The 144,179-nt window shown below is 33.2% G+C and overlaps 1 protein-coding gene across 1 annotated transcript; it reads left to right on the plus strand.

Moving 5' to 3' along the window:
- The first annotated feature begins 1,210 nt into the window (after nt 1-1,210).
- LOC129220691 (zinc finger protein ush-like) lies at nt 1,211-102,980 on the plus strand. The gene is made up of 5 exons (XM_054855120.1): nt 1,211-1,317; nt 82,706-82,929; nt 87,456-87,576; nt 92,112-92,468; nt 98,091-102,980. The coding sequence occupies exons 1-5, from the start codon at nt 1,278-1,280 to the stop codon at nt 100,817-100,819; spliced, it is 3,471 nt and encodes a 1,156-aa protein (XP_054711095.1). The 5' UTR covers nt 1,211-1,277; the 3' UTR covers nt 100,820-102,980.
- The last annotated feature ends 41,199 nt before the right edge of the window (nt 102,981-144,179 follow it).

The raw sequence follows: 144,179 nt of genomic DNA on the forward strand, positions 1-144,179 counted from the left end.
AAAAAAAAAAAAAAAAACGAGCTGAAGTGTGCATCACATGATTTCCTTTTACTCCAATTTAATCATTTTCTCATTATTGGCAGTTTTAATGTGATTCAATAGTTTACTCTCTAAATATTACCAACAGTGGCCAAATTGAAACCAGATTTTAAAAATAAATAAATAAATAAATAAATAAATAAATAATAAAAAAAATCGCCAAATTTGTCGCCAAGTTGGCGACAAAACTGACTGGCGATATATCGCCAAGTGTCCGCCAAATAAGTTTACATCGAAACTCATTTGATCCACCATTTGAGTTTACATCGAAATTAACAATGATTTCCCCCCAAAAAGGGGCAAAAGACCCCCTTTGGTGAATCCGAATGCAACCAAAAAAAGAGGTGCACAACTAGACCCCACTAGGAGTCTACGTACCAAATTTCAACTTTCTATGACATTCCGTTCTTGAGTTATGCGACATACATACACACATACGCACATACATACGTACATACAGAGGTCACGAGAAAACTCGTTGTAATTAAATCGGGGATCGTCAAAATGGATATTTCGGGTGTCTGTACGTTCCTAGGCATATATCCACGTGTGGTCGGGTTGAAAAATAAACTCAACATTCATTCGGGGGTGAACAAAATGGAAATTAAGGCCGATTTTTTAATGCAAATTTTTTCGCGAATACAATACTTCCTTTTTTGTAAAAGGAAGAAAAAAAAAACGAACGCAGAAAAAAATATTTCTTAAAAACAAAATAAACAATCTGAAATGCACTTTGAAATTAAATTTCAAGGAAAATTATTTCACAACGATTAACCTTTTTTAATTCTGAAACTCTACATTCTGCAGATTATACGATGGACAACTTCGGAATTTGTGATTTCATTTACTTCATTTAAATTCCTCTTGACGAGAAATGTTATGTTCTCCGAAGGAATAAAAAATAAAAATTATCCTCCGAAAGTGCAACTTAGAAGGAACAAGAGCCTGTTGAAAGGTCCTTTTATTAATATTAATCAAGTTCTCCAGAAAACCATTAAATTAGCCTATCTTCAAGCAAAATATTCAAATGAGAAACGCCAGTTGGCGAAACCGGCATCACAAGATGGAGACTGCAGCGCGATTTGGCGCCGATCTTGGCGAAACTACAACATCCCTGTTTCTCTTCAGCATCCAGACGTTCACCTGCCACGGAAGCGGTTGTCAGGGATACGGGAGTAATCGCTTTTTCCGATGGTTGTTTTCATAATAACGTGGATGTGTCCGTCAAGTCTAATCCCATGTCGCGGAGGAAACAATCCAATCCCAAGCCAGCAAAACGTAAGTTTGTTTATTCTTTTGACATTGACAACGTGCGAAAGAAAATAATTTATTTTGGGAGAAGGCGGGAGCAAATATATCACACAAAAAGGACCACATATAATGTTGAATGATATAATTATTGAAAAGTTATTATTTACAGTGCTGCTTATAAGATATGTTTAGTTTTGTTAAGGGGAGTCGTTACCCTGCAATGTTAAATTGCTGTGAACTAGATGTATCTTTTTCTCAAAGTTTTAATGATAAAAACTTAAAATTTTCACAGTATTTTCAAGAGATATCGAAAATTCTACTGAAGCGAAATTTTAAAGCGATTCTGTTAGTTTGATAATTTATTGAATTTTAACGCAAAAAATTTCAATTCAGTCTAGTTATGAACGTATAAATAAAATGTAGTGAAAATTTCAAAGTAATATCAAAATAGTTTTTGTGCATGAGTTTTTGAAATTGACGTTTTGGGAAAAGTTTGAGTTTGAGAGTAAAATTGCACTTACTTTTCAATACATTTCCTGCTCCATTAATATTTAAATTGAGTTACTTTTAATCTATACAGAAACATAAACTTGATGTCGTTTGAAAACTCATGATTTTAATATTTTAAAAATACAAAATGTGAAAAATATTTTTAGAAAAGATTTACGGTCCTAACTCCCCTGAAAGAATCACAAGATTTTTTTTTTCAAATTAAGATAGGTAACCAGATTTTGAAATTTAAAATTCGGGAAGCTACATGCGTACTTTAAAAAATATTCTCTCCTTTTTTAATTAGCTTTTTAAAATGTAGTATGTAATATCTGTTTTAGTAAATAAGAAATAGTTCAAAAATAAATATAAACACATTTTTTTTCTTGAGCAAATAGGGTAACTAATACAATGATTTCTTAAATTTTAATTGCTACTAGATTTATATGTATATTTCGTCAATATGTACGAAGTAAAAATTTAGCGCCGATGTCAACATACTGTCAAGTTAATACAATTCGTGCTTTTGATCAATCATCTGAACTTTGTCTGTTAGAAAAAAGGTTGATAAGTATTGAACACTATATTTGTATTCGTCATGAAAGATCTTGAATTTATTTAAAGTATTTTCAGTCAAACAATAATTAAATATTAATATTTAATGACTTTTGTTTTATTGTGCTACTAAATCTAGATTTATTTAATTTTTTCTAAGAGAAACGATTTTCAGTACTCTAACTTATGAGGTAAAGCGTAATCATAGAATTGGCTGTTTGTTAAAACTATTTAAGTCGTAAAAAATATAATTAAAATCTTTATATTTTTTGAAACAAGTTTAACGTTGAAGAATTTTTTTTACAAATTTTTTTACAAATTCAATCGGGCTGCATTCAATTTCTTTTTATCGCGGTTCATACGATTTTTTTCAAGTTTATAGTTTGAGTTTAGATACTTAAACTTGTTTAGCTCGTAAATTCTATTGGAGGAGCTTTGTAAAAAAATAAATAAATAAATAAATAAATAAATAAATAAACAAAGGTAACAAAAATTAAACTGAATAAAGTAAAAAAATATAAAAGCAATTGCAGGCTAATAGTTTAGATAAAAAACAGTACATACATATATAATTTTATTGCAAAATAATAATTAAAGCAGTGACCAATTAAAAACATGAATATTTATTAGCAATAAACCGAAAAAGTAGTAGTATACATTAACAGAAAAATTAGTTTCATTTTAGTTATATAGTTACATTAGTTAGCATTTTAGTAACATAAATAAAGCAATACAATTGTGCAGGAAATCAAAATGATAATAACTTCTTTAATGAAGCACAAAATTTGTAAATAATTGCATTCATATATTTTGGGATAATTTGAGAACCCCTTCTAAAGCAGAAATTGTGAGCTTACGAATTTAAGAAAAATCTAGCATAAAACGTTTTGCAAATTTTGTGTTCTATTAAATTTATTTTTATTTTAGTAACATCTTTTATTTTCCAACCGAAAAATACCTATCTGAGCCTAAGGCACTTCAACCATTCTTTTTCAAAATCGAGATTCAAACACCATCCTCTGCTCACTTTTCATATTTACATCATTCTACATTCAGAAATATAAAACAATAATACTATGTTTGGAAAAATTGCCTTTTTTTAAGTAGATAAATGACAATCCAGCAATACAAATCATCGTAAAAGAAAACATTAAACTCATCGCTTACTAATTTTATTTTTGTGAATTCGTGCCCTTACCTTCCAGGTACAGAAACATTTGAGATAAAAATGTTTTGATAGTTGTAAAAACTATCAACAATTGCCCAACGACTTTTACACACCATCTTGCTCGGCTTTTTATACTGCGCTCAGAAATATAAAACAATAATATTATACTTGGGAAAATTGTGTTTTATAAGCTCATAAATGACGATGCAGTAATACCAATCATCAAAAAAAAAAAAAAAAAAAAAAAAAAAAGAAAAAAGAAAGAAAATTTTAAACTCATCAGCTATTAATTTTATTTTTGTGAATTAATGCCTTTACTTCCGAGGTACAGAAATGTTTGAGATAGAAACGAAATGATGGTTGTAAGAACTATCAGCCATCGCGCAACTAATTTTACACACCATTTTGCTTCGCTTTGTATTCTGTATTCGGAAATATAAATAATAGTATTAAGTTTGGAAAAATTGCATTTCATTAGCTCATAAATCTGTACCAGAGCCAGAGTGACGTAAGTCCAAAAATTGTCCGTTTTTTAGCGCATTGTATGTAGAAGTCTATTCCGCATCGAGCCGTGTGAACGTAATGGGGTTGTTTCCTTCAGTCAAAAGTACTACTTTTTGTCACTGAAATTGATAATAGAATAAGCAAAAAAAAAAAAAAAAAAAAAAAAAAAAAAAGAAAAAAACATGGACTCAGAAAATGCTTTTATTTTCCCAACAGTTATTTTTAATTGATTTTTTAAAATGTCCGATTCTTCAAACAAGGCGTGGTCTTTATGACGTCACAAATGATGCACTATGGCGCATCTTTCTTCCGCATTTCCACGTTATGATAATCAAGAAGCAAATTACAATTGCGCTCTACGCTTGCTATCAACCATATCGTTGCCAACACAAGTGAGTAAAGATGTGAATTAAATATTTTCCTTCGTGAATGGCAACACTGAATGGCATTTCATCATTTGTGATGTCACACGACAGAAACGTAAACAATGAAAGTGCACCGATTTAAGCAATTTTTTAAAAATATTAAACTTGAATAAATTATTTAAAAAAATGGTCAGATCCTATATTTTTAAGCATGCTCTTTCAGAAAAAATACTTTTAAAATTTTGGAAACGGCCCCATTCTTTTCAAAAAATCCTTTTCAGTTTTTTACCAGGGTTAAAAGAGTCCCATCCTTTGTATGGGCCAGCGAAAGTTTCTCCCCTCTCCTGTAAAGTCATCATATTGTGACTTTCGTCCTTCCGGCTCTGAGATACAGAAATGACAATCCAGTAATAGAAGTTATCACAAAAAGAAAATTTTAAACTCATCACCTGCCTAGTTTTATTTTTGTGACTTAGTGCCCTTTACCATCCTTGAAATAAAAATGTTTTGATAATTTTAAAAACTATCAGCAATTGCACAACGAATAGTTCCTTCAAACTGTATGGTTCAAAAGAATAATAGATGCAGTTGGAATACAAACTACGGTAAAAATAATACAGATTTTTTTAAAAAAAGTTTGAAATGTGTTCTATGTAGTCCACTGTCAGTAAGATAAAACATTAAAGGAATAATTAAGCTTACCTGAACTACCTACTTGTTGTGGAAAGGATAAATGTAAGTTTTTTAATTTTTAATCATACTTAGAAAAAGCGATTGTTAATTTTTACTGTATGAAGATTTTATTTCACTAAATAACTAAAAACTCACGTAAATGCTCTTTCGAAAGAATGAATGCGATTGATGAGTGCTCCTATGCAACATTCATCATTATTAAACTCTGAAAAGTATCGCACAAATTTTGAGATTTTTTCTTATTCGAAAAGAAAGCCTCGCCTCTTGCGTATTTATGATAAAAACAGCGATGTTTTGAAAAAAAAAAAAAAAAAAAAAAGACATCGAACACGTATTTTTAGAAGAGTTGTTTTCCCGGCGTAACACATGGTAGAAAGAAGAAAAACACTTACCGTGTGAGATAAAACCCTTAGTTAACGGATTTAAGCTTCTTATGATTTTGGATTTGCTTTCGGACTTGAACTCAACTTGAAGAATCTTACTTTATTTTCCCAAGTCCATATTTGTTCATTTGTTTGCTTAAAAAAAATCGTTTTAGCTTTTGAATGTAGTTAAAAACTGGTTAAAAATAAGTTTAGCTGAAGGGTTTGTTTTTTTAAATCGTAGTTGGCATGTATATTTTTCATGACTATTTCTTTCTCTTACATTTTTACTACTTCTTACAAAGTCGTTCATTATTTATGATTCAAAGTTAAATTACTAAGGACAAAAAATTTTAACTGCTCAAAAGTATTACATTTTGCTAGAAAGCGGATTTTTATTCGAAACAATTTCGCATGATGTAGATTTCCTGTTTCTTCTCCTTTGATTGAATTTAGTTTGAATTCTATTTCTCTTCTTTTATGTTACTTATTTAATCCCCCCCCCCACATCAATAGAAAACAATGCTGCAATTCCAATACATTACGGAAAGAAAGAGAAATCAGGGCGGTGTAAGAACAGTAGATATAAATAGTTGTAACAGGTCAAAATTATTAGATGATTTTTTTACATAGCACATCATCAAAATGAAAAATACAAGCTAAAATGCAAGTTCCTTCATTTGATTGAATAGTCACTTTTTCTTTTTTTTCCCGGTAATTTAACAAGAAATGTCTTCTTGGATGTGAATCTACCAAACTGCCCCATTTGCATATGCTTGAACGCATGCCAAACAGAACAATCGCGCTTCAGAATGCGGGGGCCACACTGTTCCATAATTACCCAGGCAGCAGAATGATACGCCAACGATAAAGCATCCTCCCTTTTTAAAGGTACCACGACTACGAAAAGGGAGGATGGGGAGGATGGAGGGGAGGCTGGAAAAATCCCCCGATAACGCCAAAACAAAGAGCTCACAGGAATCTTCAAACTCCAACTTTTCTGATAGTGACGGACAAAAGGGATGGAGGGAAAATAACAACAATATAAATGTGGAAACATGCCGGCATTTTCATTTCCCTAAACATCCCCGTGGAAAGATTTCGCAATCTCTCTTTTGCTCTGAACGCTATCGCGGGCCGTCATCTTATCTTGGCAGGGAGTCTCAATTGTTTACAAAGGGAAAATGGTGTCACAAAAGAGGGACACATACGGAATAACTATGGCCCCTATCTCTTTAGTACGATGTGTGGCTTATCTTTTTGAGGGGGGGTTGTATTGTTGAAGCCATGTGTTGCTTTCAGTGTTGGAGAGGTATTGTGGAACATATTTTGTGAAATGAATGATATTTTGCATTGTCATTTCGTATTCAGATGCATAAGAGATGTAGTTGCTTGGTTTATAAAAATGTAGAAGCAGAAACAAAAAGCCATTTTTGAATTTGTAATAGTATAATGTACTGGATCAAATGTTTGTTCCTGCAACTTCAGTAACAGCTACATTGTTTGGTCATATCGTGCCGAAAAATAGGCACAATTTGGATAAATAGTCCTGAGTTAAAATCAATTACATAAATTCAAATCTGCATTGAAAAACGTTTCAAATATTGCATTTATTAATTTATGTTAATTTCCAATTTCAGCTTTCGTTTATTTATCTAACCTCCAATTTGGTTAACAGTAGTTTTGCGATCAAAGCTTTACTGAACTAGTATGTTGTGGCCATCACGAAACTTTCTTCTATATTTTTCCTTTTTCTGATTCCTCCCCATGCTTGACGAGGAAGCAATATTCCTAACAAAAACAAAATTACACATGCAAAAACTTGACGACCCTCCCAATGTCTGAATTATTGCAAAAGCAAAGCAAAGAGCGAAAATTGAAAGTTATTTTAAAAGCCTTGCTTGAATTAATTACAAATATTTTATTTGTTAACAAACATAAGATGGCAACAGTTAAAAATTTTAAATCATTGAGATAATATTTCCTATCATTTCCATACAATTAAAATCACGAGAAATACGCAGACGACAATCTATTACGATTTATCTTTCTTATTGTTGCATTAATAAAAATATTTTTATTCGCAAAAAAAAAAAAAATCAACACCTCTTGAAGCGATCGGCGTCAAAATTAAACCAGAGCCTGTTTACATATGGATTCACATATATTCCAAATTTCAACCAGAACGTAACATTACTTCTTGAGATAGGGCACTCAAAATGGAAAAAAAGAACGAGTGTTTGCGCTACCCCCTTTTTAGCTGTTGACACAAAAATAAAATCAGTTCTTATACCCACTAAGGGCTACTTGCCGATAAATTTTTCTTTCATTCCGTTCATTATTTCTTGAGATATAGCAGTCACAATTGACGACAAAAAACGTTCTATAGCTCAACCCCCGTTTGAGTTATTGACACCAAAATTGAATCAGCACCTGTTCCTGTTAATACCAACATATGGACCAAATTTTGTTTGATTCCGCCCGTTACTTCCTGAGGAATAGCAAGCACGCGTAACTCGAAAAACGTCCCATTGCTCCACCCCCCTTGGAGGAATTCGCGCCAAAAACTAATGGGCACAAGTTCACATAGGGGCACATATGTGTACAAAATTTCGTTCGATTTCATGCGGTAGTTTTTGTTGTAGAGCGGCCACAAAAAACTGGTCACACACAGACGTGACACACATACATACACACACACATACATACATACACACACACATACACACAGACAGACAGACATTTTCCAAAAATGGTCGAAATGGACTCAGCGCACATCAAAACGTACGAATCCGTCAAAATTCGAAATTCGAAAATTTGCACGAATCCAATACTTTCTTCTATATATTAGATATAGAAGAAAGTAAAAATTAAAGCTATCGGTTAAAATCACATTAAACTTTACAAAAAAAGAAAATAAAATACGAAAAAATAACGGAATGGCATGAAAAAATATGTTGCAGAACTGGCATTCGGGTAAATGAGAAAAAAGTCCCTTTCGTGACACTCAAACGGAGTTTGGACAAAACAGTCAAGAGGTAAACTATTTCTTCGTTGCAGAATATAGTTTGAGAAAGGGAATACATCCGAATCTTAGCTGCATAAGACCGTTAAAATTTTGTGTTACTTTATGTTTGATACAGGTTTGCATGTTTGTTAGTTACAATTGTAGTTGTTTCTTTTTCATCTTCTTCATAAGCTCTGCAGCCGACTCTCGGCAAAGGCTGTCTTTGTTCTTCTTCTTCATCTTCTTCACAAGCTCTACAGCCGACTCTCAGCAAAAGCTGTCTCAGTTAGCTTACCCCATCTAGATCTGTTACATGCCTCTAACTCTTCCATATGTTTACACCCAGGTTCTTTAATCATTTTTTCATATTGTCCATCTCCCATTTATCTTTTATGTGGTTTGCTTCTGCTTCTCTTTCCCTTTGGGTTTTGAATTGCAATTTTCTTCTCTGGATTTTTATTCTCACACCTGTAAATATATCGATGCCGTAGTTCCGAGTCTTTAAATACTTTCACTAAACTAGTTTCTCTAAATTTCTGTTAATTCAACACTATAAAATCTAATTCTCAAGACTGCGTTTTAGTGACGTATCCATTAAAAAAAAAGGAGAAGGATATGGTGAAATTTCGGGTAGGGAGGGAGGAGAGGGGGTTATAATGTTAGTTTTAATCGCTCTCCATGGCAAAAGAAAATAAACTTACCCCTTTGGGGGGGGGGGGGAGAGGTATATTCGCATATCCCCACATTGGATACGTCATATGGCCCTTTTCTCCCAACTGCTCCAAAAATTATTCTCAAGTTTCTTCGCTTGAAAGTCATTAGTTTAAAATTGTAGTTGTTATCTTATATATTATTTCTCTGGCTCTTTTTTCCGTCAGTCCGTGAAATTGTAGTTATTCCTTTATCAAATTCCATGATTTACTCCTCCCTTTAAAGCTAATCGGGTCGGCTAATGACGAGAAATAGATCCACGGTCTAAAATGTACTGCTTCTCTGAAATTTGAGACTTAAAATCATCTAAGAATTAGGTTCCCTTCCCTTGGAAAATTCATTTCTGGGATTGTCAAAAGGGATAGCCGGGTAGCTTAGTTGGTAGAGCATTCAGCTTTAAATCAAATGGTACCGGGGTCGAGCCTCTGTTCGAGTGTTAAAGTATGGTTTTTGCCTATTAGATCTTAGGCGTTAAAATTAATGCAGTGGGAATGCTCTTCTCTCTTTTAACTCCTTGACCCAGCCTTCATTAAGTTTAATGAACTATGACATATTAATCATTTTTAAGTCATTATCTCAATGTCGTTCGTGAATTATTGAGTCCTTTAATTATCTACCGAACGAATATGCGAATTTTTACATAGGGTGTTTTTACATGACATTTTTAAAGCAGGGCTTTAAATTTCAAGCTCAAATGCTTCACATGGGTTAGCAAGTAAACTGTAACTTAAAATGAATCAAATACAAATATTGTTTTTGGTTAATTTCTTTTATTGATAGTGAAGTTACTATCTAAAAAATACGATCCCCTATACACCGTGGTAACAATTGCAGCACCTAGGAGCTCAATTGTTCGTTATTGTAATTCAAGAAGGATGCTTGGATACCATAGAAACATGCATAGATTAATGAGCTATTCTCTTGTTATTTTACGCGTCGTCGAAGATTAACAATTAACAACGCGCTTCACAAATTATTTTTCTCACACTACCATGTCCATTAAATCCATTTGGTTGTTTTTTACCTACCTCCACGTGACTAGACTACGTTGCAGAGAGGGTTGGAGGGGTGGGGGTTCTCTAACAAGAGACTAGAGGTCAGTTTAAAACAATGGTTCTAATCATTCATTACTTCAAGTGGGTCCACGGCAGACGCCTTGACCACTCAATTTAAAAGCCATTAAGACCCCCCGCCACCCCGAATTATTCTACACTTTGGAGGGTCTTTTCGCACTTGAGGATTATCTGATCTGTATTGCTGCTCGTTACAAGATGCTCTTAGGTTGTATCTGCACAATGTTGATTATGAGATTGCCACAACATTGTGGCTTTGCTATAGCGATACGCTTTGATGGGCAAGGGATTGATTAATGGTGGACAACGAGCGGACTGCTGGTTGTCTTCGCTCTCAGTGGGAAGCTCTAGGAAGATGGCAGTCCCGATTTCGGTTAAGAATGACCGAGATCGATAAGATTTAGTTCATTTGGTATTCACGATGGTAGAGTCAAGTTATTCAAATGAGTTAAGAATCTTAATTAACAGTTATGACTGTTTGAAAGGTAACGTGGCGGTAAGCTCCTGTTAGGCGAGGGGAAAAAAAATCTAGGAGTTCGTTACATCGCAGGTAAAAAACAAATACACATTAAGAATTGGAGTCAAGAACGTCCTGGTGGGAGGTCACTGTGACCTTTCAAAAGATTCCTTATTCGGCAAATTTCGTGTGACAATTTAGGAAATTTGGAGACATAATTTCAAAGATTAAAGTATTTAAATGTCCGAACGTTCCTTTTCATTAGATGTACCTTTACTTATTCCGTAATTTCGTCTGACAATTCGACAAATTTGGAGACATAATTGCAAAGATTGAAATATTTAACTGTCCGAATGTCTAATTTCGTTGGATGTACCTATATGTGCATGCCAATATTTTATTCTTCGACAAATTAAGAATTTCCACTCTTCCAAAAATTTATGCTCGGGGTGCCCCTGGATGGAGTTAGTTTGGAAAGTTTAAGAAAAAAGCTTGTAAAATAACAGGATTTTTTAAATGTACAAACAGCATTACTTTGCACATTGATATTAAAAGCTTAGAGCACTTCAGCACTTTTCCGGATAACTCTCCTGGCAAGTGCAAAATTTTCATGATATCAGCGCATTGCGAAAAGTAAAAAAAAAAAAAAAGGAAAAAACCCAGCATGTTATCAACAGCATGCACAAGACATCTTGCTTGTGTCAAAAAATAATTGTAGTTTGTTATTAATACTTAAAAAATAGAGCTAGAGAGAGAGATAGAGAGTAGTCAGTATCAACTGGGACAGTGAGAAGCAAAGAGATGTAAGTGAACTTTTTATAGTTCCGAGTAAAACGCGTTTTAAATTCATGTCCTAAGTGGAATTTTTTTCTAAACCATGCTGTATAGTAGCACCTATGAGTACTAACTCTTGCCCTAAAACAGAGGATTATTTCTCCTACCGTTTGTACTGATTATCTCCAAATTTTTAATCTCTTAGCTCTTACATCCCTTATTTTCTTACTGCTTCAATCAGTGTTACTCATAACATCAATTTAAAAAAATATATAAATGTTGACTAAATAGCTATTATACAAACCACATATTAAAGTCTAGTTGAATTTCTTTAAAAATCAAACACTTGAAAAAAAAGGTTCTTAATTAATTTTATCTATCTCTAAGAGTTATTTCACATGCACACACAAATGTGTTCGTATTGATGTGAAGACAATTTGTGTCACATTAAATTGGGAAAAACTTTGAAACTGCAACTACAGAGAGTAAGGATTCTAAAACTAACGATTTTAATTAGAAAAAAATACATTACAAAAATTTTCGCTTATTAAAACTTTTTAAAAAATTCTATGAATGTCTAAAATTTTCTTCCAAAAAAAAAGGTTAATTGCGTGGAGTATATTTTTTTATCTTAATGTCCAGCAGGCAGTATTTTGCAGCAGCATATCTTTAGTATGTTACGGAAATCACGAGTCAGCAAACGGTTCTGGAAAATATGCGTAGCATAAAAACGGTTGTAAAATGCGTGGCGTCATTTCGTCAATTATTGCATCTTTAAAAAATTGTTGGGACACTTATCTCAGTCCTTAAAACGTTTTGCGCTATCATTGAGATGTTTTTTGAACTCAAAACGATTTTTCCTATTCAATGCAATTTCACACATTTGTATTGAAGTTCTTCTCTTCAGTTCCTTTTCCGTCAAAAGTTATAAAAAAAGATTAATTTATCAAAAAATTTTGCTTATTTTTAAAAAAATTATATTTTGGACTAGTGTGAAGCTTTCAATCGGTGGTTTATTCTTTTTTAAAACACTGATGAATCGGCAAATCATTCTTAGATCTTGAATGAAATCAAACTTTAATGTTTGATTGACGCTTTGAAGAATCAAGCAATAAAAAAGAAATTGAATCATATTCACACAAGCTAAATTTCTTTAGCTAGCTATAAAATCATTTTATAATGACTAAGGACCTGGTTTATGAACTCCTACCCCCTTTATTTAATTCCCAAATATTGAACAGAATAGTTTTTTCTATTTTGCTTTTCTTTAAAAGGTAGTTTCTGAGTTTGGTGCCTCAGGGAATCTGTTCCAACCTACTTTCAAGAAGTGCATTTCAAGATTCAACTCAAGAAGCTTCTACGCTGTCGAACTGCATGCGGTGTAGAAAAACGATTTTTTACTTTTCAGCTAGATCCATTATTCAGTTTTATCTTATCGACTAATAAGTATAAAATAATACGCGTTTGGTCTGTTGCACTCACGAAGTACTGAAGGTATCTTCTCATAACATATTTCAGCCTTGACGGGTCATTAATTTTTCAATTTCGTGATGCAATTGAAATGTGTATTATTGATATTTATCGTTTTCCATGGCGCGATTTCTGCTTTCAATTGAAAAAGAATCAGTGCTTCACCTGACTCGATCTTAAGTCGAATCTCACAGCGAAGATCTTTGAGAAAGACTTAAAGCTACCGATAAAGTGCCATTTTTTGTTCCAAGCAACAGAAGCAGAATCGATTTTGATCCCAGGAACAAGATTGCTGAAGCGCGGCCTGCAGTTTTGGTATGAACTGCATCTGGAGTACCATGACAAATCTCTGAATAAATACATGTCTGTAAATGTGAAACTTCTCGTGGAGGATCACATCCTATTACAGCGATGACGAGCAACATTTTTGGGAGGGATTTGATGATAGTTCAGATCACCAACTTCCTCTCGATAGCAGTTCTCTGTATCGTTATCGCATTCGCTATCTTAATCTTCTGAAAAACGAAAGCGTGTCCAGAAGATTGAAGCTATGTTCTGAAGTATTTTCCCCCTTTATGCTGAGTGACAAGACGGGAACAATAGCTAATACCTTCAATGGAATATTTAGAGTTTTCGTAAAGAACAAAAAGTAAAAATTTTTAATGAAAAATAGCAGACACTGGAGTTTTAGTTAGAAGGATTTTTTTTTCCGCAATACGTTAGAATCGTAAGGTATTATTTTATACAATGGAAACGAAAGGGTTTGTAATTTCGAATTGTATTTTGTGAATTAAGTTCTGGGATTTTCATATGACTTTAAATTCAGTAAGCGTTTTCTCTGCGGGAAATCTGTTATGAATTTCCTTTTTATTAAGACTTTGTATGTGCTTTTTTGGGCGATAATTGTAACATAATTAATAATAATATTAATAAATACACTATTAATTACACATATTTTGTCAGGAGAAAAGTGATAGTGATGAATATCGACATCAACACTCTCTCTCTCTTTGCATTACTTTCAACTTACTTCGTTTCTAGAAATTTCGTTTTTATTGATAAAGTTATTAGTGTACGATGATTTCATAAAGTGTTTTATAATTATACAGTAAAACCTGTAAAGTTGAGCACCTGTCTACGTTGACCGCTGTTTTCAGGCAATGAATTAGATCTTATAGACAATTCAACCTCTATAAGTTGACCACCTGCTTAAGTTGACTACTAAAATGATATCATAACTATATCAGCACTAAAATTTATCAATACTTTCACGTAAATATAGTAGCTTAATATTATATTTGGTTTTGAAAGTAAAGTTTTCGTTAATTTTTTCTCATTTCTTCGTTATTTGTATCTTGTGTAAAAGTTGATTGTAAATAATTTATTGAAGACTAAATTTTGCGGAAAAAATGCAATATTTAAATTTGAAGATACACATAATAAAATCTAATGAAAAAAATATAGAAAAGCATTTTTAAAAAGTTTAAAACACATTATTATTTTTATTATTTTGAAAGATTCTATCGCTGTCAAACTTATAGCAAATGAGAAAAGCAATAAAAGAAGTAAAAATGAAGAACTATTTGATTAATTTCAGAATTTTAACGTCAAATGTAAAAACGTTCGTTGAAAAAAGTATTCCATTCATGTGTAAACAAATGTGTTATCGACACTTATTGTTTCCAAAATTGGCATAAAAGTTGTTTAAAATATTGACAGATGATTTTTAAAAGGTAAAAGCGCTGTTGAAAAAAATTATATATATATATTAATAAGTGTCAACATATACATTTTAATAAGTGTCAGTGTTCCCTATCTGCAGTTTGCCTACGCAATTTTTTTTAAATGTGAATGTTTTCGACGAAAATTAACATCTTTTTAAAGCCACATTCAAACCTTGAGAACTATTTTCTTTTAGTGCAAATGGGTAGTTTCTTTCTTTGTTTATCTTCAAGGAAATGACCTATATCTGTATTTTAGTATAATAAGGAATGATCCATAAAGTAATTCTCACAAAATTTTCGTAAGAGGTCATTAGTTACGAAAGGTGGAGCTTTATTTCTACCCGAAAGGAAAGAAGTGCAGGAGCTCTATATTATTCAGAATATATACTCATGCGTAATTAGTATGAAATGTTTGAATTTTGCCTAGTAAAGAAAGAAAAAAAACGGAGTGCTGGTGCACAGTTTTATTGCGAGAACTCACTGTTTTTTTTAAAAATTATACCAGACTGCAAGATTAGCGTTCAATTCCCCAGGAGGGCAGCTGTTAAAAAATAAAAGAGGACATTATTTTGATGGAACAGTGGGGTTGTTTCCGAAATTTAAGAAGCATTTTTTTTCTGAAAGAGCATGCTTGAAAACATACGAATTAATCATTTTTTGATGGTTTGGCAAAGTTTAATATTTTTTAACAATGATTTGAAACGGTGCAATTTCATTTTTTACGCTTCTGGACATGTCATCATAAGTGGTGAAATGCCATTCACTGATCCCATTAGCGCAGAGCGCAATATTAAATTCGCTTATTTACTCACATGTATTGGCAACGATATGGTTGATAGCAAGTGTAGATCGCAATATTTAATTCGCTACTGAATTATTATAAGCTGGAAACGCGGTAGACAGCAGGCGTAAGCACTCAGCGCGCCAGCGGAAAGGCGCCAAAGCACATCGCTAGTGACGTCATAAAGACCACGCCTTATTTTTAAGGCTCCTCAAAAGGGGAGCTGAATTTGGTTCCAAAATTGTCGGGGGGAAAATACTATTTGTACAAAAGTCTCATTGCAGAAAACTGATGTTAAAGCTTTAGATGTGTTGCCTGATTGATGTTTGATTATTTTATTCTGTAGATAGACGATTTAATTAATAGAAATTAAAAACAAAATAAGGTGTGAAAATGATGTTTATTACAGTAAACATTTCCCGATACATTTTTGTTGAATTGTGGACTAAGTTATCTTTCTAGATTCACCTTGAGAGACATTGTACTTAACTTATTATCAATTGTTTCATGACATAGCAACCAGCGAACATTATAACGTATTTATAAATATTAAAAACGAGGTTGAATCCAATTCTGTCTTGGAACCAAAATGTCGGATAAGTCAGCCTGTCTTTTTCAAAGGGCTCTACTTATTTTCAAAATCGGAGAGTTAAAGAAATTAATTAAAAACTAAGCGTTGGGAAAATGAACGTTTTTTCTCGCTCCATGTTATTTTCTTTTTTTGCTTACGCTATTAATTTCAGTGACTAAAAGTAGCACATTTGACTAAAGGAAACAACCCCATTATATAGTTCACTTGTTTTAAATTTGGCAGCAAGAAACAAAAACCTTTTTTTTTTTCTCACTTACTTATATTTCAGTTTCCATTAAAATCATAAGAGAGCAAAAAGTATGGGAACTTTGACTGTACAAAAAGTTATATGAATAGCAAAAATGCTGGAATGATCGAATTCGTGGAAGAAGCGTAAGCATAAATAAGTAAAACGACGGCTTTCATGGTCACGTTTAATGGTGGCACTCCTCGAAGCTGTGTGTGTGTGTGCTCATGGTTAGAGAAAACTATTGGGTGATAGAAGAAGAGCTTTCAATTATGTTGTAAGTTGCATCACGGATGTCAATATTTTTCTTAGGAAAAAAAATGAATATTTATCAGTTTGGAATCGACATACTGGTGGCGTCTCGGAGTGTAATATCAATGAGCCTCTCAGCTTATAGTTTAATTTTCTAAAAAGTGTAGAGCTGAGCTCCCGTGATCTTCCACGAAAATTCAGTCCTGACTATTAGGGTTGACAAATTACCATTTGTTGCTAGCGAGTGTATACAGTGATAATTTAGCCTGAGCTCGAAAATCCGTTTTATTCCACAATATACTTATTTAGAGCAGTGTTTCTCAACTTTTTTTGACTGTCGGATTAGCAAGAGCTTTAAAAAAAAATGCGCGGACTGGTAATGGTATTTTTTCTTTCTTCTGTCTTCCTTTTTTTTTTCTTTTTGAAAAAAAAAAGAAAAAGTTGTATTTGCGGACCGTTTGAAACATGCGAAAGTTTTTTACAGGTCAGAGCGGTTTTTTTTTCCTTTTTTTTCAGAAAAAGAAAGATTCAAGGACCGTTAAATGCTTGACAAAAAAATTGTCGAAACGACAGAGGTTTTTTTCCCTTTTTTACAAAATACAATAATAGTAATGAATGAATTAAAAAAATGAAATAAATAAAACCTCGCTTTGTGTAAAAGCATTGTTGCAAAATACAGGGTGTCCTGACATAGACTGACATGTTTTTAAGAATGTGTAACAGGAAAACGGTGAATGATAAAATAACATTCCTGCAGAAAACTCATATGGCGGGCTGTAAATTTTTTTTCTGCTCAGAATTGTAAATTTTACTTCAAAAATTTTCCAACAGATGGCGCTGCAGATAGTAATCCTTTCAATTAAAGAAATATAGAAAATTACGCCACATTTTTCGAAAAAGGTTTTTAATGAACAAAATTACCTAACAATATTTTAAGAATGTCTACGGTCGTCTACAATCACATGTCGCAATCGGAGAAAAAAATCGGTAAAGTTCAATTTTTTTTTTGGTTTAAATGCTTACTTTATGAAGCGCCAACTGTTGAAAAAAAATTTGAACTCATGGGGGGGGGGGGGGGAACAAATTTACGGCCCATCATATGAATTTTCTGCAAGAATTTGTTTTGTTTTTTATCATTAACTGTTTTCCTGTTACAAATTTTTGAAAACAGTCAGTATATTTCAGGACACACACTATATTTAAATGTTAAGAATAAGATACGTAATTATTGGAGTAATTATATAGAAGTAATAAGCTTAGCTGACAAATCATAAACAAGTGCGAAAATCAATCGAAGAGCATATATAAAAGATGTCTTACAGGATATTATTTTCATTAATAGGTTTTTTCTGTTTTTGAGTGAGGAAATTTTTTTAAAGTGCACGAGCAAAAATCTCAGAACCGGTCAAATTTTTCCCCGGATCGGTGTTGGATCAAAGCACCAGTTGAAATCGCGAATCAAGAGTAAAAATTTGAAAAAAAACGTATGTTATATGATATTCCACGGAAACTGATGCGTTTTACTCCTAGATGGCGCGGGAGAAGTTCATCCTTTAACTTGCTATTTCAGCTCTTCGGACTATCTCGCCAGCCCGATCCTATCTCTCGCCATGCACCCAGCACAATGGCGCTAAGTAGAATGAGAGATGGCTGCTCGATACGATATCGCCAAAGCCGATCGCCGCCTATGATAAAGTTTAGTAATATCATACGAGACACTCACATAGAAAAAGCGAATAATAAAAGTAAATAAAGAAAATAATAAAAGCATTTTTTTCCCCTCTTATCATTCTTCAGTTGGTTGGGCTGAGCGTTTTTATTATCTGACCAAGGAATCGTATTTTTTTCTGCACAACCCAATTATGGCTTCGCATAGCTGGAGGCAGTTTTTATTTAGACTTTTATCTGGATTTCCTCTTTAAAAAAGGCATTCGGAGATATGAAAGAACAGATAGGCCCTCTCTTAATCCCAGCTGTGTGAACAAAGAGCAGCTTCAAAATGCTCCAATTTAATTCTTTTTGATTAAAAACTCAAGTAGAGCATCTTTTCCTTTCAATGCAAGTGGTCGAAAAGTTTTATAGGCTTAGTGATCAGGTTATCGCAGTTGCTGGTTTAGTCACATTTCTAATAAGCCATATGCTAGGCGTAATTCCTAACATACAAAATACAAGAATCGTGTTCATAAGTGTCAATTCTCCCAATTTCTTTCTGAGACTCCCGAGTTTTGATGCCATCTCCGCAACTTTTTAATGAGGTAAATATCCCCCGGGATTTCATCAAAACAATGAAATTTCACCCTAAAAAGGGATTTTCCTGTGATTAGAGTTTTGGGAGAAATCCCTGCAGTAAAACGATCGGGATCAACCTTTTCAACCACAAGTATGTGTGTGTCCGATCAGTTTTGAAATATTTTATTCTCTTCTTTCCAATGTTTTTAAATCTTTTGCTTCCCAAAAAATGCCGTAAAACGTTGCCGATTTTTTTCTGAGCATCCCAAAGTTCTGTCAGCTGTAAGGAAAAGGAAAGCTTATTTTTTATTTATGAGAAAAAACAAACTAACGCCTATTATAAAACATTTTGTTTGAACCGAAAAGTTGTAAATTTTTAATTTAAAAAAAGTGATACAAATAATTATAGTAACTTCAACTTCTGATCGTGCAGGATTTCCGAAGGCCGAACTTAACGTCCTACACCGTGGGAAAACAAAGCGCAGTATCTGCAGAAATGAAGCTTTGAGATAGTTGAAGAAACACCCTTTGTGGATTCCAATTAACAAAAGGGAAATTTTGGAATTTAACGGGTTTTCTTCGTGCTTTATTTTCAGTGGAAACGAAATAAGCTAGCTTGTACAATAAAGCTAAAGTACAATAAATGACAAAAATGCAAAAAAAAAAAAAAAAAAAAAAAAAATGCAGAAAAAAAAAAAGAGAGAGAGAGAGAGTGAGAGAAAATTGCAGTTACTGCGCTTTACCGTCCTATGACAGTACACAGGTTTAATATGAGAAATCCCCATTTATAATTAAAAAATTAATTACACTCTCAGCTTTTTGACGTCAAATTAATTCATCATGTAAAGTCTGCCTAATTCCCAGCTTTCAATGTTGGGGAATTTCAATGTGTAGGGTCGCCGAGAGCCAGGGCAGGCCCCTAGTCAATTTGGTCAATGGGCCCAGTTCCACCATAAAACTGGTCACATTTATACTACTACGATTCCGAGCCTGGCCCCCTCAATTGACGGGCCTTTAGTTTTCGACAAGGCTGAGATGGCATTTCGTGTGGCCGGCAACTATGGTATAAGCTTAAGAACAGCAATAATTCTAAGTAATAATAGCATCTTGAATTAAACATATTGCTCGCAATTGTTTTAGATTTCTATTTGAAGGATTTTGACCTTTTTATTAAGAAGGAATACTCTTTATTTTTGTAAAAACAGAGCGAAAAAAGTTCGGCAGATTCATGGGAAGATTGCATCTAGTAAGCACATTGCTCAAGAAGATATGTAGTTTTCATTCGAAAACGAGGATTAACAAACATATTCGTTTCGGGATTCTTACGTTAAGTCCAAGTCCGAAAGGCACACAAGATCCACACTCTAATCACATAGTCAAGGGTGATCACGGGAGGTCATTGTGACCTTCCGAAAATTTCCATATTCGGCAAATTTTGTCCAACGATTCGGCAAAATTACCATCATTCGGCAAATTTTGTCTGACAAGTCGGCAAAATTTGGAGTTCTTTTCGGCAAATTAAAAGTTCCCGCCCTCCCAAAAATTTAACTTCGGGGCGCCTCTACACATTATGTTACATTATAGGTAAATACAAAAATGATCAATGGGATTATCAAAACTGTATCGGGAGCCCCCTTCTTGTTTATGTGAAAAAAATTTCAGTTTTGAGCAGAATAAGCTTAATTTGCTGAAACTTCTAAAAGAAATTTGAAGAATTCTTCAGAAATTCTGTAGTCTCCATCTTTGCGCCTTTACCTTTAAAATACCTGCAAATTATTGAGTAAGTTACAACCCTATAGCCAGGGCTAAGGCAGAAATACATAAAATACACCGCCAGTTTAGTCAATTCCAGCCGAGGACTGCAGTTTCGTGTTTATTAGCACTCATTAGCCCGGCATAGGACTAACTGAGCTGGAGCTGGAAAACCTCTTAAGGAAGCCAGTAGTGCCAAACAAACTATTGTAACTAATACATAATTAGCACTGACCAGACGAGTGACCGAAGCAATGGTTCGGTTCAACTCGAATATTGAAGGCAAGGCAGGTAAATTCAGTCAGTGCTAATTCTGTATTAGCTATAGCTAACAGTTTGTTTGGCACTCTTGGCTTCCTTAAGAGGTTTTCCACCTCCAGCTCAGTTAGTCCTATGTCGGGCTGATGAGTGCTAATAAGCACGAAACTGCAGTCCTCGGCTGGAATTGACTGAGCTGGTGGTATATTTCATGTATACCTGCAAATTAGTAAGCAAAATCTGCAGAATATCTGGAGAAAACTTTCTTTCTTTGACTGCCCAACCCCTGCCCCGTCCAGTCAGAGCGAGCACTCACTGATCAGCGAAATTAAGTGCTCTCTTCTTATTCAAAAATTTTCAATATACCTTACAAAAATTTCCTTTTTTTGCGACCAGTGTTTGTGGCATATCCAAAAAGTCCCACGGATTAAGATTCACGAGCAGAAGGTCTAATTTTTTTGGATAGGCAAGAGATTAGGTCCAGTTTTTTTTTTAGCAGGTTGGACACATGATCTATATTTCGAAGTTTTTCCTGACTCAAACTTATTTTGTTTAACATTTGTATGAAAGGAGGTAGAATTACAAACGAATGCTTGATAAAAATGTGTCTATGTGATACGGTTTTTGCTTTGATTAAAGTAGTGTAAGCTTTACACACACAGCTCCAGAGAAAATAACAACCAAGTTTTCGTTTTATTATGTGCTTGAGCTTTTGCAGAGAGAGAATATTTCTCTCTAAGACGAAATTTTATTAAAGTTTGCTATTGGTTAAAATAACCAGCAGATTGCCATATAAGAAGCAATTTATAACTTCTAAATTCGCAGCTCTAGAGCTTCAATACGCCATCTTGCGGTGATTTAAGAAATTAGCCAAAGAGGTAAAACATTTCAGTTCTCTAAGGACAAGGCAGATGCCTCATTGAACAAGTCACATACTACCTAAGTGGATCGTTCTTGGTTTTACCTCTTTCAGTCGCAATTATCCATGGACTACTACTGCGCCTCCTATAGATTATTTGAATTACGAATTTAGCTTAGATATAATGCAAAATATAATTTAATGTTTTTTTTTGAATGAGCAGATTGCAGATGCATAGATAACGCATTCATTTAAGGAAGTGGTCGTACACAGATTGATTAAATTAAGGAAGTTTGTAAGCTTTCAGTTTTACACGCATGTAAGAAAGTGTACGTGATTTTTATTTAAAGAAAGTAATCTTTTAATCTACTAAGTATGTGACACAAAGGAATCAAATGCTGATTCAAGATGGATTAGTGTTCATTGACAAGCATGGGCGATTCCTTCTGTGATGAAGTGACAGTTTTGGCAAAAAAGAAGAAAAAACTGCTATAGCAAAGTTTTTTCATCAAACATTTTTTTAAATCCCATTCTTAAAAAAGTAAAAATGACAAAATACTAAAAACATGACTTTTAAACATTTATGAAAAAAAAAGGAGTGGGGGACATATTTTTAAATCTGACGATTTAAAATTTTTATGTGAAGAAATTCAAACATATTTAAAAATCGATTTTTCTTTTTAAGATTTTGTCATTTTGATTTGTCAACACTGAGATGTAAAAAATACATACGTATATTGAGGAATAGTTTCAATGTAGTCACTGGAATTTTTGTTTTTTACTAAAAATTTGATTAAAATTATGTCACATTTGGAATGGGCCGCAACGTAGAAAACTTTTTATTAAATGCGGTATGTTTTAAAATGTCTTTTCCCCCGAAGTTGAACTGATTTTAGAGTAAAGGAGTCGGAGTCGATAATTTTCCCTTTAACTCCGCACGCCTGATTTTTAATGAATAAAAATTAATTCTAGAAGAAAATCTAAATTTGGAACAAAAAAAGAAGGTTTTAAATAGTATGTGTGATTAGAAAATGTTGAAGATATCACAAGAAGTGATGATAATTTAACAAAAATTTTTAACGAAAATAAAAATAAAAGTTAATTGTAAAACAACAAATATCTTTACTTGGCAATTAAATGAATACATATTCACTTTATTTATAGCTAGATTAGAATTACTGAGTATGCTTTGCGTCAATTGAACTTTTCTTTAGGATTACTCAACGAAACGTCTTCTATCACTTTAAAAACAATAATAGTGTTACATACGTATCTGTTTATTAAGTTTTGACGGCATAGACGCAGAGAAAGTGGGGGTATGAGGGTTAGCTCCAGAACTTTTGGAATTTTTTTTTGTCCCATTTCCAGTCCTAGTATGGTAAGATAAATGAATTCGTGGTCTGTTTTACCAAACTAAACCCCAAGGGAGGGAGTTTTGATTTATTGCCAGCGACCGACATAAATTGCAAAACCTTATAGGCGACAAGAATTAATTTTAAGTCTCAATTAAATGAATGCCTTCTGAGATTCCTGCTCTGAGAGAGCTAGTCGCTAATGTATTTTTTTTAGCAGCCCGGGATTTGTTGAACCTTAGTTATAATCAATCCAAGACCAAGAAGAAAATTTTGGTTGCGTTAGGGTTGTATTTTAAAAAGGCACAACATGAACTTGCACGTTTTCAAATTTTCATTTGCACATAATGTTTCATATACTGATACGTTTTTGAAAGCATTTCAAGCTGTCTGTTGAACTTCCGATTTTTACCTAGAATTGTTTTTTCTTAATGCGATATGATTGATATCTTCCGTTTTATTTCTCCTCAAGTCCACTGAGTTCAAAAGTTGGCAAGGGGGGAAAAAGTAGCAAGATCTCAATACCACTATGAATGTCCCAGATTGTGCAGAGCATAATGATAATGTTACGTCGATATCTGTCAAACAATCTTATCTTGCAATTCCTAGTCGTCCTAATTGATATTCAGAGCCTGCACAGTAGAACATAGATAGCGATCGTTAATGAGGGTGGTATCTATGCGCGTGGAACTACAAGGAAGTGCCTTTTGCGGTTAATGGCAAGAAAAAGTGCGCGACACGTTCTTTCCAAGAATAACAGAGGTAGGTCTGATCCGAGCCTTGTATTTGCAGAAACGTGCATGAAGAGTATCTTGGCTCGTAAAACGTTTCCCCATAAAGTTCGCCATGTCCCAACATTTGTTCGAATACAAGTGAAATAAATGCTATTCATGCAGGAATGCTGAAAATAAACTAAGTATTATAGCATGGCATAAAACGTGCTTTCGATTGCAAGTTCTTTCGAAGGGATGTGTACGATATTGTCTCTACATAATGTTTCCCTTGCTCTCAGGGGCGTACTGAATTGAAATTTTTGGGAGGGCAGAAGTTCTCCAATTGTCGAATGGATCTCCAAGTTTTGCCGAATAATGATACTTTTTCCGAATGGAACTCCATAATTAAATTTCAGAGTAAAGTTTAGCTTAATTTTTAGTTCCAGAGTAAAATATATTTGTGACTTAAATTTAATGCCAAGTTCCTAATGTTTAACCTTCAATTAAATTAATATGCCGCATAATCAGGCCCGGTTCTCTATAACCTCCCTGCAACAAAATCTGTAGGGCCCCTCCCTAGAGGCCAGCAGTGTATATTGCAACGTTAACAAGTATCAGTGCTATTTTTTTATTTAAAAAATAAAATCTTGGGCCTTTGGGCCCCTTAAGAACGTGGGCCCCCCTGCACTGAGGGTACGTAGATCCGGGCCTGAGTATAATGAATCATGATCACCCTTTATAAATTTTAAAAAAAAAGTTCGTTTTCTATCGGCAATTAACATACATTCTAAGCAAGAAAATGTCTATGCCGTTTGCAAACCGTACCATTCGTCGTCACTATAGTTTTCGCCAGAACACGTCAACTCTGCCACCATGATTGAACTCTACAGTTTTTCCATTGTTTCGGAATACAAATCCTACGTTTTGTTTTTAATTCCGCGAATTTCAGCTAAAATGTAATTATACAAAAGGATACACAATCAGCACCATCCACATGCGATGCTGCGAGACAACGCTCAACAATCCCCTGCGTCTGTGATTGTTCCGTTATTGCGAGACTGGATCTGATAAGTCGCTAAGCGCTGGTTGAGTGCCAATGAGTTATTGCCACGTGCGATTAGCGAGAAACTGCTGATCGATGCTTCCGACACTAATAACCACGTTTCATTTGTGATGGATGAATTAGACGATAGATATCAAAACAAAGTGGCAACGGTAAATGATTTTATGGGCAATTTCATGTTCGCAAAAAATCTGGGTATTGGTTTTTTTCCTGTTCTGTAGTTAATACTGTTGTTATTCTGGATATCATGATGTCTATCTATGTACCGTTTTTATTGTTTTTTTGTCAATGAAGACCACGCATAGTGGTTAAAAGAGGGATAAAAATAAAAATGTCATGATATTTGCTTTATTTATCATTATTTTGAAAGTATTTTTAGTGTTTGGAATAGCACCAGGATTTATTTTCTAACAAAGGAAGTGAAGAAGCACTTTAATCCCTACAACTTATATTTACGCGTAGCCTGAATTTCGCCTAAAATGCTGAATTGCATAAAATTGTGAAGAAAATTAAGCCTTGAATAGCATCATCGATTAACTTCAATCAGAGTATTCCGGGAACTGAAATATAATGTGAATTTTAAATAATGGAAAAAAAAAATCATTTGTATATTAGTATATACATTGAAGAGCCAAAAAAGTAGTATAGGCATGCGTATGCAAATAAATTGATATGGAACCAATCAGAATAAGGCGCTGCGGTCGGCAACGACTATATAAGACAACAAGAGTCTGACACAATTGTTAGATCGGTTACTGCTGATACAATGGCAGGTTATCACGATTTAAGTGAGTTTGAACGTGGTGTTATAGTCGGCGCACGAGAAATGGGACATAGCATCCCCGAGGCAGAGGAGAAATTTGGATTTTCCCGTATGACAATTTCACGAGTGTACCATGAATATAAAGATTCCGGTAAAACATCCAGTCTTCGACATCGCTGCGGCCGAAAAATGATCGTGAATGAACGGGACCAACGAAGATTGCGAAACATCATTAAACGTGACAGAAAAGCAACCCTTCCACAAATTGCAAAGTGTCAGCGTGCGAACAATTCAACGAAACATCATTAATATGGGATTTCGGAGCCGAAGACCCACTCGTGTACCCTTGATGACTGCTCGACACAAAGCTTTGCGCCTCGCCTGGGCCCGTGAACACCAGCACTGGACTGTTGAAGACTGGAAACACGTTGCCTGGTCTGATGAGTCTCGTTTTCAACTGTATCGAGCGGACGGACGCGTACGGGTTTGGAGAAAACCCCATGAATCCATGGACCCTGCATGTCAACAGGGGACTGTTCAAGCTGGTGAAGGCTCTGTGATGGTATGGGGTGTGTGCAGTGGGGCTGATATAGGACCACTGATACGTCTTGATGTGTCTGTGACAGGTGCCACGCACGTAAGCATCCTGTCTAATCATTTGCACCCATTCATAACCATTGTGCATTCCGACGGACTTGGGCTATTCCAGCAGGACAATGCGACAGCCCACACGTCCAAAATTGCTGCAGAGTGGCTCCAGGAACATTCTTCTGACTTTAAACAGCTCCGCTGGCCACCAAAATCTCCAGACATGAGCATTATTGAGCATATTTGGGATGCTTTGCAACGTGATGTTCAGAAGAGATCTCCCCCTCCTCGTACTCTTAGCGAATTATGGACAGCCTTGCAGGATTCGTGGTGTCAATTGGATCCAGCACTACTACAGACATTAATCGAGTCCATGCCACGTCGTGTTGCGACACTTCTGCGTGCTCGCGGAGGCCCTACACGATATTAAGCAGGTGTACCAGTTTTTTGGCTCTTCAGTGTATAAAGAGGAATAAGCAGTAAATGTTTTAATTATTTTCCATTACAGCATTAAATAAGTTATAATTTGTTCAATACGTTAGATAAACTTAAAATTGGAAACTTAAAAAAAAATAATAAATCAATATAAAACGAAAAGGAAAATGAAGTTTTTAAAATGAAACATAAGCTGATGAGTACATTATGACTTTTAAATATTTTGGTGTTACAAATAATTTTGTCTGTTTCTTTTGTTTGTTACATTGCTTTTGTTGTTCACATGGTTTTTGTGTTTTTCTGTTGGTGTTCATGTAATTGGCATAATTTTCTTTTGTTGTTTTTATTTCATTGTTTATGTTGCTTTGTGTTTTGGGGAGTTTGTTGTTCGGGAACTGGACAGTACGTCCTGAACCAAAACGTCCACATCCAAAAGGTCCAACGGACAGAACGTCCGGTGGATATAGCGTCCAACAGACATAACGTCCAGCCGACGTAACGTCCGACGAAGAAAAAACCACGCACAGAAAGTTGTTGTTCATGTTGCTGCTTTCAATGCTTTAGGTGTGAGAGGGTCTTTTCTTTTTCTTTTTGATATTCTTGGTGATAAATTCCAGGTTTTGACAAACATCAGGTGGTTTCTTGGAGAAATATATATATTTTTCTTTTTTAATCGTTTTGTGTTACCACAGTGTTTCTTTTAAATGATTGATCGGCTAGTCATCAAGGAACATTTCGTAACTTATCAATCGGTTTAACCTGTTTTCCTTCACTTTCATTGATATATTTTCTCAATTAATCAGAATTACCTTGATAACGTTTCAAACATTTCTTGATTTTAGTTTATAATTTGCCTTTCCCGAGACGTTAATGCTTGTTTCATGTATTTGTAATTCATTTTTTCCCTGCATTTTATTCCATTATCTTGCTTTGACTCTTACCTTAGTTCACACCCAACTTTTCATCTCCCGTTTCTTTTTTAGTTTGAATCTTGTCTTTGTACTCAAATAATCTAATTCCTAAATCCAAGAGCACATGCAGTTTATGTAACATCGTGAGAGAGTTTTAAAACTTGACTTTTTTATAAGTTTTGGCGATGGTTTTAAGTTTTACGTTCTAGTTCAATAGGAACATGATTTCCCACTCCAATTTTCGTTATTTATCTTCTGTGTTTCTTGCTGTTTCCTCATCTATTTACCATATAAGACAAACATATTGTTTGGACTTCTGTAGAAGTTCCTGTATACATGCTTGTAGCAAAAATAATCTAAGATAAAAAAAAAATCAAAACATTTCAGTTTCATTCTTCAACGACTTGTCCATTAACCGATTTAAATCTAACAAAATATATGAAATAGTTTTCTTTTATAATGGTTTTTTGTTTTTATAAACAGTCTATAATACACAGTATCAATTTACTTTTTGAAAATATCCTATAAAAAATTGATTAAAAAAATTAATTAAAACTCAGTTGAGAAACAGATAGTTGCGGAAATTTATCTTTCGTAATGAAACCCTAAACTACGGCTTTTTCATGAGTGGTTTCCTTAAAGTCTTCCCAATTCAGAAGCTTTATTGATAAAAAGAAGTACATTTTCTTTGAATAGAATTGTTAATTCGGTGTCGCGTCCTAATACATTTACAAAAGACACAGAGATTGGAAATCAATTTGTTTTATGGACACTCGTCGTTGCAGAGATTGTGTCAGTGATTTTCAACTTTTGTCACTTTTTGAAATACTGTTCGTATAAAAAGTCTCAGCAACTTTACCAGTTGTAACATATGAAAGTTTACCACGCTACACAATGGTTTAAAGTATTTGATTTTTATACCAAATTTTCCCATTCACCCTTACAGCTAAGAAAAGGGAGAGAATGAGTTTTCCATTATCCAAAAGGCGATGATCATTAGGAGGAAAAAGTTTTGAGCTTCATGTTTTCTAACAAACTTTAAGGTGTGGATAACATAAAAAAACGAGTGTTATCAGTAATTTATTTAATAGTCAATTCATTCGAATGAAAACCTCTGCCAAAAAGTTCCTGTAATAATATGACTTACGTCCTTTTGACTCTGAAGTACAGATCCATTGTACTTACATTCTGTGGATCCTATGATCCATTTAATAAAGCAAAATGAGTTTAAGAGAAACGAACTTTAAAGTCTGAACTGTCCTGCCTGCCCGGACATTTGATGGTCAGTGAACTTCTAGTCTGTCAGAATTCTTTGTAATGAGCGTCTGTTGGACAATTTGTCTGTCAAATATTTTTCTCGTATACCCTTTTGAGTTTGGGTTATGGGTGCTATTTGTGGATGTTTTGATTTCATGCTTCATGCCTCCCCACTTGAAAGGATCTCAAAAAAAACTTAAAAAAAAAAGTTGAGAAAATCTATAGGTATTTGGCCCACTTCATAAGCCTACATCTTAAGAAAATCTGCAGACTGAAGGTCTCTAGATTTTCTGCAGAATGTTCTGAAGTTGAGAAAATCTGAAGGTATTTGGCCCACTTTTAAACCTAAATCTTAAGAAAATCTACAGACTTAAGATCTGTAGATTTTCTGTAAAAAGCTCTGAAGAAAATCTTCAAATTTTTATTCTTAAGGTTTTCTTAGAATATATAGGCTTAAAGTGGGCCAAATAACTTGAGATTTTCTGAAGGTGGGCGTTTCTGAAGATTTTCTTTAAAAATTAATTTTTTCAGAAAATTTTATTTATTTATTTATTTATTTCGAAAAATACAGTAATTAAGAAAATCTTAGAACTCTTTCGGCTAAAACATAGTTCAAAATGATTTGAAACTCCCTAAAAATTGCATAATGATAATGTATTTAATCTAGATTTGATTATGTGCGTAGATCATCCAAATAAAAGCTTAAGAAGCATTTGAAATTTCAATCTACATACATGAGATGCTGTCATGATAAAAATTTCCTACCAGAAATAACTTGGAATGTAGTATTTAAAATTAGTTCAGAAGAATAAACCTAGAGTTTTTTTTTTTTTTTTCATTGTGCTTGGCAAAAACAGATACCTTGAAATAAGATTTTTTAATTTAGACTAAAATGTGTTCACCGTACTGATGTAGGACAACATATATAATGTGTTCTTAATTCATTGGTGTTATGAATAGGATACACTTTTTTTATTTCTTATAGATGGTACTAATTTTTTTAAGATAATGGTCATAAGTCAAATATTTCAAACAGAAATTGACAACAGAAATCCCTTCTACTTCAAGAACAGTTAGTTATATTGTTGAAAATTTGGTGTTAAAAGTACTTCATTGGCTATTTGAGAAGTGGAATGCACCTGAATATTTTTCCAATCAGAGTAGGAAGAATATAATTTAATGGGAAGATAGTAATAACCTTGAAATAATTTTATTTTTTTTTACATTATAATATATATTTGCTCTACTCTGATTTTAAAAATATATATACTGTCGGCCCTGCTTAATTGAATACTGTCAGTTCCAAGAAATATTATTTGATTAAGCGGGGAAATACTTTTTATCATACCAAATTGACAACATTTGTCTTAAAATGTAATAATAATGAATCAATAACTATATAATGAGAGTAATGTTTTTGGTAAAAATATATTGAAACAAGCTAAGTGAACAACAAAATAATAGGTATAATAATTTTAAATATATATTAGAAGGGTGCAAGGAAAAAAATGCAACTTACAACCTCATCTGTTGTATGCATAAAATATAATTTAATATTTTTACATGAATAATTGCTCATATGTAATTAATTTTTAAATTACTTAAAAAAACTTCTTAGCAAAATATTGTGAAAGCTGATCAATATTGTTTGATTAAGCGAGGATCTTTGACATTTCCTCAGTGGGGAAGTATTCGGTTCCAAAAGGTTTTATTCATATTTGGGGTATTTGTTTATCCGTTACCCGTTTAAGCGGGGCTGGCAGTATATATAAGAATACACACACAATATAAATTTTTTGTTCTGATATGAGATATTTAGCATCAACTCTACACTTCTGAGACTTAATTGTGCAACAATTTCTTTATTCCTAAACACATTTAAATATATATTACTGTGAAAGCTTTAAATAAGAGAATGTTGAATTTCACCGTCTCATGTGGACAGTTGCCAGATATTTCAAAATTTTAGTTTCATGTAGAGTGAAACTTTGGAAACTCGACTTACTGATAACTAGACTAACCTGGTAGCTAAACATTTATTTTCCTTATGGTTGGCTCAATGCTAATTTCAATGGGCTAAAATCTCTCTAACTTGACGCACATTTGCAGGAACCCCTATAAGTCAACATCCAATTGCTATTCTAGTCCACAATTTTTTCTTTCAACATTCTTTCATACTGACCTTTTCTCAGAACCTTATGCTGTGATTTCTTGGTCAGTCAATCTTTTTTGGGAAGTTCTTTTAGAGAATTCCATTTTTATCCAGGGGAGTCTGCCACCACTCTGTGCTGTTAGTGCAATTCTAAAAGGCTAAGGTAAGATAAATGTCCTCTAGAGAAAGGTGGCACTGTGACATGATTTTCAAACAAGGGTGAGCAGGACTTTATCTTAAGACGTGGCTGACAAGAATCTGTTTTATCTCTTTAAAAAAAATAATGGCGAATTTATTATGTACTTTTTAAAATTAGAAAATTCTTTTACCGGAATAAACTTTCATAACGTGAATGTTAAGCATTTGTAAGTGATAAGGCTTCAGAGTAGAGGGAAAAAATGACCGGCCCCGACTCTGGGAATTTTAGATCCTTAGACTACGACGCCACTAGCAATGGCAGAGTTGCAGGTTTTGGGAGAAAATGACCGACTCAGACTCTTGAAGTTTTAAAACTTTGACTCCTGTGCCCCAAAACATGTCAGTCATTGACTCCGCAGCCCTGGTAAGTGATACAGAAACTGTTTAGGAATTACAATTATGGAACCTCAGTAAGTTGACTTCCGCTTCAGTTGACATGTTTTCATGTTCCCCGGGGGTGTGAATTCAGACCTGACTGACAAGAATCTGTATTATCTCTTTTCAAAAATTATGGATTTATTATGTACTTTTCAAAATAAGAAAATTCATATACTGGAATTATTTTCCATGATGTAAATGTTAAGCATTAGAAAGTGACAGGGCTGTGGTGTAGGGAGGGAAAATTACCGGTTCTGACTCAGGAAATTTCATACCCTTAGACTACGACTCCGCGAGCAGTGGCAGAGTTGCGGGCTTAGGAAGAAAATAACTGACGCTTGAAATTTTAAACCTTCGACTCCTGAATCTGACTCTTTTGTCCTAAAATCTGTCAGTCTCTAACTCTGCAGCCTTGGTAAGTAAAAGTGATACAGAAACTCTTCAGGAATTAAAATTATGGAACCTCAATAAGTTGACATCCACTTAAATCAACATGCTTTTAATTTCCCTTGGGGTGACGAGTTATGAAGCTCCACTATATATATTCAGTGATGTAACCATCAATTTTTCTGAGGTTATACTTCCAGTAATCCATTATCCACAATTGGTGTACGTGATCATATACATAGTATATTATAATATGAAAATTTATGCAATTTGATATTATATGTCTAAACAATGTTTGAGAGTATACAGCATATATATGAAGTATACCCTATGGGAACACCACTGTATATATTTCAGTAGCGTCACTACAAAGAGCGATGTTTAATCATTCTAATTTTAGCGAAAATAGAGCACTATATTGCAGGGAGGGAGAGGTTATTTAAAGGTATATACTTCCTTTAATTATAAACCTAAATTTTATCAAATTTTTAGATCAGACAAGATAAACAATAATAATGTAGGGCAATCACATGTGTTTATGTATGAAGAGGCACTGAAAATCATGCAAGTGCAGGTGCTACATTTAGAGTTTTGAAATCCATGACTTTAATTGCAACTTTCCATGACTCATGAGTTACAATTTCGTAGAAAAAACATTCATTTTTCACAAGAATACCGAAATTTAGTGTTTTGTGAAAAATAAAATTTCAACCACATGAACTAAAGTTAGACATTAAATTAAAGCGAAATGTAATGAGCTGAACTACTATTGTAACTAAAAAACAGAAATAATAAATTTCAAGAACATTTTCTGGTTTTCAACAAATCATACAAAAATTAGGTAGGAATTTTCATGAAAGCAAATTTATTATTTTTTCCTTGAAATATCTGATATAATACACAATAATCTCTTAATTACTAAAAATACTGATTTTACAAAACAAAGGAACCTGCTAAACTGGTTTTATTTACTGCATTTTTTTTTTTTTTTTTGAAATTTACTTTTAAAAATATGTTATTTTAAGAACAGAGAAAGATGCTAAGATTTAATTTGTTTGAAAGCTAGCAGTTTTCTTTTTCAAATGCGTGACTATCAATAATTTACTAATTACTAAAATCAAGTTCAGAATCAACCAAATGAAATAAATAATCAGAATAAAATAAACAATTAAATTAACTTACCAACTTGATCAACAAAATTTTAGGAAAACCTACAAATATTTGAAACATTCCCAATGTTGTGTAAACTACATTTCCACACTTATGAATAATTTTAGATAAAAATTCCCATTTTCTATCAATATTTTTAAATGTTCCAAACAGGCAAGTAAGTGGTAATGGTGTATTTTCATTCTTGATCCTGTAATGAATATGCATAGATATTACAGAGGCACATGTTGTGCGCACATACATTTGCTGTAGATATGTGCATTGCCTGATAATATTTAATTAATATCTATACTAAGCATTATCTTCAAAAACGGTAAAGTAATGCAAACAATTCCATTTTTGCTGTCATGGATATATGATTGGAAAAAAAGCTAATGGGATTGTCATTTATTTTCATCTTTCAACTGCATATTGTTTTTCATTCCTGCAGATATTTTTGAATTTTCAGCGTGATGCTTGATGTGAATAAGTTCTTTTCTTACTGTTAGAATAAGTTCTTGGCTAATGTGAAATTTTTGAAAATCAACTCTTTTCGTGCTTTGAAAAAGTGCATAAATAAGATATTATGAATGTAGAATCAGAGTTAAAATTTTAACATTTTTTAGCAATATATTTTTACCTTTTTAAGCATAAAGTAGAAGCAATCGTATGTAAAAGAGATACAGTAGAGTCTCAGAACTGGATAACTTGGCAGACTCTCAGAAACACATTGAGAAGGGTGAAAATACTGTTGTTAAACCCCATTCCCGAATTCCTGGCATTTCCAAATTCGGCCACCGTTTAGTCAACATTAGGGTAAGTTTTTTGACTCTGCTGCACACGGTACTTGCCACAATTGTGCAAAATCTAGGAATGTAGTGATTTCATAACCACTGTGTGCATTTTAGGAGCACTAATATAAAATAATTATCCCCTCACACAAGCTGATTAGAAAATCTTGTTTTTTTTCTTATTTTAAATGCAATTTAACGCATTAGACAAAACAAAGCTTTCGTAGAACTTTCCACACAACTTAAAAGGAGTTTAATCGAGATATAAGAGAACTTTGTATTGAAAAAACTAAATTATTTTAGGACTGAGTGAAATCCTCGAGATAAAGAAATATTCGAGTTGTAAGGCTTCGTGTTATCGAGAGTTGACTGAATAGGACACCTTTGATCATGCCTGGATTTGTAACTTTTGGGCCCCCTAACTGTCCACCAGAATATGCTATGGCACTAATGGCCACTGCCGTTTTAGAGGCGTGCCCCCCCACCATTCCCCACATGGCAGGTACGTTAATTCGGGCCTGCCTTTGAAGACATTACGGTAAGGAACAGGGGGGGAGGGGGAGAGAACACTATTACGTAAGTTTTGAGGAATGGAAGTTAAAAATTTATCTAAGACGATCTTCCATGATGTTACAAGGCGGAGGTTTGCGAATTTATAAAAGGGTAAATATCTGAAATCAATCTATTCCTCCTTCTTCATTCGCACCTGCGGAGAATACAAATTAAAAAATTTGGGGCAGTCTCGAAAAGTTTCACAACAAGGTAGGATTAATCAAGTTGGAATTTAAACAAAGCATATCAACCTATACTTCTAGTCCGGCAAACTTAAATAATTTTTTAAAGCAAATGAAACAACGTTAAAAGCACAAATGTGCAAGAGCACTGCAGACACGTCAGTGGCGACTCGTCACTATGGGCCGAGCCCACTCGGAAAAATTGTGCATAGTTAGATTATATAAAAATGTCTTTTTGTGTTTCAATTTTAAATAAAATCAGGCATGAAACTGATTTTAAATTTTAGCACTCTGCTAATCACTAATATAAGAAAAAAGTGTTCTTTTTCTGGTGACTAGCGACAGCGCTTTAAGAATGATCCTTGAGACCATTTCAATAACGGCCCACAACTTAACCAACTGCGAGCATTACGAAAACGGCAAACGACGTCACCCCGAACGAAGAGTATGGGCCGGCTCCCTTCCTGCCTCTTCGAAAACTATCTTCATCTAATAGCAATAGTAGAAGCAGTGGGAAGAATGTGTCTCGTCTCGTGTCGCTTATACAATGTTTCAGTGAGGCAAAGGGCAGAAATTTCAGAACCCACCCCACGGGGAAAGGAAAAGTTCTCTCATCGATTTCTCTTTCTCTCTCTCTCTTTTGATTTAATCCATTTTTTTCCTTTTCTTTAATCTTAAACGGCTGTTACTATCAGGTATTGGTGTTTACAATATTTTGGGTTCCCACTCATTTCATTGCATGGGATGCCTATTTTAATTTATTTATTTTTATGGAACTAAGAGCGCATTTTCGAAATTTCTGAATGGAGATTTTATTTTCGAAAAGGCGTTTGCCATTTTTTAAGTTTCATTTTGAATTTAGGTTCAGTTGGTTTTCAGTGTCGGGATAGTATAATAAGAGTTAAGACTATTTTTTTTTAATTAAAAGCTGTTCCTAAAATAGTCTTCATTGAGTGTGACTTTTTCAATTTTCTTTCAAGCTAGATATTTGGTTAAAGTAATAAATCTTAGTCGTGTTGAGCTTATTGTCATGCCTCTACTACGCTAGAGTATTCTACCACTGAGCAAACCTAAATTATTACTCAATCAAAAGTAATTTAATTTTCTTATAAAAACAACATATTGGTAATTAAGTAAACTGCGTGTTTCTAGAAAAATTAGTTACCAGTTTCGTAGTTTGATATAAACGAAGCATTTTAGAGTGAAAGTTAATGCTGCTGCATGATCCCAGTCACAATCTAATTTTTGCTATCCTGCATGGGAAAAAGAGGGGGGGAGGGTCTCATTGGTCTTCATTGCCGTATTATTTGGCATACTCACCTTAGTTCTCTTCAATTTATGTTTTCCTTTATTTGTGAAAACTTTTATACAATTGTCAGAGGCAACCCAAACTAAAACTTTTAGGAGGAGAGTGGTTAAGTTGTCAATTTACAAAATGAAACTCCGAACTTTACCAAATGATAAAAAATTGGCATCCACACGTACTTAAATATAATTAGAGGATACTCTGGGCCTTAACAGCTATATGGACTCCAAATTTGCCAAATAAAGAATATTTTGGGAGGCCACAATGACTTCCATCGGGGTGCCCCTGATAACAGCGGGCCCACCCGCCGAATTAAGCCACAAGCCACCGAGACACATGTTTCTGTATTACAAGGAACATCTTTTTCAGTGCATAAAATGCGAGATAATGAATGTAAAAAAAATCGGATATTTGTCGGATGTCTTTAAATCCGTAAGCTCACATTTTGTGAATTAAAAAAAGCATTCCTTGTAATGCCAAAACACGTGTTTGCAGTGTTCCTGCACATTTGTGCTTTTGACGTTGTTTCATTTTTTAAGAAAAGGTATGTTTATACTTCTTATAAATAATTTTCGAAGTTGCAAAAATCCATTTAATAATATTAACATTTCATATTTTCTGTACTTACCTTTTTGCTCCATTTTTAATAAATAAGTTTTATCAACTTTGGGGCTTTAAAATATAAGATTTACTCCATTGAAGCATAACAAACTTCATTATTCTCAAAATTTGAATTTTACTTGTAAATTTGAATTTTAAATGACTGCAGTATATTATATGCTAGCACTTTTTTATTAATTGTAAAATCCGCTTTGAACAATATTCAATTTTTTACAACTACTTGGTATTGGCCGAGTACCTGATCAAAATTTGGCCGAGTACCGAGTACTCGGCAAATTGTCTGAGTAAGTCGAGTACCGAGTACTCAGTACGTCTCTAATTTAAGCTATTTTTTATACTTATTGACAAAAAATGAAAGACGTATGCGGTAGGTTTCTGGCAAGGGGGACTGACTTGATAATAAATGTGTCAGCTATAGTGTATAAGTCTGCCTTGCTACGCTTTCACTCATTCTCCGCTTTGTTCTTAATTTCGGGTTACTTATTAATTAGAAATTTTTTACTTACATTCAAGTTTTCATTTAAATTTTTCACCATATAGTCAAGTAACATGCGTCTATCGTTCCATGCTTGTCTACTTGCACATTGCTCATTTTATTTTTAACTATACATTTGATATTTGAGTCTTATTATGTGAAATTCGTTTTTCTTTAGGTTACTTCTATGCATTAAGTTACTCACAGTCAACTGTAGTTTCAATTTCGTACAAATAACGTTATAAATAAAAATAATCATAATAAAAGTAAAAAGAAAAAACCCGAACATATCAAATAAAACGAACAATGTTTCAACTACCAAAACACGCAATAAAAGCTGCACATGAACAAAAGTGTGATTTTTTTTTCCTCACATTAATATGAAAATTAAAGCACAGTAGGGACATCAAAGACTCAATTTGCTTTAAACAAAAACAAAGAAATAACGAAGCTGAAAATTTAAAATATCTAAAGAATTAACTAGCAATTATAAGCACGTGTTTTACGTTAACAAGCCCAGCGATTTGGCGATATGCGATAGTAAAGAAATCACATGACAACAAAAACCCTGTAGAAAAAAAACCTGTAGCTCAATTAATATGAGCAAAAGCAGTTTAAAGACAAAATAAAGCTTAAAATTATAATAATAGCGAAAAAAAATTGAATGAGCGGAAGCGAAAAGCATGGAAGAGGCATACAAGCAGGTAAACAAATCGCCGGTCGCCGGTAAAGCTGGAAGCAAGTTCTCTTCACTTCAAGCCCGAAACTGATTAGTTTGGAGCAAAAAAAATATGAAAAAAAGGGATTCATAAATCATTAAATTAAAAAAAAAACAACGAATTAAGAAAAAAAATGCAGCATTTTCGGACAAACTATCAGAATATGAACTAGTGTTGTATTAATTTTCATTGTCGTTAATTGCTTAGATTTTGCTGGACTCTAGATTTTGCAATAGGACAGGAAAGTTATTGCGCAATCAAAAGTTAATTTCATTTATAGATTGGTTCTTTTATGTCAATCGTATCTTGTTTTTTATGGATAAAAATGTAGAAATATGTGTTCAATTTGTATAATTTTAATTTAAAAAGTAAGCATTGTACTATCACAGATTATATTCTTAAAATCTAAAGGACACCTATGTTCACAATACTTTCTTTAACATCGAAAAACTCCATTCGACATCAACATTTAATAAAAGAAAAATAAAAGTGTAAAATTTCCCAAAGAGCTATTTTATGACTCAATATTTAATTTTACATGACTTTGGATTTCTTACTTTTTTTTTAGAATCTCAAAATTTCAGTCATTGTAAAAAAAAAAAGTGTAAACATTCCGTTTCACAGACTTTCTGGCGAAACGCCCTGGAGGGTCTATCCCTCCCCCCCCCCGCGCAAAGGGGTGAAAACCCCTCATGTAAACTCCTGAGCATTAAGAGCCTGTTTCATATTTAGTAATGATCCGATGCAAACTGTGGATTAGTATTTTAAAAAAAACTCCATGGGGGGCGACCCCCCCCCCGCCCCCACATATGGGCTAAAACCCACCTATGCGAGTTCCTACTGATCAAAGGATTTCTGTGTCAAATTTGTGAAAGATCGGACGAAAACAGATATTGTACAAAGAAGACAGCCCAATGAGGGGGGTCGCCCCCCCCTCATTAAGGGTCCCCCCCCGCCCACAGTCGAGATTCTCCTTTCGTAAATTTATGAGCATTGAACGACCTCTGTTCAAATTTAGCAAAGATCCGATGTAAGCTGAATTTTTATAAGGCCCCCCCCCCCATGGAGGTCGACCCCCTACAGGGAGCAAAAACACCAATATGAGCTCCTCCTGATCAAAGGACCTTGGTGCCAAAATCACTTTAGATCCGATGAAAACTGAATTTGAATAAGAAAAACCTTTTTCAATGGTGGGGGGGGGGATAATCGACAATCCCCCCCTCACTATAGGAATGAGAGGAATCCCCCTCTGAATTCTCGAGCATCAAAGGACCTTCGCACAACATTTATAAAATGAATTTTCAAAAAACAAAAGCTTTAAAATTTCGAAAACGAAAATCGCAAAAATCGTTGTTTGTTCGATGTTAATGGTATCTGCAGATTTTTTTCAGATTTTACTTTAACGCCAAATTGTTTTTAAATTTGTGTAGAAATTCTTGAGACAAATTTAGCAAGCTGTGAATGACTCTAAAATGTTTCAAAAAATTCTTGAGATATTTTTGAGGCAAAACAAAATCTTAAAAATATCTTCAGATTTCTGCAGAATTTCTCAAGAAAGCGGCACTTTCTAGAGAAATTTTTGAGATCCTTTTTCATATTGAAAACGACATCATACTAATTTCATTTTGAAGAAAAATCGTTTATTTTTGATCAATTGGTGAAAATTATATTACACACATAATGTGTTAATTTCACTGAGTCAATACGTTTTTTAAAGCTTGGTGACCATACATTTTCTTCCCTCTAAATCAGTTTTCAATTTTTTTGAAGTCAAGGCAGGAAGCACTAAACTTTGATACTTTTCTGCGATGCACGTCATCAGCATCAAGAAGTTTCTTCAAGCTAAAACTATTCAGTTCCTCCGTGAAAACTATTTAGTTAAGTCAAAAAATATTTAATTAATGTGTTCAAAGCAAGTGATCGTAATGTCGAGGTTCAAACCCGCGACCTTTCTTGCGTTGCCACAGTATTACAAGTAAAACAACTTCCTTTTGAATTTGAAAGATTTAGAATCCATAATTTGTAATATGTACATTACTTCCACTCATTTGCTGCAAAGATGTAGCTATAACACAATACACCAAAGAATATGAAATCTTTTCGACTTTGAATACGTATCTCTTCTCTTCACATATTGAAAATAAAACATTATACACTACATAAAAACATGGGTCTTAGAAAATACTTCATACCGACTTCTCTTCGTTAGTTCCATGTCAGAAGAAGATAGAAAATAAAAACATTAAATAAATACGCAAATAAAAAAAAGATAATGCCGCCTCTGACCGTCAGGCCCCACAATCGCTTGCTTTTTGCGTGACGTCACTAGAGATTTTCTAATCAGGCGGTGGCAGCAGCAGTTTCGCCCTGTTATCTTTCAGCCGCGGCGTTTGTGGCCAGAAGAGATAAGGCAGCCGCCCTGTGCTAACGCTTTTCGTTGGCGATAAGAGCAGCTGGTTTCAGAGAAGAAGGCCCTATACTAAGACCTTTTACAAAATCTCGCTTTCACGTTTTACGACTAGAAGTTCATTTCTGTGCAAGAGGGCCATAAAAACACGTCTGCGTAGGTATTTTTGGGTAATTATTCTCTTCAGTGATGTTTCTTGCGATCTTTTTTCCGAGGAAAGGTGATTTTGATCTTTTGAGAATGCTGTGATATTTCCACAGTCAACTAATGCACACGCTTGTGAGGGTGTTGAAGGCAGTAGCTTGGAAAAAATCAGACATTAAAAACTGCTCAAATAAGTGTTTCATTGATAGTCCTCCACTTTGCTATTGCTATTCAGACACCTGTATTTGTATCTATGTTTAATGGTTGATGAGAGGGACATATAAGTTGCTAGGAAATGTTGTAAAAATGAGATTTTTGTTAAAAATTCCGAGATGAAAAAGCCTGTACATTGTACAATGCACATAATTTACTTTACTTTCAACATCTCTATTTTTTGATATACATATGATTGAACTCACGACTTTCCCTGTAACTGAAAAAAAACTCATTTACATTCAAAAATAATTCAATCATAAAACATTAATTATTTTACAAATAAAAAAAAGATGCATCTCTAGTTTTGCGAATTTATTTAAATGCGAAATAGATGTGCAAGAGAATTCGTTTCAAATAAATACATCTTCAATATTATTGAATCATAACCGTTCTTAAAAGCATTTAGGAAGGGGAGACACGTATAAGATGGATTGGAAATACACACAAAATGAACAGAATTTCATTGAGGGAAAACTCTAACACCAAAAGGAGTCTTGGAAGAATCATTTTAAGCAACGGAGGTTCAACATTACTGGCAAGTGAGAGCTGTAGGCTATATATGGGTGGGTCATTTCACGTCAAACCACCTACCGCCATGTCCAGATTTTGTCCATTATTTTTTTTTTACAAATAGATATATGTGAGAAAAGCCTAAATTATTTTTTAAAGATTTTTTGAATGAAAATTACGCTTTGTAGAATTTTTTCAAAAATTCGATTTTTGATCAATTTTTGGAGTCGCCGTTTTGTCATAAATTTGGAAAGTCTCTCGAATTTATTTATTTTTCAACCAATTAAGCTTAATTTCATATCAATTTCAAACTAATACTTTTCTCTTTCAGTGTGAACGACAGAAGGTATTCTGTGAATAGTTGGGTGTTGCCACTCCTTACCTAAAGTCAGTTTTTATGCTTTTTCAATTGAGCGATTAAATAAGTCATATCTCCGGAGTACCTACTACGATCTGCATTTTTTTTTGTAGCATATTTAAATCATTCTCTTGCTAGGTAGAAAAAAATTGAAGGGTGTTTTTTGTTGTTTTGAAATAAAAAAATAAAGTTTGTGTTGCAGAAAATACAAATTTTCTATTGCTTCAAATCCCTTTTAAGCTAAAACAAAAAAGGCGAAAAGCTTTTCAGATCAATTAATACTGGACTGTGAAAGGATTTGTATCAATAGTGAAACACTTAAAAAAAGTTTTTTACTTTGGAAAATAATTGCGTAAAAAACCTGCGTTTCAGGCTTCGCAAAAAAAAAAAAAAAGGAAACAAAAAAACTTTTGATTGAGAGTGTACTAAATATTGAGAATAATAGTTTGGAGAATAGTGTAAAAAAATATTTCTAATGGCATTATTTAGCATTTTTTTTTCTACAATAAAAGATGGGGGAAAAAAAAGAATAATCACTATTGAAAAGTTTTCATAGCCTAAACTTGTTAGGATTACGTAGCACCTGACAATGGTCTTCCGCTCTTACAATACTCATGCAATGCGCATCATTCCTCTTTCACTTTGAAAGTGAATCGACACATAGCTTTCGTCCATTATAAAATGTGAAATGAAAGGCGGCATGCTTGTGCGGACGGCATTTTTTAAAAAAATTACAATTTCCCTCGTATCAAAAGATGAGAATGTCAGAACTTCTATCAATAAGTTTCACAGAGATTTTAAAATATACTTCAATGAGTAAAAATAATCTTCTTCAGAGAAATCTAGAGTTTTGCTGCATGAGTAAACTGTAAGTGTGGAAGTTCATTGTTAGCTGTAACGTAATTCAAACAAGTTTATGCTAGGAAAAGTTTTCAACAGTAATTTTTTCCCCATCTTTTAATGTCTAAAAAAATGCAAAATATTACCATTAGAAATATTTTTTACACTTGTCTTCAATTTTTAGTATTCTTAATATTTAGTCACTTTCAATCAAAAGTATTTTTTTTTTTTTTTTGTGAAATTTGAAACGGAGGTTTTTGTACAATTCTTTTATAAAGTAAACAATTTTTTAGAGATTAACTATTGATACAAATCCTTTGAAAGTCCAGTATTAATTGTTCTGAAAAGTTTTTGGCCTTTTTCAAGATTTAAAGTAATATCAAATTTGTATTTTCTGCAAAACAAACTTTATTTTTTTACTAGCTGCGTGCCCGGCGTTGCACGGGCTACTTAAAAAATGAAAGAGATTGATGTTTCAATTGATGTTTTCAACTGATGTTTTTGTATTAATCTGACATCAGTTGCTAAAGCGCTAAGGAGTAAATAAATACATGTAATGCAAGGTTTGCAAAACACCAGTAGAGCATATTTTTGGAAAAATCTGTTTGACGTTAATCATAGTTATCAATGATACAAGTTATGAGTATTTTCAATTAGCACAAAATATGAAAATATATGCATTATCAACTATAATCTGTGCTCACGTTAAAATGAATTACATCTGATAGACTATATCTGAAATATTTATGTACAATTACAATCAGATTTTTACATAAAATGACACACACTTTTTGGTTGATTACGTGAAACTAAAGCACAAAGACTAAATAAATACCAATAAGCATTAATTTAATATCAAGTCATCAAATTCCAATTAAGCTTTAGCTAAAATCCTTAAAAACAATCTTTTTCTTTAAACTCTGTTTCACTTAAAGAAATCCAAACAATCTTAATTGAATGTGTTCTTTTGACGATACAAACTGTATTTCAAAAATATAAACAGGAAGGAAAAATCGAGTTATTACAATTCGAAAACTCACCCATGTGACAGTAAAAAGTCCAACAAAATAAATATAATTAGTCGAACATCCTAAATGTACCAAAACATTAGGCCGGTGAATAATAAACTTACACTACAATCAATAAACATTACTAAAGAAACATTTTTCATATGCTGAAAAGAGTTAAGAACGTTAAATGTAAAAAATAAAAAAAGGACAGACGATAAAATAAAGGCTATGTCTGAATAGAGCAACAAATTTTAAACTAATTTAAAATAAAATTCTAGATGGAAATGTTGTTTTAAGATTTGGACAGTAGCCAAAAGAATCTCTTTTAAAACATTTTTTAGAATTTTATTTTCTCACCCATATGCAAAATGGCAACAGGAAAGAAATAAAAATTCCTCAATAACGTTATGGTAATTAACGTTTTAATTAATATCTCCTCCGCTAATTAAAGTCCTAAAATTATGAGATTGGTCCTATTGTTTTCTTTGGAAAATTTTGAATTGATCGGTATCTCGTTCGACTCTCGATTCTCAGCGGTTCTCGAGAAGATCGATCTTCAGACAGACAGACAGACAGACAGACGGACGCGAACAGATTTTAATATTATAGTGGATTTCAAAGCAATAAAAACACCCTTCTACTTTTTTCTACATAGCAAGAAAATGATTTAAATATGCTACAAAAAAAATTTGATGCAGACCGTAGTAGGTACTCCGGAGATATGATTTATTTAATCTCCCAACCGAAAAAGCATAAAAACTGGCTTTAGATAAAGAGTGGCAACACCCAACTATTTACAGAATACTCTCTGTCCTTCACTCTGAAAGAGAAAAGTATTGGCTTGAAATTGATACCAAATTCAGCTTAATTGGTTGAAAAATAAAGAAATTAGAGAGATTTTCTAAATTCATGCCAAAACGATGACTCCGAAAAATGATCAAAAATCGAATTTTTGAAAAAATTCCACAGAACGTAATTTTTATTCAAAAAATCTAAAAATAAATAAATAAATAATTTGGGCTATACTTATAGATATCTATTCGTAAAAAAATAACGGCCAAAATCGGAAACATGACGGCACGGCTGACTATTTAATTTACGCGATTTGACGTGGAATGATACATATGTAATATTCTACTGCAGCACACTGCAGTTTCGTGAGAACGTAACATGACAGATGCATGATTACATAGACATAATGTAATATTTCAATAAAATATCACATTCACAATGGCTAAAATTAAGTTTCTTCTTGCGAATATTTGAAAAACTCAGAAAAGTAAACACGTTTGCTAAAGAAAACTTATCAACCACGTTGAGTGCTCAAGAACCAAGATCTGAGTGAGAAAACTCCAGGAGTAGGAACACTGGTCTTTAATGTGCATGAAATCCATTTTTTTCCTGTTCCAGTTCAGACAACATCTTATGGGAATTTCCTAAAACTTGATGTCACAATGCACCAACAATCACATTGAATTGGAATAAATCTTAATATTTTTGCTAAGAGATTTTGAGAAACTGATAGATACACTAAGACTAGACACATGAACTTTCTGAGAACTACTTTTGAGATCACGTGAATTCGAACATTGCAAAGGTTCGAATTACCACTTTGCTAACGATTGGCGTTCGAAGATAGGTTTTCTTTCCAAACGACTCCCATCCATCATTCTGAGCCTTGAGGACAGTTTCATCGATTGAAGTTTAGATAATCTCTTTACCCCCACTCTTGTACATTGAAGCTTTTTATGTTTGAAAAGAAATAAATCGTTATTAAATGTCTTGCGTTGACTACCTGCAACGGCTTATGTTTTCAGCCTCCAGTTACGATATTAAATGGCACGTACGAAAGGTAGCCTTTTAATTTGAGACTTATCTGTTGGATTTTCCAGATAAATTGGGTATTTGTTACACATTTTGTTCCGTTCTTTTCCTTTTTAATAATTCATTTGATTCTTCTTTATCAGTTTCCCGGATATTGAATGCACGTTCGGTTTAACGCAACAGATAATCTTCAATGTGCAGGTACTAGCACGGACACGCTACAAGGGCCCGTGGGAAAATTTCTTTTGACGTTCCAATAACCGTGACCAGAGAAATCAGTGCTTTCATGATATACGAGCAAAAATGAAGTGTCACATAGATTTTATGATTATTTAAGCATATTCAGAAACAGTTGTATGCAACAATATGCAGAAACTGCACTACACTGTAAAAAAATTCCGAAACGTTACTGGTTATCTCCGTGGAACGTTTCGGGATTTCAGAGGTTTTCACCTATTTCCCCGCAAAATCAAGTATCTTCGCAAAAAAGTTTCCTGAATTGCTAAAAGATGCACGAATGCAGACATTTCACTGGTGTGAAAGATATTTTTTGCTACCAGTTTAAAGAATGACTGAGCATGTTTATAAGTTGTATCGGCTTAAATTTGATCACGGCCCACCCAGATTGACTGAACTCCCAATGGGAGCAAATAAGTCACTGGATAGCTGCAGCCTTGCGAGGCAGGAATTGCAGGCAATAAATATGGTTGGTTCTTACTTGCAATTATTCGCGCAGCTTTGGCCATGGTCGCGGTAATGCTTCTGCACCTTTCTTGGTAAACCAGGAAGGTTCTAATCAAATACATTAAACCTATTTAATTTTTGTCGAAGGTTGACGACTGGCTTTAACAGGGGATATTTCCCAGCATTTCAGGAAGGTTACTCACTTGTATCGGAAAACGTTCCTGGTTTTTGTAAGAAATGTTACTGGTTGAAATTGGGCACATCAGCTGCCTATTATTTTCCAGGAACGTTTCTGAATCGTTTTTACAGTGTAAAGCAAGAATAATGGTACAGCCACCATAGATTTATCTAGAGTTTTCTAGGAGGGAGTTCTTCTGTGGTTCAGAGATAGAATACAAAACAAGCTAACACATTGTCTATATTCTAGCTGGCACGTGCGAAACATTCGTGCTAGAAATATGCAGCTTTGATGTAAAAAATACCGTATGAAAAAATCAACATATTCGCCAGCTTCAAAACTATCGGCCTCGAAGTCTCACGGAACTGTTGAGATAATGATTCAAAAATGCATAATACACAAAGTTCTTGATTTAAAAAAAGCAAAGAGCAGTCCTGCTACATTAGTTTTAACGCTTTAGTAAGGTGTGATACGCAAAATGATTTTTTTTTCTTTTGCAATGTTTGTAACATTGGCAGACAAAGGCAGGTCTGAACAGGAACCCGAACCCCAGCCCATTCAGTTGAAAGCTAAATGCTCTACACCACCTGAGCTGTCCCTCTTAAGAATGCGAACAGAAGTTTTGTATTTAAGCGAAAGAACCCATCCGATTTTTTAAAGTGTAACTTTTTCTAAAGCAGGCAAAATGTGAATTGTTTGTTTATTTTAGAGGGGAAATTCTTCGAAATCATATCTTGAACTTTGATGAAATATTAAAGAAGTTGTAGCGTTCTCACTAAAAAGAAAAACCTTTGGGTAGAAACTACTATATATATATATATATATATATATATATATATATATATATATATATATATATATATATATATATATATATATATATATATATATATATATATATATATTAGGACTCGACCGATGCATCGGCCTGGCCGATGCATCGGCGCCGATGGTTCAACAATTTAGCCATCGGCATCGGCATCGGCGCCGATGGTTCAACAATTTAGCCATCGGCATCGGCATCGGCGGCCGATGCTAATTTGCAGGAAACATCGGCCCATCGGCCTTAAAAAACATCGAAAAGTCGATGGAATTGGCCGATGTTTTTGAAAAAAAAAAGGGCCTTTTCTGTTTTACTTTTTTATACAAAGTAAAGGGAGTTATTGTTTTTATATAAAACTAGCTGTACCCGACGCTCGTTGCTACGCCAACAAAAAAATACATCATTATACTGATTTTCATGACAATCGGTTGAACGGGGCAGAAGTTGCTACTCTGCAGTGTCACCTGGTGGCGAGTGGCTTCAATGAGCATATTATGCACCTTCTCCGTGGAAAAATACATATATATAACAATTTTCATAATAATCGGTCCAGGTATCAAGTGAAGCCGTGACTCTACTCAAATTTTGTTCTCACGCAGTTTGCAAGATCAATCAATCGCTAAAAATATCAAATAGAAAAAGTTTTAAATCCCCCCGTTGCATGAAAAGCCATAAAACAATAAAGAAAGAATTTACTTGTTTAAACTGAAGAAAAATGGCAACAGCTAACTTCTTATCAATGAGATCTTTCACGCGAATTAATTTCTGCAGCCGATAATTTTATTCGTATTTATCCAATGGATTGTGACTTAAATTGGAATAAAAAAGGAACTATCGATCGGATTTTTTTCGAACTGATCTATAAACATTCCCAGTACCAAAAATAACAAACGGTGAAAGTTTCAGCCAAATCTGACGGGTAGTTTTTGAGTTCATGGATGACATACAGACAAACATTCATTTATATATATATATAGATTGTTCAATTAAGTTTCAGTATGAATTTTCATTTTAGTCACCCCTGAAAGTGTTTTTAATACTGCATTCAGGTACCAAACAAGTTAATTATTGCATTGTTTCTTGCAGCTGGATGTACGTAAGTCATAACTCAACAAGAAGTTCCGTCTAGAACTATACGAGTCTACTTTCCCGTATATCCATACTACTTTCTAGCACCTGATCAATATTCTCAAAAATAGCTAAAATCGCAAATTGTTTCAAACATATTTTTGCTAATTTCTGGGAATAAAATATTCTTCACACATCTAAAAAAATTAAAAAAAAAAAAGCAGCACCTTTTAAACAAAGCAGCTAATACACTTTTTTCCCTTAAAAAAATTCTTTAACAGCTTTCAAAACGAAAAAATAATAATTAAAATTAATAAGCTTATTAAAATAAATACATCATATCAAAAAAAAAAAAAAAAATCTTTTCTTTTTCCCCTGTTGCCAAAAATAATTTTTTTAATGAATTAATGCACTTACCAAAATAAATAAAAACAATAAAATGTCAATTTAAAGAAATACTTTTCATTGTCAAAAAAATAAATAAATAAAATAAAAAATCGTCTGCGCATATCGTTATGTAGAAACATAAATGACTTTGAGTTTATTCGCCGAAAACTGAATACCTAAATTAAAACTTTAGCGTGAAAATAAAAACAAATCATATCAACAATAATTATTTCGCAGTGAAAACCATAGCGAGTCAATCTCATTTTGGGATAAAGGAGTCGGAGACGAATATCCAAGAATGGGAGTCAGTCATTTGTCTTCCGTGTATAAATTTTTGCCAAAGCTACGAAGTCAGTCGAAGTCGGGGAGTCGGAGTCCGATTAATTGTCTGGCACAGGAGTCGGAGTCGGAGTCAGGTGCCTCTAAATTCTCAGAGTCGGAGTATGAAGTTTGGCGTCAATAGCTATTTCCAACAAAATTTGTTTGAAATAAATCCGCCTTCAAGTACGGAATCTATATTGACTTTCAGTTTCCCCGTAGGCGCTAATGTTCAGTTCTTTTGAACTGGTCGAAATTGAACAAAAAATAGTTCAAATCAAAAAGTGACTGAGGTGTTCTCGCCAAGATCTTTCGAACAAAAAAATGTTTGTTCGAATCGGACTATTCATTCAAAAGTTACTAGGGGGGAGGGGGCCGATAGACAGATCGACAGACCGACAGACATTTTTCCCATCTCATTACCCTACTTTCCAATTTTTAATTTTTCGATATTTATTTAATTATTTTATTTATTTATTTTTTTTTTCGCGACATTTTTAAGAAGCATTAAGCCTTCTTTCATGCTTTTTTCTTCTTTTTCTGACTTTTACTGGGAAAGTAGGCTAAAAATGGTAAACTGTAGAAAGGATAAATTTTCGCATGTCGGGGTGTGCGTACGTTCAAGTCCCTTTTTGTTTTCGATAGGGTGTTCTGCCTGTTTACTCATTTTTTGTGGCTATTAATTACTTATTTCAATGCAAAACTAATATAGCGTCTCAGACTGACGATCATTTGGTGATATATTGCCGAATTGGACAAATATGAGATGGCGAAACCAGTTTTGTTTCATTTTGTTAGATTCCCGCTGAACCGACGGTAATTTTTAATTTTTCGATATTTGTAATATGAATCACAGTAATGCAGTCTTTTCTGTATCGCTTCGGCGGAGTTACAAGTTTGGGGCCCGTCGAAATACATTTTGGGGATCACAGAAGTTGTAAAACATTTATCATTCGCATTTTTGTAACTCCTTCGGTGGCCCTATGGTTATGGGGCCTCTCGCGCAATTGCAACATTTGCTATATTTTAAATCCGCCATTGCACGTCAAAACAAACTCGGTGCAAGTTTTGAAAGGGTTTTCTGCTCAATGTTTATGATTATTTTGAACACTTGCGAGGCCTCTCTTCCCACTCCCTTAATTTCTGAAATTAAACTCTAGTTATACTTCTTAGTTGTTTAAAACTAACACCATTCATTAAATTAGAGATTTTTGTTTAAATCTTTATCTATTTTTTAGGAAAAATTTAGAGCATTAATGTAAGAAATTGATTAAAGACGTTTTGAATGGTGACATAATTCGGAAATCAAAGGGACTTTTGAATTTTTTCTTCGGAAGTGTTGAAGTAGATTCATTAACTCTTTCGAGGCGTTGGTGGTAGCTGTTGATAATTTTTAACTAAAACTAATTTAATATTTGCTTTGCTTTTTGTATCATAGTTTATGACAACAGGAGCTGAAAGTGTTTGTATTTTTAAATGATAAATGGATGCTCTCGAAGGAACTTTTTTTATTTTTGACAGAACAAATCTTTAACAAAAATGGTTTTATTGCACCAAAATATGAGTTTTATTTTAATATTATTATTATTATTTATCTGCGATCTTTATATTACATTTTTACTCTTTCACACTTAAAAACTTTATTACTGTATTGTTTAAAGGTGTTTTTTTGTTTAAATTTTGTTTTCATATTTTTGTAATTAATATCTTTGTTCCCATCAGTTTATTTTTAATACTGATGATTGTCAGCTTGTTTCTTTCGTTTTGTCTTTGCAACTCGGTATTTCATTAAATCCCTTGAATACTTTAAAAGTAGTGTTAGTTTATTTTTGAGACAGTTTTAAATCAAAAGTACTGTTAATTTATTTTACATTTGCAGTAAAATTTACGCTAAATTTGTTTCCTCTTGATGTGTATGTAGTCCTATCTCTTCCTATCATTTCCTACTTTTTAAAGTATTTTTTTCCTACTTCTTTAATTTTTGATTCCTTATTTCCTACTCCCCCCCCCCCCAAAAAAAAACCACTTCGGGGTCTGTACTACGTAAGTATGAGTTTTCAAATTACTATTTCATAACGTTTTTGAGTGACGCAAATTTACGCGCATGAAGACATCACAAAAGAATTTGCCATAATTAACTGAGGAGGCGTTCAAAATGGATATTTCGGTCATCTATATGTTCTTAGGTACATATGCATGTACAGATATGCCGAAAAAAATTGTGAATTATAAATTGGGTGATCGTAAAATAGAAATTTAGGTCGAAATCTGATTTTTTTCTTTTTTTTTTTTTTTTTTTGTGATTAAAATTCCTTATTCGTAGAAAGGAAGTAAAGTGAAATGAATCAATCCTTTAAATCCCTAACAATCTTATCAATTTATTTCTGCTTGATTTTTTTTTTTTGCCATCGGCCAACAGCATCGGCCATCGGCAATCGGCCATTTGGAGGAAAACAATCGGCCATCGGCCTTCGTTGAACAATCGGCCAACAATCGGCATCGGCCCATCGGCCAAAAAATGCCATCGGTCGAGCCCTAATATATATATATATATATATATATATATATATATATATATATATAGAGAGAGAGAGAGAGAGAGAGAGAAATTAATATATTAATACACTTTGAAGAAGATTAAATCACATTAAAGCTTTCTTCAACACTAAAAGGTAAACATATGAGAATGTAAAAAATAGACTCGGTAGAGCATAATTTTTTTTACTGGATCTACAACTGTTTGAAACAATTTAGTTACTCTTTATGTTTAATATTCAGAAACTAGTTATAACGACAGTTTTTTCTAATTATTTTTTAAGCTTTAAAAAGTTTATTGCCAATGGGGTGGTTTCCTTCAGTCAAAAGTACTACTTTTAGTCAATGAAATGGATAGAACGAGCAAAAAGAATAACATGGACCCAGAAAGTACTTTCATTTTCCCAACAGTTTTTTTTTTAATTATTTTTTTTTTAAATGTCCGATTTTTCACGGCGTTTTCTTAATGACGTCACAAATGATGCACTTTGCCGCATCTTTCTACTACGTTTCCACGTTATGATAATCAAGCAGCGAATTAAAATTGCTCTCTACCTTGCCACCAACTATATCGTTGCCAATACAAGTGTGTAAAGATATGAATTAAATATTTTGCACGTGAATGGCAACATTGAATGGCATTTCATCATTTGTGATATCATCGACAGAAACCGTAAACAAGCGCTCCGATTTAAGTAATTTTTTTAAAATGTTAGACGTAAACAAATTTATCAAAAAATGGTCAGATCCTATGTTTTTAAGCATGCTCTTTCAGAAAAAAATAATTTTTAAATTTTGGAATCGACTTTTTTTTTACTGAAAGAAGCTACCTGGTTTTACTTGAAGAAGCACTAATTATGTCAAATATCGGGTGACGTGATGTTTAAATAAAAAATATATGCAATACATTAACTTTAAACAAGAGCTTCATAGAAATTCCTGCTACAATTTTCGGAAAAGTTTTATCATTATTTACGGAAAATAACTTTCCCCTTATGTACTTTTCCAGGATCGATACGTTATCGCTAAAAATATGGACAATGTTCGTCACAAGATGGCGCCCCGAATTATTATCAACAGCATATAAGTGCGCTTTATCTGTTGCCATTAATTAGAGCCTAATGTGCTAGATTTCATTTCCTAAAGCGATCGGTCAGGCGAAGCCGAAAACGTGGATGGAAATGCCTGCTACAGCAGAAGAAAGATAGTTGCACTATCTGGCACAGACCTGCTGTTAATTAACAGAAACCTCGTGACGTAGTGTCCTATTCCCGGTAATCTGATTGGTCAGTGATAGACATAATGGATTTCTACCGCGTGTTTGATATGTTGAGGGTTTACATGGGGGCTTAATTACCGGTGTGACGCAAAGGATGTTCTACTATTTTTTTTTCTATTCAACTTAACGATGGCTTTGACATTACCGGCTTATCACTCAACATATAGTGTAATGTGCTTTGTGTTATGCAGTTGTAAAAGTTATTGGCACGAAAAGGACATCAAATCGTGATCAGGCTGCATAAATTTAGCTCTTTGATAATATTTTATCTATAATTATAATATCGATTATGCATTGAAGCATATCTCTTTCTGGTCTCATGAATTTCAAAATATGCCTCATGAAAATTTTAGTTTTTTGTTGTTTAGGCATTATTTAGGTTTTTTTTCGCTATTGTTATTCATATTTCATTCAATATTACTTTGTATTTATTTTATTATTAATATTCATATTATTATTGCTATCGATTATTAATTAAGGGATTATTGTTATCATCATCTATTAATCATATTAGTAGTCATTAATTATACTATTCTTATTTGTTATTGTTATTAATTAATTAGTTATATTATTACTGCTGTTTTTATTAGTTATGATATCATTTTTATTATTATCATCATCGTCTTTATTATTCATTAATCATATTATTATTGCTCCTGTTGTTTTTATCTGCGTTATTATTTTTTTTTTATGTTTTCTGCTAAGCAAATTGAAAAAAGAGACTAAAGATACTAAATATGATATAGTTGTTCTTGATCGTTTCGTGAGGTTAAAAAATTTAAATTTTTACAGTAATGTTCCTTACAAATGTTTTGGATTAATGAATCAATTTTATTACTAAAATATAATATTTCATTATAGTACACACTAAAGCTGTCGACAAAAAGGCGCCGCAGATTAGCACCGATTAAAAAACTTCCTCCGAAATGACATTTGAAAAAACTTACCAATTTTGACAACCATCGTAATGGATTGAAACGATTAAGAAATTTCTTCATCTTATGACAGGAAGGTAAGAAGAAAAAAAATTCAGGCAGCAAATGTGTTCTCAGTGCAAGTTCCAAGGAAGAGATCAGATAGTTGATACTTGCTCAACTTGCGACCATTGACGATCAATGACATTAGATTTCTGATCATCACTATAGGAAGCAAGTTTAGAAACCATGAACGACATGAATAATAGAAACAAATTGAGCTGGCACATATTAAAGCCCTAGAACGTAGCTTAAGTAGCGACACGTGTGCCATTTTGGGGCTAAACGATGCTTTCTTCTATGTCTGCTCTGGTGTAGTAGCGTGTTTTGTTTCTTTAACTTCTTGATTGCGGATTAAAATGAAGTTAATAAGAAACCACATTGAAGAAGAAAACCACGCTATTTCACCATAGCAGACATAGAAGAAAGCATCGTTTAGACTCAAGATGGAGGACGAGTTGCCACTTTATTTTATGATTCAGAGCTTTACAATAAATGACAGCGGAATTTAGTTAGAAAAGTTTATTGCTAAGTAATTCGACAAAAGAAATTGTTTTTGGGATTTTTTCAGTATAGTATGGAACGGATAAACAATGTTCAATTCACTACCGAATAGCTTTTTTAATTGGGAGGGCGGTTTAAATTCAAATTGAAAAAACGAAAAATCAACATTCTAAAACAAGTAACTTTTTTAATATGAACACTTAATCGTATATACATGAAAATTTAGCAAAAGAAGGCACATTCCAGAGCACAACTTCGACGGCAAAAAAAAAAAAAAAAAAAAACACACATTCGGTTACATTTGATTTAACACGGTTACTCACTTTTTGTAGAAACCACACTGTTGCCAAGAATAAAATTCGTAAACTAATAAGTGCTTGCGACAATCAATGTAAATAAATCAAATGGTCCAAAACTTTTAGCTGATAGCTATTTTAAGGCTATATTAAAGCCCCTTCACTATTGCAATATGTTTCTTTTATTAGCTTTATTGTATATATATATATATATAAATATACAATAAAGCTAATAAAAGAATATATATATATATATATAAACACAAATATAAACAATAAAAGTAAAGAAAGAAAAAATTAAGGTAAGACTACGAAAAGTAAAAAAAAAAAAAAAAGACGACATAAAATCGAAGCTCATTTGTTTTTTTAGCGATTGGAATTTAAAGGGCACTCTCAACAGCATGTTGATTTTTAAGAGTGCGTAACTACCTGCAGAGAAATAAGCTCTACAGAAAGACAAATTGCTACTCCCATTTTATTTGTAGTGGTGAGGACAACAACATAATTGAATATAATTTTTGCACCAAAAGCTTGAGGTATTTCTTGCTTTCCTGATTTTTATGAGGGTTGTTGCGTGGCTACAAAAAAAAAAAAAAAAAAAAAAAGACTGAGGGGGAAAAAACAGAATGTGTAACAGAAAAACAAACATATATATTTTTTTAATTTATAAAAAAAAAAGAAGCTAACTGAATTCTGGAATATCCTTCGAGAAACAAAATGCTAGTACATGCAGAAAATTTCAGCAGCGAAGGAAGGAGAGAAACCTTATTTTCTGGAAGATATGTTGGAGAAAAGCCTGAAAATTCCATGAGGGGGTGTGAGAACGGGATAGAAAATGCATTTCTGCAAAGGAAAGATAAGTTGCAGTTCTCCCTCCCATACCCCCCTACATTCAACCATTTACAGTTCACGTTATCATATCAAACAGCCAACGCGGGTCCATGTTTACAAAGACCGCTTTCCTATTGGACGATAACAATAACCATTCTATCTCGGTCTCCCGATAAGGGCCTTATCGCTCGCCAACATGCATTGGCAAAAGAGAATGAACTAAAAAAAAGGAGAAAATAAATAATAATGGAAAGAATAGGAGCAAAAAAAATCGTGTTCACTTTTCCTTGATTTCTCTTACTCGCTTTGGGATTAGGAACGAACCTTCCAAACGATAAAAGTCGATATCGGCTGCAACTACCCTCAGTAGCCCCCCTCCCCTTTTTCCACCCACTCTGTTGTTGTGTCGACTGTAGCGAACCAGATAACGCAAGTTCAGATAATGTAAATGAACATTTTGGGGTCTTTTAGGGTGGGTTTTCTTCCTCTACTTTTCATTCCCCGCCCCCTTATTTCTTTGCTTTTGTGTTTCACTTTTTCTTATCGTCCTAAGTGATGTCCGAGTGAAAGCGAGTTGAGGTGATACAACAACCGTTTTTTCATATCTGATACCGGAGGGATTCCTTATCGATATCAAAATTTCATCATTATATATTCTTTATTTTTTTTATTTAAAATTTTAATCGGCAACAAAAATGCTTCGTATTTTAAATTCAAATTCCGTTGCATGCTAATGTCACATATTTAACAAAAAGATTGCACATATATTGAGGACTAGTGGTACTCGCACGGCTTTGCCCGTAGTTTAAAATTAAAAGGTCATTCGGTTCGCCTGTATATTTACAAATAATGGATGACGAATTTCTCGCCGATTGGCTATGTTCATTCTATCTCCCATTCCACGTCATGATAATTTCGTAATTTACTCGTTCATCCTATGACAATTTTGCTTCAGAAAATGTTCTTAAAATTGAAATAGAAAAAGAATAAATCGAATTTTCAAAAAATCGCTTTGAGGTGCACATCCCCATGCTACAAACTAAATTTGTGCCAAATTTCATCAAAAGTGGCCGAACGGTCTAGGCGCTATGCGCGTCACAGACATCCTACAGACATCCAGACAGAGAGACTTTCCGCTTTGTTATTAGTAAAGATGTTACAGTTTCTCTAAACATTTTAGAATTGTTTTCTCAGTTATTTAAAGGCAAAAATTTTGTTGCGAATGAAACAGATTGGAAAAAACTACATATTAAAATGAAAAATGCAATTTTCGGTTATTAATTATTTTTACTTAATTTTTCCCCTTTAAACTAAGTTGTATCGATATTTTAGGGGGTCAGTAGTTTAAGGTTCACATGTACGGATACTACATTACCTATTAATCACTGCTGTTACTAACATTTGGTAACTAACTTATTAGAAGCAGAAAATAGTTATTCATACTTGCACTTCTTTCAATTTCATGAGTACAGAAATTGTTCAGGGAGGGGAGGGGTGCACGATGTTCAGGAAAGTTAATTAAATGTCACTATTTCTACTACTATTACTACTATAATTATAACAATAACTACGACAATAATATTAAAAATAGAAATAACTACTATTTCTGTTTTTATAACTATTTTTAATTCTTTTTGAAATTGTATGCGTAGTTAGAAACTAGCTTTTGATCTTTTAACCAAAATAAAATTCACGCGGAGGTTTTTTTTTATCCTAGTGCAAATTATGAGAACCGAATTTTATTATTTTAAGATTTAAAGGAAATATTATTTAAAAGATTTCAAAAAAGTCGATTATGATTATATTTACTATAATTATGACAATTACAGCGACAATAATAATACTATTTGTAATGACAACAACTTATTATTATTATTATAACTATTATTCTATTCTTTTTGAAATTGTATGCGTAGTTAGAAACTAGTTTTTTTTATCAAAATAAAATTAATATGGATTTTTTTTTTTTACTCTAGTGAAAATTATGGAGCCCGACTTTTATTTTAAGAATTAAACAAAATATTTATTTGTATGATTTTTAAAAAAAGTCGGTTATAACCTATTAAACAATTCGTTAGAAAGAAGAAAAGTATTTAGAAAAAAGCAGAAATAGTATTAGTTTTTGGAAACATCTGAACTTTAAAGGCACTTCCGCAGAAAGTTGTTTTTCGGAAACAGGCATGTCAATGTGGGGAAACAAACTTTACAGCGATGCAAAGTAAGATTTCTCGAACTAGCTGATATTTCGAAATTCTCGAGCTGTAACTTGCGATATGGGGCACGATGTTCACAGGGAAGTTGATGGGAATTTCACTATTATGATTATTATTATTATTGTTGTTGTTGTTATTTCTTCTTATTATTATTTTTATTTCCTCTTATTATTATTATTACTACTGATATTATTATTATTGTTTTTGATAAGGCTAGTATCATTATTATTACTATTATTAAAGAACGCTACGCGTAACTGACTGACATTTTTGAAGCAAAACCATAAGTATTTTGTATCATGCAACGCAAAATATATGTTGTGCAAACGGTTTTTTGCCCCGGAATATTGTATTTTTTAAACTGAATTTAATGCTATAATTGAATTCCCGAAATATATTTTGGATGATTTTTAAATATTTATTGAAAACATGTTGAAAAACATTTATTGAAAAACTGACAGACATTTTAAAAAGGAGTATATCAGTCAGTTACCACGCTTTTATCTTTTTTTTTTTTTTTAATTGTTCAAAATGTATTTTGAAAATTTAACTATACCATTGAGTTTAGGTTAAAAAATACAATATTCCATTGCAAAAGATTACATTTACAATGTACATTTTGCGTTGAATACTGCAAAATACGTGTTGTTTTACTTCAAAAATGTCAGTCAGTTATTCATGGAATTGCCCTATTATTATTGTTATTGTTAGTTGCTAGTATCATTATTATTACTATTATTATTGCTACTGCTAGCATCATTACTTCCCGAGGGTCCCTAATCTGGGCAAGTCACTACTGTGATAGGAACAGGGGACCCTCGGGTGTGATGTGATGCTAGTATCATCATTGTTACTATTATTACTATTGTTATTGTTACTGCTATTGTAATTATTAATAATATTTTACTATTACTATTGTTTTAATTTTTTTGAATTTGTATGCGTAGTTTGAAACCAGCTTTTTACCTAAATGAAAATAATGCAGAGGTTAATTTTTTTTAAAATTCTGGTGTAAATTATGAAACCCGACTTTCATTTAAACAATTAAACAAAATAATATTAAAATTATTGAAAAAAGAAATTGGTTATAGCCTATTATAAAAATGAAAGGAATAGTACAGTAAAACCCTTCCAAACGAAAACTTCCTCAGACAGCAATGTATTAATCCTCTCTTTAAGAATTAGAAGCCTCTCTCGTACGGATACCCTCAATTACGGACACGGACACTATATTCGAAGTCAGAGGCGCCGACTTGCAAAAATTATTGAGGGGGCCGGGCATCACCAGGGTCTCGGGCATGTTATCCCACGGAGCCACCCCCCCCCCCCCAAAAAAAAAGTTTAGATTTTTGTGCCTTGAAAATGCCAACTTACTATTTTCTTGTGTGTATAATTTATACTAACAAACAATATGTGACATGGCGTTTTCAAAGTAAAACAATCTAAAAATTGGTACACAAATTTTCTGCTTCAATTAGATCATGTCACTTGTCTTAAGTCAGGGACAATTTTACAGTTCTATTTTGTAAGGAGCCGTGCAGTGCCGTAGCTAGGCTACGGCACTATATAAAGTAGTGCACTTGACTTGCATGGAAAGGCACTCCCAGTGGCACCGTTTTATAACAAATGTGGGGGCAGGTGGCATAACGAGGGCCTTGCCAAGGGAAATTTTTGAAATTTGAGAAAAAAAAATAGTGAGTTTTAAAGTTTTTTTTAAAAGCATTTTAGGTTTATATGATCAACATTGGAACCTCGAAAACTCGACTCTCGGTAATTCGACACTCTGAGCAACTCTACAAGTCATCAATATTTTTTGGCTTTGAAGAAAAAAATAATAACCTGCATGGTGTTTTCGTAAAAAGCTAATTTAATTTACAGCAATAATTATACTTTCAGGCTATTCCAGAGCAGTGAATATATAGCTCTGAAAAGATAGAAATGATATTTAAATAAATCTAAATTATCATTAAAAGAATAGAACATAAAAGATTGCGTTGCACTCTGATTACTATTAGTGAAATAACTAATTTAAGCTTGCCATGAATGAGGCACAGAGTTCATTAAATAAAAATAATATCTTAAAGTTAATGCTTTAATAGAGTTAATAAAGTTAATACAGATTACTTTATTAACTCTTAATAATTAAAGAAAACTATTACGCCTTCCATTTAATGTACAAATCAAACCCTGATATATTTTTTCCAGATTAGCAACACTTAGATGAGAGCGCCGCCTTCACGGGGCCGCACAGTTGGGTGAAAATGCCAAAAAGCGCTTTGAAACGTTCCCCCCCCCTATATTAAACCAATTGAGGATTAATAAATTTGCACAGGCGTACCTCTAAGGCAATCAAAACTGGAATTTTAGAGCGCTGCCTGCCGGCTACAGACTTTACATGAAGGTTTGTGCACTGGGACAAATTCTATGAGTGCTCTCAGCACAGTAACACTATCATTATTCACACCACTCGTTTTCAATTAACCTGCTTACTACGGTAATAGTTATTTGATTCAGTTCCATTACTGAATGTATTTTACAAGATAACTATCTTCAAACAAGGAAAGTAAAAAATACCAACATAATTTTGTGATTTTGGAAATCATAATATGACGAATTATGTTCTTAAATTATTGAGGGGGCTCTGCCCCCAAAACAAATTTTTGAGGGGGCTCGGGCCCCCTCAAGCCCTATGGAGTCGGCACCACTGTTCGAAGTCAGTTTCATTGATATAACCTTTGCTGCAGATAAATTATAAATGAAATAAAAATTAAATTTCGTGAATAAAATTAAACTTTGGAAAGTTTATCTTTGATGCAATTTCGACGAGCAATTGCGGAAATTAATCAATCTAATCATTAGTTAACAAATTTTATTTTGACTTTATGTGTAACGTTATTTTTTAAACTCAACAAAATGATGGATTTTTCTTAGCAATTGAATACTAGATCGTCAAAAATAAATAAATAAGAGTAATAAAGGTGAATGATTATTCCGTAAGCTTCGTAATGAAATAAAATAAATATACAATTTAAAAGCTCTCACCCTGCAGTCACCCCCCTTTTACGGACAAAACGTTTGTCCCTTTATTGTTCGCTCCAGAGGTGTCTTGCTACATTAGTTTTTGAAACATCCGAACTCAAAATTCAATTTCGCAGAAGGTTGTTTTTCGAGAACATGCATGTCAATGTGGAGAAACTAGCTTTACAGCAATACACGGTTAGATTTCTCGGACTTGCCAATACCTAAAAATTCTCGAGCGGTGAAACTGAATTGGAGCGAGATATTTCTGAGACTATTATAACTATAATTATTGTTGTTGTTTGAAAACGTATAGTAATATACAGAACATTATTATTATTATCATTATCATTATTATCAAAATCATCGTCATCATCATCATCATAATCATCATTATTATTATTGTTGTAATTTTATTGTTATTGTTGTTGTTATTTGAATACGTAACGTACTATTAAGAACAACTGCTTTTCACCAAAATAAAGTTATTGTTATTTTTTCCCCTTTATCCTAGTGCAAATTAGGTACCTTTACTTTTGTTTAATTGTTATATAAATTATAACTGATTTGTTGAAAAAAAAAAGAAAAGAATAAAAAAACCTTATAAAAAAGAATATGTCGTGCACTGAAAATCGGATATAAGACGCAAGTATTTTTCCAAGCGTATTTTCAAGTTTTGCACTTGCATTTACAATCAAAATTATACGCAATGAGGAATGAAAAAAAAAAAAATAAATAAATAAAATAAAAAATAAAGAATGACCAGTGAATGTTCTGATGTTTTTTAAACAGAGAATTTTCATCATTCTTATACAGAAAAGTTAAAAATCAAACTACGAGTCACCTTTTTTTATTGCTATCTTTCACTTCATTCTTAAGAAGTTATTTTTTTGTATGGAATTGATCATTGTTGTAATCTTCACTGTTTTCATATACCCCCCCCCCCACTCCTCGAAAATCAATTTCATTCCCCTAAGTCCAAAAAATGCCAAGGAGCATTTTTAAACTGCAGGTGGGTGGTTTTCCTTCGTGCACGTTATTTTCATTTAAAAAAAATAACAAACTAAAGAAACGTTCCTACTGTACCAAGCAAACTATTAGATATTTTTGCACTTCAATGTACATAGAAAAACAGAATACATTTCTCTGAGAGATATTTTTTTAAAAAAAAGCTAAGTGTTCTAAAAGGGTTTAAAAACGATGTAATTTCTGTTTTTCTTTCTTATAAAATAATAATAATAATGCGTATTATTGAAAATATTTGCGGGATTAGCTTTAATTGTGATTGAAATTTGGCACCACTGAAACACTCTTTGTTTAATTTTACATAACGAAAACAGAATTTCCACATTAATCATCAAAACTAGGAGTTTCCAAATTTTTAAACAGTTGTCTCCTATGAAACAACCAATGTGATAAAAATATCGGCGTTACGATGTTAATAATGACAATGTCGTCCTTTGAATTTTAATGTAGCAAATATTTCTTTAACTATAAAATCAAAATCTCCCGTTAAGGTTTAACAGGTGAAAATTGCTTCTACATTTGAACAAAGCAATTGCTTGTTTGGTGATATTTTGATGGTTGGAAACTTAACTCTAACTCCAATTATTATCCCTAAAATCTAGTTGATAGGGTAATTGTTGATCACTTTTTTATTTCTTCATTCTCCTAAAATTAGTCTTACCAGTACAATGGTTAAGTTACCGGATCCAGTTCAGCCTTTTTGAAATAAAGCATTTCCCTGCATATCAAACATTGTCAAAAAAAAGTAAGTAACTTGCTGAATTTTTGGTGCTTCAACAATTAAATTATGCCGTCACGCTTGCTATGGCACGAGTTTCATTGTTGATGTCGTCAGAGCGTTTCTCGATCAGTCATTATGGCTTTTATATATGTGAGGATAAAAGTTTATAAAGCATCTAATTCAATTGTCATCATTTGTCCTGCGCAAGTGACATTTTCCTACACATTTGTGATTGTTTATACCACTATTATTAACAAATATTGAATTTCCATCGTGAAATTTTGCTTAGAACCATGTAAAACCGACGGCTTTATGTACAGTCGACTCCCGCTACTACGCGATCCGACTTACGTGAAGCGGCTATAACGGATTTTTTCACCAGTGAAGAATTTTAGGCCTAACGCAAATTCCTCATCCGCAACGCGAAACATTTCGGAGAGGAATCGTGGTGTGTAAGTATTGGCTCTGTTATTGGCTACTATAACTTTTTTTCGTGAATAGACCTTTCTCCCTTTCGCATCACTGAGATCGGAAGTTCTCACACCATACTAATCAATCTGAACATCGTATATACAAATAGTTACTCGTCATTTTCTATTTTTTTTTTTTTCATTCTAAGTGAGAAAGTTGATGAAATATTATGACATAAGAGCGCTGTTTCATCTAAAGTTTGTGAAGATAGAAAGAAAAAGAGTAAGATTTTGACAATTAAAGAAAAGCTAAAGCATTTTGATGCTAAAGCACCTTGAAAAGCTGAATCTCGACTAAAAATGCGTCGAAGATAGCACGACAATTGGGTATGAGTGAATCTTCCAATTAAAGGTCAAGAAAAGGAAATCCGTAAAAGTTCACCGAGTAATATCCTAGTAAAATGCAAAAATTTATGAAAATGGAAGCTGCTCTTATATTGTGAATTAAAGAAACCAGGAAGAAAAGTGTTGCCAATACCATCGATGGAAACATTATAAAAAACTAGTGAAGCAACTGTAGTTTAAAATATATTAGAATAACGAATTGATCACGTAGCAAAAATCATTATCTTCACATTTTTATGTTACAAATATCATTACTGGATCTACTGTTCAGTACAACTATAGTGCATTTACTTTTCTTAACTTTCATGTACGTACTTTATATCTTTCTTTCCCGTTGATCATTGAGGCGGTGTTTACAAGTGTCTAAAATATGTTTATAGCATATGGGGCATGTTTATAGAAGTTTTTACGCATACCCTTTCCCACAACGCGAAATTTCGACTTACGCGAGGGGACTCGGAACGCATCCCTCGCGTAAGTCGGAACTCGACTGTATTAGGCAAACAAATAGGGACTGCAGACAAGAAACTAAGAGACTGCAACAATAATGTTTTAGAATTTTTAAAACGTATTTGTTAAAGGTGGTTATGATGAAGGAGTTAAATAAATGTATCAGAAGATGGAAAAAAATACAAAGAAAACGCATTCCGGATTATATGAAAAATCTAAGTTAAATGAAAAATGAAAACTTACAGTAACTTATTGTTATCCTAAGCAAATTTTTACTAAAAAGTAGTTACAATATTCACTTACTTTAAATAATATTTATTTATTTATGTTTATATGTAAAACGAAAACGTTTGTTGACATTTTCGGAAGTCTTTTAGTATATAAAGTATTAGAGTTTTTCAAATATAAATTATTTAAGGAACGACAAAAATCTTGTTTTCCATCGAAACCTATCTTTAACAACTGGATTTTGAAGAATATGTTGATTATATTGTTCCATAATTTTTCAAATACTTTTTTTTTAAACTAGTGTTTGATATTATCTGTGAACCAAGATAAAATTCCAAAAGAATTTTGAGTGCAGGCATTAAACTGTTTAGATTTGCTGTCGATTTATCTCGAACAAATGATTAAAATATTTAAAAGCAACTGAAGTGAACTAATGGATTTATCGTGCATTCTAATCGAACTTGTTTCTCGAATAAAATTTATCAAAAAATATGAAATATGTCTTCTTAAAACCACAGTTGACGTAGGGAGATAACGTCCAATCTCGGCCTTCAACCCTGCTTAACGCTCTTGCGTTTACCGATAAGGTAAAGGGTTTATAACAGCACGCACTGATAATAGGAAATGTCATTTCAATGTTATTATTTTTTTAACATTAATAACGGCGTGTTGAAATTTGCGTGGGACTCTGCCGCATAGCTGGTTAAGGGTTTTGGTTTAAAGCAAAAGAAATAAGATGCTTCTATGGCCCTTTATTGACATAAAAATCAAAACTTTTATTACGAAGCATCCCACTTGCATAGCCTCGTTTTGTATATATATGCCATTCAACCACGGATTGTATAGAATAGGCAAACGTCCAAGACGAGTCTATTTGAATGAGGGGGGAAAAGTAAAAACTTGATGCACGTGTTTCTCTCATTTGAATGAGACTCGAAATAATTAAATGTTTACGCTTTTAAGAATGAGTGAACTTAATTTAGAGGCTAACATACATCTGCAAACGCCAACACCCCTAAAAACTAATAGATACGTCCATTTCCGCCTGTAAACCGGATGTTTGCCTTCCCATACAATCCGTAGTTGGACAGTATGAAGCGAGAGAAACGCAGTATAACTTACAACAATGTAGGGTGAATGACTAGTTATGGGCACCCAACCAGTAATGGGCAGGTTTGTGTATTGCCAATATCAAGTTTGTTTTCGATGTTCCAGGAACATTTCCAGTGGATTGTCAAAATACCATCTTTCAAGAACATCTTCATCAAATTTTTTTTCAAACATAGGTTTTTATCTTCAGTGTAATTTATTTTTTTAATGCTTCTCAGTTACCGATAGTAAATTTTCTTTACATTTAAGTTCTTGAGAGGATTTTTTCTTAGTACCTGACGCAGCCGTTCTTTTTTTTAATAATCAGATGGCAGTTATATTGTAGTACTCATTCCTTAGTCTTTTCGTATCATGTAGGCAAATTTTGCCATGAATTTAGGTACATCAGATCCTTTCAAGTTAGTGTGCCCATAAATAAATAAGTAAAAGTAAGTATTTCATTCATGGGCATATATGGCCATAATTGATTTTTGGCTATTCTTACTCAAAATTATTACTTCAAATATAAGCTAAATTTGGCAAACACTAAATAAACGAGCTGATGTGTGCATCACATGACTTCCTTTTACTCCAATTTAATGATAATAGTGCCTCGGAGTAAGCAAAGAAACATTTTAAATATTTTAACCCCAAATTTGTTGCGAACTGAAGCAAAGAAAATGTTTTATACGGATAAATTTTTCCAATATTAGTAGTTTTAATGTGATTCAATGGTTAACTCTCCAAATATGGCCAAATTGAAACCAGCTAAAAATAAATAAATAAATAATAAAAAAAACCCAGTAAAATTTGCCGCCAAGTTGGCGATAAAACTTGGCCACCAAAAGATTGGCGATATGTTGCCAAGTGTTTGCCAAATTATAACACGACATGAGTTTGCATTGAAATTTACAGTGATTTTACCCCAAAAAGGTGTAAAAGTCCCTCTCTGGAACATCCAAATGCAACCAAAAGGAGAGCCGCACAACAAGACCCCACAAGGCGTCAACGTACCAAATTTCAACTTTCTAGGACATTTTTGAGTTATGAGAGATACATATGCACATACACACACACACATTTGCACATACATACTCCGTACGACGTCGCGAGAAAACTCGTTGTAATTAACTCGGGGATCGTCAAAAAGGATATTTCGGAGGTCTATACGTTCTTAGGCATATATCCACGTGTGGTCGGGTTGAAATAAATACTCAATATTCATTCGGGGGCGAGCAAAAGGGAAATTAAGGTCGATTTTTGAGTGAAATTTTTTTTGCGAATACAATACTTTCTTTTTTGTAAATGGAAGTAAAAATACAGCAGTAGAACAATTCGATTTATTTTATTCAATTTTGTTTCTCAAACGAACCTTTCAAAAGTGATTTGTCAGCTATCTATTTCTTAACTTTAATGTTGCTCGAATTGGCAAGTTGAAATATAATATACGTAAGAAAAGTGAGTATTCTTATATATTGCTGAATATTTTTTGTACATTTCCTGAAAATAATTAAATTCAGATAGCATGACCATAATTAGTTTAGTATGCCCACAACTAAGCGAGTTTGAATCATGACTTATCAGAGCATTAAAATTTATTAAAGGAATAAAAACATTTCATCGTCGAAAATTTAAAAAAAAAAAAAAAAAAAAACATTGCTTTTAAAATGCAATTTTTAAGTTCTAACGCCATGAGATTTTTTTTTCATGAACTTAAATTGCAATATTACGGTTCAATAACAATCCAAATTTAAAAAACCTTAACTATGCCCATAACAAGTCAAATTTACCGTATGATTAAAGCGAATAAGCAACGTAAATAAATTACAAACTCTCAAGAAAATACAGTGTCATTTACCATGTGTTTATTTTTAACTTGAGCTGAATTCTCTGTGGAAATTTCATTGTTAAAGATTCTTAAAAATTAAAACGCAAGTTAAATTGAATTCGCTGTTTCAAGCAATGAATTAAGGAAAAACTCAACAATTGGTTCAGAGTCTGTTTGGAGAAACGAGCTAGAAATCAGAAAACATTGAGTAACTTTTTAGATTAAAAATAGGGAGACAAAGAGTATATACAACGTTTCCCAGAACTACCCTTGTGTTATAAATTTCTATTTTCCAGGTCTTACCACTTTTCTGCGTGCGCGCCACAAACGCACACACTCACATACGTATATAAACGGATTATTTAATTGCAAATACTGGCCATTATTAACTTACTAGCTGATACGTCTTTGAGTACAATTCGCTATTTATGCCACATGTTCTTCGAATGGTGCTGTAGGCAGTGGGAGTGCAGGTATCAATAAATAAGTTTTTTTTTAAAAGCGAAACATTTTTTTTTTTTGCAGGGGCTTTGAGATTTTGATTGTCAAACTTTTTGTGCGACGGAAATGATGTTAGTTGTGTTTAACTGTAGCCAAAAACAATGAAAAATAAAAAACTTATAAAATTAAAATACTTTCGCTTTTTAAATTTTACGGGGTTCCTTGATTGATCAAAATGAAATTAGCCCTGACGTTGATCTTTTTATTCTACCTTTAAATTTTTGACTTGTCTTAGATATGTATCGATTATAAAATTATTTAAATGGTGTAGCTATTCATTAGTACTTAATAGCATTCTAAACTACTAGGTTAATTTTTTCGTTTTAGTTTTTTTGGTTTTTACGCAGTCGGGTTTTTTATTTTTTAATAATTATTTTTTATTTTTCAACTTTTTGGACCTCTTTTTACTTTTAGTTTACCCTGTAAATAAAATGTAACGAAACTAAATTCCATAATTTGTTACGCACAAAAATAATACAAATATATCCAGTAATGTAAGTTAATGTAAAATAAAGAATTCCTTTTTCTTTGCAGTGTTTTGTATCAGTTTCATGTGGGAGGTAAACTCTGATTTTTTGTAATGTGAGCAGTTAATTTTAAGGTTAAAAAATATTTTTACTTTTTTTCCGAACCTTCCTCTCCTTAACAATCTGCTTCTTCTAGAAACCGTTTCTCTTTAGGTCAACAAGCCACGATTTTGATCCTCTCGCAGCCCTTAGTGTTTTCTGTCATTTTATTTTTTGAACATGGCAACGGAATAACATTTTCATCGAAAAGTTCCGGAATAATACCTATTTTCGTCAACAATCCCACACTTATTGATATCGGTTATCTCTTCTTATCGATATGTTTTCGTTAGACGATTACAATATCAGGAAAAATGTGTTACGTATTCTGGGAATATTTCGCAGAAAAAGTCACAAAATCTTTAGAGAAAAAATGCATTCTTTTTTAGTTAGCAGAGCTATAGCTAGCTAGTTTTTTAAGGTGTGAAAATACTTTTTAACAATTTTTTACAGAAGTCAAACTCACTTTAAAGGAGAGAAATATACGAGAACACGAAGACCATAATTGAGGTCAGCCATTTTCTGTCATTTCTATTTAGAACATGGCAACGAATAACATTTTTATCGAAAAGTTCCGGAATAATACCTATTTCCGTCATCGATTTTCTTTCTTTCTTTCTTTTTCTTTCAACAAGAATTGATGATTGAAGTAATGTTAGTTTTGTCAATTTAACTTTTATGTTTTGAATGATCTTGTCAATTTTCAATGTTGCAACATGATTCATATGTCAATACTTTTCTAAACGTCCTACCTTTAGCTTGGTACTTTAAGATTACCTCATAGTTCTCATAAAGAAATAAAGTCTTGGAAAAAGGAGTTACTACTCACAAAAAAAAAAAAAAAAAAAAAAAAAAAAAAAGCTACCAAGCTAAAAGCGTCTGTTGAACTAGATATTTGAACTTACATGTCTAGTTAGCATAAGGTAACTTTATTAACAATAACATGAAAATTTGCTCACAGAAATTGAAAGAAATTCGAAATATTACTAAAAAAAAAGGTTATGGAGCAATTGTAGCATTAGAAATCATCAATATCATTCGGTAATTGGCCAACTAATCGGTAATTGGCCAATTTGCTTATCGGCGCGTCCTTACTTCTTCCTATAACAATTTATTCGTTTAATGTAGCTTCGTATCTTAAAAATACTTATGTCATGACAAAAATACGACTTACACATAATGATAAAATCTAAAATCCAGTCTCACTTATGCTATCAAGATTAGAATCCCATTTCCATTGATGAAAACTTACTCACATTTTTGAGTAAAAGGTCGGTAACGCAGTCAAGAACCTGCAATTACAAAATTTTGACCAAGCGAAAATTTTTTAGAAATCTCTGTTTCTCTTATAAAAGTTCCAGTCTGTTAAAAGTTCAGGAAGCATTTCTAACGTATCACGAACCAAGACAGATTTTTCGATGCATATATTGTAACATAAGGTACCTTTTAATTACAGGCATTTTTATTCGATGCAAAACTAATTGTTTTAAACGACAAAAAAAAAAAAAAAAAAAAAAAAAAAAATGATTTTGTTTCTTACAAATTCAAATCATACTTTCCACAATAAATAGTGGGTTAGGAACATTTTTTAAGAAACAAAACAAAGAAAGAAAAAAAATTCAAGTAATAATAACAATAAATACACAAATGGTTCAACCTGTAACTCAATCGTATAGAACTGTGTTGAATAAATAGAGCAAAATAAAGAAATTAACGCTGACAAAAATGAATAAAAGCTATATATATATAAATGGATGTTGGTAAATTTGTTCCCTGAGATCTCAGAAACTACTCGGCAGATTTCGCTGAAACTTTCACCGTTTGTTCTTTTTGGTACTGGGGAGGTTTGTAGACCAGTTCGAAAAAAATACGACTGATAGTTCCTTTTTTATTCTAATTTGTCCAAATTTTCGCATAAATGTCTCAATATGACGGTGAAAAAATACGTGCACATATTAAAATTATGTGTCCATCGAAAGCGCTTATTTTTCTGCTGAAGATGGCATCTAATAGAAAGTTCTAAGTTGTATGAAAAACGCGTTATGAGCTTTTTTTGTTCTATGTTCGAAGGTTTTTCTCAACCCAATTCATTATTTAGTGTATCATCTCAACTCCCAGTTCATAGTTAGAATTGTTGAATGTTTTTGTGTTTCTTCTGACTGTTTGAGGCTTTTCTCAAATCAAATCTTAAAGTAACGTTTTTGCCCCAAGATTGGCTAATAATAACTAGATTTGGTTGATTATTTTCCATTTAAACGGAACTTTAGTGTAATTAATGGTTTTTTTTTATTATTTGGGCTGATTGGATTTTTTAATCATTGTCCAATCTAACAGCAGAAACCTCGCCAAAATTTATGCGGGAAGATTTCAGTAGCGGATGCATTTGGCAGTTTTTTCAACTGTCGCGGTTTTTGAAGTCAAAAACTACGTAATAATGTTCGTCAGCTTTCACCATGTAAACAAAATATCCTCAATCAAAGAATCTTTAAAAACTTTTTTTACTGTAAAGTAATCCAGCAACTAAATTAGGCAAATCCATAAACAGCACAAAAACTTCCATTAATGTAACTTTGTGCACAAATTCAAACCATCGCCCAATTTTACTGCTTATTTTGGAAACATTTCGGATGAAATTGTTTAGCGCCATTTTATGGTGACCAAAAGTATCTTAGCATATGGCGACAATATCTCTTTAACAAAAATTAGTAACATACCGTTTCACAAAGTAAGGAGGGGGAGCATTATCCAAGGTATCCCAAAACGCTTCCCGCAAATTCGGTAACATTTTAAATCGCACCAAGAACCCACAATAATTGAAATTTTCCAAAATAACTAAAGCAAGTTTAAAGGGATAACGGGCGCGCGGCTACATTTTTTTAAACAGTTCGTTCTTCAATAGACACACAGAAAAGATAAGACTCCAAATTAAAAAAAAAAGTATTAACTGATAAATCTTTTTAAACATGCGAAGTTTAATTTCATATTTCGGAAATTCGTCAAATTTGTATACGTTTAAATTTCGTGTTTTCGTTTCTAAATGAATACTATTTTGCTCTTTTTACTTACTGCTACTTTAGTCTTGATGAGTAAAGAAGTAGCTAGATTTTAAATCACGTCAAAAAGGTGTGTTTTAAGTTCTTTCACTTAAAACAGAAAACAAATGCAAGTGATGATTGTTTCTCATAATTATTGCTAACCCAGGCAACGCCGGGTATTTTTGCTAGTATCATTATAAAACGGGCACGAAGTCTCAAAATCTCTATTAAGAAACAACGAAGGAAAACTTCTCACGAAAATCTTTTGAGAAATACATTATCGAAAATTTCTTACTTTAAAGAAAAGTAAGATATAACAACGTCAAATAGCACAAATTGCATGATTGCGACAGACACGTGTTTCGGCATTACATGGAACGCATTTTTCAATGCAAAAGAAATGAGCTTATGGATGAAAAGACATCTGTCAAAAGCCAAGAGCCAGAAAAGTAGACGGCTTAAAAATTAAAAACAGTGAATATTTACCAAACAACCAATGAGAAAATATAAACCAATAGAGAACCAATAGGAATGTAAACAATGGACTCACAGGTGCAATCACAAGAGAAAGATAGAATTCGATTAGACGAAGATTAAACCAACCACAGAGCTAAAACGAAAAAAAAAAAAAAACCGCAAGAAAAGTCAATATTTGTCCAATCGAATTCTATTTTTCTCTCGTGGTTGTACCAGTGAGAAAGCTCTTGTCCATTGTTTGCATTCCTATTGGTTCTTTGTTGGTTTATAATTTTTTCCTTGGTTGTGTTGTAAATCCACTATTTTTAGTTTTTAAGCCGCCTGCTTTTCTGGCTCTTGGCTTTTGTCAGATGTTTTTTCATCCATAAGCTCATTTCTTTTGCATTGAAAAAGGTGTTCCTTGTAACGCCGAAACACATGCCTGCAGTAATCTGCAATTTGTGCTTTTTTCACGTTGTTACTTCAGAATTTACTTTTCCACACAGGTATATTTTTAACTTATTCCTTCCGCTGTTAGATTTTGCCGACCCATACTAGTATGGTTATCATTCTCTGCCTAAAAGTATATGTATACATTTTTGATGCAGGGTAATGAAGTTACCTCTCAAGCAAGCCAACGAATTCTTCAGTTTTCAGGAGGCAGCTCTAACCCGTAATAAGCATCATTCGCAGCATTACCGTTTATATTTTTTTCGATAATTTTCACGAATACATTGTAACAGATGCATACTACACAAACACACTAACAAAATTTCAACCACTACTTAATCTGTGGTAGTAGAACCAGGATGCTCTGAAAAATAAAGTCGCTTTTCCTAGAAACAGTAAATATGATTATCGCAAAACGCAAGCACGCAGCAATACATCCTAGATGAGCAATTATTTAATTGAGATAAGTGTATAGAAGAGAAAAACAATGAATATTTTATAAGAAATATATTTTCTTTTTCTTCAAATAAACACAATATTGTGATCGAGTAGCATGTTTCAATGCATTGTATGACAAAAGTCGCTTCAAATATTTTTTTCCGTTTTTTTAATACGAATGCTTCTATATGCAACGAAGGAAGAAGGGCGCAAGGGAGTTCAAACTGCGTAAGACGATTAGAATTCCTGCAATAGTAACCAGTTCGTGTCCAAGGCAAACCTAAATTTGCGTTGGAGAAGCTCAAAAAACTCGTGTGGTGTGATGCCAGTGCCGGATCTATGTTTTTTCTGAGCTGGGGAAAAAACATGAAACTGCAGCTCTCATCAACCTTTCTTTTTTTTCAATATTTTCCATTCGAGTTAAAACGAAAAAAAGGGGGGGGGGGGGGTAAATTTACCTCACCAGAAGTTGCCGTTTGGGACAAGAGACTCGGCTTGCTCCCTTCTAAAAGGTTTTTTTTTTTTTTTAGACGTATAGAACTTTGAGTCGGGAACACTTTGATCTGTGGGCCATTTTGATAGTTGTCACTTGCTTTGTTGCCGTTTCATCATGAATAGACAACAGGGCGGTGCAACATGCCACACAGCGCGTGTCACAATTGATTTATTGAAAGAAACTTTCGGTGAATAATTTCGCTTAATGAAACCCGTGAATTGACCGGCAAAATCATGCGATTTAACTACGTTGGACATTTTTTGTGGGACTGTGTGAAGTCTCAGGTCTACACCGATAAGCCACAGACGATTGACGCTTTGGACGAGAACATTCGCCATATATCATTCACATGCGGCCCCTATTGCTGCAAAAAGTGATAGAAAATTGGACTTCCCGATTAGACTTTCTCCAAGCCGGCCGAAGTGGCCATATACCAGAAATCACATTTAAATAAAAATGGCAAAGAATCATCTGTGAATAAAGCCAAATTTATGGCAATTTACATCATTTAAGGGTGTTTTATTTGAACCCAAAATTCTATACCTCTAAAAAAAACACCCTTTATATACGGTATTGTGTTCTGTAGACTTTTAAACTCGGGACTCTTAAAAAAAAAAAGAAAATTGTGATTGAGACAAACAAAGTTTTTAGAGAAGTCCGATTGTTTGTAAAATAATTCAAATGGAAAAAAAAATATGAATATAAAGTATTGTTAAAGAGAAGTACAGTAGTTGTCTGCTGAAAGGATTGCGAATTGATTATCATTTTTTAGTTCCAGCACCATTGAACCCTTTCTCATCCTCCATCATATCACACGCTTGAGTTACTCGTAAGATGAAGGAAGAATTGCGCAGAGTTTTAATGCTATTTTGTAAACCATCTCGACACACTGCCTTGGATATTATGGATTAATTAGAAATGGAAGTTCTACGATTATTACACAAATAAATCAATGGTGATAGCTTTATTGATCGGTTCATTGGTTTGAGGTCTTCAATATCCCCTACTCCAATTGAACATCTTACAAAATGTTCCAACAGCAGTTTTTTGATTTTCAAAACTTAAGATTATTTTGCAAATGTTTCGGTTTGAAATTATCACTAAATCACTAGAAAGTTTATGTTCCTTTTATAGTTGGGGCAAACCTAACCAGGCAGCATTGAGAAAGCTACGCAGATCCTAGTCACAGCATTGCGACACTACCAGGTTAGTTTTAACCTCAAATGTAGAAAAGAACCTGTCAATGCAAGAATTAAAACTATAGTTGAAGCAGTCCTAACCTGGCAGCGTATTAATACTGTGAATAGGATTTACGTACTGTTCACAGTGCGGCCAGGTTAGGTTTCCCCCAATTATAGATATACATCGACTTGATTGTTGCCAACTTGCATGAAGTCGTACGTTTCAATATTTATACATTCCTCTCTTCTTCAGAATCAACGTCTTCGTTTCTTTCAGCTTTTGTAAAGTCAGGGGTGCCCAAATAGAGGGGTCATGGCGCAAACTGTGCCATTGAAATTTTTAGAAAGGGGGTGTTTTGAGGGGTATTTTTCTCATCTTTTTGGGAGGGGGCTTTTGCATTTGGAATGGTCTCCGTGATATTAAGGGGGGGGGCGGGGGGCGGGGTGCTCCTTTGCCCTTAGAGGGGGGCACCCCTGGTGAAGTCAATCTCGTTATAAAAATAGAACTTGAAATTTGATGCCCTTATTCTTGTCAGTTCGCGTGAAGTCGATATTCTTCCAAAAATTATTACCACGAACTGGGGCAACAGTGAAATCATTGAATTTAAAGTTTTTAATTTTGTCATCACGTTTTAATGAACGTAACACGCACCTTACGTAACGCATCATCATCTTTTATCAGGCAGACACTGTGAAAAGAGATGTTTTATCGCTTCATTCCGAAGTTCAGGCAGATAAAAGTGCATTAAAAATACACACTGCCAATAATAACATTGGAGAAAAAACCATTTCAAAAGAAAAAAAGGACTTTATCCCTATTTATGGGCCAAAGTGCGCGTAATAATGCCAAAGAGGAGTTATTGGCCACGAAGTTAACACATGACGATAGGATGGCCCAAAAATAAATCTCTTTTCTTGTCTTATCAGTATGAGATTATAAATTGTGATATATTGACATCCACCATGTTTGTCCACATCAGTTTTTGAAAATTTCAGAAAAATGTATCAATCCGACTGAAACTTTTTTATTCTACTTTTTATTGGCAGTGCCGGATCAACTATTTTTTCCAGTTGGGGCAAATACGATTTTTTGAGCTGCTCATTCCAATCTTCCCACATTGAGTTGAACGAAAAAAAAAAAAAAAAAGAAAAACCCTCACAGAAATAATATTTTCCCCTAGAAGTTGCCGCTCAGGGCAAGGACTTGGGCTCGCTCCCTTCCAGATCCGACACTGTTTATTGGTGCTTTCTTACTTCGTGAACCGAAATATGTTATGGGCATTTTCACAAGCTGATGCCGTTTTTTCGTAAAGAGAAGGGTGTCCAACCGCTAAAGAACAATGACGCACCCCCTACCTACCCAAAATAACATTTAGCAGATAATCCCATCGAATGTCTTCCAGCGTTTGAGATTCCGAATAAAACACGTTTTTATACCTTATAGACAGATAGAGATATAATGAGATAGCAATATTTTATGTTCAGAATTATTACTCATATCTTGGAGTTATACCACAGAAAGTTACCAACAAGGAAGAGATTTCGTCAGCAAAACATTAAACAATTTAAAAGATATTGTGGATGTATTTCAAGAGGGCAAAGAGTGAAATGTTGAGACTATACTACCCCGTATGCAACTCAGGTTCTGGAATTCAATGTGACTGCTAGTGGAAAAGGGAAGGGGGAGGGGGGGGGGGGGTAATATTAGAAAGCTGTCCCCTTGAAGTTCTCTTCTACTTCAATTTTTGATGCCAATATTTCGACGTTCGACTGCACTACAGGCCGACGTAGCTTTCGATTTTCGAGGGATCATTCTTAAATATAACTACAAAAATAGAAAGAAAGGCATGAATACGGGCACAAATAGGACGGTCTAGGACTCTGTGTAATTTCTAAAAAACGCTGTTTTAGGCTATGTTTCGTGACTTTGCGGGGGGGGGGGGAGCGCGAGGGGGGAGTAGGTGTCATGGTATTCCGTTACCCATCCCTGGAGCCGTGCTTGGTTACATCAACGAAGTTACTGTAGCACAGTGGTGCCCTATCTTTTTCTTTTCTTTTTTTTTTTTTTTAATCGAGGGCCGCCCCTCGTGAGTCAGAATACGTATAAAATTTAAATATCAAATGTTTTCATAGATAACGAGGGAAAACACGTAAAAAGGAAGAACACTTCAAGCCATGAACTGTTGCTACCATTACTCTATGCGTATTTTATTTGTATGAAGTTTTCATCTGTTTTATTGGTACCTATTTCTGATAACTGGCTCTAAATTTGCAACAATTCTTCATATAACTTAATGAGGATGATCGGTTGCCTTGCAACTTCCTAGAACGTAGTTTTCGATTCGTAACATTGAATGTAACACCGGGCCGCATGGATAAGCTTCATGGGCCTTATATGGCCATCGGGCCGCACGTTTTTGGGCACCAATTCTGTAGCATAGTGTGGATACAGTGATTCTTAGCTTGGACAAAGATGGCTGCAATTCGTTGATATAGTATTTCGCGCAAATGCGCTAAGATCCATCCGAAATGCGAGATAACGGGGTTCAGGGTGCGAATAGCAGCCGCTAGCCACGCAATCCACAGATTGAGTACAGCACGCGCTGAGGCCAGGACGTATCCCTGCGGTTGGAATGTGTAGATTCCGATGTTTTTGTTGCATTGATTTTGTGGATGTGGTGCTACTCTCTGTGATGGAGTGCTGCCGACATTTTCAGTGAATGGAATAGTAAGATTTGTTTTATTTTTGTCTTAAACCAGAGGGGAAAAAATTCCTCCAGAACCCGACCTCCAGCTACCAGGTAATGGCATTCCTTTGAATTGTGATGTCTTGAATGCAAATTGTTTTTCGCAATCACGAATTGCGATAGGAACCTAGTCGCTGGGTTTCTTTGTTTCTACAAATGGCTCCTGTGGCAATAATTATGGCGAAAAGCATAGTTTGAATTCAAGACGTCAAGATTCAAATGAACGCCAGGGGCTGGATGCTTGATGTTGTATGCTGGATAATGTTTTTGTTTAAAGCGGATTGTGTATGTGTATGGTGGAGAGGATAGGGTGCAAATAATGTCGATTCTGGAGAACATAGACAAGGAGCCGGAGAAGTTCGCGTCGCCACAGCCCAAGAGGAGCACAAGCGTGTGGAAGCCGATGGACCTCAAAAAGGCTATGACGCCCTTCAACGGTCAAGTGAAAACAATAAGCAATCGTTAATAAACAAAAAAAAAAAAAAAAAAAAAAAAAAATTAACGTCTTAAATTCAAATTATGTTTTTCGCAATCACGAGCGTGTGTGTGTGTATGTAGGCGTCTCTGTTTATGTCCAGGCATGAGTGTGTGGGTATGTGTGTGTGTGTATATGTATGCGTGTGTGTATGTGTCTGTGTGCAGGCATGAGCGTGTGGGCATGCGTCTGTGTTTGTGTCTGTGTGCAGGCATGAGTGTCTGTATGTGTGTGTGTGCGTGTAGGTGTGTATGTATGCGTGTGTGTGTGTAGGATATGGACGCAATCTGGAGAAGGTTTTCGCTAGAGGAGCAGCATCTTGAGGCCGGTCGACGGCGGTGCTGCAGAGGGAGGCGGGGGGAAAATAAAATCATAGGACGCCAAAAACAGTCAAGTGAGAACAATAAGCAATCGTGATTGCTCAAAAAAAAAAAAAAAAAAAAAGAGAGAGAGAACACATTGGTGATAGGTCTTTGTCATGAACGGAGACCGACAAAAATTGTAGACACATAGGAGACAAGAACAATTATTCCTTAGAATTATCAAAATTCAGTGCAAAATGGCTTCTGAAAAATTCTTCCTCAGGAAGAATTAAGTCGCCCAGATATTTGTTTTTATCACCCGGGTGACCTGGAAGCAGAATTTTCTCAGAGCCTAGTCATGAGCGTTGCAGGTTCAAGGTACAGTTCTAAATAAATTTTGGAGGAGGCAGTTTCAATATAAAAAGGCAACTTCGTTATTATATACAAATCCTACTATGTATAACAAATTTATACCAATGCTATGGTTAAATATGTTTGGTAATAGATATATTTTTTCTAACACTACTTGTTCAAGTAGAATATAACGAAACCTAGTATTCTCTGTGTAAAATATCAAAATTTATTTTAAATTATTTGCGATTCAAATACGAATTCGCAATCAGAAGCAAGTGATGCATCATAAAATTTTTCTTCCACTGATATTAACTGCGAAAAACGCATCATCATTCAAGGGGAGGGAGAAGTAGACGCGGCGGGAGCTTTGAGCAGAGTAGAGTTGAGAACGGGTTCCAGATGCTGAAAGTTTCATTTTTGAAAATGAGTAGAAACATTTTGTAGTAGATAACATATAAGTTTTAGTTTACTGTTTTTGAATTTAAAAAAAAAATTGTTACGGATTAAATAATTTTTATTTAGTCACTTTTTTTTGGTAACTGTTATATTTTTAGCTGATTTCTCCTGTTTTTTATGAATAGATTGATGCTTTAGTTCAACAATGTGACACGTTAATAACTTCTGTTTCAAGAAAAAAGCATTTAAACATTTTTTGCTCACGCTGTAGTCAAAGAAATGTGCCCAAGAAAAAGAAATTGGAGAGTCAACAAACTCGAGTTGAATATGTTTCTTTATAAAAATAAGCATCTATATAAATTTCTATATAGATAAAGCATGAACTATTCGATTTATATAGAACGTACAAAAAAAAAGTTTTTAAAACATGTCTCAGTATGGACCTAGAGCAGCAATATGTAAACAATGAAATAAAGTAGCAGCGAAAAGCATTTATTTGAAATTCGGGGGGAAGAATTAAAAACATCTACAAAAGTTATATGTAGAAATTATACTGAATAAACGTTAAAAAATAAACTTCTAAGGAATGTTAAAATTTTGTTTAGTAAGATAATGCACAAATTCAAAAAATGTTTGGAAGGCTACAGGGGTAAATTTTATGAAATTTAGGCTGGTTTACGAACGTTTATATACATATTGTATATGTTATTTCATTTTGCGAAATTTCTATTTGTTTGTACCATTTATTATTTTTCTTACTTATTAATTACTTATAGAATTTTACTCCACATTAAATGAGAGAAACTTTCATCAAACAAACATTTAAGGCAATGGGAAGTAAACTGATGTAAGAGTGGCCTTTTAAAGTTTCGAGTAAAACGCGAGTTAAAATACAGCTCCTATGTATGCTTTCATTGAATTTTTTTCTAAATCATGCTGTATGTATGCTGCAGCACCCACCAGAGCTACTAATACCATCTCTTGACTTAAAACAGAGGAGAGGTTCTCTTGCCAGTTGTACTGATTATCTCCAGTTTCATAATTTCGGCTCCCCTTTGATTCTCACTGCTTCGTTTGTGAATGGTAACAGAAACTACTTTCGTTTACGAAAGCATTTTACAACTGTTGTTAAACTCAAATATAGTTTAGTTTATGAAAAAAAAAAAAAAAAAAAAAAGAGGGGTGGAGAGGAATGTAGGGAGCTCTGAGGAAATGGTCGTGAATATCTCAATATCTGCATACACACTGTAAAAAAATTCCGAAACGTTACTGAGTATTTTCGTGCAACGTATCGTAGATTTTTATGGTTTTTATACACTTCTTGGAAAAATCAAGTATCATTGTCGAAAAGTTTCCTGAAGTGCTACAACTTGCACAAATACAGACTTCACACTGTTGCGAAAAATATTTTTAGCTCCCAGTTTAAAGATTAACTGAGCGTATTCATAAAGTGTATCTATCGGCTTCAGTTCGATTAAGGCATGTCCTTGCTGTTTAAGCTCCCAAAGGGAGCGAAAAAGTATGGACTACGTTGCTTTCTAAGAATTGCAGGCGAGTAAAATTCTCGATGCTTGCTTGCAATTCTGACTTAGCTATGGTCGTGTTTGCAATACTGCTTATGGAACTTTCTTAATAAATCAGGAAGGTTTCGAGGCATTATACTGTACCTCACTAAAGTTACAGAGACACGACTGGATCAAAACAGGATGATTTCTGAACTTTTCAGAAAGCTTCCGGGATAATTTCAGGAAGGTTACTGAATTTTAGCGGAAAACATTCCTGGTTTTTGTAAGGTATTTTACCGGCGGAAATTGGGCACATCAGCTGCCCATTATTTTCTAGGAACGTTTCTGAATCGTTTTTGAAGTGCATGACGCGAGATATTATCCAACTAAAGCAATCTGAAACATAACCGATTAAGCATTCTTTTATGAACTGAATGTCGTTAAGGTATCCGACTGCGTTAAAATCGACATTTATGATGAAATATTCGTAATTGTTTTTATGATTTCATTTTGTAGTCTGGTTCATTAGCTTTCCGAAAACTGTCATAGTTTTTACTCTACGTGAATTACAACTGGAGTTACAGCTGTAATATTACAAAGCCGTACGCTGAACTCCAGACCGGAAGTTGCATTTAAACACGTTTTCTGAAGAACGATATTTTTGAAGAAAGCTGTCTACTGTTACAATGATATCTCAAAAAGTTATTTGTGCATTGATGTGAAATTTTCTGAGATAGTTCTCTGTAATATGCATGATGTTTTCCTCTAAAAGCTAAGCAGAATTTCATTCTTAAGTAACATTTTCATGCGGATAAGTTTAAACAAAGGCGTTTCTTTACGAAAAAATACCAGTATAGGAACTTTGTTCGGCTATATTTCAGAACTTTTTTTTAAAAATAATAAAACTTTTAGAGCAAAACACACATTAATGTCGTACAAATGTATTACTACAAGGGTTTGTGTGTGATTAGAACCAAATTTTGTTCATAGCTGTTAAAGTAAGACACGTTTTTTTTTGCTATTTTTCTTCAAATTTGTATTTTTTTTTAAAAAATAATATTTTAAAAGCTTGTTTTTAGAATTTTTTCATTGTTTTAAAACATATGTAGTTAAAAAATAACATTTAAAAAATGTTCCGGTTATTTTTCAAAAAAATGTCTTCGAATTGGTAAGGGAACTGGTGAGGGCAGAGAAGGGAAAGTGAGAAAGATAATCAAAGCTTAACTAGATTTTCAATAGTGACATTCATAGAATTGATTTACTTAATGAGTAGTTTCGAGGAAGGAAATGCTTTTGAATAGAAATATAAATTCGTCTTTGTTTTAGTTTGCTAAAACAAGCACGAAGTGCTTCCTATTAAAATTCAAACAACTGCTTTGTCATTAGTCAAACATCTGCAACCTTAGCCAAGGATCAAGGAAACTTTTATCTAAAATATGCAAATTTCAATCACAATAAAAATTTCATATAGATTTCTTTCTGAACAAACAAGAGAAAGATTAAAAATCCCCCAGCTTCCTTCTTCAAATGCCATTTGTAATAAAAGGAAAATAAACCATCTCTTGGTTTTCCATTCAGATCTAATCTTTGCCCTTCTTGTCGATATGGGAAACAGGTTCCTTATCAAGCGAATCCTTAAAAGCAGTGGCAATGGCTAATAAATAATCTGATAGGTGAAATCCATTTGAATGATAAGCGTTTTCTGGAATAAATCTTACCTGATATGAATGTAACATTGAAATCCTGTTTAATGCGAGGAACCACAACCCGATTCGTTGTTCCTCAGATGCTGCTTCAATATTGAGCAATATCTTTTTGTTTATTTTTTTGCTGTTTGCTTGGCTTGCTGATTTTCATTCTAGATACGCATATCAACTGATTGTTTTGTGGAATGAGAATGTTGTTTTTTCTTTTTTTTTTCTTACAGTATTTGTAGTTCTTTCGTTCTTTTGCATTTTTTAAAAAGTGTTCTTACATTGCATAATGGGTTAAATCCACTTTTGTACTCGAACACGGCTTATCGATTGTCGTGAAACGAATGGATTAATCATCTCTCTCTCTCTCTCTCTCTCTCTCTCTCTATATATATATATATATATATATATATATATATATATATATATACATAGATGTGTGTCAGTGTGTTGGGGGAGGGGGAGGGTGTCGTTGAGTGCCACAGTATAAAACAATATTTAGTCTTTAGTAACAAACTGTGAGATAATTACGTATATCACTAAGAAATGTTTTTCACATTAATCGATTAATTTATTTGTTGAATGCCTTTTTTCCCCTTTTACATACATAACGTTAATTCAAATGAAAAATTAAGTATAAAACACGTTATTATAACAGGGATGCCCACTCACCCAAGAGCAAGGGTTCCCTCCCCCCCCCTTCCGAAATACTACCAAACCACCCAAATCAGGAGAAGCCCCTTTGAAACACCATCCTAAAAATTTCATTGGCACAGTCTGCGCCATGATCCCTCCCCCCTTGGCGAGCAGCCCTGACTACAATCTGTACCTGTGAGTGAGTAAAATAAATCTTTCATCAGAGTGTTATTTTTTTTTACGCATTCTGTTTTTTTTTTTTTTTTTTTTTACTGCTGCCTTTTTAAAACGTGTTTTTAAACTGCTCAACGGATTAAATAAGATTTGTACTCAAAAACGCAGCATCAACGCAGCAAAAACGCAGCTTCGCTATACCTTTCTGTTATTTTTTTTTGGTTTGCTTCGCTAGCCGATTTTTATTCCGGATTTTAAAAAGGTTTTCTCAAATAATAAATGAGAAAATCAACGTAATGAACGCACAGACAAAACTAAGACAAATTTAATGCGGTTGTGTCTCATTTTAAAAAAAATATTTTTTTTCTGAAAGCGTATGGTCGCGAAAACATGAGGTGAGTTACTTTTTGTCTGAATTTTGACTTATTTTCTCTCTTAAAAGAAAAAAAATTCTTAAAATATATTCAGTCGCCGTTTTCATTTTCGCTACTGACGTCACAAGTGAACAAGTAGCTAGGGATACCAAAACAAAGTTTCTGGAATTGTCAAACTTCTTCAAATGAATATTTTATTTTACAAACAATTGAAGCAGTGATAAGCAAAGGGATGTAAGTGGCAAAATTAAAAATTTGGAGATAACCAGTGCAAATAGTCAGGGAATCTCTACTCTGTCTTGGGGCAAGAGATAGTACGTGCAGCCCTGGTAGGTACTGCTGTACAGCATGATTTAGAAGGAAAAAAATCAATGAAATCCTACCCAGGATCTTATTTTGCAACGCGTTTTTTCTCAAAACTTGAAAATGTCCACTTGCATCCCATTGCTTCTCACGGCCTCAATTCTCGTCCCGCTAATAATTGCTTGCAGTAAACCGCACGCTCCGATCCAAGATCACTTGTGACGTCACACGATGAAACATCTTGTCTTACAAAAATGACATTAAAAAAAAAAAGGAAAAATTAAATTTGGAGAAAATGAAAGTATTTTGGCTTCATGTTTTTTTTTTTTTTTTTTTTTTTGCTTATTCTATCAATTTTAGTGGCTAAAGCAGTACTTTTGCGCGAAGGAAACAACCCATAGTGTACACTCCATTAAAAAAAATATCGTTATTCTTCATCATATTTATCGTTTTTTTCCCTTGCAGGTGATCCCTCAGATCTCGATTCGGCAGAGTTAGCACCCTCATCACCCCCTGTGTCCGCCTTTCCGTCCCCGAATCGTCTGTACCTAAAGGAATTCGGAGGGGAGAAGCTCGTGCTCGCCCGCGAGAAGCTCAGGGCGGGAACTGTGCTCGGCACCTACCGAGCAACCCTGAGGTCGCGCGGTGGCGAAGACCCGATTCCGCTGGACGGACAGACTTATCTTAAGGTAAAACTTCAGAAATTACAAAGTTACTGATTTGGATAATGATTTCATTAAGAAAAAGTAAACATTAAAAAATAAAATATAATTCTAAAATTTAAATAAGAAATGTAAAATATTTTTGTTCAGAATGGGGTATTGAAACATTCCCCCAAGCGGTGGCATCCATTATTTAATGTGGCATCTCTGTCTGCGGACAGTCATTACCACGCTAATTTTGACGCCCAGTTTCCCCAATAGATGGAGACACATGGACTGCTCTTCGATGTGAAACTGGCCTATAGTATATTCCAATCTAAGTTGGCACTGAAGGGAAAGGTACGAGATGTGTTACTCCGCGATGAGAAGTAGTTCTAGTAAATTTGGAGGTTTAAACGGGTGTAAATTCCCAAATGATGTGAAAAAAATAGAGAATGTATGTGGTTGAGACATATAGTTGAAGTTGTTGTGTGTTAAATATACTTAATTTATAAGAATTTGATTACGAAAGGAAAATCAAAGCGCCGTAACTCGACTTTGTCTTGGCGAAGACTTGAGTTTTCAAGGTTAACCTTGGCGGGCTTCCTGTGGAACGGCAAACCCCCCCAGAACTCGTTTCTCCCCACTTCGCATCGCCCAAAGAAAAACATCTGATTGTCATTATGACTCTTGAAAGAACTCTCCTTATTGTGGTCAAAGCATTTCTGCCTGGTCTTTTTTCTCATTTATGCTTTCCATCGTTATTTCCAAGCAATTGAATACATTTTTTAAAAACAGTTTTCGTGAGTAAGAAATAAAAAATGAAATGAAAATATTAATTTTCAATTATTTACTTGCTGCAATTACAAATACAATGGGATTTTTTTTCTTTGAATTCGAGATTTATTTTACTTGGTAGTTTTAAATAGCTTTCGTTTCTTACATAATGAGCCCAAACTTCAAGAAAATTATTGTGAAAAAATGAAAGAAACCCGAATTTTGTTTGAATGTAACGAATACTTGTTGTGTACAAATCCTTGCTACGGCAAAAGTCGTTTTTTTCTTCTTTTCTTTTTTGGATCGTTTGAAAAGTTTATGGAGGAAAAAAATATAATGCTCTTACACACGTATGTACAGATTCACTATTACAAATTTACACCGATGAACTGCTGGATGAAGAAGTTTTACTTTTTCACTTTAAATTTGAAACATACACATCTCCCTTGAAATACGAAATTAATTCGCCCCACCCTCCCCAGGTTTAGAACCCCTGCCTTAAATTAATTTTTTATATTAAGTAAATTTACTCACTCCCAAAATATACCTATAAAGTAGGCTACATTAACTACGCTAAGGGTTAGTAAAATAATATTTAATAAACTGAGTTTCGGGGTTAATCATATACTTTCACAGTCACGCAAAATGGAGAGCCATAACTTTTCTATTTGCACAAACCTCGATGCATTTTCGTTTATTATTTTTAACTTTTTTCATAAATAAGTTGAGCTTAAAATCGACCTTTTTTTTTTTTTTTTTGAAAAATTCAAAATTAATATCTTCTCTGAGCTCCGAAATGCAGTAATAGCTAATTGTTCCCATGAAGTTTCTAAATTTTTTTATTTGAATAAATTTTTTTAGAAAGGGCAATCTTTTTTTTTTTTTCGAAAACTGGTTATTTAATCTTGGATCTTCACCGTTATTACTAGAGTATAAAAGGAAAACGCGAGTACAGAGTTGAAGTATGTTATTTTAGATAATAAAACAACGCTGAGTTACACAAATTTGCCGAGAATTGCAGACAGGTGTTTCGGGGTTTCAAGGAACACCCAGTTTTAATGCAGAAAAGTGAACACGATCTTTTTTTTTTTCTCGATGAAAAATGGGATCCTTGAAACCTCAAAACAGGTGTCTGTAACGAATTATCATTGCAACATTTTCTTTTACTTTTCTGCACAAAGGTACTTCTTTGATTTATATACATATGTATAAAAAGACACAATGGCACCTTTTCCGAATTCCGAAGAAATGGTTGGCATTGGCACAGTCGGATTTTTAAATCAGAGGGATTATGGAAAATAATCTACAAACATTAAGAGTTCCTTTTTTGTTGCAAAGATTTAAACGAACTTAGGATGCATTTCTCAACTCCAGAGAGCAAGTCGAGAGCATGTGAAAAATTAAAGAGAAGTTATTCAAAACAGAGGTAAAGAATATGGGGGGTAACAAAGGTTGCAGATTATTTCAAATATGCAATCAATTTTGCCCCGAAAGCTAAGTTTTATTTTTAAATGGCAATTTCAGTTTAATTTAGTCATTTTTTCTGAAAGCACAAGTTGTAAAGAAGCTATAAATTTATATATACATAAGATATGGATAAGAGGAGGCACATATGGAATACCATTTCCATGTCAGAGGCAAGGTAAAAGATCCACTTCTTAACAAACTAATAAAATTGCAGGCAAGGACTGAAAATTAACATTTTTTTTTTCGCTAAAGGCTTGTTGATGAACAGCCTTTAACGAATTCTGAGGATCTGCAATAGAAAAACGAAGATGCGCTTTGGAGAACATGCATGATAGTTTTTCATTTGTTATACTTCTGAAAAGAACGCGGTTCTTTTCTATGCCTTTGGTACCCATTATTACTATGGATAAATGTTCACAGCTGTGTGCTAACGTTCTCCTTACATATATCAACTTCGGTCGTCTTATTTTTCCTTTTGAAATAGATGATATATACATACTGGATGGTCCGTATTTTGACGAGAGGGCACATGCTTTTTATCAGCGAACGAAGAAATCACCAGAGACAGAGTATGCGTCTTTCAGAGCATATTCTCTTCTTTTAATTATTACTTTTTATTTGTTTTCCTGCTAATTTTTTAATCATTCAGAATTATTTGTTAATTACTTTGTGACCGATAGCTCTCCGCCGCTGTAAAATGAAATCCCATGCACAGCCTTGCATTTGTGATAAAAATATGATGAAATATATTTGAGACAAATGTAATTTCTTTGAAAACTTCAAGGATAGTTGTTTCGTTCTTGGTATTTTATATTTTATTTTTCCCTCGCCAAATTCGGCAAGTCGCGCCGCTGACTGGCACGCGCCCCACGCAGAGTAACCTCGTTTCCTTGACAACGGCTGCAATTCGGCTCGCCTAGCTTTCCCTTCAGTGCCAACTTACTGTGAAACGAAGTATAGGAATTTGGTTTTCCGAGAGTATTCGAAGCCAAATGAATACTCAAGAGAACTCTAACTTACTGCATAATCATGCGACATGAACGCTGTCGTTTTTCCTCATCAAATGGGAACCCTGATGAAAAGCAATCAAAAATGAAAAATGCAAAACCGTCATTTTGAAATTTTCTTGGGGTGGGGTGGGGGCAAAAAGTGCAAATTATACTGAAAGCAGAAGAAAACGCGGCCAGTTGCATGTAAATACATTAATTAGGGGCCGGGGGGGGGAGTGGAGCAGCTGAGCCCCGACTCAATAAATTAAGAACGTAAAAAGTGCACAAAAGTTCAAGAAAAGAATCAGGTAGACTTCTGAGGGGTAAAAAAAAATCGAATAAGTAAAATTTTAGGTATTTATTTAGTTGGCGATCTGCTTAGTGTAGTTTGTGAGTTATATTCTAGATGGCACTATCCACTATCAAATTTAAAAATTGAAATTGACATGATTCCAGTCGCTCATCTTGGGACTTATTGACTAAATAAAGCATTACCCGATTAAGATACTAGGGGGCCCTAGGCCAAGTGCTTTTTCGGGCCCCCTGTGTAGTCAACCCCTTTTAATTTTAACCATTGGCAAAACGTTTTAGCTATTGGTTAAAAAAAAATTAGCCATTTGGGGGCTCTTAAAAAATGGGGACCCTAGGCCACGGCCTAGTTGGCCTGTTCAGTAATCAGGCCCTGAATTAAAGAGATTAAGTGTCTTCTGCATTAAAAAATTGAACAAATATATATTTTTTTACAATTCTAATTCTTATGGGAAAACAGCCGTTTAATTTTAAATGTAAAGATTCATTAGGTAAGAGAAGTTAAATTTTAACAAACGTTTACGGATTTATTAATATTCAACATAATTTTACTTTACCGTATTTTAGAAAACATTTCATCGTACGTCAACAGAACAACAGTTACTTGCCCAGCTGGGTAAATTACTACCCTTTTTTGTCTGTTTTAAAAAAATGAAGTTTCATTATGACCTGATTTTAGTAGCTAAGTTTCACGAACAGTTTTCACTCTGAGAAATTAAAATTAATTTTTATCTTTCCTAAATTTACATATACACATTTCGTTTTCGGAATCAAAATTTCTTAGAAACAAAAGAAATTTTTTATGTTTGTGGCATTTAACTCATCAATACTTGATGTATTTTAGTGCCTGATTTTTGAAAAAGGCTCCAGAAAATAATTCCCCTTCCCCTTTTTTTTCTGCTCTTTTATAACTTCCTTTTTTACTGCTTCCTTTAATTTTTGTTTGAGGATTCATTTTATCCACTTTATTATTATTGAAAGTTTAGTGCTGCCATCTGTGGACACTTGTTAAAACCTTCTATTCTCTTCTAGGTGAACCGCTCTGAGGGTGGCTCTCCAGTTCACGTGATGCTTGAGAATGAAGGCAATTGGTTAAAGCTGATGAGAACGGCAACCCTACCCACCGATGCTAACATTTGCCTTCGCATCTCAGGTAAGAGAAAAGAAAAATCTCACAAAACGTTTCAACGAGTTCTTTGCTGCTTAGAAATTATATATCAAAATGGAATAAGTTAAAACATTAATTTTGCTAAGTTGGATAAAAATTAATTTAACAAACAAAACTTTCTCAGTTGTTTCAGTTGAAATAGCCTTTAACAATCTTTAAGCATTTACTACATTTTTTTTTAAATTTCAAATTACCTTTTAATTCTTTTCGGTTTTGAAGAAATTTTCAAGATTTAAAGTCAGCAGTTAAACGCGATTCTGTGAAAAAATGATTCGTTATTTTAAAATACCTGAGTTGAAAATAGCTTCTCAAAATAAAACTATTAACAATACTTTAAACCGAAATATATCTTACCAAAAATACTTATAAATTTTAATGATCATTTCCTGTTACAGAAGAAAAGCCTTCTTTTTTTTTTTTTGAGCAATCACATTGCTTATAGTTCTCATGACTTTTTTGAATTCCTATGATTTTATTTTCCCTCGCCTCCCTCTGCAGCACCACCGTCGACAGCCTTACGATGCTGCTCCTCTAGCGAAAACCGTCTCCAGGTTGCATCCATATCCTACACACACGCATACACGCACACCTACACACCTACACGCACACTCACACCTACACACACATACACACCTACACGCACACTCACACCTACACACACATCCACAAACTCATGCCTGCAAACAGACACAAACACACACGCCTACACACTCACACACACACACACACACGCACACACACACACACACACACACACACACACACACACACACACGCACACGTGATTGCGAAAAACAAAATTTGATTTCAAGATGTCAAAATTTAAATCAATGAATTTTTTTTTTTTTTTGAGCAATCACGAATTGCTTATTATTCTGACTTGATCAAAGTTGACGTACCTTTGATTTTTTTAGCTTACCATGACGACGAAAATAAGTCTAGCTCGTTGTTTCTAATATACAGGGAAGCAAATTTTTGTTGCATGGCTACAAATCGTCTACAGTTTGTTCGTTTCAATCATTTCTTTTTCAAGGCTAAACTCAAGCAAATTTTTCAAAGATGAACTCAAGCAGATTTTTCATTAAAAATCACGTTTTTCCGGGAAGAAACACATAAGCAAATGAACTTAAGTAGTATAGCACAGATGGCAATTTTTGGCCGATGTGTCGATGCCGATTTCAAAGACTGTCGATGGCCGACGGCCGATTACCTTTCGTTTTGCATGCTTTAGATTTGATACTTTATAACGATTTTGCAACCCAAATATAATTCCAATCGAGAATTAGAATGAAAAAAAAAAAAAAAAAAACTTTTAAGGAATTATTGAAAAGGGGTAAATACATTGAGTTGATAAAGGTTTTCAAAAATTAGATTCGATGGATAGAAACAATTTAAAAGAAATTATCAAAATTTTTACAGTTCGCTGAGCATCATTCAAAACAGCTTTTCTCAAGATCCTCCCACCCCTACCCCCTGCCCCTTCATGTGCTTTTACACAATCCATACTTTCACTATTAAATAAACAATATATAAGCTGTTCAGATTGAATATCAGATATTAGGCGACCTACTTAAGAGTTATAAATTTAGAGATTCTGATAAAGACCCATAATTCAAAGCTTCGGAAAACCTAGTTTGTAGCACTTTTGTACAAAATGGCATCTATTCCACTACTTAGATAAAATCTGAGCGAATAAAAGCATCTTTGCTTTCCTCGTGCTTATCACGTGAAGAAAGAGAACATTTATGGTGGAGGGAAGTCTTATCTCAGAAGAAAACGCACCACCGATAAGCGGGCATCTGGAGTACTGGTGTGTGATAAGATAAGGAACTCTTTTTCAGAAGAAAAAAGGAAGTTGTATTGTTATCTCGCTTGGCGTTAGATAATTTTGGTTGCATAATATAGTTATCCATTCTGTGAAATTTCTGCGTTTGTGCTGCATCATCTAAGTGAGAGTGTGATCGAATTTTTCTCCCGGATCTTCGATTTGTTTGTTTTGGGGGAAAAAAATATCGGAGTGTTGAACTGTAATGTTTGTGTTTTGTAAATTTGCAGATACATTGATTTTCGCGCATGCATTTCATAAAGGTACGATTTTTTACAGTTCTTAAAAAAAGTATATATATATATATATATATATATATATATATATATATATATATATATATATATATATATATATACTTGTATTCATTACACAGCTTAGAAAAATAATATTAATTTATGATTTAGTATTATTGAACTGCAGCTTAATATTTTTCAAGAATAAATACATGCACTAATTAAGAGATGTACATTAAAAAATAAACTCTTGGAACGAAAAGTATGCTCATCTTTTTTTATTGTTTTAAAAATAATTGAGAATAGTTAACCTTAGCTTCATAATAAAAAAATATTTATCTGTTTTGGCCCCCATGCACTATCAAACAGAAAAATGCTCAATTTGTCTTTCAAACTTGTTATTTGCAAGTAAAGTGGGAAAAAAAAAGGAGGAGGATATCTGTTTTTTTTTTTACAATACACGCAAAACTACTTACAGTCACACGTATATTGTAAGTTTATAACAAATAGGAGAAAAGCAGTTTTTAGTTTTTTTTATTTTGTTTTTGCAGAGAAACAGTTATCTAAATCAAAAAGTGTGCTTACGCTGAAAAAGCTTTTATGCATCGATAAAAATAAATAAATAAATAAAACATCTGTATGACTTTATTTAACTAATTTGGAGATTATAGCTAGGGCAAACCTAACCTGGTAACGTTGTAATGCTGTGATTAGGTACTGCGTTGCCTTCTCCCAGGTTAGGTTTTGTTTATTTAGTTTTTGCATCACATTTATGTAAATATTTTTATTTATATATTTATATTTATTTATACTTTTATATTTATTCTATATTGAACACAAATTTTTTTTCTTTGTATATACCAAAAGTGAATGCTTACCCACGTGGGTTGTTTGAAAATTTTCACATACGTCATCCCATAATTTGTTAAATTTAACATTGTTGAATATGCATAAAGGGATGGCGTATTCTTTACTAATAATAAAGCTCAAAGTTTGTCTGGATATCTGCCCGGATCTCTATCGGGATGTCTCTCTGTGATGCGCATAGTGCCTAAACCGGAAGACCGATTTTCACGAAATTTGGTACAGAATTAGTTTGTAGCATGGGGGTGTGAACCTCGAAGAGATTTTTCGAAAGTTCGATTTTGTTCTTTTTCTATTCCAATTTTAAGAACATTTTACCAAGAAAATTATCATAAAGTAGAAGAGTAAATTACCAAATTATCATAATGTGGAACCGTAACATGGGCGAGCAAATTAACATATCATATTGGCGATAAATTCATCATTCATTATTTTTAAAGATGCAGGAGAACCAAATGATCTTTGAATTTTCTACTACGAGTAAAGCCGTGCGGTTACCGCTAGTTAATAATAATAATAAAAAAGAAACATGTTGCGTCTCAATCGAAACATTAAAATATTGAACATTTGAAGAACTATCCGAATTAAATGCTTAAGGATTGATTTATAAAAAGAAAAAGATAGGCATTGATTGAATAATATTTAGATGTTGATTGAGAAGCAAAGATTTAAATCAGAATTATTATTTTTAAGCAGAAATATTATCATTGCAAACATTAAAAAACTAAGAGTTTCTGTAACTAAGTATTTTCGTTTAAATGTTTTTGTGCTAATGTGCGTTTTTTGCTGCTGCTCTTCTTCTAGAGGTCGTGTTATTATTAAATTTTCCCTGTTATTTAAGAACTACTTAGACTGCATCGATGAAAGAAAAGCTAAAGTTTATAAAATTGAACTTTAACAGACTTATTCCTAGATTCGTATTTATATCAAAATGGCAGTTTGAAAGTAATAAATTATTAAACTATTTTTAATTTCTGAGAATAAAAGAGATTTTTTTTTATAAGTGTATTAGTGTGTTTCCAATTTATTGAAATCGAAACTCGTTTTTTTACCTTTGAATTGCAATATCTTGAATCTCGCATGACACCGTAACTACAATATAAGACAGCTTTATTTTTAAAATACTATTAAACAGAAAATTTGTTTTGTTATTCAATTTATAAGTTCTTACTTTGGTTATTGTTTACAAAAAGGCAACATTATTGTGTTTGTATAAGTTATTTTTAAGAATAACTGTGTAGTACTAAACGGGAGATACTGTTTAGAAATCTTTTTGACGAAATAGTCAACATTGTTTCTTTGCATTTAAAGAAGTGGTGAGAATTACACTTTCTGAGGGGAAAAAAACATTGCGAGTTTGTGTTTTATTAATTAATTAAAATATTAAAGTTTGACCTTTGGCAAGTGTTCCATTTCAGGTGTTCTCAAGGGGGGGGGGGGGGAGTATCCACGGCTTCAATATGCATACATGATTCTTTAAAGGGTGCCGCGAATTGGAAACTTTGGGACCCCTGCTATTTGATATAGCAGGATCAAATTAAAAATTTGAAGTGCGAATCAGGTCTAACAATAGTTTTTATTAATTTTTTTTCTAGGGAGAGATATTGTTTGTACAGTTACGAAAGACGTGAACAGAGAAGTGGAACTGAAAGTCACGTGTCGATTAGCTGACCCGGGACATGAAAAAGAACCCAACCCCGAACCGCCCCCACAAAAACCAGTAAATCCTGATAAAGAGGAATCGGAAACTGCTATTGCTGACGACTTGGAGCGAAAAAGCCCTCTGGAGAGTTCGAAAACGATGCTCGATTTTTCACTCGGAAGTACAACCACCGTGTTAGCGAAGAGCAGTCTTTTCCAGAACGACGAGAGCAGCGATAGGGAAAGCGAAACCATCCGAGACGCGAGCGACGAAGTCAGCAGTTCTACTGCACATTTGTCGCCATCTAGTGGTGAGTATTGAAACTAATTTTTAGTAGTATAGAGCACTAAACACAGATGGCGGCACTAGTCATAAAATTTGGCGGTTCATACTTTTTTTTCTTTGCGTTGATAAAAATTTTTTTTTAAGGAAAATGTATTTTTTTACATTTTTTTTCAAAAAATGAACAATGCCCAACTAAATGAACTGAAACTTAACATATCAATAGGAGAGGTTGAAATATTTTTTTACTAATTGGTTTTCCGCCAACTTTACTACTCTGAAACATAAACTTGATAAATTGCATGCTAAATTGAACGAGAGAAGAAGATAACGTCTCAAGTAGCGAGAATTGTTGAGAATAGCAATCGTTCAAAAACTTCTCAAATTGAATTTTACTGAAAAAAAATTAATGTTTTCTAAATGCGTTTAGGTAAGGGGCAGGGGCGGACGGCCCGCGGTTCGCTGCGCGCGCCTGTGCGCCTTTGTGCCTTCGAACTTGTGCGGCATTATTTCTTATTTTTTGTTAATTATTTAATTTTATTTTATTTTCATGTTTTTATTTTGATCTTTATTTTTTATGTTCCATTTTTTTTCTTTCTCGCCCTCGAACCAGTGCACTTCCGTTTTTTTTTTCTTTTTCGCAATCAAATTTGTGATAATTCGGAGTTTTTTTTCGTTCTCGATTCTATGAGCCTTCTTTTTTTATTTATTATTGTTATTATTCTTTTTTTTGCGCCGTCGAATCATTTGCGCTCCCGCTGTGAGTCAATGTTGAGCCCCTCTTAGTAAACCCAGTCCGCTCACGTGTTTATGCATGACTGTCTTTGAATTTAACAGACAATAGTGGCTGTTCAGACGCGAGGTTGGAACAAAAGAAACTATTGGAAGTAATTGTGCAGAGTGGTCCAAAAGTGGGCGTACCTGCCTTTATTTTCATTATTATGTTAGTTATGGTTGAATGTTTGTTAAACGCAGGTCAGGCCCGTGTCTAGATTTTCATAAAGGGAGGGGTTTTAAAAATTCCAAATCTTTAACCAAGGGAGGGGGGGGGGGGGATGAGTTCAATCCCTCACAAACTTTTGTCTTGCGTAAAATTTCTGATCCCAGTATGGCATTTCTATACCTGTAAGGATTGCTGTGCCTCCATCCTACCTCCCAAGAATAATTCAAGCTACATAAGTGACCGCAATATAAAGCATGACCACGGAGAGATGGCGGATGACCTTGAAGGGGAAACACCATTTGAAATGGGTTGTTCTCATTGTTTTTTGTAATAGATAGGAACAGCCTCTTACTACTCGGCGCTTTATAGCTGATTCTTACAAATGCTACAAATGATGCTTCGGCTTCGAGGCCATCCGCCAACTCTCCATGGTCAAATTTTATCTTCATTTTACAGCTTCTTTTTAATCAAACCTTATTTGCTTCTTTGGAAAACCTTGTTCGTTTCTTTTTAATCAAATCTGTTTACTATGTGGTATATTGTAATTACTATTAAAAACTGTCCACAAATTCTTTTATAATGCAGCATGTATGTCAGGTTTTATGTTCTGAAATAATGTTTAATAAACTAAACAAGAAAGAGCATATTGCAGATGTAAATTACAGTACCAAACATAATCACAAATGCATCTTCATAGCAGAACATATGCCAAATCCATCACAACCGCTTTAAGTAATATTAACGCAGTTAAGTAAGACTTGGCATTGACAAATCATTGAGCTATTATACTTCTTCAACCATGCTGCCGTGCGGCGTGCGAAGCACAAAAGTCGTATCTGCACTTTTTATCAAAATTGAGTTACGCTCGCCAAGTGATTCTTTGTCACATATTTTAGCTAACTACAATGTTTTATGGTTATTTGTGATTGCGAATTGTTTAAAACAAATCTGAAAAAGTTGCATCTGTGTCAAATACGTGGAGGCACACAACTTTAAAGGGCGATTTCTCATCTTGAACTTAGATGCAGATACGACTTTTGCGCTTAGCACGGCAGCATAGTTTTTCCGAAATATTATTCCCGTTGATAAAGCTCTAACAGTCGTAAACTGCGGAAAAACTTCAGAGTAAAGGTTTTTTCCTTTTTTTTCTATGAGACGCAGCGCTGCACACGAACTTTCAGACTAAAATTAACTCTTTACTTTACTAATTTAATATTAATTAACAAAAGTCAAATTACATTTTCTTCGTTTGGTTATTATTTTTGCCCCAGTTCGAGAGGTTTAACCCCTAAAACCCTCCCCTTGGACACGGCTCTAAAGCAGGTACTTTGAAACATAAACATGGGCAGAACACCATCCAACTCGTAACACAACTGAATTCTGTGCCATGATTAAAATAAATCAGTAAATAAAGGGTTGAAAGAATGAACGAAAATATAATAAAACAAAAAACGAAAAATTAAATAAATAAATATATTAATACATCAAGAAAAATAAATGAGTTAGAAAGCGTGAATGAAAAAGAAAATTAAGTGAATGAATTAATAAATATGTGAATTACTAAATAAAGGAATGTAAATGAATTAATTAATAAATGAATATGTAAGTGATTTCGTAAATGATTGAGTGAGTAAACGAAATAAGCTATTTCACTTTGCCCCGCATTTACTTGACTAATTGGACAAAATATTAAAAATACAAATAAGTTAAATATTAACTAGATAAATACTGCACTTATGATTAGAAGTTTTCAATAAAAATTTTACATGTTTATAAGAAAATCTTTATCATTTTATAATTAAAAATTTTTTTTATACTTCCAACGAAATATTGCAATGTGAGTATCAATTTTTGAAAATTGCGTGTAATTTCATATTCCTCTATTCACAGAAATAGTTTTTTTTTGACCGGAATAGACTACATGTACTACTACATAATTAAAATATTACCAGATAGGTGGCGCTAAAAGCAGAGTAAAGATTTCGCCATTACACTTTGCCCTACATTCCCCGACATATCGCATAGTTTGGGGGTCTTTATAAAACTTTTTAAAGTTTCAAGCTAAGAATTTTAATACTAAAAAAATATTTAAATCTCATACTCCTTTGATTTTAAAAATACACATCTTTATTTTGCAAAACATATTGAAACAAAAAAAAAGTTTAACTATGTATAAATTTTTTTTTTTTTTTTTTTTTGGTTTTTATTACAAAGAAAAAATATCAAATTAGTCTCAAACACAACTTTAGAACCAAATTTGATATTTTTGATACGATAATTTTAATCAGATATTTTTAATTCGGTTTTTAATCAGATATTCGAACATAAGTGCCAACCACAAAAACCAAACGTTTGGAATTATTATTTAATACCTGAAAGAGAAAATACATAGCGATTAGTTTTAGTCCTTTTCTAAGGTGAAAAGAAGAATAGTCCTGTGTTTCGGAGGGTGATATAATCCCAAATACTTCCCCCTTGGATACGCCCCAGTCCATAAGGGTAAAATAATTTATCATGCAAGTTCACTTGTTTCCCAGTATTGGCGATTTTTTTTCCCCCAGTTTTATGTATCCTTAGATTTTTCGAGTAATATTCTTTTTTTGAAGCCGTGTTCATGAAGAAATCATATTAAAGTCATACAGTGGAAGGTTTTAGATCATTGCAAAATGATCACTCTTTCAAAAGTTTATCAAGCGGCAATTTCAGACTGATGATCAGACATGGAAAATGAGGTTTATTTTGAAAATGTATTAACGCCAGCTCCTAACGAAATCAAACGAACATCAACTTATTCAGATTTCACGCTTTTAATCCGTTGCATAATAATAAGGCTAGCTTCTATGCATGGAAGTTTTTACAAAAATACTTTAATAAAAACTATATTTGCATCTTTCGCCATAAATTCCCGATGAGAATACTAGAACTATATTTGGGGCAAACCCCAGCTGTGGCAGCGTCTTAATGCTGTGATTAGAATCAGAGGCAGACTGACCCGCCGGACGGTATGAGCCCTCGAACCTGTGCGCCTTCTTTTTTTTTTGGCGCCGTAGTTCTTTTTTCTTTATGCGTCCTTGAAACTGTGAGCTTTTGGTTTTTTATTATTATTTTTATTTTTTAAATTTATTATTATTTTTTTGCGCCCTTAAACTTGTGCGCCTTCGTTTTTTTTTCCGCCCTAAAACTTATGTGCCTACTTGTTTTTTTTCCGCCCTAAAACTTATGTGCCTACTTGTTTTTTTTCCCACGCACTCGAACCTGTGCGCCTTCGTTTTTTTGTTCCCTTCAGAAATCAAGGTTGGGTCCCTCTTTGACGCCCCCAGTGCACCCTTGATTAGGATCAAGGGTGGTTCGAAAGCAGTAGGGTGGTTCGAAAAAAATCGAATTTTTTATTTCGGAAAGGTGTTACGTCTCCAAAGTTGTAGTTTGGCATTCTCAATTCGGGAAAACTTAAAAAAATTCCTAAGTTGAAATCTTCAGTTCGCGCATAAGGCTGAAACTTTGAAAAAATATGTTAAAAATTGAAATTTTCAGAAAATTAAAAAATTATTTTTTTTTTTTGTACGTTTTCAAAATGTAACAGCCATAAATTGTCAGCACACGTCAGCTATAAAATATTTTTTTAAGTTCAAACAACGCTACATACTGACAATTTACTGCTGTTGTCCTTCCAAAATGTATAAATAAACTAATTTTATTATTTTTTGAAAAATTCAATTTTTTGCATGCTTTTTCAAACTTTCACTGAAGACTTCAACTTAGAATATTTTCTTTCATTTTTCCCCAATTGAGGATACCAAACTACAACTTTTGAGAGGTAACGCGATTCCGAAATAAAAAAATAAATTTTTTTTCGAACCACTCTACTGCATACATAGCCTTCAGCCAAGTTAAGTTTGCTTCAACTATTTTCAATTGCATTTCACAATTTTCGAGGAAACCCAACAAATTAAAAGTTTTTCACGATTTTTGATGAATGTAAAAATTTGATTCAATGTTATTTCACTTCTGTTAAACTGACATTTGAAAATTTTATTCAATTAAAATTATTTATGTCTTTTTCCGAACAAAAGGTTTCAATAAACATGAAAAATCTATTTTGCCAAATTTTCAGTTACCTAATTGTATGAATATGAAATCAGTAAACTTACTTTTCATAAATAAAATGTCTAAATTTATTATTCAAAACGTGGAGAAGATGACTTAAGGACTTTTTAAATTTGAAAGGAAAGAAGAAAAACAACATGTCCCAATTTACTTGCTATGAAATAACGTAAAAATTCTAAACATTCAGATTCAAAATGACAAATATATTGACGAAAAAATATTTATTTCAAGAATGGTTTCGAAAATAATGGAAATTTTCAATACATTTTATTGTTTATATTATTAATGTAATAGTGAGATGCTGAGGAATGTAAGAAGACTTTTTAGTCTTTAGTAAGACACGTGTCAAGCTCAAACCATAGGTAGGCTTTCATTGTGAGTATTTCTTAATAATGTCGTATAGTAGTATGTACCAGGATCGTTATTAACATCTCTTTCCCTAAAACAGCTGAAATTTCGTCTTACTATTGTGATTACAAGTTATACCTATCAATCTAGCTGCGTGTAGTTAAATGTATCTATATAAATGAGTATTAAATTTAGCAAAATGTTGGAAAATCATGTGTTAAACGCCGAAAATATAATGGAAACTTTTATTTTCAGATGAAATGAATGACCAAAATATGAGAGCACAGCATGAAGTAGCAGCAGTTTCCAACAGATTCCACAAACCTTCTGACGATGAACAAATGCGCAATCTGATGAAGGAAGAAGGAATCAGTTACCGGTGCCCTAACTGTGAGTTCATCAGCCGAGAGTATGGCATGTATCAAAATCACTTGTTGTCCCATAAAACTTTTGAGCAACCTTCGACAAGCAGTCCTTCATCGCAATGTGACAGTGTTACTGCTCCGTGCATGACAGCCAACCCCAGGTCTTTCTGTGGTTCTTGTAAAATCCAGTTTATGTCTGTTAACACGTACAAGGTGCACAAGAAATACTATTGTAAATCGAGGCACGATGGTGAATCAGAGAATGTACCCCCTCTTTCACCGCCCCAGCCAGATGTCATATTCCCTCCAACAGCCTTTAGACCTAGTGCCGACACTGTGATTTTAGGAGGAATGAATAATTCAGCTATTGCCCAGCCACCTGTGTTTCAGCCTCAGGCGATTTACGCCGCAATTTCAACAGATCCTTTAGTCTTACTGCCCTGTTCTTTAGTAAGTGGACAACGACTAGTAGTACCGGACAATGTCTTTCTGCCTACAGTAGGACCTGGAATGGTCTTGCCAACAGTTGCAAATAAACCACTTAAGACATCTAAAGAAGAAAACACTCCTTATCGCAAAACAAGTCATCCGGCAATGCCGAGTAGTAATACAGAACATACATCTAAAACTGCAGTAAAACGTAAAATGAGTGAAGGAGATGTACTAAACCTCAAGAAAACATGCAGAAGTGAGGATTTACATTCTCCCGAAACATTGAAAAATTCTAGTTTACAGGATACGAATTCCGATGATTTAGATGATGGCCCGTTAGACTTGAGCTTCAAGAAAAAAACTGTTCCCTCAGAGTTCAGTCGTTTTTCGAAACGAAGAAGAAATTCATCAGCTTCCGACAGACATTCTGTATCCCCGCCTTATGCAAGTGAATCTTCTCCAGTGAGGTCCGTGATAAAATCCTTGCATGGCAGAGAATCACCTTCTGGTTGTCACAGCAACGATGGCTGTTTCACATCAGTAGTCATGTCCAGGCAATCGCTGGTGGCTGCAGACAAAGCATCTCCTCTCCCACCCATTCTCCATGCCGCTTTAGGAGGAGACAAACCTGGGGGCTCCAACCCCATCAATATGGCTCCACCAAAATTAATGAAGCAAGGCAACAACATTTGTGAAGAATGCAACATAGTTTTTTACCAGTATGACAATTTTTTAGCTCATAAGAAACATTATTGTGCATACAGAAGACGACAGCTTTCTGCACTAGCAGCAGCAGCGGCGGCAGCCGAACAGTCTAGTGATGATAACAACAGTAACCATAGTAACTTGAATGACACTAATCAAAATTATTCGAGTGACGACTCTTCCAAGGGAGGAGCACTGAAAAATAGATTAGATTTTTCACCTGCAGAGCAATATCGAGCGTCTGTTAAGTCACTTCAATCAGCTATTTATTTATGTGACGCTTGTGGCGTGAAATTCAGCACGTCAGACAACCTCAATGCCCATCAGACATATTACTGCATCAAAATTCCAGACAGTGTCATGTCGAAGGCAGCTCAAAAAGCCGATGATCCCAGTAGTCCCAAAAATGATTTAGATTCCCCATTCTGTGGTCCAGAGGAATGGAAATGCAATTATTGCGAGGCGACGTGCTCATCGTATGAGACCATTCGTCGCCACTTGATGACACATAGTGAGCTCAAAGGATTCCGTTGCTTAATTTGTGGTTACAAAGGCAACACTCTTCGGGGGATGAGAACTCATGCGTGTGAACATATAGCAACCAATGACAATGCTTCTATTGATGAATTCATGTCTTCAGCAGTCATCACCGAAAGCGGCGTTCCAATTCTACCACGTCCTGTAGATTGCAGCGATGAGGATTCGTCTAGCCCAGGAAGAGACGTAAAGATAGAAAGGCCATCTTCAAACCATCAGAATATTGGATCAGACATGAAACACAAAACCGTAATAAAAGACAACAAGCCAGTAGCCCCAAAATCTGAAAATAATGCATCTATCAAAAACACCGAAGATTCTGAAATGAACCACGTGTCAATAATAAAGCATAATTTCACTTCGAAAGCTGAAACAAATGCTTGTCGTAGCACAAAAACGGACGATAATGATAAAATATCATCGGAAGCCAAAACTTCAGTCAAGAAAGAACCAGAAATTTGTGAGGACCTTTCCAATTCTTCAACTGATCATTCTAGGAGTGTATCTTCGCATAATTCAGTGCCAAAACGAGCTACTAGTACAAACACTGACATGAATAATCAAAGCGGTATAGAAGAAAGAGATAGCTGTTTACCTTTTCCCGACGTTGTTGTCAAAACTGAGAATGAAGAGCAATCGGATTCAGACGATTGTCTTAAAAGTACAAGGATGGACAGCATAAATAATAGTAGGACAGAAGATCTATCGTTTTCCCCTAATCTTCATTCCGTCATTCGTGTGGCATCGAAGAATAGAATATTAGAAGACACATCCCAATTGCAACCTATTAAAAAGAAGGGAAAAGCACAAACAAAGCCGGAGATGAAATACTGTAAGTCCTGCGATATATCATTTTCTCACTTGTCCAACTTTTTAGCTCATAAAAGGTTTTATTGCGTATCCAGGGTAATACAAAATTGCTTACCAGAGACAACTGTTCAGTGATCCAAACTAATCCTACATTTTCAATTACTTTTGCGGAAAACATTGTTCATTATTAAATCTGCATTGAAACCATTAATGATGTTTCATAAAATTTCATCGCGAGTTTTAGTTTTTGCTTATGTATTGAAAACGCTTGCAATCATTTTTTTCTTAAGCAATTCTAGAGCTGTGTAGAAATGTTTATTGTTAAATGAGAAACGCTAAAGTGAGTACTCACCAAATGTGCAGTCTCAACAATTGTGGATGAACGTCTAAGGGAGAAAGTTCGGAGAACATGATGTTTGACTTTAAAAAGATAATTGCAAAAAACAGAACAGAAGTGTAAATAGAAAATACCAAAAATGAATCGACAAATACACAAACGAAGCAGTGAGAAGCAATGGAATGTAAGTGCCAAAATAAAAAATTTGGAGATAACCAGTACAAATGGTAGGTGAACCTCCCCTATATCTTGGGGCAAGAAATAATACTGGTAGCCTTGGTAAGTGCTGCTACACAGCATGATTTGGAAAATCGTGTCACGGGAAGGCTACCTAGGGTCGAAACTTTAAACGTGTTTTACTCGCAACTTGAAACTGTCCACTTACATCCCTTTGCTTCTCACTATCTCAAATGTAAAAACGAATGCAAGTAGCACATATTCGAACCCAAACGGTGAGCAAACTGTACTTTTCATTTGGTGACTGATTCTGTAAAGCAAATCAGTGCAAAATCCAAACGAAGATCCAGCGTAACGCAAATATCCAAAACAAGTGACATTTTGTTCTTCCACATGTTGCGTAGTTGGTAAGTACTTAGCCAATTGCAAATTACATGCAAATAAATATTGACGATCATAGCTAACAACTGTTTCAAGGTTTAGTTACACCGTAGCAGTTTTAAAGTTAATAATCTCGATAAAGCCAAAAGGGGGGGGGGGATTTTCTTCAAACAAAATGAATAATTTTCGAAGTAGAAGTCATTGAAAAATCAAAGAAACTTACATAACAGCGCAACACGTTTTTCTTCGTCACCTACTTTCCTGTTAGAGTTTAAGGTATGCTACTTTTCTTTTGTTACCGATTTAATTCCAGCCACCAGCGAATCTTTTGAGTACTTTGCCAGTGGAATTGAACTGCAAAATTTGATAAATCCTTGAAATCTTTGTTTGCCAAGTAGCTTATCATTGGAAATGAACGGCAAAATTTGTTAAATCCTTGAAATAGCTGTTTGCTATGACGAAGATGATTCAGAACGTCATTTAATTTGGTCTAAGTTAGTGGTTTAAAAATATAGTTACTTTTATTTTAAAGTAAGCATTTTTAAAGGCACCCATTTGACAACTTTATGGACTTCGATTTTTGATTTTTATTTTGATTTGAGTTTTAAGTTCTGTTTGGATGGTTTACTAAGTTTACAGATTTTTAAGCAATAGTTTTATGAAGTCAAAAAATTAAGCAAAGAATGATTTTCCTTTCTTGTAGCGGTTCTCAAAAGTGGCGATTAGAGAGATTAGTGCCAATTAGTGAATGCATTCATCTACAAATAATAATTTAGATGGATTTTTAAGTTTTTTTTTTCTTTTTTTTTTCTGTTTTTGAAGTAGACGTGTTCGTTTTTTTCATCATAATATTCGATACTTGAAAATGGTCCATGATTCGAAGTTTGAGTTCCGCTTACGTAGACATTAGATCGTATTTTAATCAAGAATTTCAATTTTTCTTGTGCATTAAAACTTAGTTTTGAAAAAATTACTTAAAACTTTTGAAGAAAATACATTTTGAATGTTTACAATTTTTTCCTAGCATATTAATTTGTGCAAAATGAACGGCTGAATAAGAGGTAAAGTTTGCTATGTATATATTTCAGGAATTAAAAGTCATATACACAATGAATTAACTGTGAAATATTGATGTAAGTGTAATTTTGTATGCATCCCTGGATAAAGGTTTCCTCACAAACACAACCCAAGAAAAAAATCATTCCTTTTAACCGGTGAAAAACATTTAAGTAATAAAAATGCATTTACATTTTTATTTCAAAATAATTTACACGATATGTATTTGCATAGTTCCATGGCATTTTTGATTTTTGGAGCTGAAGAAAAAAAAATTGTTTTCTTGTTATTTCTTGAATGTGAAGACGGTGAATAAAAAAATGTTTTAAATACATCATTTGTGAATAAATAAAAACTAGTTTTGAAGTTTTGTTGAATTTGTATTTGTTCTTTGTAAAGGTGAAACATAAGAACTAATACACTGTAAGAAAATTCACCATACATTATTTGTAAATATACAGGCGAACCAAAAGATCTTTTAATTTTTCTATTACGGGCAAATCCGTGCGGGTATAACTAGTATTTAAATAAATTATTTTACGGAGTGAGGGTCGACTTTCAGCTCCAGTTCCCAATAATACCTGCATTTGCTATCACCACAAACAGATCTCAAGGTGAAACTTTTGATAAAATTGGCGTATTATTACGACGTCCAGTGCTTTCGCATGGACAATTATATGTTGCCGTGAGTAGAGTTCGTTCATTTGACTGTTGCAAATTTTATTTTTAACGGCAAGATCATGCCTATTTTTACGAAAAATATTGTTTGTACAAAAGTTTTACGTATTAAGGGAGTTTTGCGGCATCATTTCTCTCGGAACGACTTCCATAATTGTGAAATTGGCGAACTTTATTCATTTTGGCACCAATGCCAGGACGAGAAATATTTTTCTTTTGCATTCGTAAAAAACGAGTACAGAAATGTCTATTTGCAAGGAACTAACTACGAACTAAGCCCCCCTTTAAAGTAGAGTTCATTAAGTTGTAACCGTTCGTGACAAGGTGGAGGAAATAAATGACAAGAGGAACATACAATAGGGAGAACCGGGACATCAAGTTTTTTTTTTTTTTTTTGATAAGAACTTTTATGAAAAACAGTGTGATATGTGGCAAAGGGAAGAGAGGTTATGGTGAAATATGACACATTGCGACAAAGGGGAGAGAGATCATAAATTTTGAAAAGTGCATTTGTCAGTTTTCCTCTAAACCGTAAACAATCACAAACATAATTTTTTAGAAAATTACACTATTATTGCGACGTTTAGTGTTTTTGAATGGACAATTTTTAATGTAGCAAGTAGGATTCGTTCATTTGACTGTTTGGAATTTAATAATTCTAACGGCAGAGGTCAAGGCAACTTACTCAATAATATTAATCTTATTAAAAGAAGCCTTGTTCATGCAGAAGTTTTACGTATAATCTGAGTTTTGCAGAATCGGGAAGAATTCGATTATTGTTAAATTGGCGTACGCTGTTCATCTATTGGCGCCAAATTTTTGGCACTAATTGCAGCTCGAGAAATGTTTTTACTTTGCATACGAAAACTAAGAGTATAGAAATGCATATTGCACACGGTTGCCACAAAATAGGGGCAGTCCACGAATGAAGTCCCACTTTAAGGTGGGGTTCACGAAATAGTAACAGTTTGTGACAAGGGAGAGGAAAGACATGACAAGAGGGGCATACATTGGGGAGAATGTGACATCCATCCTTTTTATAATAGGAACGTTTATGAAAAACAGTGTGACATGTGACAAAGGGAAGAGGGGGTATGGTGAAGTGCAAAACATTCTGACGGAGAGGGGAGAGGGTCAAAAATGTTGAAAAGTGTGACATCAGTTATGCACTGCCCATAACCATAAACAAATCACAAGGTCGACCTTTTTTTAAAAAAAAATTCTATTATTACGACGCCCAGTGTTTTTGAATGGACAGTTATATGTTGCCACGAGTTCGTTCATTTGATACTTGGAAATTTATATTTCTAATGACGAAGAAGCAACTTACTCAATAATAATAGAGCTTTTATAAATAACATTGTTCACACAGGAGTTTTACGTATAAATCGAGTTTTGTTGCTTCATTTCATTCGAGAAGATTTCGAAAATTGGATAATTGGCGATTTTTATCCATTGGCATCAATTTTTTTGTTTCCAATGCCAGCCCGATTTTTTTTTCCTTTGCATACGTAAACGAAGAGTAGGGAAACGTTTATTTGCATAGGGTTAGCTCAAAGCAACATGGTATTCAAAATAAAATTATTGAAGCCAGCAATTTGTCGACCACACCAATTTCTCAATGGAGTTGTTTCCTTCAGTTAAAAGTACTACTTTTAGTCACTGGAATAGATAGAATAAGCAAAAAAAAAAAAAAAAAAATGTTGAGCCAGAAAAAAAAACTTTTATTTTCTCAACGGTTGTTTTTTAAAAACTTTTTTGAATGTCCGATTTTGGAAATAAGGCGTGGTCTTTATGAAGTTAAAAGTGATGTGCTTTGGCGCGCAACTCCATCGCTGCGCTAAATATTTACGGTTTGCTCTCAACCGCGTTTTCGGGTTATGATAATTTGCGATGTGCTCTAATGGCATCAATGCGTGGCATTTCATCGCTTTTGATGCCATGTGCAGAAGCGTAAAAAATCAATTTCAATCTGCGCACTAATTAAAATAGTTGTTAAAAAATATTAAATTTTTTCAATTTTTTAAAAATATGGTTAAAACCTTTGTCCCAGTAAACATCCCAGTAAAAACATTTTTGAGAATTTCGGAAATCAACCCCATTACCGAAATATCTCCTTTCATCCATTTATTTTGAGATTAACAGATAAAAAGCAAATTGGAATAAATTATTACTGTGGTATTGTGTGTCCGTATAAAAATTGTATGTTTTCAGATATGCAGTAAACATGAGTAAGAGTAGAAATAAAAATGTTGGAAATAGTTAAATTCGTACAAGTTTTCTCAAATATTCATTTATGAATATGGTCGAATTTCGACCACTGGGCGAACACTAGTAAATAATAAATGAATAATTACTGCGCAGCTTTATAAAGTGTCTCCTTAGCGTGATGAAGGCGCAAAACATTTTTCTACAGAGGAAAGTTGTAAAAAGACTGCTTCTCTTAGATAACTAGAAAGTTGCTCGTAAAGTTATGACGGGTGAAAATTGCCTTCTTCTACATTTTAACGATGCAGCTGCTTGTTATATTTTGATAGTTGAAATTGTAACCCTAACTCCAATGGATTAACCCTAAACTCCAGTAGCTATCGTTCATTGTTGATCCCTTTTTCGTTTCTTTATCCCCCTGAAATGACAGTCTTACCAGTAAAACAGTTAAGTTACCAGATCCAGTTCAGCCTTGACAAAATAAAGCCTTTACTTGCATGTTAAACATTACCGAAACACGTTATCAAATTATCATGCCGTGGCGCGAGTTTCATTGTTGAAGCACTTGGGTTACTGGATCATCGGCTATTATATATATGAGGATATCTAGCAAATAAATTGAACAAATTAATAATAGTGAAATCAAAACCGAAACAACATTTTAATTTACATGTGAAGACGGAAGAGGGGTAAAAGCGTGGAAGTGGTTGATGAATAATACCGCGGTTACTTCAGAAGTTCTTTTCAAATTAATGCAACCTCAACATTTATGATTTAATGATATAAAAAAAGTTACCAAAGTATAATGTTTTGACAAAAAAAAAAAAAAAAAAAAAAAGATTCAAAGAGATATGGAATCCGCTTTTTAAAACGATGGAAAGCAAAAGAGATTTTTTAACGGCCAAATAATTCTGTGTGAAAAACTAAATTTGTGAAGCACGTGTAAACCAGAACAATTACTTGCCTACAGTGGAGTAGCCAAAGCCAGAATAAATTAAAAAAAAAAAAAAAAACTGGAAAAGGGTACGGTTACTTTAATCCTTTCCTATAGTCAAAAAAGGAAAAATTCTAAGTTTCGTAGAGGATATATCCTCAAATCCAACTCCTTGCATACCCCATTGCTTCCCTACGAATGAAATCTTTAAAATTTCTTAAAAAGAGATAAATTATAAAACAATTGAGAAAATTTCTTTCAATAAAAATAAGAGCACATACATTTTCCCAGGGAAAGTTTTTTACAAAATGCTTTCCTAATTTCATCGTCGTTTGTACATTAGCTAACTTAAAATTTTATTCTTATATCATAAATAAAAACAAGTTGCTTCTACAAATTGCATGAACTTTACGTTCACATGGAACAAAAATAAAAGTTTCTTTTTTTTACGGTTGGTTTGGTGGGGGGAGCACTACTAACTTCCGCCCCGGGTGGCACCAGTGCTAGGGACTTAAAGCACTTGTTATGACTTTCAACCTTTCTAAAAGGAGAAAATTCCGGTTGAGCTACTGAACAGGTTTTCTGTGTTGCAGCTGTTAACGTGCGCTCTTTGTAACAAAAAAAAAAAAAAAAGTGTTCAGAATCAATCGAAACAAATACCTAAGCTCAAAGTGAAAGAATACTATCAGAAACTTGAAACACCAAAAATATTTAAATTGATATCTCTGATGTTTCTTTTTCGAGTCCTCAGATGGCGCCAAGTACGTGAAATCTTTTAACCACAGCAAAACTTCTTTACTTGATGCCGTGGCTTCGTTTTTGTAATCCAACACCAAGTGAAAAAGAAGAAGAAAAAAAATAGACATTTATTTCTCATCATACTGAGAAGAGGGATTTTTTTTAGTTTTTCTCAAGATTCTGGGAAATTAAAATTATATTAGCATAACCAAATATCGATTTTGAAAAAGTGAGTCAAACATGGCAATATTTTAGCCAAATTTAGCATAAGGCCTATCTAAAAAAAAAATGACTGTCTGAAAAATCATTGCCTAAAATCATTGCTTTTTGCACCGAAGTTCGGCAATAATTCTTAATTAACGATTGGTTTAATTTCTTAAAAATTGCAGTTTTATTGAAATATTTTAAAGAACCTTATCCGGGTACGTCATTTCAAAATTTTCCAGAGGCGAGGGGGGGGGGACCAGAATATAATCAAAACAATTTTTTTCCAAAAAAGCAAAATGATTGTCTGAAAAATATTGCCTAAAATCATTGCTTTTTGCACCGAAGTTCCGCAATATTTCTTAATTAACGATTGGTTTAACTTCTTAAAAATTGCAGTTTTATTGAAATATTTTTAAAACCTTATCCGGGTGAGTCATTTCGAAATTTTCCAGAGTCAGGGGGGGAGGGGAGGGAGCGAACGGAACATAATCAAAACAATTTTTTTCCATAGAAGCAAAATGATTGTCTGAAAAATCATTGCCTAAAATCATTGCTTTTTGCACTGAAGTTCCGCAATATTTCTTAATTAACGATTGGTTTAACTTCTTAAAAATTGCAGTTTTATTAAAATATTTTAAAAAACCTTATCCGGGTACGTCATTTCAAAATTTTCCAGAGGCGGGGGGGGGGGGGGGGGGACGGAATATAATCAAAACAATTTTTTTCCAAAAAAGCAAAATGATTGTCTGAAAAATATTGTCTAAAATCATTACTTTTTGCACCGAAGTTCCGCAATACTTCTTAATTAATGATTGGTTTAACTTCTTAAAAACTGCAGTTTTATTGCAATATTTTTAAAACCTTATCCGGGTGAGTCATTTCGAAATTTTCCACAGTCAGGGGGGGGGGGGAGGGGAGGGAGCGAACGGAACATAATCAAAACAATTTTTTTCCAAAAAAGCAAAATGATTGTCTGAAAAATATTGTCTAAAATCATTACTTTTTGCACCGAAGTTCCGCAATATTTCTTAATTAATGATTGGTTTAACTTCTTAAAAATTGCAGTTTTATTGCAATATTTTTAAAACCTTATCCGGGTGAGTCATTTCGAAATTTTCCAAAGTCAGGGGGGGGGGGGAGGGGAGGGAGCGAACGGAACATAATCAAAACAATTTTTTTCCATAAAAGCAAAATGATTGTCTGAAAAATCATTGCCTAAAATCATTGCTTTTTGCACTGAAGTTCCGCAATATTTCTTAATTAACGATTGGTTTAACTTCTTAAAAATTGCAGTTTTATTGAAATATTTTAAATAACCTTAGCAAGGGGGGGGGGCGAACGGAATATAATCAAAACAACTTTTTTCAAAAACAGCAAAAACCGCGTCCACTTACGTGTAAATGCATTAACTTCCCAAAGTTAGAGGAGAGAAGGGCGATGACCCCCCCCCCCAATGACTTGCTTGACCTAATATATAAAAGTATTTGAGATTAATCAGCTCCAGAGGTACTCGAAAGATTTTTTTCAAATGGGTGATAATACAGACAAAACAAATGGATATCCCACATATCAAATGAGAAAGGAAAGTGAAAAATCGACTAAACTTGGAAACCTGGCACATAAGGATTCATTTTAATTAATTATTATAGTTTGCCACATAACATATTATCTAAACTTATTTGCCCTTTAATTTCCAATATACTACTTTTCATATCAATTTACATTGCATAGTCATTCTAAATTGGTTTTGCAATTAAGAGGGGAGATAGTACCCATCCAGACGACCAATACTGGGGTGGTTTCTTTCAGTCAAAAGTACTACTTTTAGTCAGTGAAATGGATAGAATGAGCAAAAAAAAAAAAAAAAAAAAAAAAATTACATGGACACAGAAAATACTTTTATTTTCCCAACAGTTTTTTTAATTATTTTTTTTAAATGTCCGATTTTCCAAATAAGGCATGGTCTTTATGACGTCACAAATGATGCATTTTGCCACATCTTTCTACTACTTTTCCACGTTATGATAATCAAGCAGCGAATTTAAATTGCACTCTACGCTTGCTACCAACCATATCGTTGCCAATACACGTGAGTAAAGATGCGAATTAAGCATTTTGGACCGTGAATGGCAACACTGAATGGCATTTCATCATTTGTGATGTCATCGGCAGAAGCGTTAAACGATAAAGAGCACCGATTTAAGTAATTTTTTAGAAATATTAAACTTAAAGAGATTATTTTAAAAATGGTCAGATTGTATGTTTTTAAGCATGCTCTTTCAGAAAAAAATACTTTTAAAATTTTGGAAACGGCCCCATTATATGGAAACATAGGGTCGCATCCCATTCTGACAGGCAGAAAAAAAGAAAGTAGAAACGAATCCTGTAAGATGAAGCGATACAAGTAATCTCCTCTGACATCATTTTGTACCTGCCTACGTAGCATATCTTCCAAAACAATCAAATTTGCAATGTGCAATGTTGAACTGAATGTGCTCTGTTAAAAGGAAAGTGCACTGAAATATACTCCGAATTTGTTCAGAATGTGTTCCGCTTAGGATATTTACTAACATTAAAATTTGGAGCAGATTTGAGAGCAGATTGGGAGCTCATTTCAGAACAGATTGAGTGAACATTTGGGCGCACCTACGAAATCATCGCTTTCTTCTGTAGGAATATGCTTTTAACAGTTTTAGTTAAATTTCCGTTAATTGAATGTCAATAAGATACTACACGAAATTTTGATGCTATAAATCGCTTAGGAACACATTTGAAAGCAGATTCGGAGCCCATTTCAGAACAGATTGGGTAAATATTTGGGCACAACTAAGAAGTCATCGCTTTCTACTGTGGGAATAAATTTTCAACAGCTTTAGTTAACTATCAGTTAGTTGAATCTCTCAATAAGATACTAATAGAAATTTTAATGCAATAAATCTCTTAGAAAGCATTAAACGTAAAATGAAAAAAAAAAAAAAACATGATAGTGATGTAAACGATATTTTTTTTTATCTATTTGCCAAGGTAGAAAGTAAACAAGAAGCCAAGCCAACCCTAATATTTCCCTTTTACTAATAGAAGTACATTTATGAACATAAAACTGCTAAATTTTCTTTAATTTATCATTAAAAATACAAATAAAAATGATCATTTAATCCAGAAAATTCTATTGAGCAAAGAAAATGACATTAGAATAAAAACCTTTGCAAAACATTCGGGATTCTTGAATGATAAATAAGTGGAAACATTTGAACATAAGCATCTATGAAATTTTAATAAACCGGCTACTCATAATGATATACGAAAAGAAATATCATTTGATGGAAGATTTGAAACCATAAGATGTTATTCAAACATATTTCTAAGAATCCGTCTCTTTCTCCCAACATACATCTGCGGAAAAATCCATCAACCTTTTCCATCTTTTATGAAATATTAATACCAGTTAAAAGCTTTCATATTTACAAAAGCAAAAGAAAGAAATCTTTTAATTGAAGAGCACACACAGAAAAAGATAATTCACAGGCACTTGGACATAGAGGGAAATTTTATGAGCAAATAAAACATTCCTTAGAGTACAGAGTAATTTTTTATTTTTAAAACGAAAGAAAATTTAAGCTATACAGCGGTAGAAGAACATTTTAAGAAATGGAATTAAATTTACTGGTTTGATATTTTTACTTAGGATTGCGAAAACATTTATGTCGCATTAACAAATTAAAAAACCTCTGTGGACAAACATTTAATTTATTAAAAGGAGAGGTTGGTTTTTTCCCCAACAGGCTGATTCCTTGTATTAGAAGGAATCAGCCTGTTCTTGTATTCACTATGTTTTTATGTATCCAAAAAACTGGGTTTCACATTAAAAGTGAAGTAAAATATGAATCGAATTAATTTATGGTTTGTATTTTCTTAAAATTAAAAATAAATAATAAAACTAATAATAAAAACAATCTTACAGATAATATCATCCGCCGGCGAAAGTAGTCCCACATCTTAAAAGCGTGAAAGGACGTACTAATTATGAATTTAAAATCTGAATAAATTATCTTTCTCTCCGCATTATCGGCAAAAAATTAGCTTGTATAACTGGTGCTGTGTAAAACGATTTAATTAACAGTGGTACGTCATAACAATGTCGAGAAATATTTTCAAGCTTTAGCACACTCTTAATTCTGACTACCAAAATCGTCCAGTAATCATAACACCTTAGCTTTTAGAAGTATATTGTAGAATAAATAATAACAAAAAAAAAAAAAATAATTTGAATTTTGACAATTTGAATTCAAATCATGTGTTTTTCGCAATCACGAGGGTGTGTGTTTGTGTCTGTGTGCAGGTATGAGGGTGTGTGTATGTGTGTGTGTTTTGTGTGTTGTGTAGGCATGTATGTTTGTGTCTGTGTGCAGGCACAAGTGTGTGTGCGTGTGATGGTGTGTGTGTAGGTGTATGTGTGTATGCGTGTGTGTGTAGGTGCGTGTATGTATGCGCGTGTGTGTAGGATATGGACGCAACCTGGAGACGGTTTTCGCTAGAGGAGCAGCATCGTGAGGCGCCGGTCGACGGTGATGTTGCAGAGGGAGGCGGGGGGGGGGAATAAAATCATAGGAACATCAAAACAGTCAAGTGAGAACAATAAGCAATCGTGATTTCTCCAAAAAAAAAAAAAAGTAAAATAAATAAATAAATAAATAAATAAAATAAATAAATAAAACATATGTGTTAAAAGCAGTATTTATCAAAATCTTTGATTTTCTCCAATATTTTTTTTTAGGTGTCGCTATTATGTCCGGTGAGAGATAAATTATCAATTAGTATTATATTATCGAGATAGAGATAAAATTATCTTTACTAATAATAAAGCTGAAATTTGATTTTGTTCTTGTTCCATTTTAATTTTAAGAAAACATTATCGAGCAAATTACCATAACGTGGGCGAGAAAATTAACATGGCATGTTGGCGAGAAGTTCATCATCCATTATTTGTAAATATACAGGCGAGCCAGCCGACCTTTTAATTTTCAACTACGGGAAAAGCCGTGCGGGTGCCGCTAGTATTAACACAAATGAGGTTGAATAGTTCCCAATCGCCAATATTAAGTCTTCAACATGGAAAGAATTTTGTCATATAACTCTCATAGTTTAATTCTCGTTTAGGTGAATAAAAAAACCGTAAAAGTGTTTTTGCTGCCAGCGTTGGGATATTGCGAAGAAAACAACCTGCCCTTTCTAGAATGGGATTCCCCTTGCATCTGATGTGTATTCAAATGCGGAAATGAACGACTTAGGTCTTCCTTCAGCTGAAGAAGACTTTAGTGAAAAATGCTGTCTCAGGTTATTGTGATGTAGAGGCAACAAGAGCTCTAAATATTGCGCTTTAAATCTTCAGCATACCATAGGTAAGGTGTTCTACACCTTTTCAACTCATGTACCCATTTTTTTGTCATTAATTATGTGTACCTAAGCAACAAAAGCACTTTAGTTTTACTGAACTGTGTTACGTTTAGTTTATTTACGTGTAGGTTATTTACATTAAAATGAAGACATTTTATTTTCATAGACGTTTTATTAAGGAGAGATGATATCCTAAAAAAGAAAAAAAAAAGAAAAAAAAAAAAACCAATAGTATTGATATATTTATGTATTCAAACCATTCAAGTCAAAAGTTTTTAAGCGACACAGAATTCCCTGTTTTACGTAGATTAAAAGTAACTCAATTAAAATATTGATAGGGAAAGGAAGGTAAAAATATACATGCAATATTAACTTTCAAATGTGCCTTCTTTAAATCGTAAATTAAAAAAAAAAAGAACTGATGTTCTGTTTTACAGGAAACTACATTACATATTATATTGAATTTTTCCATACATTTTATTTATCTGTTCATATTTATGCTGAAGTTAAATTTTTGCTTTAGACATTACTATTCTCTAAACAGCTGTTTTTATGGTCAAAAACGACCTGAAAATGTAGCTTCAGTAAAGCTCTTAGATATATTTTGAAAGCACTGTGAAAATTGTAAGTATTTCTCATTAAAACTTTTTAATACAAAGGTAGGGGAATGTGGGGCAAAGTGAAATGGTTAAGATAACTTACTTTTTTCAAAATGAACAGTTTAGCAATTCGTTCAGAAAATCACGATGTATAAAGAAAGAACAATATGTTTTGGAACATAACTTGAATTGAAACATTGTTTTTTTTTATTTTTGACAATAAATTTGTAATTCCAAAAAGAAAAGATGGAAAATTTTCACTTCTTTTTCATGGGGCAAAGTAAAATATAAAATATTTTTTTAATGAAATATTTTTTATTCGGTTATTAAAGATACTTTTGATCAAATAAAGGAGTAAATAATAGCAGAATGAATAAATGAATAGAAAATGAAATAATAAACGAATAAATAACTTAATTAAACAAATAAATTATTTGCTGAATGTTAGTAGATCTCAATTCATATTTTAAATGTAAATAACCAAACCTGTATGAGATTTAATTATAACAGGAATAATTTCTTACTTACAACAAAATATTACAATACGAGTATCAATTTTTTTTAAAATTGCTTGTATTATCATATCCTTGGATTTTCAGATGTAATGTGTTCTGTACTGGAATAGACTACACGTATTACTACATGGTTAAAATATTACTAGATAAATGGCGCTAAAAGCGGAGTAAATATATCACCATTTCACTATGCCCCGCTTTTTTACTTTGCCCCACATTTTCCGACATAAAGTTTAGCAATTAAAACGTTACGCGTACAGTAGAACCTCCCTTATTCGAAACTTTTTGAACTGGAATCTGTTGTAACAGAAGTCGGGTTCCTTACACTTAATTATTTAATACATTTTGGTAAGAAAACAATATCACTTCAAAGTCACTGGAGAATACTCGTTCTGAAGGCACCGAAATATATCCGTGTATTTCGATAACTTCAATTTTTTTTCTCACTCTCGTCAGTAAATCGAGACTTCATTAGCTATACTAGAACTATTGATGTCGAAATCACCAAAACTAAAAGTAAGGAATCGCTTTATTAAATAACTAGTTGCGTCGCCTGGCTTTACACGGTGTACCTCTAAAATAAAAGTTTTGTCAAGTGACGCGAGTTTATCAATTCGGCTTCAGTAACAGAAAAAAAAAAAAAAACTGCAATATTTCCGGTAAAATAACGATTCTTAAACTTCGTAACGGAAAATTTTAAGTTAACGAATAAATTAAAATCTCCCTCCATAATTAGGCAGTCCAAAAAAAAAAAGAAAAAAAGAAGGAAGCAAATAAATTTCAAGGGTTTTTTTTCCTAGGAATTTCGAATGGGACTTGAGTCAAGAACATGGGATAATTATTTTGGGTAGAAAGAGCCCTTTAATGTCTTTTTTGGATCCTAAAATTAAAATTCGAACTGTTTGGTACTTTTTTGGCATTTGAAAACCCTCCTACGTTCCTTCTCGGGTTGCCAAGTACCTCCCCGCCAAATGTGGTCGAGATCCGACATAGACTGTGGATTTGTATTGAGAATATGCACACACAAACATATATATATATATATATATATATATATATATATATATATATATATATATATATATATATATATATATATATATATATATATATACACGCACATATATTCTTTGTTTTATTTATATAGATTATTTTTGTAGTCAATTGACATCATTATTAATTTTGAATTAAGGAACAAGAAATAAAGTTCACTTAGTTATCAGTAACGCAATAAAGATTCAAGTCAGTAATGTTATGTGTCTTCAAACCAATATTGCATTTCGACATTTTTTTTGGTCAGTTGAATTGTTTATAATTGCAACACTAAAATTGGAGAAAAAAATCACATTTACAGTTATCTTTCAGAAGTATACATATTTAAATACTCAGTTAAAACTTCTGCGGTCTCCTGACATCCATTTTTAAGTACTTCTTTTATCCGGAATTTTCGATTAACTGAAATTGGTTATGTTTCCATCACTTCGCTTAATCAAGGATCTACTGCAGTTCTTAAACTTATTTTGAACATTTCCTGACATTATGTTTTGAATTTTCGGTAGCATTTTTTTTTAAATTCGAAAAAATAAGCAACGTATTATTTATACGGAAAAGGCAAAGTTTTGAATGTTTTAATAATCATTTAAGAAAAAAAGATTAATTTTAAACCATCAGTTTTTCAATCGTAAGAATAACTTAGGAATATAATTCAAAACATTTTCCATCAAGTACCATTTTTTCAATTTTTAAAAACGCGTCCCTCATCCATTACTATAATTTCGAAAGAATAGAAGTTTTTAAATACCAGATAATACAATAAGACTCATTTCAGAAGCACCGAACAGAGACCATAAATGATTAAAAAACAATGTCTTTTCAAAATTATTTTACATTAATGCAGCTCAAAAGTGCGATTGGATTAAAAATAAAAAGCGTTTTGCTCTGAACATTAAACTTAAAATTTCCCAATTTAAACGCGTTAATGAAATTTAATCTTTCGAATTTGCATTGCGCTACCTCGAAATTTGCTTTCAGCGTGAACCAGTCTGCGACTAAGAAAAGCATTTCTTTTCCCTAGATATGCATGTATTCAACTGCTTAATGAAATTTGAATTCATATTTTTGAAAATTACTTCACCACAATTAAATTAAAAAAAAAAAAAAAAACGGAAGTCATTTAAAATCTAATAAATATGGAAATTAGATATTCCAGCTTGGTTGCATATATTCAAACGCAGAAATAAATTTGATGCCTTTAAAGTAAATATAGTATTAACGTCCGTTTAGTTTAATTTTTTTTCATCGCGTTATCTGAGAGGGAAAAAAAAAGAGTTTTTAGCGACTCCAATGAAACACTGCTAAAACCGAAATCCAGTTCACAAATCCCTCTTGCTCAAATTTTTGTTTAGCATCAGTTATCTATATTTGAACCAAACCCAATGGTTTAGCAATGTGAATTTTTAACGCTCTATCTTATATAATTAAAAACTGAGCGTATGTACCTCTGTATCTATGTATGCATGTCTAAGTTACTTCTTCCGAACACCAATGAACTGACCATTGAACCAGGTATCGATGGATTCGTAATCTTTTCTTCTTTATGTATGGCTATTTAGCATAATACTCCGATAATAGTTAACGAAGATATCAATTAAAAACTATTAATTATGACACTTAGATTGCGACATAAAATCTCTATTTTTCGAAGGCTTTCCTCCATTCAAATTATTATTCAGTGCTTCATCTCATTTTTCCCTAACAATGCTTTTATTAAAATTTGTAGCGTGAAGAAAATCATTGAGAAAAAATATCTGTTGCTATTTTTGTTTTTCGAATATGAACAAATAAAATTCTGACTTTTGTTTTGAGGCTTTTCCTGTGATCGGGGAGTTTAAAATGTTTCCCTTTTTTTCGGTTATTTTTCCTCAATCTACCGCAAAATTTTACTGATGTTTTTTTGTTCAAGCTTGATTGTTAACACACATCACTTGACATAACTTTTATTTTCGAGGAACACCGTGCAAAGCCGGGCGACGCAGCTAGTAGTAACTATAAGCTTTGCGGTTGAGTATGGATTTTTTTTTTATGATTAAAGAAATAAAAAGGTGACATAAAAATGCGCATGTAAAATTTTGTAAGAATTGGTTTTGTAGATTTTGTGTTAATGGGACATATCAGCCAGTGAGAAGCAAAGGGATGCAAGTGCCAAAAAAAAAAAAAAAAAAATGTGATAATCAGTACAAATGGTTGGTGAACCTTTCCCCTGTTTTGGGGCAAGAGATAGCTCTGGTAGGTGTTGCTATACAGCATGACTTAGAAAAATCTTTCAATGAAATCATGCCGAGGACCGGAACTTTAAACGCGTTATTCTCAAAACTAGAAAATGCTCACATCCTTTGCTTCTCACAGTCTCATATGTGTCTATATGATCCATTAGAGATGCAAAACAACAACTGCAGTCGAGCCCGCAGCTCGCGTAGTGGAATAACCCGTTTGCCACAAAAAACATTCTAACTATTGAGACATTCCACAATCTGGGATCAAAATAAAATTACAACTGTTTGGTACACTGAAAATGCAATAAGCGGGATATTATTTTAACCGATATTACAATAAGCGGGTTCGACTATATTTTCCCAAAATGTGATTAATGCATCATTCAACTCAAAAATAATTGGAAAATTAACGATGTTACGAAAATTTAGTCTTCAATTAAAAGTCATTTTGGATAAAAGTTGTAGCAGTTTAAATGCAGCGATGTTTTTGGATATATATATATATATATATATATATATATATATATATATATATATATATATATATATATATATATATTAGGGTGTCCCAAAAAAATGAAAGTCGTTTTTTTTAAACGCATACCCTCTTATTTTTTTCCTTTTACATCAAAACCGTTGTAAAAAAAAGTTTCATGCAATTTGAAGCACGGTAACCCGTGCCGACTTGCGCCTAAAGGCCTAAACGTGTAAATAGCACGTGTATTCATAAGCAAGCGAACGCTGGCGACGCGATACTTTGCGAAGCTCAAAACAGCTGTAAATAGTGCACAGAAAACAAATGAAAACAGAAAAACATATGTTGGGGGGAGGGGGGCTTATCCGTGGCAATTTGCAAACCGTCAAACGTCAGTACGAATACATTCCGGTCAGCGAGCGCAGTATAGTCCCATAGGGAACGAAACATGGCAGTGGAATTGCAAAGTTCGAAAAAAGAGATATTTTTAATAGGAGTCGTAAAACACCAAATTACAGGGCTTGAAACTTCCCTCTAACGGACAAGTTCTGTCTGTTTTGTTTTATAACATTCGAGAAGTAAATTTAACCATCAGTGAAAGTGCAAATCTCGCTATTCGGGAATGCATCATCTTTTGGGAAAAGGCACGCATTCCCACCAAATCGTTGCCAAATTGTGTGAATAAACTTAAAAACCTGTATCAAATTTGGAGAGACTTACAAAAAAAATGCAAAGAAACTGCAAGAAGTATTCAGGCAGCGCCAACAAGAATTTGAGAGTAATTTAAACAATTTATTCAATATTGCACATGTTGCCCGTTCATCTCAATGCCACGTCATGGTGACAATTGAAAGTCATTCTTCCACTAATGCATGGATACCAAGTCCATTTTTACTTTCTTCTATATCTAATACATAGAAAAAAGTATTGGATTCGGGCAAATTTTTGAATTTCGAATTTTGACGGATTCGAACGTTTTGAGGTGTGCTGAGTCAGTTTCGACTATTTTTGGAAAATGTCTGTCTGTCTGTGTGTATGTGTGTATGCATGTGTGCGTGTGTGTGTGTGTCCGTGTGTGTGTGTCCGTGTGTGTGTTTGTCCGTCCGTGTGTCCGTCCGTGTGTCCGTGTGTGTGTGTGTGACCAGTTTTTTGTGGCCGCTCTACAGCAAAAACTACCGCATGAAATCGAACGAAATTTGGTACACATATGTGCCCCTATGTGAACTTGTGCCCATTGGTTTTTGGCGCGAATTCCTCCAAGGGGGGTGGAGCAATGGGACGTTTTTTGAGTTACGCGTGCTTGCTATTCCTCAGGAAGTAACTGGCGGAATCAAACAAAATTTGGTCCATATGTTGCCATTAACAGGAACAGGTGCTGATTCAATTTTGGTGTCAATAACTCAAACGGGGGTTGAGCTATAGAACGTTTTTTGTCGTCAATTGTGACTGCTGTATCTCAAGAAATAATGAACGGAATGAAAGAAAAATTTATCGGCAAGTAGCCCTTAGTGGGTATAAGAACTGATTTTATTTTTGTGTCAACAGCTAAAAAGGGGGTAGCGCAATCACCTGTTCTTTTTTTCCATTTTGAGTGCCCTATCTCAAGAAGTAATGCTACGTTCTGGTTGAAATTTGGAATATATGTGAATCCATATGTAAACAGGCTTTGGTTCAATTTTGACGCCAATCGCTCCAAGAGGTGTTGATTTTTTTTTTTGCGAATAAAAATAGCTTTATTAATGCAACAATAAGAAAGATAAATCGTAATAGATTGTCGTCTGCGTATTTCTCGTGATTTTAATTGTATGGAAATGATCGGAAATATTATCTCAATGATTTAAAATTTTTAACTGTTGCCATCTTATGTTTGTTAACAAATAAAATATTTGTAATTAATTCAAGCAAGGCTTTTAAAATAACTTTCAATTTTCGCTCTTTGCTTTGCTTTTGCAATAATTCAGACATTGGGCTTCTCGTCAAGTTTTTGCATGTGCAATTTTGTTTTTGTTGGGAATATTGCTTCCTCGTCAAGCATGGGGGGGGGGGGATCAGAAAAAAAAAGAAAAATATAGATGAAAGTTTCGTAATGGCCACAACATACTAGTTTACAAATTCCACCACAAACGCATATCTACCAACAACCAAGCAATGCTTCTGCCATACTAGAAAGTTTTTTCTTCTGCATCCTGTTCTGCCACTTTATAAAATTATATTGAATGTTATTGCATTGGTTTTACAAGAGGAAATGTATGTACATTTGCAAAATTTTTTTTCCAAAAACAAATAGGTCCAATATCGAGACTGAACTACTGTTTGGTTTATAGCATGAATTTGAAGAGTTATGGTAAAACTTACTCCCGAAAACGTTTTCTCAAAATATACGAAGTAATAAAATTAATGCTATAACTTTTGCTGGTCAAAAATGTTCCATTTACATTTTGTTTCATTATTTTTTCTGCATCAACAGAAATACAACTTGGGACAGGAAAAGCATCATAACATACATTCGATGGATTGTACTGTTTTGAAGGATTTAATTTCAGTGTTTTCCCCAGGATATATTCTGCTTTTTCTACTCTAAAATATAATATCGAGTAATTGAACTTTTTTTTTAAAGCTCTGGAGCTCCTGCTAAAAAACTTTGTAATTACTTTTGGATGAAATCCGTCGACGTTTCTTGCACCTTATGCTGCCATAATTAAATCCCTACTGTCTGGAATTCTGGACAGAATGCTCAATTGATATGATGTATTTCCTTACAATCATGTCGTCACGGAAGTTATGTATGATTAACGTAAATTCTATAGATTCGGCTGACTTAGGCAGACTCTATAGTCCATACAGATCTAATTCAATTTGATGAAACACAGTACTTGAATGAAAAGGTTCTCAGATACCTATTTTTGTGCAAGGAAATTTAACGTGGTCGAGAAAACGGTGTCCCCCCCCCAGTTTCGCCGACACGAAATTTCCTTCATCCCTGTTTTTCAGTTTCAATTATGCCTTTTGATGTATTAAAGGGGGCAGGAAATTTTAAATGTCGGCGAAACTGGGAAAACCCTCAGAAAACTAAGCCAGAAATTCAATCTAAAGTGCGTGATTATGAATTACTTGCAAAATTTAGGGGATAAAAATTTTGCGAAAACATAAGACAAAAAAAAAAAAAAAAAGACTCATCATCAAGTTCAAAATCAAAAGTAATAGAGACTGTCGAACTTGAAACTAGAAGAATTTGTTCAATTGAGGTTTTCAACAATTGAGGTTTTTCTTCAAAATGCCTCAAGATTTCCGAAATAGAAGTTCGAAACGAGCTGAGTAAATCAGTATAATTTTACTAAAAGATATGTTGCTGAAATTCCAATGACTGTAAGCAATGCTCACTCTTTACATCTTTTGTTTCTCGGCAAAATGTCTGAATTTTTTCCGAGCAAGTTGGGAGAATCCGTATGAGTTGCTTGAACAAGGAAGTTCAAATGAAAAGTTATATAGACAATTGAAAAAAAAAATAAAATGAAACGAAAAATTAAATTTTGATGGAGGAAGGTAGGTTTTTACAATAATAACAGGCTGGTTTTTCGTTATGGTTACATTTGATGTTATAAGGTTTAGATAAAGCCAAATGTTTTACATCTAAAAATCCGACGTGGTAAAAGTTTATTTGCGAGTTTATTAGAGATTAGTTTTTTTTTCTTTTAATTCAAGTGACTGATTTTTATTGATAAGCGATATTGAAAGTCGTACTTGCGTACATTGCGTTTTTTGATTCGATGGTAATTTGATGGTAGTACGAAAAGAGTTGCACAATGAATTGAGTTTCAAAAAGCAATAAAAGTGTTTTTTCAAAAGCAATGATAATATATCTCTCTTTTAATTAATACTATTGGCAACAGCTAAATTCAAATGCAAAATTGTATGATTACATAAGTTTCCTCAAAAATTCTTTGAGAAATTATGAGATAACGAGCTGATGTGTGCATTACATGATTTTTTTACTCCAATTTAATGTCATTCCCCCATTACTGGCAATTTTAATGTGATTCAATAGTTTACTCTCTAAATATCACCAATAATGGCCAAATTAAAACCTAATTTAAAACAAAAATCTACAAATTTGGCGAAACTTGACGACCAAAAGACTGGCGATATATTGCCAAGTGGCCACGAAATTATAACACCACTTGAGTTTACATCCAAATTAACAATGATTTCCCCCCAAAAGGGGCAAAAGACCACCTTAGAAACACCCGAATGCAACCAAAAGGGGATGTGCACAACTAGATCCCACTAAGAGTCTACGTACCAAATTTCAACTTTCTAGAATTTACCGTTCTTGAGTTATGCGATATACATACGCACGTACGCACATCCGCCCATACAGACGTCACGAGAAAATTCGTTGTAATAAATACGGGAATCGTCATTATAGATATTTCGCGTGTCTATACTTTCTTAGGCACTTATCCACGTGTGGTCGAGTAGAAAAAAAAAACTCAATATTCGTTCGGGGGTGAGTAATGTGGAAATTAAGGTCGATTTTTTAGTGAAACTTTTTTCGCGAATACGATATGTAAAAGGAAGTAAAAAACGGACTCCCCAAAAAGGAATACATTTTAAAGAAGGTTTAAGCAATTATTTTATTGTTTTATTTATTGATCATGTCTGTGACTAAAACATATTTTGCACTAAAATGAGATAGGAAAAAAAAAAAAAAAAACACGCATAGAATATTTGGCAAAATTCAATTAGTTGACATTTAAACTTCTTAGTAACGCGAACAAAATTTAATTTATATGCTTTTAGATATCTAATTTTTTATTATCATTGAATAAACAAACTGATTCTATAATTTATATTTTTGGAAGATAAGGTAAAGTGTCATCTTAATTTAAGTGATGTTTAATTACCTTTCTTAAAGTATCTGGTATGTTCAACAATATTCTTTATAAATATCTTCAACAATTGTACAAAACATAAACAAACGATACAGTACAAAGCGATGCAATAGGTTTTGAAATTTATATCAAAATAACTTTGACACTATTTGAAAAGTAATCTGTTTTATAAATCCAAATCAGAATATATATCTTTTCTCAGACTTTAAAAAAGAAATACTTTGAATCGGCTGGAAGCATCTCGCGCTTTAAACCAAGTATTCAGAAAGCTTTAGCCTAGAGGAAACTAAGTCTAAATGGAGCTTTTGCTTTTTCGACAGTCAGAAAAATGAATGTATAAAATGCGATGCTATAAAAAGTTGCTTTTTAGCTTTGCTTTACATTGTGATAACCAAGGATTGGTTTGACAGTGAGACCACAAGACTCTTGATGTATGTTACTTACATTGCAAATTATTGCGCTTTTGATTCATACTCCAGCTATTTTGTTTAGTTTTATTTTTTATCAAAAAATATTGTTTTGCCTTCAGGATTTTGATAGCGGATCAATAGAAAGTGTGCTATGAAGATAGCAGACATATGTAGAAACAAGTAAAAATGCATTTTATTGCGTTTATTTTCCCGAAAGAAGAACACTTTTTGTTTTATAAGTGAGGAAAGAAAATGTAATTTCTTCACATAAAACTAATTTAATTAAGGAGTATCTCTTTCCCTGACGAACAATGTATTGTTCTTCCGTGGGAAGAAAAATGGCATTGTCTGCAGACATGAGTGTTTGAGACATATAAAGAATTGCGTTTTGTATTCCACGCTAAAAATAGGGAAACGTTGGAGTTTGAAGTATTTAGTGCTTTATTTTCAGCAGAAATCAAATAAGCAGGCTTGTGCAATAAAGCTAAAGTACAACAAATGACAAAGATGCAGATATTGACCCTTACCTTCCCATGGCAGTATATATGGAGTGTATGAAGTTAAAAATGAGAGACTGGGGTACCAGAAAGTCTATAAGGGGCCTCATACAGCTGTGAAGCCATTTGTTGGAAATTGACTGTAAAAATTTCATAGAAATATCTAAGGAAAACTAGAAGGAACCTGATACTGAGTTAATGCTCAAAAATATGCTGAACAAAGCGCTACACTAGTCATACGATTCCTTCCGCGTTAAATCCAGCAGGGTGTGTTGAGCAGTTGCCGTCATTAAAATAAAATAACTTCGGATAAGGCCTGAACAAGCGAAAGAATTCGAATCACAACTCTATGCGGATGAGCCGTAAGAGACTTTTTTTCTAATGGTGTGGAGACTTATAAGCCCATTTATGATGCTATACCATCATCCAACCTATACCATCACCCCAACCTATATTTATCCTATACCAACTTGCCTCATACTTTATGCCAGACACTGGCGGGAATGTAGGATCGTTTCCAATTTCATTATATCCAGATAAAAATGCGCCCGTATCATTATGCATGGGAATAAAACTAGATTCGCCAAAACAGATGATAGTCTCGTATATATATTTATTCAATATATTTATTCTTTCTATTGGTATTCATAGACCAATTCTCGTAAGCCTCGGATTTTTAACTTCACTATCGTTTTCAATTCGGTCATGTGACGAATATAATCTCTGGATGAGATTTCGTCCGCGCGACTGGTCGAAATAAACAACGAAAGAAGTCCGACGGAGAATCTCCCTGTTTACTCCGTTCATGTCTTATCCATTTAAGTCTCTGTTTCAGATGAAATACATACTGGAAGATAGAACACTCTCTGTTGAAATCAGGAAAAAATCCCGCTTAAACTTACACTGAAGAAAGTATGAGCAACACTGTCACTTTCTTTCGTTTTAAGTCTTCGCACTGTCTTTGGAGCGAATTGGGCGACAGGGGTGTCCACTTCAAGGGAGGGGGTCATGGCGCAGACTGCGCCATTAAATTTTTTTTTTTTGGGGGGGGGGGGGTGTTTTAAGCGGTATTTTTCACTTTTTTGGGGGCTCTTGCTTTTGGGGGGGGGGATCTTCACGATATTTGGAGGGGTGCGCTCTTGCTCTTAGGGGGACACACCTGATGGGCGATGATTGGTTATTAATGATATAACTACATTGAACTGAGTTGTACATGCATAGTGTGTAGCGAGATTATGTTACCGAAGACACAAGGAGAAGAGACATCAGTGAAAGTTAATGTGAAGGTTCGTTAGGTGATGTAATATGAATGGAGTGAATAGATAGAATGGATATTTTGGAAAGAAGAGATTTCAGTTTATTGTCATAGATCATTGGATCACAAATTCCATAAAATGTTGCAAAACTCATTGCTCTGTTGCAAAGGCGTGCCGCAGATGCTAGCAAACCGTGGTACAAAAACGTATAGCATCGTGAGACATTGACTTTTATTTTTCATTGTTTCGGGGATATAGCTTTGGCAAATTTTGCAGCGGTGTACATTTGCAGCTAAAAAGTAAGTCCAGTCTGGACATTCTGGATCAAGTTCCTGGATTGATCAGTCAAGGATTTCGAAACAAGGTCTCCTTATAAGCAACAGAAACGTTTTGAAATTTCTAATTCGCAGATATGTTATTGCTAAGGGGTTATTCTTCATAAAGTATAACTTTTCTGTCACACGCCTTTTACAGAAAAAATTTTTAAGAAACAAATAATTTAACAATGATTTTTAATTTCATCAAAAATACTTAAATTTAAACCTGCCAACAATTGTTTAATAATAATTTTTATTTTAGTATATATTTGGTTTACAACATGTGAATTCTCACCTCCGTGTTTATGTTGTTTAATAACTTATTTAATTACAAGTATATACTTATTTATTTATTGTTCCTTGTACAAGTATCTCAAATACTAATTGTTAAAGTATATTTGATTTTTTAATATTGTGTTTTAGTTTGTTTTAGAAGGACAAGGAGTCGTGTCACACAATAAATTCGCACCCCTGTTATCTTAACACAAAATATCATTTCTCATTAACACGCGGCGGTAATGACATCAAATTTTATCTTCCATGATACAAGGGAGCCTCCCCTTCTTTATTTTCAGTCACAGTTGACGTTGTGAGATTTTTGCCAAAAAACAAGATAGATTTTGCAACAAAAACTTAGTGTGGTTATTCTGACTTCTCACCTCCGTGAACTTGAATTTCAGGGATGTAAATTATTGTAAAAAAAGAAGTGAACCTGTTTTCATATGCTTAACACGTGCAGATTCTTGCAACGAAGAAAAAAATATTTTCCTTGAAAAATGTATCTATTAGGCCTATATTAATGGAAAGATCCTCACCTCCGTGACAGACCTTAACAATGTCATTATTTTTGAGGTGAAAATAAATGATGGAGATAAAATACATCAATAATAGGCATTCTACCAAAATTATAAATTGCCAGTATATTCTCAAATTTACTAAATATTATTTTTTAACATACATTTGAAACTATTAATTAAGTCGTACTTTAATTAAGAGAACTTAATATTATATTCCCACTAATCATGATTGTTTGCACAATTAATAAAATTACTACTTTGATATTAAATTTGCCACAATTTTTAAACATTAAAAGTTTTTTCTTTTTTATTTCTGGGAACACAGCATTTTTTTTTTTATTTATTTTTTTATTTATCAGAAAAATAATTGTTTATGGTTACTTCTATTAGATAACACTTTCATGTGAGAATGTAAAAAAGAAAACAAAAGGCTTCGAAATTAAAAAAAAATTGCGTTCAAAAGTTACGTTTTCTGGAGAATGACCCTTTAAGTATCTTTTTAACCCATAAAAGACATTGAAAAGTAATGTATCATATTTTTTTCAGCTTTCCTTTTGAAGTACGCAACAGTTAATTTAGATAATCATTTTCAACATGAAATACATAATACTTTACAGAAAAATTAGGATTTTTTTTTTACTTTTTCCGAGACGACCTATACGATATAAAAGAAAAAAATCTCTCTTTCATGCAATAGCCAGCTTTACTTACCCATAATTAGAATGAACTTCTTTTCTCAACTTTTCAAAATTGTGACTAATGACTGTTCCAATTAATTCTTTCCTCAATCTAACTGTCACGTACAATTAAAATTCTTACGTTCAACTATTTGTTATGAGAGATGTTTTGATTTTTCATTACTTTAGATGAATAAATAAATCTTTAATGATGCGTCAAAAAGATGCTGCAATGAGTTAGAAACACTTAAGTTTGAATAACTGTTATGACGCATCAATTATTTCTCTGTAACTGCAGCGTGTTATTTTGCATAATACGGCAAATTAGGAATGATAGCAAAAGCACTTTTATTAGAATAAAAACTTTCACGAGCAATAAAAAAAACTCGTTAATTGGAAACTAACATTTTCGAAACAGGGGAGTGGGGGAGTCATTACCTTCATTAATTTCAGACGCATGAGGTAAATAAACATTTTGATATGTATTTTGCCGCCTTTTTCTTATGATATGTATTGAATATGTACATTACCCCCCCTAGAAAACTTTGAAATTAACGGGAAGGTAAAATATACTAAACGGTTGACTTATGTATAATAAACAAATAAACGAGCTGTTATCAGGTTGAGCGATTTCTGCTTTGATGCTAAACTTCTTCATCATTGCAGAAGTAACATGGAACAGATGTTTTCGAAGTGCCAACTTTCAGGAGGTGTTATGGCACACTTTATTGGTTACCACTGACAGTTTGCTCTGCCCAAGTTTCCAAGAGTCACTTAACGTTATAATGTATCCACTTTAATGACAATATTAAAATAATTATTTATTTACGCACCCCTGCCCAACTAATATTTTTTAAGAACCATATTTGAAGAAACGAAACAACATAGGAAAAAAATTGTATCTGAATTAAATTAAAAATGGTCATATTTCTGTGGTCAAAGATTTGCATCCATTTTTTTAATGCTTTCAGGAACTGTTTAGAACATCTTATGTTAGGACAAATTTATATCAAAAAAAAAAAAAAAAAGAAAGTGTTCACTAGAATACAGAAAGATAAAAAAAATATCCCCAGTTGTCTTTATTTCAGAGGAACTACGCAGTTAAAAAGAAGCAAGAGTCTTATCATTGCTAAAGAAAAATGGATTAATACTGTCTAACCACGGATTGCATGGAAAGGCAAACATCCGGTTTACACGCGGAAATGGAAGCATGATTAGTTTTTAGGGATGTCAGAATTTGCAGTTGTATGTTAGCCTCTAAATTAAGCAGAGTCTCATTCAAATTAGCGGAATACGCGCATAAAATTTTTATTTTTTTCCTCATTCAGATGGAGTCGCCTTAACTGGATGTTTGCCAATTCCATACAATCCGTGGTCAAACAGTAGTTTATATTGAAAAAAAAAAAAAAAACAGTTGTTGCATCTGTGTTTGTCTTTTTCATATTGACTTTCAGCTACAAAATTACGTAATATATGTCTGTTTGCTTCATACTATATGCATTTTTCTCATGTACATTCCGTATTTTGTTGTCGAAAGAACCCATTTCAAATTAATTATTAATGTAAACATTATTTTAAACGAAATAAAACAGTAACATAATTAATGTTTTCGAAAATTTGAATTTAATATTGCAAAAAATATCTCTCGATTATGGCAACTTTGTGGGAGTAATTAAAATTGCATTCAAAAATGATTTTTGTCGTGTTCCCTTAATTACGTTTTAGTTTATGTGTACACAATAAAATAACTGAAAACATAAGATAACTTTTTCTTTATTACTATTGTACTTTCAGCTAAAAAAAAAGTTTAAAAAAACTTTACTTCAGGAATTGTGTATAAGTTTGGGAAATTCTTAGATTCTACATTAGTTATTGTGATTCGAAATAAATTTAACTGATATACAACATGTGTGATGCGTATAAAAAACATGTCTCTCAGCTCCTTTAAAAAATATTTGGTTAAAAAAATAATATGCATTAGGAAAGGAAACACTCAACATATTTTAGAAGCGTGCAAAGTAATGTACGGTTTGATTAAATATAATTTTTAGAGGACGGAAAATGCAAATCAAAGTTGGGATTTGAAAATTTTGATTACTGGTTTCCTAGTTTTCGTTGATTTCTGTGGAGTTGTTCGAAATGGTTGAAAAGAACTAAAGCATTAAAAATGAATTTTGCAGAGGAGGGAAAATGCAAATCAAAGTTGGGATTTGAAAGTTTTGATTATCGGTTTCTTAGTTTTCTTTGATTTCTGTGGAGTTATCCGAAATGGTTAAAAAGAACTAAAAGCATTAAAAATGAATTTGCAAAGGAGAAAGTGCATTTTTTGTTGACTTATAGTTTTGTTAAGTTAATGCTATAGTTAATGTTTTACTTAATCTCATTTACTTTCTTCCAGTACTTAAAATCTAAGCTTTTTTACCAGTATTTCTCTCACTCTCTGCAAAGGGGGATGGGGGGAGAGGAGCATGAAGGTACTTATCGCAGTTTTGTTGAATTCTTCCTCATCAGTTCAAAATTTCAACCGTGGTTTGGAGTTGCAACAATCACATTATATATTCATACACACAGAAGAAGGGGCACTTAATAACAATGAGTTTGTATGCAACTCACTTCGCATATCTTTTTTCAATACGTTATTTCTTCTGAAGAATTAATTATTAGGAAATGTCTCCTGTCAAAAAAAAAAAAAAAAAAGTTTTTCATTAAATGATTATTCTATGACTAGAAAGTCACCCGTCAGGATTTGACGGGTGAAAATTGCTTTTACGTTTGAACGAAACAATGGCCTGTTTGGTGATATTTTGATAGCTGAAATGTAAACACTAGCTCCAGTGGATTAAACCAAACTTCAGTAAATAGCGTTCATTGTTGACCACTTTTGAAAAACGAATGCAGTTCATCCGTCAGTATGGTCAAGCTATTATACGCTCCTGTTAGTTAGTGTCTTCGACGTTAAGGCCATATCACACGTAGCGAAATTCGTTCAACCTGACGATCAACTTCGGTTCGACTCAACCGCGAGAGCGAATTCCGACCGGAAAATCCCCGTGTGCTATGCTTTCCGAGGTTGAACGTATTCCATTCAACTTTTTATCTTCTCGGCAAAAAAGTTGGATCAACCTCAACTTTCAGCCAATCAGGAGGAAGCAATCCTCTGACCTGTTACGTCAAAATACAACATGGCCGCCTGTAACAACATCAACAGCGTGTGCAAGGAATGGAATAAACTGCTAGAATAACTTCAGGTGAGTTATTAGTACTATATTTTCGTCAAAAACAAATATAAAACGTAATATTTTATAAATCTCCACCTTATTATTGTGCTAAAAGGTTAATTTCTAGTTCAAAGTCGTCGTAAGAATTTCCTTGCCAAATTCGCCAATCTCGTAGTGTGCAATCTTGCCAAATCAATGAATGTTTATAAACAATCTGAAGCAAGAGCAACGGTAATGGGTCAATCCGTAGAAATCACCCAGGCCGTGTTGCTCGACATTTTTGATTTTCCTAATTTTTTTACTGGTTAATTCTCACTACTAGGTGAGTTCAAAAGTGTTAAAAGAAAATTTTTTAAGCTCATACTTTTTTTTAACCCACCACTTTAAGTCTGCTTAGTTGCCGTTTTTGGACCAAAAACAAGTTTTACGTAAATGCATCTAACTCGGTCAATTTTACAGTTATCAGGACAAAACAAAATCCATCACCAGAAGGATGCCCCAGATACGATTTGCTTGCAAAATATTATTTAAATGGTGAGAAAGGTGAAGAAAAAAAATAACAATTACAAACTGAAAATTAGCATAAAATACGAGTTTTAGTGCAACAAAATTAGTAAAAGGAGGAGAGTCTCAGCTATATTTTTTTTCTTCTGTAGATATAATATGGGACTACTTGTTGTAGGAATTTTAAACTTAAGAACTTTGTCCTTTTTTTTTTTTTTTGCAAACTTTTTCAAAAATGGAAAAAATCGAATTTTGACTAAGTTTAAAGTAAAATATCTCAAAAGGGACTAGTGAAAAATTATGAAATTGATACAGGTAACACCTTTTTTATGACATGAAAATATGATTACAATTTGATGACTGAGACTCAACTGGTACTAGAGTTATAGAGCATTAAAGTTGGCCAAATATTGCATTTTCGCAAAGTTTAAAGCAAATTATTTCAAGTGGGAACGAGTGAAAAACAATGAAATTGATACAGGTAGCAGGTAGCACCGTTTTATTATATGAACCTATGATTACAATTTGGTGACTGAGATTCAACTGGTGTCAGAGTTATAGTGCATCAAAATTGGCCAAATATTGCATTACACATACACAAAGTTAAATATTAATTCATAGATAAGCTTCACTTTCCAAACATTTAATAGAAACAAAAGTTCATCTTCTTTAGCAAATTAAATTCATGCAATAGAATTATGCACAAAAAATAAGCAAATGAATAAATGAAATAAATGTTTAGCTCCTTTGTCCTAAACATTTAAGTATATACACATCATAAATCAATTGTTATTAATAACAACACATTTTTTTTTTTGCTACAATTTATCATCTTTTACTTAAGTTTTCTTCTGTATATAAAATACCAGACACCCGGTTATCACATTCAGAGGCTGGAGGCAGATGTTATCGCTGAGATGACATCTGCCTCCAGCTCGGTTATTCGCTCTTCCGGACTGATGAGTTCCAATAAAAACGAAACTGTAGTCTCTGGATATGATAATCGGGCTGTCTGGTATAACATGTGGATTGTTTAAAAACAGCACACACACCATGCCTATACTTTACGGAAATACATTGATTTTACATTTCATAAAAGCTAGGGGGTACTTTGCCTGTCCTCCTCCCTGTATAATATTCATGTTATATATACTTGTCTAATTTGTTTTCTTAATTTTAGATTATGTGAGAAAGAATTTCAAGTTATTGTTTACAGATGCAGTTATAGAGGTTGCAGTCAAAAACTGTTTGTTCCAGGGCGAAGTTAATTATTGTTGAACTTTGAAATGTAATTGAAATTATGTATTAATACATATGAGTGTGTGTGTGTGTATGGAATTTATTGTAAATAAAGTTTATGTATAAATTTTATGTGTCAGTTTCTCTAAAGAATACTAGAAAAAAATGAACTTTTTTAATTTTTTTTTCTTTCTTGGTATATATTATAAAAGATAATGTTCCTTCAGTATGCTTTGTAAAAACATCTATGAAGCATTGTTCTTCTCAGAGAACAAAAGTAAAACAACTCACAATTTCTTACTTAATTGAATGTACCTGCATGACTCAATTAAATCAATAGAACCATTTTAAGTCCAATTTTTCAAACTATGAAAAGTAGTACAAACCTGCCTAAATCAGTAGAAAAGTTGGTATTCTTGCGTTCTATGTAACTTGTAAACTATGCAATAAGTACTTTATACTCTTCACTATTTAAAAATTTAAGTTTTGATTTTTTTTAAAAGTAATAAATTTTATGTGCATGTGTTGGAAAGATAAAATAGAATGGGTCATGTACAGAGGTTTCATATAAAAACAGTAGCATGTATATATAAAAGTAGAAAATTTTGTTATTCCACTTTTTGTGCATTGCTAAAAAGATTTCTATTTTAACAACTAAACTTGGTGTACATTCAATAGCAAAATAATAATACTTAGACGAGGTTGGGTTTTTGACAAAAAAAAAAAAAAAAAAAAAACCTGTTTTTGAAATGACCTGTTAAAAACTCCAATACTGACATTGATAGTTTTTATAAACACATATGGTTTCCTGATGCTGAAAAATTATTTCACATTATATCATTTAAATTAATAGTTTAATTAATAAGTTTGATTAAAATTAATTGATAAATTTTCTTGTAAATTTGTTACACTGTAAAAGTAGTTATGGATAACAGTTACAGCTTGTTTTCAAAGTAGTTTTGTTTTAAACTTTTTAATAACTTAATTCATTTGTAACAATTAGATACAATTAATTTTATCAATCAAAAAGGCTTTCTGGGAAAGGATTTATGCAATGTCTCTTTTCTTTTGAGTAAAAATGAAACTAAGTTGATCAGAACTCAATAGTTAAGTATAATAGTATCTAAATATTTTGAATGGTGATATTTACTTTTTTTTATGTTATTAATTTTTTCTCTAATATAAATATTCTCTGTTTATAGAGGAACTAATAGTTGCTTGATACAACCAAAGACATAAATGTCAAAAACTTAAATACCAACTCTAATAGCTTTTGTAGCGGTTATCTCTCAATTCAGGATGTCCCAGCAAAAGTATGATGGGAAAGTTTTAGACAAAACAATATACCCCTGTTCAGCATCAATAGAGAGGATATTCTCCAGTTTTGAATTGATCCATTCCAAACTTAGAAATAGACATGGTGTGCAAAAGGATTTGAAATTAGTATTTTATCACTGCATGGTTTGAGGAGAAAAGATTTAGAGTGGGAATAAATGTAAATGTTGACTAAAGATCCAAATTTTATTAAAGTTTGAAAATTAAACTAGACAAACGTATGCATTGCCTTTCACTTTCAGCTTTAAAAAAATTAAGGAATAAATAGTCATTATTATTGTTACTATTCAATATACTGCTATTTCCATTACTTGTTATCCTATACTAATAGTAGCTCTTTTATTCATCTCTCTCATTCTACAGACAAGCAGCTTGTTGAATCAACATTCTGTTTGGGATTTTTTACTAAACATATATTTTTTTTAATCCAAAAGAGTCGAAAAGTTTCCTCTAGTGTATGAAATCAAAATACTTTAAACTGAGAATCATTTGTTGTAGCAATTTCATACTAAATACAAATTTTTTAGTCAGGTTTTGGGCAGATAAGTGTTTAAAAGTAATAACTCAGAAATGTCCATTTACTTGATTTATAATTGCTGTTATTAAATTTTGTCACATATTTTAAAGTGGTAGACAAGTTTACTGGTTTAAAAATCACAGCTTTTACATAATTAGACAAGTTATTTATAAATATCGACTCTTACTCAGGTCCAGATCTACATGCCCGCAGTTGGGGGGTCAGGGCAACGACCCAAGAAATTGGAAAACTTTTTAGATAAACGAATACACTTAAACCTTCAACGTTGCAAACACATTTGGGAATTTCTGTAAAGTATCAGGATAATTAAAAGATTTTATTTGGGAAAATCAGCAAATGTGAAATAAATACATAGAATTACCTTAATATGAGCCACGAAAATGTCCGTTTCAAATAAAATTATTAAAAAAAACCTTTAAATATATTATGAAAAGCAGCAAGACTAATCAAAGTGTAAAAAACGTAATAGTTACATAAGAGTTACCTACATTTGCAAAAAAAAAAAAAAAAAAAACTTGCTAAGACCCAGAAAGATGGATAAAACAAAATTTTTTATTGTAAAAAGTTTCTTATGGTCCATTGATTTTGTAATGAACTTATACGTAAAATGAGAGGGAAAAAAATCAGGAGTTAAGAATTTCAAACTCCCTCAAAAACAAAATAAGTCAAAAAAAAAAAAAAATTTGTCTGATAATTAAAACAGCCGTTTAAAACATAAACAAATAATAATATTGAATTTAAAAAAAAAATAGTGAAGAAAAGCTTCCATGGTTTTAATCAATTCTTATCGGGGAAGGGGGGATCAAAACTTACAGATCCAGGCCTGCTTTTACTCATTGTTTTTAGGTAAAAGGGCTGTTATCGCTGTATTGAGCTAGTAAAATTAACATGTTTATAAATCACTTTTTCATAATTTCGAATGATTGCAACTTTCAAAACTGAAATTTATTTACAGTTTTGAAATAAATTGAGAAAAAAAAACCCATTAAATCCAAAAAACATCGCTCAGAGTACATTGTGCTAAGTCGCCTAAAGTGGTAGACAGAAGCCACGTTTAGGATCAACCCTTCATTTGAGAGCCTGGAAACCCTGTTCAACTTCTCCAAGAGAAAGTTGAATGAAAGCTTGAAGTTGAACGGGTAGGTTGAGCGAATTTCGTTACGTGTGATATGGCCTTTATCTGAATGGTAACGTTTGTTTTCAGGTGTATTCTCTTCCTCTAATGTTAAATACAAGTGGTATCAGTTTCCTGAGTTTAAAACAATTTCACAGTTCGAATTAAAAATCAAAAATATTTGGTATTTCAATGCGAATAAATATCGAACATTAAAAAATATTCAGCATGCATAACTGTTGTAAAAAAGCAGTCGAAAACTTTGTACTATGGAATGAATAAAAATGACAACAACGTGTATAAAGTACAAAGTACAAATAAAGTAGTATAAAAGAGTTAAAAATTCAGCAAACAGCTGTTTCGGGGTTGTTACATGCAAGCCCCTTCATCAGTGCAAAAAAGAAGAATTAAAAGTCCACACAATGTGAACTGAACGATAAATGAATAAAAAATGGAAGGCAGCAAAGTAAATAGGCATAGAAACCGGAAACAAATGCGTCACAGAACACCAACGACACCTATAGTGCGGAAAAACGTCACAAACAGAAAAAAGTTTTTTAAAGATAAGATTTCCAAACACTGGGGAAAGGGGGAGTACTCGACAAAGCATTAACTATTGAAGTAGAATTTTTCTAAATGTAATAGGATTCCCAAAAATCTAAATCATAAATCGTGGAACATCCATGAATAACCTTGGCAGAAGAAAAATCGAAAATATGATTGAAAGACCAACAGTGTTGTGCAATCGAGGAACGTTTTAAATCTTGCTTCTTGCCATAATTCTCATGTTCTTTAATACGGAATTCAAGAGAACGTCGGGTCTGTCCTATGTATGTCATTTGACACTGACAAGAAATACTATAAATGCCCCATCGGTCAAGTTCCGGAACCGGGTGTTTTAGTTGCGAAAATTTAAGTTTGTTGACAGGAGAAAATGCAACTGAAAAATTAAACCTTTTTAAAATTCTTGCAATTTGAAGACTGATTCTTGGAAAAAAGGGTAAAAAAAACCAAATTAGAATAATTCATCTTAGACAGTGCTTGATTTTCATTAGTTGAATTGATAAGTTTCCTGTGTATGGTGTCAATGATGTGAATTGTAAACCCCCGATCTAATGCAACACTTTTTAAATAATTCAGTTCTGCAGCGAGTAAATTGGAACTAGAACAAATCGTTAAAGCCCGGAAAACAAAAGTTCTGAATGCCGCTAATTTTTGTTGAGGGGGATGAACAGATAATTTATGTGGGGGAAGAGTGACTGCAAAGGGTTTACGGAAAACAGTAGTGATAAAATTATTGTCAGAACGAGTGATGGAAACATCTAAGAAAGAGAGATGACTTTTAGATTCCATTTCAACGGTGAATTGAATATGTAGATCAATATAGTTTAAAACCGACAAAAGACTATCATAGTCACGGAAAGACGAGTCCAAAAGAACAAAAATATCATCAACATACCTGACGTAAAATGGAAACTGTAAAATTTTAAAAAATTTAACCTCAAAATAGTGCATATAAAAGTCATTTAAGATAGGACTCAACGGGTTACCCATCGCGAGACCCTCGGTCATTCGGAAAAAAATGTTGTCGAAAATAAAAGTATTTTGTTCTAAGTAGGACCTGGTAAATAAACCTGGCAGGTTTAAAACCAGGCAGGACCTGGTGTTGCTTCGGAGTCAAAGGTGTTTGATTTGCCAAAGGTTAACGTAAAATCTGTTCTTAACCTCTCGGATTTTCCCTAAATTCTGCACAAATCAATTCTTTAAAATTCAATAGTAATTTTGCTGTTCTATCCAAACCGTCATTTCCTCGTTTAATTGCTCCAGTTGAGAAGGCCATGAAATTCAGTGCTTTAACTTCCATACAGAAAGATTCCATTCGACATCTCATTTCTAACAATGTCAAATTTAACTCGAAGTTTCACAATAATAAGTTACTCAATGTTAAACGTAATGTTAATGAGTTATGTTCAAATCCTGATTTGATTATTACTAATGCGGATAAGGGGGGCCAAATTGTTGTTTTGAACAAAATAGATTATGTTAATAAATGCAATAAATTAATCATAGAGGGACCTTATGAACAAATTAAGAAAGACCCGACTGCAAGGGAATTGAAATCCATTGGTAACGCTATTAAGTCTTCCCCGTTAATTTCTGATACCTATAAGAAACGTTTGATTCCTTCTGTCGCACGTTGTGCTAGATTTTACGCTTTGCCGAAAGTACATAAACCACTTATTCCTCTCCGTCCCATTGTTTCTAATATTGGTACTGCTTCCTACAAACTGGCAAAATTTTTAGTTTCTGTTTTTTCACCTCTGCTACCCAGCAACTCTTTCACTGTTCGAAATTCTTTGAATTTTGTTAACAAACTTCGTAATTTTCAGTTAAAAGATCATGTCATGGACTCTCTTTCGACGTTAAATCTCTTTTCACAAACGTGCCGGTTGAAGGGGCGTTGGATTGTTTTAAAATGAAATTGGTTGAACATAATTTTTCTTGTTTTGAGATCGATGAATTGTGTAGGCTAACCAGGTCCTGCTTAGAACAAAATACTTTTATTTTCGACAACAATTTTTTCCGAATGACCGAGGGTCTCGCGATGGGCAACCCGTTGAGTCCTATCTTAAGTGACTTTTATATGCACTATTTTGAGGTTAAATTATTCAAAATTTTACAGTTTCCATTTTACGTCAGGTATGTTTATGATATTTTTGTTCTTTTGGACTCGCCTTTCCGTGACTATGATAGTCTTTTGTCGGTTTTAAATTGTATTGATCCACATATTCAATTCACCGTTGAAATGGAATCTAAAAGTCATCTCTCTTTCTTAGATGTTTCCATCACTCGTTCTGACAATAATTTTATCACTACTGTTTTCCGTAAACCCTTTGCAGTCACTCTTCACCCACATAAATTATCTGTTCATCCCCCTCAACAAAAATTAGCGGCATTCAGAACTTTTGTTTTCCGGGCTTTAACGATTTGTTCTAGTTCCAATTTACTCGCTGCAGAACTGAATTATTTAAAAAGTGTTGCATTAGATCGGGGGTTTACAATTGACATCATTGACACCATACACAGGAAACTTATCAATTCAACTAATAAAAATCAAGCACTGTCTAAGATGAATTATTCTAATTTGGTTGTTTTACCCTTTATTCCAAGAATCAGTCTTCAAATTGCAAGAATTTTAAAAAGGTTTAATTTTTCAGTTGCATTTTCTCCGATCAACAAACTTAAATTTTCGCAACTAAAACACCCGGTTCCGGAACTTGACCGATGGGGCATTTAATAGTATTTCTTGTCAGTGTCAAATGACATACATAGGACAGACCCGACGTTCTCTTAAATTCAGTATTAAAGAACATGAAAATTATGTCAATAAGCAAGATTTAAAACGTTCCTCGATTGCACAACACTGTTGGTCTTTCAATCATATTTTCGATTTTTCTTCTGCCAAGGTTATACATGGGTGTTCCTCGATTTATGATTTAGATTTTTGGGAATCCTATTACATTTGGAAAAATTCTACTTCAATAGTTAATGATTTGTCGAGTACTCCCCTTTCCCCAGTGTTTGGAAATCGTATCTTTAAAAAACTTTTTTCTGTTTGTGACGTTTTTTTCCGCACTATAGGTGTCGTTGGTGTTCTGTGACGCATTTGTTTCCGGTTTCCGTGCCTATTTACTTTGCTGCCTTCCATTTTTTGTTCATTTATTGTTCGGTTCACATTGTGAGGACTTTTAATTCTTCTTTTTTGCACTGATGAAGGGGCTTGCATGTGACAGCCCCGAAACAGCTGTTTGCTGAGTTTTTAACTCTTTTATACTATTTTATTTGTACTTTATGCACTTTGTTGTCATTTTTATTCATGCATAACTGTTTTAAAGTTTTCGCTAAGGGAAAGCAAAAAGCAGTTGAACTTCTTTTCAACGAAAAGTTCTGTTGTTTCTCGATTTCTGTTTCTTTTTCTGAAAATAAACTATGTTGCGCAGGAATATTGTGACGTCAAACGATGCATATGACATTTTTTCAATTTTTTTTTTCCGGATTCTTAGGAAATATTAAGATATTGATTCCGCGCGGAGTGTACGTCGGTTCATTGAAACTATTTTAATACTTTAACCTAAATCGATCGGTATGAAGATAGTTTCTTTGAAATACTCTTACCATTTTCAAAAGAGTCTATGAAAGAAAAATCAAATGGTAGAAAGAGCTTTTAGAGAAACTATGTCTTGGTACATTATATATATATATATATATATATATATACATACATACAGGTGTTCCGTTTTAACCTGCGAGACATTTATTTTCGCAACCGTTAATTCTAGATGTACTCTTCCAGTTAAAAAAATGTTCAAAATCAGATGAAGAGTTAAGCTATTGAAAGTTTAAAGCAAAAATCAAAATGAGTCAAAAAATACAAAATTTAACTTTTTATGCGGGCCCTAGGTCCCCTAACTAATATTTAGAAAAATAATCTCCATTGAAAAACTATTGCTGACATAAAAACTCGACATTTGTGTGGTCAAAACTCAAGGAGATATTCCAGTTAAAAGTTTTAAGGGACCATACAGAAGTTGAGATTGGAACTTATCGCCCTTTCAGAGGAATGAGAAGTTATCGAAGTAAAAGAACAAAGTATTTATATTTTTCATCGCTATTTAAAAGTAAATGCAAAGGTTTTGCCGTAATACGCAAAAACACAATACAAAACCTCGAACAATTTGAAAATTCACACTCTATGCACACATCTAATTTTAAACACTTGTTAAATGCTATATTTTCCCCCAAAAGGTGTTATTGACGGCGAGTAAAAAGTGGTCTAAGTCACAAAACGCTGCGTTTCATATCTCGGTGATATGAGTCGTATTAATTTCAAACTTTTTGTGTTGAAATTATTTTTCAATTCAGATAATTTCTCTAAATAGAAGTTAGGGAACCTGGGACCCGTATGAAAAGTTAAATTTTGTATTTTTTGACACATTTTTATTTTTACTTCAAACTTACAATATCTTAACTCTGCATCTGATTTTGAACATTTTTGCAATTGGAAGTATACATCTAGGGCTAACGGTTGTGAAAATAAAGGTCTTGCAGGTTAAAATGGAACACCCTATCTATAAATCAGTGGCAAAGCGTGACATCTTGCTTTAGTCATTGCTAAATTACTGGTCCGTAATCTAATATAGCCGGATCACATGCTCAATTATGAACATAAGAATGTTCATAATTGATTTGGGAAAAGTTACACTGAAAAACAAATGCGAACGAATTTTCTGCTCCTCAATGTACTTTGGATGTTTCTTATAGATTTTAAGGTGCTGAAAAAAGATTATGTTGGCAAAATGTTCTATCACACCCTCCAACGGAAAGAAATATCATTTATACGTTTTGGATAATGTACGCAGTTATAAGTTTACTACATTTTTGTTTTAAATGCATTTTATCCATAGGCACATATTTTTTTACTTATTACAGCAACAGAGTATGTAACAAGAGAGTAGAAATTGAATTCACTTTGTTAAGTTTTACATCTGCGACCTTGAGCAGATGGCGCTAGACGTTCCATATCATTTCAGTTTCACGCAAGATCATGCTCATTGAAGTTGTCTTTCGGCGAGTGGAAATGCTCTGCCATCGAAAGAATCTTACGAAAATATGAAGATATTGCTTCATGAAGTTGTCTACTGACATCATAAGTGGAGCATATGTACAGTTTTAAAGTAATTGCCATTCTCTTTGGTTTGCAAATCGATTATATTAAATACTGCTCTGTGAAAGTTAGACAGTAGAGCAAAACATAAACATTACATCAGAAAGAACCGGTCAGAGGGCAAAAAATGTATTGCATGTGAAAAGAAAAATTCAAAACGTTTCTCTGATTGATTAAAAAAAATATTCTCCCACCTTACATAAAGTTGGGATTTATGAAGAATTTCGTTAAAGCAATGGATAAAAAAGGGTATAGATTTCAATATTTGCAGGAATAGTGCCCAGGACTCACTATGCAAAAATTAATGAGGGTATTTTCATTGACCCGCAAACAAGAAAGCCTATGAAGACCTATATTTTGAAGCTAGCTTAGGTAATTTAGGAAAATCAGCATGGCTTGATTTTAAAAATGTTGTCACACAATTCTTAGGAAATAATAGAAGTCCTAAATATGAAAAAGAAATTAAAGACTTGTTTAAAAGTTACAGAAACGTAGAATGTTCAATGTTATTGAAATTTTTTTTTTCTTTTTTGGCATCTCCCTTAAATTATGGGAGTTTTGAGCGACGAGCATGGGAAGCGCTTCTACCAGGATATTTCTGCAATTGAAGAGCGATATCAAGGACAGTTCACTCCTAATATGCTCGGAATTACTGTTGGAGTCTTATTAGAGAAGTTTGTGTTAGTGCCTTTAAAAGAGCATATACAACTAAGGCATTTAAAGCTACATAAAGTATGATATTTCAGAAATTGTTTATGAGTATCATTATTTTTTCTTCAAAAATCTCTCTTTCATTCTTGTACAACTTTTTTAACAATATATACTTTTTATGTTTTATATTAGTTTTAAGCTTATAATTGTTTATATAAAATGGTAAATGACAAAAATATTGTACATGTGTTGAATAAATGTCATTAAATTAAATTTTTAAAGCTTTTGGATTTTTTAAAAATCTGTGGGTGATGGAATATTTTTATTGTCATATTCTTTTTCAACACTCAGTAAAATATAAAAGTCACCACTTACTTATTAAAGAACAGAAGCCTTGTTTACCAGTGTTATTACTCATTCAATGCATTTTTTAAATAATTTATTTATTTTACAATTTTAAATTTAATATTTAAAAAAATTATAATCCAAAATTGAAGTAAGAAACCACAAACAGTATTAAATATCTTCAAAAGTTGCATTAAATATTTCAATGCGTAATAAAGTATTTGGATCCTTGCAGCGAAATTGTTCATGAACATAGAGCAGAAATCTTCTTTTTCTCTTAACTATGCTAATAATTCTTTTTCGATAGATAGTTAAAAAAGGTTATTTAGGCGAATTTTACTTTGAGTAGAGCTCTTATCAAACTAAATTCTTCCAATTGCTGCGAAACTACATCTTACTGATGCAGGTATAATTGATATCAGTATTGGGCATCAAAAAAATTCTTAATCTGAAAATCACTTAAAAAAGCTTATCTGAGTTTCCTTTACTAAAGAATTTGACTACTTCGTTGGCCGATTTTCCATAAAATTTGCCGTTGTTCTAAAAAATACTACTATCAATTAATTTTTTGAACTAAACAAATAGAAAATATTTCGGTTAACTCTTTCTAAATTTCGAAAAAAAGAATCAGACTTCCCTATTTCTTCTTCTTTCAATTTTTAACCATAAACTTTATTGCCTGCTTTAGAAGTTAACTAAATACAAAGTTATGAAGATTAGCTCACAATTTTTGAGCGTTGTAATCAAGAAATCATATACTTATATTATATCACATTTTTATTGCAAACCAAGCTTATGGAAATAGTCTTTAGAATTAAACAAACATTTTTTAACATTTTATTTGAGTTTTTCTCAAAACATCAAACTTGTCGTCTGACTGATATTTGGAATAAACGGTTTAATTAAGTTTGATAATATTGTTTGAAAGTTAATCCTTAAATATGAGTTGAAGTTTTTGAAATTTCTCGTCCTGCAATGCATCTATCTCTACATTTTATTCAATAAAATAAATATATCATAGAAATCTTGTGAAATAAAAGTTGCGAATTTTCAAACACTTAGAAATTTCTTTCTTAGCCTACTTTCCCAGTAAAAGTCAGAAAAAGAAGAAAAAAAGCATGAAAGAAGGCTTAATGCATCTTAAAAATATCGCAAAAAACAAAAAGGCCAAAAATAAAATAAAATAATTAAATAAATATCGAAAAATTAAAAATTGGAAAGTAGGGTATTGAGATGGGGAAAAATATCTGTCGGTCTGTCTGTTGGTCTGTCGGTCTGTCTGTAGGTCTGTCTGTCTGTCCCCCCTAATAAATTTTGAATGAATAGTCCGATTCGAACAAACTTTTTTTTGTTCGAAAGATCTCGGCGAGGACACCTCATTCTCATATTTCACTTTTTGATTTGAACTATTTTTTGTTCAATTTTGAACAGTTCAAAAAAACTTAACATTAGCGCCTACGCGGAAATTCAAGGCAATTCCGAACTGTGAGGCGAATTTGCGTCAAAAAAACTTTGTAGGAAAAAGCGTTTGATGAAAAACTTGTATATAAAATATTTTTTTGTATTTGAAACAATTTTCCGTTCAATTTTGAACAGTTCAAATCCCTTACCATTAACTCCTACGGGGAAACTGAAAGTCAATATAGATTCCGTACTTGAAGGCGGATTTACTTCAAACAAATTTTGTTGGAAATAGCTCTTGACGCCAAACTCCAGACTTCGACTCCGAGAATTTAGGGGCACTTGACTCCGACTCCTGTGCCCGACAATTAATCGGACTCCGACTCCCCGACTTCGACTCTGACTTCGTAGCTTTGGCAAAAATTTATACACGGAGGACAAATGACTGACTCAGATTCTTGGATATTCGACTCCGACTCCTTTACCCCCAAAATGAGACTGACTCCAACTCCTACTCCACAGCTATAGTTTTGACTGTGAAATAATTATTGTTAATCTGACTTGTTTTTATTTTTACGCTAAAGTTTTAATTTAGGTATTCAATTTTTTGGCGAATGAACTCGAAGTCATTTATGTTTCTACATAAAGATATGCGCAGACGATTTTTTTTTTTTTTTGACAATGAAAATTATTTCTTTAAGTTGACATTTTATTGGTTTTATTTATTCTGGTAAGTGCATTAATTCATTTAAAAAATTGTTTTTGGCAACAGGGGACAAAGAAACGATTTTTTTTAATATGATGTATTTATTTTAATGAGCATATTAATTTTAATCATTATTTTTCGTTTTGAAAGCTGTGAAAGGAATTTTTAATGAAAAAAAGTGTATTAGCTGCTTTGTTTATTTTATTCCTAGAAATCAACTTAAAGTATTTTAAAAATATGTTTGAAAAAATTTGCGATTTTAGCTATTTTTGAGAATATTGATCAGGTACTAGAAAATAGTATGGGTATACGGGAAAGTAGACTCGTCTAGTTCTAGACAGAACTTCTTGTCTAATTTAAACTTGCTCTACTTTTTATAAAATAATTTGAATTACATCACCTTTCTCTCATATCTCAAATTTACTCGAAGGTGTAGGATGACATTAAACCATGTTCACAGTTCAGTCTAAATGGCTTTATATACTATAATATTAAAATCTGTTCGCGTCCGTCCGTCTGTCTGTCTGAAGATCAATCTTCTCGAGAACCACTGCGAATCGGGAGTCAAACGAGATACCGATCAATTCGAAATTTTCCAAAGAAAACAATAGGACCAATCTCAAAATTGTACGACTTTAATTAGCGGAGATATTAATTAAGACGTTAATTAACATAACGCTATTCAGGAATTTTTATTTCTTTCCTGTTGCCATTTTGCATATGGGTGAGCAAATAAAATTCTAATAATTGTGTCAAAAGAGATTTTTTTGGCTGCTGTCCAAATCTTAAAACAACGTTTCCATCTAGAATTTCATTTTTAATTAGTTTAAAATTGGTTGCTCTATTCGGACATTTATCGTCTGTCCTTTCTTATTTTTTCACATTCAACGTTTTTAACTCTT

This window comes from Uloborus diversus, chromosome 4, assembly GCF_026930045.1.
Source record: "Uloborus diversus isolate 005 chromosome 4, Udiv.v.3.1, whole genome shotgun sequence".
NCBI lineage: Eukaryota > Metazoa > Arthropoda > Arachnida > Araneae > Uloboridae > Uloborus > Uloborus diversus.

Coding starts and splice junctions, on each gene's coding strand:
- LOC129220691 (XM_054855120.1), top strand. CDS start 1,278: ATGTCGCGGAGGAAACAATCCAATCCCAAGCCAGCAAAAC. Junction 1,318..82,705: donor CAATCCCAAGCCAGCAAAAC/GTAAGTTTGTTT, acceptor TTTCCCTTGCAG/GTGATCCCTCAGATCTCGAT. Junction 92,469..98,090: donor ACATTTGTCGCCATCTAGTG/GTGAGTATTGAA, acceptor TTTTATTTTCAG/ATGAAATGAATGACCAAAAT.